Here is a 144,179-nt window from a genome sequence, read left to right on the forward strand (position 1 = left end):
TGCAGGCATTAATCCCAGCAGAAAAGAGGAAATAAATTCCAGTTTATTAAACATCTCCAGGTGCCAGGTACTTTTCATACTTTGTCTCAGTTAATATTCACAGCAACTTAGGTTTTATAATCTTCATTTTATGGATAAAAATGATAATGATATTGATAACAATAACAACACACTCCTCTACCAGTCTTTATAGAGCAAGATATGTATCAGGTATCATGCCCTGTGCTTTGTATGCATAACATCTGATCTCCACAATAATCCTGGGAGATGGGCATAGCTATTCCCATCTTAGGTAAGGACGCTGAAGCACCACAGATTCACTTGTTCATTCATCATCTGGGATGAGCCTTATATTATTCCAGACACAGGAGATACCTCATTGAAGAAAATTAACATCCTTGCCTTGATGGTCTTGCATTCTAATGGGAAGCAACAGACAATAAGTAATAAACATGATAAAGAAGCATGTTATTATGCTAGAAGGTGATACCACATTTTTTCAAATCTAAGATGCCATTGATTATAAGGTATATCTTCATTTTAGATATAAAAAATGAAAAAGTCTTAGACTTTATGAACTAGAGTAAGTAGAAAAAATGGAATATTTTAGAGTAATTTTTTTTTTTTTTAAAGGCAGGGCAAGCAAGGCAAGCTGTTGCGGGTTCTGCCTGTCACAGCGTTCAGATACAGGATTCTAAGAAAGCACTTCCCAAATGGGAAGTTTGTGGTCTCAAAGATGGGGACAGAACAAGAGAAAGTTCTCTAAAACTCTAGAAGAGTTAGTTACTATCAAGAAGTGAAGCCTGAGTGAGTCCACTCCCTAGTGCTATAGAAGCAAATGTATTTGCTTGAAAAAGGCTCATGGGGCTGGATAGGTTTGAAAAATAGCTTTGAAAACTACAAAGCCCTTGCCACCAACGAACACCTCCCTTTTCCTGTCTTCAGAGTCACTTTAGGGCTCTGTGGGTCCCTTAGAAACTTCTGAGCCAGTCTTCTCATAGAACAATCTTATACCTACAAAAATTGCTTCATTGGCTTCTCTCATTGTACTTAGAATCCCAGCTCCCCACGGCTTCCCATGCCTCGCCACAGGCTCTCCTCCCCTGGGCTTCACCTGAAATTTCTTCCCTGGCCCGCTGTCACCTTCAGGATAAATTCTCAACTCCTTACAAACGGTTGACCGTTTGCTTGGGGCCCCACCTTTTCTAGCCCCAGTGTTCTGTGAGTTCCATCTGTGCTAACCCCTGCTTTCTCCCTTTGCTGTTGTTGCTTTCTCTGTTTGCATAACCGTCTCCTTCACTTGACTTACCTACCCAGCCTACAAGACTCATTTTGGACGGAATCTCCTCTGAGCAGCTTTCTCTGACCATCTCTCTAATAACTGTCCTCTCTCTAGTCGAAGTTAGGCGCTGCTCCTCTGGTGTAATTCCATAGCACCCTTGTGGTCTTCGCCGTGGAGTGCCGGCACTGTGTTGTCATTCACAGTTTGACTTTTTGTCTTCCTCAGTAGACCACAGGCTCCTGAGGGCCACACATTTGCTTTTTGCTTTGATTTCTGCAGCCCCATCATTTAGCACAGTACCTGGCACATAGTGGGTCCTTTAATACATTTGTATCGAAATGAATGAATGATTGAATGAACTCCAAAAATGCCGGGCTTTTTGTTCTTTTTTGTTTTGGTGTTTTGCAGGGATGGCCAGTCAGGAAAGATAACCGTGGATGACTATGGAGCCAGAACAGGCAAATCCCCAGGCATGATGCGGCAGCTTAACATCAATGGAGCTCTGTATGTGGGTAAGTGACCGACCCTCGACCAAAGCACAGTTAGGCCAGTGCTGTTCTTGTTAGTCTTCCATTTGCTGTGCCGAGGCCGTGCACTTTGCTGGATCAAGTACCTGTAAATCAGGAAGCCCTCCAGATATTCCATTCTTTCATTTTCTGAACTGCTGACTCATGGCTGAGGGGGCAGGAAGGGCTCCCTTCGATGCTTTTATGCTTTGGACAGATCCACCAGGAAAACCAGGCTTTTCTTGTTTATAGAACAGGAACCTGCTAAATATAGCTCCATGAATTCTCTCTGACAAAACAGGACCTGTCTTTCTTTCCCCTTGCAGAATAGAATGACTAGTATTTCTGTAAATGGCTTATTATAATTAATTCACTAGTGCAGACACATAAAAATGAAAAGCTATTTTTATCTATATGATATTTTCTATTGAAAGCATTCGACATCAGTGCATTTGTTTTGGTTTAAGATGACATCACTTCTAGCTACACACTGCATTCTGTTGACATTATACCACACTTCAAAATTTACTAGACACTATTTGGTCTCAAGGTGGTCAGTTGGGCCAGAAATCACACATGAGGAATGAATTTATAGCTTTTGATTGTGTACAAACTGATCCAAGTCAATCTGTTCCTTCAAGGATAATTATAAAATAGAGAGAGATGAGGTACCGAGCAGCTCAAGGGGCCCACAGCCCTCACGTGTTCTATGAATCAAGGGATGCCTTGGTCAGCAGCCATTCAAGTGCCCGAAACTGGAACCCCGACCTTGCCCTGCTGACACCTGCCCTTTGGCTCACCTCATCTCCCTCTTGCTTCCTGGCAGGTGGAATGAAGGAAATTGCTCTGCACACTCACAGGCAATATATGAGAGGGCTCGTGGGCTGTATCTCTCACTTCACCCTGTCCACCGATTACCACATTTCCCTCGTGGAAGATGCCGTGGATGGGAAAAACATCAACACTTGTGGAGCCAAGTAACACCAGCTGGCCTTGCCCAAGGGACAGAGCCTTCTATTCTGAGAATCCCAGGGGCCCTCAGACCCTGCCTGATGCTATACGCAGAGGCCCAGGGACCAGGTGTGTTTCCTCTCACCAAGGAGAAAGTACACACTGATGAGAAACTGAGAACCAAGACAGGCATCCCTGGGTGGCCTTTCCTGCTGACACTCTGCGAGCTGACCCAGCAGAATTCTCTGTGTAGGAAGCATCGGACTTTGTCCATTGAATATGTAGCGGCTGCCAGAGATCACACATCAATGCAAATTCCAGACCCTGTCTGCTACAGCTCAATGACTGTGTTGTGATTCATAGTACATTAAAAAGAGAGAGAGAGAGAAAGAAACCCGCAGGGCAGTATTAAAATACTTCTCTCCTTCCCTGACTCATGACACTCTTCCTGACAGCAGAATGACTGTGTGACCTTGAACTTCACATTTCCCACCTTGGCCCGTGGATTGTTCGGATTAACCCCTTCCACTCCTCACTGGCTGGTTCACTGTGTTCTGACTAGTCCGTGAAAATAAAGATGGAAGGAGACCAAACACAGAATCATAATCATAATGTGGCCCCCTTCCCCAGAGCTTACCTCGAATGTGAAATCCCTACTTTTTATAATGCAGAGTTAAGGAGCTGAGCCCCCATGATTTTGTAGCTGTACTTTTGTATGTGTATATTTTTATAGCTGCAGACTGTCCACACAGTATACTTTTGGAAGTTTGGGTGGATGACCCTGAATTCTTGCACATCTTTCCTAAAAATTTCTCCCAAAAGAGACTTGTTTGGGCCGTTTGTGGTGTCAGTGGAATGGATAGGTAACTCGGGTGGGCAACTTGGGGAGCCGACCATTCTCTTTTGGTAAATGTTGATGGCTCAAGGGGATGAATATGAAGCTTTCCAAGATAAGCAGATTAAAAGGAACATGTGTTACTGAGGTAGGTCACTGTCATTTTTGTTTTAAGAGGTGGGGAATATCTATAGTAAAATTGAATAAAGGGGACAAAGCTAGAACTTACTCATTCATTCATTCACTTATGGAGGTGTTACTGATTTTGCAGAGGTCAGGTCCATACTAAAGGACACTAATACAATCAGTGTTCCTAAGGCTGTGCAGGAGTTGGGGGACATGCTGTCAGGATGGTCTGAGCAATATCTGGGTGAGAACCAGAGAAACAAGACTTCTTCCTTCTGTACCATGAGCTGTGCCCCTTTGCTATGCATGCACATGACCCCAGAGACAGCTGGTTCACTGGCAGATCCCCATGACGGACTTACTAAGGGAAAGGTGAGATGAACACTGCCCCCAAACATGGGGGGAAATATGATCTAACTTATGCAAGAGCCTATAATTAGTCCCAGTCTTGACTCTATTTTTGTTTGTGCAGCATTCATTCAGCAAAGACTTTTGGGGTTTGTGCAAGGCACAGTTTTAAACACATAATGTAATTCTAAAAGATGAATAAACTAGAGAGTTCATTTTGTGCCCCAATCTCCTGTCTTTGGGAAGCTTTGATGGCCAGGATCCTTTCTCCCAGAGGAATCATGGTAATCATCATCATCATCATCATCATCCACTCCTAGACACATAATCTTATATGAGTGCAATCTGGAGAAAGGCCACATCGTAGAAAGTGGGTCCTCCACCTCCCAGACACCCTTGCCTCAACACCTCTTCCTTTGATACTGTTGGGGCTAGTGCTTCCCAAGATGTCATGGAGTTGCTTTTACAGCCCATTTTGATGGATTCCCTCCAGCCATACATATCATTGTGATATTAGCAAAATATTCAGCTGAATTGAAGCTAGAAGGGCTGTTGCTGATGAGTTGTTGTTCCATGAAAGTGTTATCCAGAGAAAAATGCAATGACCCAGGGATGCAGGCCTGGGAGTAGAACCAGCTGCCTCTGGGTGGGAAGCAGATGAGGCTAAGGGGAGAAGAGTGACGTGATAACAGGGTCAGGGGAGTAGGGATCTGACAGGTGAGAGAGCAGCAGAGTGGAGGGACCCAAGAGGAGCTGGTGACCTGGGAGGCTCAGGGTCAGAGGACAGGGTAAGAGACAGTGTATCCCATGTGGGCTCCTGGGTGTCCAGTTGTCTCTCTCTGTGTATCTGTTGTCATGGCCACAATAATGCTGCATAACAAAAATCACAAAACTGCAACGGCATACAGCAACGAGTGTTTATTCCTCATGCGCCTTGAGTGGTCAGCTTGGCAGCTCTGCCAATCTTCGTTGGGCCTGACCAGGTGGATCTTCTGCTGTCAGTTGGACTTGCTCACACCTGTCAGGGCTGCTAATTCAGGATAGCCTTGGCTGGGTTGGTGAGGTGGCTTGTGTCTGCTCCGTGTGTTTCTTGTCCTCCTCCTAGGCTAATGGGCTGGCCTGAGCATGCTCTTCTCCTAGCAGCGGGGGAGGGCACGAGCACGAGAGTAAAGGTGGAAGGCCTTTCACAGCCTCCGCTTGGCACTGCCACACCCCAGTCATCTGTGGATTCAAGAGAGGAAGAAACGGGCCGGCCCCCACGTGACATATGGGCTCTTCTCCAGCATGAGAGAACTACCAAGCTGCCTGGCGGAGGGCATGGACTCAGGACCAGTGGAAAAGCGTCACTGCTGATGCAATCGGTCCACCCCAGCAAGTCCTATGTCATTAACAGCAGGGTGCAGTAGGGATGCCGTGACCCCCGGCCATAGCTCTTCTCTGACCTTCTCTAACCCTTGGGGCTGGAGGCAAGGTCCATGATGTTCTCAGTGCCCAGCCAGGCCAGGCCTGATGGGAGCAGCACCCGCCCTCCCCCATCGCAATGCGGTGCCCTCTCTTCCCCTTGCCCTCCTTCCACCTGCTCCCTGACACTTGGCAGCTGGCCCTGTTGCTGTTGTGAGGAGGAGGGACTGGACCGGCCGGGAGATGGGATCGGTGCCTGGCTTTTGGGTAGCCGCTGTGGGGAGAGCCTGTTGAAGGCTGGCCAGGCTCTTGGCCGAAGAGAAAGGTTTGGGGTGTCGCCAGGAAGCTCAGAGGCTAACAGCAATCTCTGTCCTAGGGAGGAAGGAGAGAGAGGGGCACGGGATCCTGAAAGGCTTTTCTCCCACAATCAGGGTCTGAGAAAATTCCCCGGAACCTCCCACATGTTCGAAGCAAGGGTGACCGGGTGTGGGGTGAGGATGTCCTTGCTTTTCCTATTAAGATGGCCTTCCATAATGCTGCATGTTCCTGGAGGCCCTACCTCAGGATTTCTCTCAGGAAGGTCTGTGGGGTCTTCTGTGTCCCCCTCCTGCGGCTGCCCAGGCAGCTGCCCCGGCCTGCCCGCCGCTCTGAAGGCCGCGCCGCTCTCCCACCCTGGTATTTGCCTTTCATTTCCTGACCCAGTCCGGTTCCCGTCTCCGGGGCCCCTCCAACACAAACAGGCCGGCTGGTGTCCACACACGGACTGCCCTGCTGGCACGGGCACTGGCGCTTTCCTGCTGCTGCCCCCTCTCCTTCCTCCCTGCCCACCTCCTCCCCTGGCCCTGCAGGAGCTGCTGCCTCCTCCCTGCGTGGGAGGAAGGAGCTCGGAAAAGCGCCCGGAGCTGGAGCTGGCAGGCCCAGGGCTTTCCACTTGGAGGAAACGCTGCATTTTTCACCTTTAACCCAGAAAAATATGGTTCTCAGAAAGCTTGTTTTTAGCACTGTGAGTTCCCAAAGGAGGAAGAATAGGCAGTAGGAGGGGCCCCCGGCCTCTCTGAGCTCCGACAGCACCCCCCACCCCAGAAGGCCGTTCTTCCTGGGAGGGAATAACCAACCGAGGGGCAGCCTGCAGAGGCCCAGCTGCAAGAAAATAAAGGCAGAGAATTCCAGCTCCAAGTGGAAAGACAATACTTTAGGAGAGGAGCCTGGACAAGCGTGAGCCGCTTCCCACCTCCTCCCGGCCTCTTCCAGCTCCTGCCCCGTCCAGGAACGCATAGTAGTTGCCCTTGGAGCTGGGGGTCAGTCCGGGCGTGCCCACCACCGCCCAGACCCTTAGCTGAGAAGCGGGTAAGATTAGCTTATCAAAGGCGGGAACGACGTTCTCCAGCACTTTCTCCCTGCAGTGGGGAGAGAGCTGCCAGCATGGAATCAAAATCAGCATCCGAAATCGGGGGTCGGACAGCTTTAGCCCACACCCACGTTATTCCTCAACATGGAGATGCGGGTCGTCCGACGGTATCCGAACTAGGGACTCACCCGGCACACGCTGAACAGAGAAGGGAAATGTAAGCAGCCCTGCCTCAACCATTGTGAGGCCAGAAGTCCCAGGGCTGCCGGCGTTTAAGCTGGTGGGTCCCGTGGAAGTGACAGGCTGCCGTTAGGAAGTTCCAGCTTACAGGTGGCTATGTTCGGGCCAGCAAAATGACTAATCCAATGCAACAGCATGAGCTGGCTTCTGGGCTAGGCCCTGTGAGTAACCGCACCGCAACCTCACAGTCAAAGAATGTTCACATATTTGATCTTCATAACAGTCCTGCTCCTATGATGGCTGGAGCAGATGGGCATGGCCTGTTTGACTTAGGAAGACAGACGCTGGCCAGAAAGACTGGGTGACTTGCCCGTCGTCCCACCATGAGGACGCAGCCACGATGCTGTCCCGTGGAGCTTTTCTGCCCTCACCCTGACCTCTGGTCAGGTGCAGTCTGCCCAGGGACACCCGCATTGTTGAGGGACATTCGGAGGCTCCCTTGGGTTAGCTGTCGTCTGCAGTATAGTCGTGTAAGTGAGGGAGATTCGGACGAAGGCCAGGCCCCAGGAGTCTGCTTGCCATCGCATGTCAGTTTCTCGTCGCAGCCCTGAATCTGCCTTCCTTCAAAGCCCTTCTGTTGCGGGGACTCTGGGTTGAGCGAATCTGAAAGCAGAAACTAAAGAGCTAGTCCAGCAGGGTGGGATTCAGGCCCCTGTACAGGCAATTGGGCGTGGGTGAAATTCTTTTCCCTTCCCTCCTTTGCTTTCATCTCCACAAATAACCTCCATAACCCTGGGGAGTGGTTGCAAGCTATTTCTGCCCAGCAGCATGTTCCCCTGGGCCCCTGCCTCGCCCCAGCCAAGCCACGAGCTGAAAGAACAGGGCAGGCAGCCGGGAAAGCCTCCCCTGCCGCTCCTCTTCTTCCCGCTTGCTCTTGCTGAGGCATCTTTGTCCTAGAAAGTTTGTAGCTCCCAGGAGCACTTGCCCTTTCCTGGAAAGACGGGAGAGAGAACATTATGTCTCAGCCCTTGGGAGGAGGTCTCCTCTTTTCTATTTGTCCATCTTGTCTTTCAGTTTTGCTCAAGATGCAAATGGTGTCCAGAGGCATAGAAATTTCCCAGCATGTGGCATGGCTTCCCCGGATGTCCCGGCTGCTCACCTCCAAGCCAGGGCCCAGCCCGGGGCTGTGGCCTCCCGGAACAGCCTGCTGTCAAGGGCCTGCAGCTCTGACTTGGCTAGGAGAGGACTTGAGTTGGAATGTCTCTTCGAAGGAAGGCCAGGGAGGCTCAAGAAATTTGCCGTTTATACTCACTTAATAACAAAAGTAAGAGGCACCAGGCCAGGGGCTTAGCTAAGGAAAGCCCTGTTAGGAAATTGGCCAAAAGAAAGCAGAGGCAGAGAAAACGGGCTATGAGGCAGAGACAGCTGTGAGAGGAGAGGGGTGTGGGGCCGCAGGGGTCGCAAGGCTCACTGCGTGGTGACTTCAGGCCCTGCCGGCAGCATTCCATGTTCTCACTGAACGTGGGGTTCAGAGAGCAACTGTGGGGGTTCGAAATGAAATGGGGGGCCCTGTCTAATACAGCGGAAAGTGGAGCATTAGACGATTGCTTGTCCAGGCCACATTCACATCACCTCAGAAATGAAAGAAGCCTGGGCGATCTCTGCTCCGGCTCCACGCAGGGCTAGAGAGGTAAGAGGATGTGCCCAGGGCTGGGGGCCTTATCCATGTGACCACCTCTGGCCTGGAAGCCAGGAGCCCCTGGGAGTGGGTTGGGAGGCTTTGCGGGTGGGGAATGGAGGGTGGGGAACGGATGGCCTGCGGGACCTCACTAGGATTACTGTAGTTGTCCCTTCCAGGCACTCGCCCACACAAGGTGGGTTCACATTTCACTGACACTCACTGAGGATTCACAAACCAGCCCCTGGCCAAAGTGCCAGTGAGGATATCAAGGATAGAGAGGACTCAGCTCCCCGTGTCAAGGTGTTGCCTGGGCTATGGTCTCACCTGAGGCTCACTGGCTCTTTGCTTCTTCAAAGCCAGAGGAGACTTTCTTTAGGCAGGACCCAGTCCCTCTCATAAGAGCTCTCCTCAATAGGTCGGCCACCCAGGATCATCGCCTGTTAACTCCAAGTCAACTGATGAGTAGCCTAATTGTGGGAGTGACAACCCATCATTTCCACAGTTCTACGCAAGCATCTTGGGGGCCTTCGTAGAGTCCTGCCTACCACAACCCCGATCGACTCTAACTTTCAGTCTCTCCCACCTCCAGATGATACCTCCCCAAAAACCAAGTTCGTTTTCCTAAAATGCACCTTCTGTCCTGTGCTATCCCAGCTAAAGGCTATGCCACGGTCAGCTGCGTCCCTAAACAATGAGTCAAACACTCATAGGATAAGGGAGTTCTGTTCTCAGAGAGCATAACCATATTTTAAAATTCCTATTTATAGTTCCTGAAAATCCTGTGTTCCTGGGGTCCAGGGACCCTTTGCCATGACTAAGGACCTAGGCTGGGGTACAGTTAATGGTGTGGGTGCCCAGGGGGATAGAGGAAATTGTCAGGCAGCTGTCCTTTCCAGGGGCCACTCAGCATGACCCCAAGCAGCCCAAAACTTAGAGAAAATAGCAGGGAAGCCATGGAACTCTGTGTCAGCATCTTCGGTGGCCAGTTACTTATAAAAGACAGTATTTTATGACACAAAAAGTTGGTTTGGGTGTTTTTGTGTATAAGGTGCCAATGGGTTTTAGTATGAAATTCAGATGTCAAACTAATGTCAAACACTTTTGCTTGACTTTCAAAGTTATCCATTATTTAATGAAAAGTATGAATATAGAAAAATGTCCAGAATACAGAATTAAATAGTTCATCCATACATTGGGATTTCATATATCCATGAAAGAGTACCATATATGAAAAGATTTTCAAAATATGTGAAATAAAAATTCAAGTTCCAAAGTAGAATCTACAATTCCCTTTTATATATGCACACATATACATATATATGAATAGACATGTACATATATACACACACATATTCACATAGGAAAATATTTATGAAAGGATAAAAAGTAAAATGTTGAAAAGACCTAATGCTGCATAAAAAGATTATGTGGGGCTGGGTGCGGTGGCTCACGCTTGTAATCCCAGCACTTTGGGAGGCCGAGGCGGGTGGATCACAAGGTCAGGAGATCGAGACCACGGTGAAACCCCGTCTCTACTAAAAATACAAAAAATTACCTGTATCCCACTAACGGAGAGGCTGAGGCAGGAGAAGGATGAACAGGCGGAGGTGCAGGACGAGATTGCCACTGCATTCCACCTGGTGAGACAAACTCCGCCTCAAAAAAAAAAAAAAAAAAAAAAAATTATGTGGGCCAAAGGTCACCTGTAACCACACTTTGGGAGGCTGAGGCAGGCAGACCACGAGGTCAGATTCGAACGCCACATGGTGAAACCCACTAAAAAACAAAAATTACCAGGTTTGGTGGTTGAGGAGGCCAAGGCAGGAGAATCGCTTGAACTCTGGGAGGCAGAGGTTGTAGTGAGCCAGGATCGCACCACTGCACTCCAGTCTGGGTGACAGAGCAAGACTCCGTCTTGGAAAAAAAAAAAAAAAGATTGTGTGATTTTTCTTTTCCATTGATTTTCTAGTTTTTCTTCAGTGACTATTTTTTGTTCTGTCTACTCAGGATATCACCTCTTTTGGAGGGACTCATCTTTCTCCAACTCTTGTGAAAATGTCCTTCGAATAGAACCTCTGTCCAGCCACAGGACTAAAGCAGGAATGCACACATGACAAGCCAGGCCACAGGCCTCATGGCGAGTCAGCGAGGACTCCCCTGATGGCAAGGCCATAAGCTTGGAGGAGCCTGGACCATGGGCCCAGCTGCTTGAGGAGGTCTTGCTTGAGGGAAGAAAGTTTTGTGTATAAGGAGATACGTGTTATTTCCGGGTGGAATAGGAGACTACAGTGGTGTGGCCTGAGGAACATGCCAGGGCTTACCTGCCCACGAAGTAGAAGCCTGAAATATCGAGCCAAGACTATCTTCCAGAGAAGCAGATATGCAGTTTGGGGAAGAGGGACGGAGGCCAGAATGGATCACTTGGTCATGGAAGTTGTCCATATAAGTTGGAAGGATATGGAGAACCTGACCCACAGAAAATGAAAACAAGGTTCAAATTGGGGAGGAGATGGCGGAGGACGGAGGTGACAGACAACGTGTAGAAGGACTCTAACCTGTTGTCACTTCGGATAAAGGCCATTTATCTCCCATCTGCTGTTGTCAAAGAGGTAAGAAGGTAAGAGTAAATTTCTGTCTAGGGAGAACAAGGTAATTGCATTCAACACATCTTAAGCATCTACTACAAGGCAAGATGGCCCAAATCTGGTGAAGTAGCTGCTTTGAGCTACCACAGGGAGCCTCCCATCCTTGTCCTTAACCAAGGTTCCCTTGCACAGTCTGAGACTATCCCACAAGGGATCACCCTCTGTAAAATAACATATTTCTAATAACCAGGGAAACACATTAAACCACATTTTTCTCAAGGCGCATTTAAAGAATATGAATCAAGCACCTGAGATGTGGCAGATCCTGCACTAAGCTTCATGGATTAAGAGCCCGAGACTTTGTTCAATTCCCATTCCCAAATCAAGCGTTAGGATTGTGCTTGGTGCTGTGGGGACACACAGGCTTAGGAAGGCACAGGACTGAGGGCCTGGCGATGCTGGAAAAGGCTTCTCTGAGCCAGCAAGGCCTAAATTGGGCCCTGCAGATGGAAGAAGTTATCTAAGTGCAGCCCCTGCGTTCACTCTGGGGACAGATGCCATGGCTCCCCTGCAGGCCCTGTGTTGCGCAGCTCCTCTGTGTCACTGGGAGAGATGACCTAAGGAGCAGCTAAACAAGGGCGGAGGCATTTATACCATGAAGTCCTCAGGTGTTCCTGTAGTTTCTCAAGAGGCATGGGTAACAAACATCCACTGTTGGGAACATGATGTACTCTGTCTAATCCTCCCGAGTCCTGCAAAGGTGGGCATGAAGAGCCACGTTTCAGAGATGAGGAAACGGGGAGAGGCTGAATAACTCTCCAAAGCTTATCCTGGTAGTGAGTTGTGACGCTGGGATGGGAGCCAGGCCTGTGAAGCCTCCCACAAGGCAGCGGCTGACTCAGAAAAGGTGTGAACCCAGCCTCAGCCAACACAGGAAAGGAAAGGAGCGACAATGGTAATTGAGGAAATTAAGAGTCTAGGTTCCATTCTGAAGGTGGCATGTTGCCTGCACTGGTAATTGGGCAATTTAGGACTAGGAGGGTCCATCTGTTCTCAACACTCTGCTTCCTCAAGGCTTTCAGTCGCTGGCTCACATCAACTCCAAGGATGGTGTAGGTGAGGGGAGTACAAGTGCCTCTAGAGCTGGAAGAGGCTCAGCCTTGAGCAGAGTTACGGCAGGCTGAGGGCAGGAGGGGAAGAAAGATTTGTTTGAGCTGAGGCTTGACCTTCTTTTATAACTTTTGAAGGTTTGGAGACAGAGGCTCATACGCTGGGATTGCATTCATTTTAATGTTATTTCCACTTAAAAGGTTCTTTTTTTGAGATGGAGTTTTGTTCTTGTCGCCCAGACTGGAGTGCAGTAGTGTGATCTCAGCTCACTGCAACCTGTACCTCCCGGATTCGAACGATTCTCCTGCCTCAGCCTCCCGAGTAGCTGGGATTACAGGCGCATGCCACCACGTCTGGCTAATTTTTTTGTATTTTTAGTAGAGATGGGGTTTCACCATGTTGGCCAGGCTGGTCTCGAACTCCTGACCTCGTGATCCACCCGCCTTAGCCTCCCAAAGTGCTAGGATTACAGGCATGAGCCACTGCACCTGGCCATCACTTAACAGTTTTTCTCAAGGTCATCCTCAAAAGCTTTTCTTGTCTCTAATCTGAAACTAATCACCCAGGGATAAAATCATCTCCAATTCAAGCACAAATCACTTCAAGGCATCTCTTGTTATTTCAACTTCCCTGGACCAGCACAATGAATATTTTCAATTCAGTTTTATTGTTGATCACTCCAGGAGAAAGCTAATAAGATCAAATTTATAAGCCACTCATAACAGGCTATTATTATAGTTCTTTTGTGAATAACTTGTTTGTAAGCTAACATTTTAGTTGATATTGAATACCTTTAAAAATTTTTTTCATACATCTCTATTTTTTCCCCCAATAATCTCATCATTCTTCTCTGATCCTTTTTAAAAGTTCCTGGGGTTGAGGGTGCTATATATCTTGACTCAAGAACTCACCATCTGGGAAACAAGTTATGCATTGAGAATCCCCAAAGAACAGGCCATATGTATGAACTTCCTAGCACTTAAATACTAACATGTTTTTCACAATTGAGTTGGTCTGCAGTTTCTTCTGGTTAAATCCAGGCCCATTCATGTTTCAATCTGGCTAAGTCTACGCTATACATATGACTAAGGACTTAATTTCTCCATTTAAGAACACCTATTTAAGATCACTTTATACTTTAAAATTACTGGTTTTGCTAAATCTGTATTTCCTAATAGGTTGAAATAAAATTTTGTTACATTCTCAGAATCTACAGGAATGTTGAAGCTATTTTCAGAGGACATAAACTAAAAACCATTACTTTAAAGACCAGTATTTATTATTTATTTGCTAATGTTGGATTCCCACTATTTGATTATTTTTATGCTAACTTCTCACGTAAACAATAATGATTTAATGGACAGATGGATGTTACACCAATGGCACAGCAATGTATTCAAATGTTAAAAATACATCCATAGCGCTATGTGATTGCTTTACAACCGCTGTATTTCTTACAGGATAGAACAAAAAAATACAACAACAAAGCAGATGCCACTTCTCCTAAGTGTGTAACATGGGGAAAAACCCAATAATGCCCAAGTCTGTCAGTGTCAGATGTAAGAAAATATATTTATTTTTTCCATGACAATACTATGATAAAATTGTTAAATACATGCATGTTTTAAAAACAGACATAAGTAACATCTTTAGAGTTAACAGCCAAGCATACTAGTTTTACATTTATGGTGTTTTAGTAATAGATTACTTATTTTCTATGTTTTTGCTATAATCATGTTTTCCAAAAGATACAGAAACTAAATTCTGAAATTATACAATGATATAAAGTGTCCAAATTTCCCATTCTAACAGCAATTTAATATCCACATTTTCACAAGGCAGGAAATGCTTCAGTTATCATCTAAGTGGAGTTGTTTTATTCCATATTACTCTCAGAATTCTGTGAATCAGACTGTATCACACACATGTACTTCATCTATAGTTTTCTTCCTGTATATGTGTATTGAAATGTTTCCTTCTACGATTAAACATGATTTTAGGTACAGCACATCACAACTGTTCATTCACCTTAAAAAAAAATGGCTGTAGTGGTAACATTTCAAGAAATGAAAAAGGGAACAGTTTGGGATCCGCAGTTTCTCCCTATCTTCTTTCAGCTACATTTACAAGCATTTGACCAAACAAAAATTAGTAAACAGTTACTAGTATTTATAAAAAACTTAAAATATTTAACATATAATACTCACTTTAAAAAAATATTCTACAAACAACCTTATAAAAGACAGAAACATATCTGTTCACAGTATGTGTATTTTGTAAACAGTAATTCACTATAATGCAATTTTTAAAAGTAAAAAAAGGTAATTTCCTGGAGTTATAAGGACCTTGACTTATGGCCAGCTAATGACAGAGAAGAAAACCTAACATTCTTATTAGGAAAGTTAAGTATTTTGAAATGATTTATTTTACCTTTCAACATACCTTTAAGGTGGTACTATCTTAAATCCAGGATGTCTATCTATCCAGGCCAATCTTTTGCAAGCAATTCTGAATTTAAATGTATTTAAGAAAAAGCCATGCTCTTTTTTGAGAAAATAACAGGATAAAACAAATGCCAGGAAGGGCATCAATCACATAATACCTACACCTCCACAACAATGACAGGTTTCTTTTTCGTGTTGTCTCCCGCTACTCACAATGTTATTCATATTTTTCCTCAATATTGTGTTGGAAGGAAAAATTAAATAGAAAGAAACACTAGCTTATGATATATTAGAAAATTTGGGGAAAAGCATTTGGAATCAAACTGGAAAAAGAATGTTTTACAAAAATTGTATGAAAACCATTATTCAGTGTTCTTTTCTATGAGCAATTGCAAAAACACTAATACTAATGTTAAATCTAACAGTTAACTTTTCCACATTATAAATGAAAATTGTATTACCACCTAGAGATATTTTGATCTTTTATAATACACTACTGGAATGTTTAGGAAAATAGTTCAGAAGCTGAAAGTTACCCATTTAAAATGGAATAATACTAAATGGAAGTACACTTTAAATGTATAAGGAAATTCAACAACTTAAGTGAGCCATTCAATCAGGTGTGCAAAGTATTTTAGTCTTAAGTGCAACACATAGGATCTATGTTGTTAGCTTTTTTTTTTTAAGTTCTGATTGGCTATTGTAAAGGCAATCTTAGAAGACACATGTAAATATAATATAAATCAACTTTCTTATCAATTAGACATTTTCCCCACTCAATCTCTTAGTTTTTAGGGTATTCAGTCCCAGCAACCAAAAAAAAAAAATGTAAATTATATTTTGTTTCTGGTTAATGTTCAGTTTTTCTTTTATAAGAGCTTTTGATGTATTGTTTCTATGGTTCTTTAGGCACTTACACATAAAAACATTCAGAGGGTTTTCCCCTTAACACACAACTTTTAATTCTCATGAAAATGTTGCACAGTTAGAATTTGTCTTGCATAGGTAAATTCTGTTTATAACATGGACTCTGATAATCCAAATATTAACATTCCTAATATAGGGAAAAATAAGCACCATTCATGGCTAAAAATAATAGAATCCTGTCATAACCCAATATCATAATTATAAGGATCTGGATATATTCTAGACCAAATCACACTCCCTGAAACATTACCATGTACAATAAAGCCTGAAATATCAGCCAACTAATTGCATGTTATTCTTAATCCTTTACACTGGCACTAAAAATAGTTCATCTGTAATAAGCATGAATACGACCATGTAATAATTAACAGCACTAATTGAAAAGGAATAAAAAAATCTAACCAGCATAGCAAAATAAGGGGTTTAAGTATTATTAATAGCCCTGGTACATAATCCATAAAGATATAAACGAACCAAATTCAAGCCAAGTAATTTCCAATGATATTCTAAGGCTAAGTCTAAAAGATGGATGTTCTGTAACTTTGGCCATAAATCATTTTCTTCTATGAAAATTTTCTTCTAGAATAAATAAGATGGGCATGACAGTATGAAACTTCATTTCAGCAGGAAATAAAGACTTAAAATAAATGCTTTCAAGAAATAGTTTATCAAGAGAATGAGTTCTGAATCAGTTAACCTCACACACGGACACACTGTTGGGCAGAACACACGCTGGCTGGTACAAACAGGCCCCAGTTGCACACCCATCAAAGAAGAAGAAACTATGAACACTTAAAATTATGGAGAAATAAGATATCTAGTGATATACAGGCATGAGTCCTTCCTCAGTTTTCACTCAAACCGTGGAGTCACTTCCAAAGTAGATTTGAATCTTTGAGTCAATAGTCTCAGATCTACACAAGCTCGATTTTGGTGTGTATCACCCTTCAGGAAAATTCTGTTGAATCTGTGACACTCTGGGATAGGACTCAGTCAAGAAAATTAGTTACTGAGCTTTCACGGTGTGCCTAGTCTTTGTAGCTAATAATCCCACATTTTACTTTGAGATGCCCAATTTTACACTTTCAAAATAAGAAAAAAGGCATTTCATAAAATGCACACAAATTTTAACATAATTCAAAATAGAGAATAGCAAAAATAACCTTAGAGCAAACAAACAAAAAATTTTATCAGATTATATACCTGAGCAATAGAAAACTTTGAGATAACATTTTAAAAATATTGACATGTTAAGGAGCATTTTACTTTCAAAATACCATAAAATTGATTTTAAATTCCCTTTGGAAGAAAACATCCCCTAGTCTCCTTCATAAATTACAAATAATTACCCAAATACAAAAAGGACTTGTAATGTTCGTTAAATATGGACGGCATGAAGACAATTAAGAAAGTACAGGACTTATTTCCAACAAGAATACAATATGCATGAAGTTTTGAAAATGTGACTTTTTACCACAGTTTCTGAGAGTGTAATAGTACTAAATGTTCTAAATGTAATCTTTCAGATCCATGAGCCGTGAAAGTAATGCTGGTTTGGAAAATGAGGTTGATACTTCCTCTCTTAAGCTTCTCAATGAATGGCTGTTTCTGTTTCTAAGCTGCAGGAACAAAGCACCTCTATCACATAAGCACATAAACACACAACTCAACTATCCAGATACTCAGGGCCACAATCTCAAATCCAGGGCTGTATAAATTCAACAAACTGATGACCTAGATGCATACATGTGCTAATCTATGCAATATATGATTCACAAGGTTCATCTAATGTTAAAAGTCTAGCTGTCTTTAATAATTTAATATTAAATAAAATATTACTTATTTAAAATGGTCACTCATAAAAGAAATGTAGTCATAACGAGCCCCATAATGATCTCCATTCCTCGCAAGGGAAGCTTGATTTGAAACTGGCTTGTAAGTGAATTGACTTGTAAGAGAGGTAAAAATGTGTCTTACGTGAATTACTATCTCACAGATATGATGGAACATAATGCTAGTTTGGCAATTAGATTTTTCTAACCAATGACTGGGTTTTACTGAGGAAAAGAGAGATTTCTCAATTATTTTCCCAGTCAGTAAGGGCTGGAGAGAACACATCTAGACTCTGCTTCTAACTAGTCCTTAATTGTTGCTTCCAAGGGAGAAGCCACAAATCTAACTGGACAGAGCACAATCAGTATGAGACCACCTTGTAAATGGAGGCATGCAACCTTCACTGACAAACTGCACATTTACCAGTGTCTCAGACAACTGAACATGTGACCCATCTCCTTCCCACGTCCCTCCCCTCTTCCCATGTTGTTACTCTCCCTACACACACAGGATAGGGGGAGTAGAGGTAATATCCTGGGATCTGCACAAGGGTCTAGCTGTCTTCAATTCAATGAGGAGGAAGAAGGAAAACCGCTTTGGCCCCAGACATAAACCACATTCTCTTAAGCATACAGCAACTTATAAGGAACTTGCCCAGACTTAATAGTGTTACTCTGCTTCTCATTAAGCTAGTGATCCTCGTGTATGAAACTCCAAAAGTAGGGGAAAGGTGAGCGATATTCTGCACTTTTTTCATACAACGAAAGGACTTAAGAGCCCCAGTGATATTCATCATTAGCTAAACAAATGAGTTGTTATATAGGTTAGAAAGGGCCCTGGATCCAGATGGTCACAGTTGAAATGCATATATATTGACAGACAGAGATCAAACAATCTCTCCTGGCCTTTTCTCGTTATCTCAGGTTAGCGTCGTATAAAGCGATAAACTTTTACTGTAGCCACACTTATCCTTGTCCTGGAGAGATAAAGTATGGGATTGATACATTTCAACAGGGAACAAGGCAGGAGTTGAGGGCAAGCAGACAACGCTAACAGCAAGCTTTGGCAGGGAGAGAAGGCAGCCCCAGGTCTGATGTCTGGGGTGGAAGCTAAGGGAAGGAGCCAAAGAGGATACGAAGGAAGACAAGAGGACACTAGGGATGGCTCTGATTGGATATATTTTTCATTACTGAACATTTCTATGAACTATTATATAGTTTTAATATACTATGTATGTACAAAATGAATTGTATTTCACTCCAAATTTCCACAGATCATAAAGCTCAGAAATTTAGCTGAATCCTAGCAGTTAAAATCAGGATTCATACACAGAGAACCTAAATAGATTTTGTCCCTTGTCACTCTGGCTTTTTTCCACAACATGGTTTTTAAAAAGATACAATATGAGCTTCAAAAAAAATTAATTGATCCATTATTTGCAAATACATTACAGAATCTCAGATGATAAAAAACAACCAACCAACCAAAAAAACAAACAAAAAAGACATCTTATTCGGACACTTAACATTTTCAAGTACTTTTGCCTTAACTATGAAAAGGTAAAATACATAGGCAACCTGAGGGCAGGGAAAATACAAGATACATTTTTTAGTTTTTCCTTCTGCTTTTCCAAGAACCACAATCACTCCAGACATCGCTTATGAGAAACAAGGGTGGGCAGAGGATGCTGTGCTGAAGGCACTCAACTCTGCACAGCTCACCAAGCAATTGCTGCACCTGCAACACAGGTTCACCCATGGATTTAGACCAGTTTATGACAGTTACTAAGAAACAGCCCTTGGTTAACTGTCCCTGTAAGAAGCATTCTCTCTTTAGTTTTATATATAAAAATGTGAGGACTGGATCAGATAATCTGGCATGATGAAAAGACTCATGAGCGGGAGGAACATCCACTAGAAGGTGTCAAAGATCACCACTGCCTGGGTAGCCAGGCTCAATGGCATGGTCTCCTCAGGAGGAACGAAATCCAATCAGAACTATATGGACAGCTAATGCTGCTAGATATTGCTTAGTAGTCATCTCACATAGTAAGTCACTGGAATTATATGCTTATGAATAATATTGAATTTGCTCATATAAAGCTGTCACTGTATCACAAAATAAAATGATTTAAAAAAACGTGGGTCTCTAGTCTTAGAAATGTAAATTTTAAATATTAGGGCAACCAACTGACATAATAGAAGCAAGCATAAAAGCTAAAAAACAATGAAAAGGCTTGCAAAACCTATCACAGCAAGAAAACATGATTATGATTTGGGCTGGTCAGTGTCACACTTGTTTTCAAAGTTTGTACCCCTGAGACAACTGTTTGATAACCATTATACAGTAGGCACAGAAATCAGCATACTTTATCAAACAAAACACTAAATCGCTGTCACTACATTAAAAATTATATTAATTTTTGTGAATGCTGTGGATAGAGGAGAATAATCTTAGAAGTTTTAAAATCTGTGCTTGATTTTCATCTAGAAAGGAGTAAACGTCAGGTAAATAAACATCACCTGTTACTTGGACATTTTCTCCCTGGCCTGCAAATCCACTTGCAATTCCACCAAGTATACATATGAGAAAACCACAAACAACAGAACAGAAAACATTTGCGGTGGGAGTTGTTTTACATGTACGTACAAGTAGGTATTAGCCTTGAAATGCTTCTTGAAGGTAGAGTACATGAGAATTCTTTGGCTTGATCACAAAGAGCTCCAAATCTTGAGTTTTGTGGATTGAGGATTCTGAGTCACTATACTTTGGCTTTTAGACTACATTAAAAGCACATGAACACTTGTAGTGTAACTTAACATGTAGTGAAGTTCACCTCCTAACAATACTTCACACAGGATCCCTCCAAGAATGCCCAGTGCTGATGTAGCAACACTAGCAATAAGAGCTTATTGAGATGGCCAACTGAAGTGACATGGTGACACTGTTAATCGTTTGGTTTGTTCTGAAAAAAGTTTGTAAAGGACCACCCTCCTCCATTAGATTTAGGAGAGTCTTCATCTTTAGGAGGAATCAAAAATTGTCGGGAATTAATGGAGCATGGACTTCCAAATGAGACAATCTCACTATTGCTGTCTATGGATCTAGGAGAGTCTGGAGACACTAAATTCCATGTATTTACATTGGCCTGAGGTCTGTAACCTGCAGTTTTATCTAAGTCCTCTTCTGCAGCTATATCTTCCACAGTAGAATTAATGGGGAGGTGCATCTGTGGCTTATAGCCTGCCCCTCCTACAGGGTCATTTTCTTGTTCTTCTTCTGGTTTTGCTTGAGGCTGATACATCGACTGAACATCAATGTAAATGACCTGTGCAGTCCCTCCAGCTTCATCTGCGGCTGGGTTTGGTATTTCTTCCTCAATGATGGGTGGACAATAGGACACAACCACATGGTTTTCAGGCTCTGCATCACAGCGATCTTCGGGACGCTCAGCTACTGGGGAAATTATTTCTGTATCTTCTATTTTAGGAAATGCTGATCGAGTTTCCAGAACCTCAACATTATTTGGGGTACAAGGATTCATTTCCAATGTTTTAAGAGCACTGCTTCCCTAGAAATAAATTTAAAAACAGTGATTAAAAATAGCACTAAATGCTATTGCAATGCTTCTCCTATAAAAAGGGACACTTTTTTCCCCAAATCTGCTTGTAAACAGGTGTCTCTACTACTCTGTATTTCACACTACAGCACAGCCACTTTTTTCTTCTGTATCAGTATTTTCCTTGTTATTAATATTTGTAGGAGAAAAAAGAGCATGGTATAATTTAAAATTAATAATTTTAGAAACTGAGATGTTTTAAAGTATACAATTTTCCCAATACTTTTTACTTAAAATGACATTTGCATGTTAAAAACTTTTCACAAAAGATTAAAAAAAGAAGCCAGCACGTCAAAGATAAATATAAGAAAATAAAAGATTACCTCACAGACACTCTTTTGAAACTGTAACGCTTTACAGTTTTCTGGATTTGGAATATCAGGGTAGAAGGTTTCTTTAATCCTTTAAATAAAAAATTATTACAGTAAATTTAATAGTTTTAAGATTATTAGATAATAAGTTAATAAATCATTAGGCTTATTTTGAAGTATTTATGAATCCTTTAATGCACATCTGAGATTAAAATGGAAGATCTTTAGTGTGATCATTCACTAGAGCTATCTATACAATGCACTGACAGGTTCCAACTTGAAAACCATAAACAGTAATTCCATTTCTAGAACTACAATACCCATGTATCTCATGAAAATGGAAAGCAAGTAATTAAAATCATGGCTGTGCCTTCTAGTCCAAAGGATCTGGACTATGTAAGAACAGCTGTGATCCCATGGCACTGCTTTACTGAGGTGGTTAAAAAGGTGGTCATAAAGGTGATAACTACATGTCATGAGTACACTGCAGGCTGTGCTAAGAAAAAGGCTATTAATCTTGACCAAAAACTAAATGCAGCCAAAAATGAGATTTGCCTTTACTGAGGTGGTCATAAAGGTGATAGCCACGTGTCACGAGTACACTGCAGGCTGTGCTAAGAAAAAGGCTATTAATCTTGACCAAAAACTAAATGCAACCAAAAATGAGATTTTCTCAGTGTCCTATCATATTTTTATATTTATAGCTACTAAAAAGAACTGTATTACTTGAAATTCCTACAGAAAAAATAACTTTGTTAATGTGAGTTTGAAACGCTGTAACTTCTAAACTCCCTTCTTATTTTGTCTTTTTTTTTTTTTGGTACTTTAATAGTTGGCTTTTTTTTTTTTTTTTTTTTTTTTGAGACAGAGTCTTGCTCTGTTGCTAGGCTGGGGTGCAGTGGCGCAATCTTGACTTACTGCAACCTCCGACTCCCTGGTTCAAGTGATTCTCCTGCCTCAGCCTCCTAGCCTCCTAAGTAGCTGGGATTACAGGCACGTGCCACTATGCCCAGCTAATTTTTTGTATTTTTAGTATAGACAGGGTTTCACCATGTTAGCCAGGATGGTCTTGATCTCCTGACCTCGTGATCCGCCTGCCTTGGCCTCCCAGAGTGCTGGGATTACAGGCGTGAGCCACTGCACCCGGCCTAATAGTTGTTTTAAAAATGTGACTTTTGGTAATGAGAATATGGTTACCAAAATAGACTATTCTATAGTTCTGCAACTATTACTATTTTGATTTATAAGCCAGGATTGCTAAAATATGTTCTCTTGTCATAAATGATGGCATTTTTAAGGTCGGTGAGGACTGGTCTAAGCATGAATGCAGCCACTGGCTCCATACCCAGCCAGGACAGCTCTTGCCAGGTGACCACGCACATGGCTCTCTCTCCCACGGAGCCCCCGCTGACCTCACCTCACCTCACGTCACTCGTTCCTGCTTCACCAGGCACACAGCTCCTCCCACTTTCTCTGAAGGTTTGACTCTTTCCAATTTCAGGGCCCTCAAAGAAATAATTCTCTGTGTGTAACATTCTTTTCCCTCTCCTTACCCTTTGGAACTCTCCCACGGACCGGCCGTGACGGGCCGTGGCTGACCAGCTTGCAGGACGTAGTCCCCTGCTGGTCTCCTCAGGGTACCTGGTTCAGTCTTCCTAGCACCCACTCACACTCTGCAAGCACACACTTGCTGGATGCCTATGGTTTACTGTCCCTCTTCCCACACTGTGCTCCAAGTCTATAAGAGCCATGGCTTGTTTTGTGCACCACGATATGATATCCCCCTTCACAAGGAAGAGGTCATTCATATTTGTTGAATAAATGAGCAAATGATCAAAATGACCAGATTTTCTAAATAGGTCACCAGGGCAAGTGAGATCTTAATCATTAAATTATGCTTAATCTTGTAGATAGCTATTGCCATATTTCAGCCTATAAATATTTTTTATAATAGTAACTGCTATGACTTTAAATTATTAGGAAAAACAGTAGAAAACATTTACACATTGACTCTATTAAGACCTTTAAATAATATGTCATGTTCTTGCTTAATATTAAATCCAACATTAATTCTAATTAACTTTTTTTACTAACTCATTACAACAAAAAAGATACACTTATTTAATACATAAACTAATCTTACAAATCTTATAATCATGCCCTTAAGAAGAAAACAGCAAAAGTAAATGCAGAACCATTACCATTCTCGTTTCCGATAGCAAAGGATACTTGTCACCACTCCAACAATGACAGCCACTGCCACTGGGATGAGAATGGCAATAATTAATCCCACAGCTGAAACGAGAGTATTGCAAATATTAAAATCACCATTTTTAGTGTGAAGTACAGAATACATTTATGTTAGAAGGTATTTAGGTTGGTAGATTATTTAGGAAAAAAACAAAATTAACTGCTGCAGGGACACTGAAATACTATTAAAATCCAACCTTCAGGTATTGTCATAATTTTTACACAAATACTTAAACTCTTTCAAGTAGGGTTTCTCAATCTTGACACTTTTGACGTTTTAGGCCAGACAGATCTTCACTAGAGGATCGGGGGAGACAGTCCTGTGCACTACTGGAAGTTTAACAGCATCCGTGGCCTCTCACTGCTAGATACCAGTAGTATCCCCCAGTTATGACAACCAAAAATGACACCAGACAGTGCCAAGTATCTCCTAGGGGACAAAATCACTCTCCGTTGAGAATCACTGCTTTAGAGAACCATGTCCTCATGGCTCTTTATTTAAGAGCTGTGTGTGAACTCCAGCTCAGGGGTAGAGGATAAGCCCATGATCCAAGTGAAGTTCTTTACTGCAGAAAGACAGTCAAGGCCATCACTCTTCTCTCAAATTTGAGTGTTGTGTTTTACAAAAAAATTTTTTAAGAATATCTCCTTCACTTTTCCCTAGATATGTTAGAAATCACATAACAGCTGGAGCAAAATATTTTTAAATGTTGACCGTTAGATAAATTCAATATGACTTTAGACCTCTAGACTTCAGATGTATCCCAAATTCATTAATTTCTTAGGTACTCATTTGGAAATAACTTCAAAGAACTGACAAGAATAAACATGAAGTAATCTTATAGCTTTTTAACCCTTCCCTCTACCAGCCAAAAACTGCAACAAAATGTGAATGTTTTTTAGAAAGGGCGGGGAGGGGTTCCTACATAAACCAAGAATCACTAGGAACATTATGCATGCAGGATGGAAAGCACCTCAACAGCAACCTGAAACTTACAGTTTTCCTTTGTCACCACGTACATACTCTTCTCTGGGCCCACTCCACCATCTGTATAGGCTCGCAAGACCAGGTGGTAACTTGTTTTACCTTGAAGATCAGCAATTCTCAGTGTCTTCTGGGATATGTCAGTAATATTCTTAACCTTTATGTCAGAACGACCTATTTTTAAAATGAAGTATGTTAGCACTAATCTCTAACCCGTTTCAAATGCATGGTTACCCACACCTGTCTCACCAACTACCCTTCAGTGGGTCTAGCTGCAGCCATCCCAGCCAAGGACTCTGGAGCTGCCACTACCTTGTTCAAGCTCTACCCCCACACCAGTCATTAGCTGTGTGATATGGGCCCGTTATTTAAACCACTCTCATGTGGAGTTTTTCTACTGATGAAATTGAGTATCATGACTTAAGCTGTTTGAAGTTTTCACACACATTCTCTAGCATAATGCCTGGCACACAGCAGGCAATCAATAAAAGTCCCGTTTCTGCTACTAAAAGCATGAAAACCACCACAACCAAAACCCACTTGGGCTGAGCCTTCCTATGAGTGAGAGTGAAAGATGGGATGAAGCAAACGTGCAGATCAATAGAGATGACTCCAAACCACTTAGAAAAAGGATCAGTGTGATGGGAACTCTCAAATGAGACTAGTGAGAAATCCTTTGGGTTATAACTTCAAAAGGAAGAGTGAGGAATCATTTGAACTACTATTTTATTTTTAAAAATTTAACCAGAATAATGCAGGATAATAGGTTAAAAAATTAAATAGTACTAAATGGTTACTAACAAAAGTGACTGTTCTCTACCAGCTCCTCCCCTCACCCCCTACAACCACTGTAAAAGCCATGTAATCAGTTTCTTTGGGTATTTACCTCCATATTCCAAAGTAGCAAACTTAGAGAGATGTGACTTTTAACTATTAGACCTTATCTACACATACTTTATAAGGGCAGATAAAGATAGAGCTCTTTTACGCTACCATCACGCTTTCCCCCACATCCTTCATATAGAAACATCAGAACATTTGATGAATTCAGTGTTTGGATTACTATGATTATATGAGTTACTGCTAAGACAAATTGCTTGGTGTCATCATGTTTCCTTTCTTGTTTTCCCATTGTTATAACTGCTTTTTCTCTCATTTGCTTGATTTTCTATATACCAGTCAATAATTCTTCCCATATCCTCCAATGTACACTCAGTAAGATTTTCCACGTGGTCAAACACAACAAAATCCCAGCTCCACTTCTTCTCTGCCCTCCCCTCCACCCATCCCTTGCCTCCCGCACTAGACTGGATGCCTTCAGGGCTGCAGCCCTCCTGGAGCTCCCTGCTCTCTCTCCCCTGTGGCTTCCTGGATCGGCCTCACTTCATTTCCTCATTAGGATGCACTCTTCTAGTAGCTTCTTGAGAAAAGCAACATGGGGAAAGTAAATATTTGCAGCCTTGCATGTATAAAATGTCTGCATTTCACTCTCACATTGGTTGACAGACTGGTGGAGTATCGAATTTTAGGTTGAAAATAATTTTCATTCAGTATTTTGAAGAGACTTCTGTGGTACCTTCTAGTATCTGGAGTGTTGCTGGGCTGTCTGTTGCCATTATTATTCCTGATTCCTTGCACATGACCTGCTTGTCTCTGATCATTTCTTTACACGTTAGCTGCTTAGAAAATTCATAATGACATATCTTGGCGTAGATCTTTTTTCTATTTATTTTGCTGTGTATTTAATGAATTATTTGGCTCTATATACAGTAGTCCTCCGTTTTCCTCAGAGAATAATTGTAACAATATACTGTTATAAAAATTATGTAAATATGGTCTCTCTCTTTCTTAAAGTATCTTATTGTACTGAACTCATCTATTTTCAGACTGCGTTTCGCCAGGGGTAACTGAAATGGCAGAAAGCGAAACCATGGAAAGTGAAACCGCGGAGAAGGGGATCTGCTTGTAGTTAGGCCCTTCAGTTCTAAGGAACGTTCCTCAATCGACCCCTCCGTTCAGACCAGATTGATCCTCACCACTCAGCCTCCAAGGCCTGGTCTGGCAGGTACTGGAGAAGTTCCTTCTCGACAATGCCTGACTGCCCACACAGATTTCACAATCCTCCACTCATTTAAGTCATTTGCCCCACTTCCACCCACAAATTTCTGAATCTTCTTGTTTGGTGTTGTTTTGCCTCTTCTGTTCTCTCCTTGTGGCTTTATCAGAGTTTGGGGGTTTTTCCCCTTCTTTATGCTAACTTTAGTGACCAATCTACCATGTCTCACTGGAAATCCAGATGCTACAATTTTAACTGGTTCAAGTGTAAAATTTCCAAGCACGTGAGGCAAGTCACACTAGACTCTGGATGTTTGTGGAATTTGATATTTAGGATGTCCCTCATTCACCAACAACCATGAAGGTTCAGGAAATCCAGAACTTGGGGACCGAAGGGGAGGCACACACTTCCTGCAGGTGCTCTGGGGAGTGACTGAGACAGTGCCCAGCCAGCACTGCCATACCGTGGTGGAGTTCTCTATTTCTCAGACAGGCATTAAATAATTAAAATGATTTCTTTCTGAGGAGAGGTCATCCAGGGAAATGAAAGCTCTCAAACTGAAAAGATGATATGCTTGTGTTATGCAGCTATGAATAAGAAACAACTGATTCTCGGCAGAAATATAATGAAAGGAAAAGCCAGAAATCTGTACAATTTTGTATTTGTAAATCTGAGAATTGTCTAAAGTCTTTGGATGTACACTTGCCAATTTCCAAGGATTGTCTGTACTTTATAATACATCCCCAATCAAGTCAATTAAGTTTTCCAGCTTATCAAGGACATGGCTAAGATGCTAATAGGCCAATGGTTTTTTGTCAAATTGCCACTGAGGATCTGAAGCTAACTCTTTGGATTCCTGAGTTTTTCTCCTCCACTGTTATAAGTACAAGATTTCTTTTTTGGAAGTAAACTTCATGAGATGCCTTGTTATGGATTATGTACAGCTCTAATAAGAGATGGTTTCTGTCCTATGAGGCTTATAATCAACGGCTTCAGAATAAATGATTTAAATGATTTCTGAAAGACTATACATGTCATTTATTACATACTAAAATCTTAAAACTCTTATATTCATAGAATTACTGCCTTTTCATTTCTCTATCTTTCAGACAGTTTTGAAAACCAGTACTAAACTACTGAGCAAGACTTTCTTTTCCTTTTTTTTCTGTTGTGGTTAATGAGAAACTTCTAAGAAACACTATCCTCGTGCTATCAATTTACTTACCTGATTCTAAAACCCTCATCTTAGATGTGTCTCTTTCTCCTTTTCCAAAGTAAAACAAATATCCTCTTAAAAAGCCTCTAAGTTCTTCCACAGGAATGTCTTCCCATTTTACTAATATTGAATCTGCAGAAGTATCCTCAACAGTAAAATTTGGTGCAACAATGGGAGCTGTAAAAGGAAAAAGTCAATTGCTAAAGGGGAGTGTATGAATACAGAGTAATACAGTAATGTTTCCTGAGCTTTCTAGCCTCAAAAATAATTCAACTTGGAATTAAAACTTTATTTAATCATAAACTTTCAGAGAGAGATGATCACAAACGCTTTTTTTGTGAAGCTTACATACTAATAACTATAGACAAAAATATTTTTAGGAACAAAGGCAGAACTTACAATATCACTTTTAGACAAAACACGTATCTACGGAAGCAATCTATGCAAAATCTTTCAGTGGCTATTCAGCTAGACTTCATTCATATTTCCCATCTTTATTGATAGTCCTGAAGAAGTTAATAGTTTTTTAAACTTGTAAAAGTACTAATTAAATATTTTTGACATCCAAGTTCAGACTTAATTTTCTTGAGGATAAGATTAAAATTGTGAAATATAAACATTCAACAAATGATTTCAGAGTAAGCAGGCCCAGTGCAATGGCTGATGCCTGTAATCCCAGCACTTTAGGAGGCTGAGGTGGAAGGATCGTTTGAGCCCAGGAATTTGAGACCAGCCTGGGCAACATAGTGAAACCTCATCTCTACCAAAAAAAAAAAAAAAAAAAAAATTAGCTGAGCATGGTGGCATGCACCTGTAGTCCCACCTACTCAGGAGGCTGAGGTGGGAGAATCACTTGAGCCCAGGAGGTTGAGGCTGAAGTGAGCCATGATCTCGCCACTGCACTCCACCGTGGGTGACAGAGTAAGACCCTCTCTCAAAAAAAAAAAAAAAAAAAAAAAAGAGGAAAAGGAGGAGGAGGAGAAGGAGAAAAAAGTAGTAATCAAATACTTTTTAATTTATCAAATTATTTTACCTTCCTTGAATTAAACATCTTATTTTTAGAATTCAATCATACCATTGTTGCCAATTTATAATTTCTCATGTTACCTTGAGCTCTTAAAAATAAGTACCCATTTAACTTACCCAATTCTTCTATATATCCAATCATGGAGCGTAATAATTGATATCCTTGATTTCTGCATCCATACAGGAAAAAATTATATCTTACACCTGGTCGAAACTGATCTATAAGATGAACACATCAGCAAACTTTCATAAATATATTACTATGAATATCTATTTTAGAAACATTAAATTTATAACATACTCTAAAATTTCCAAAGCTAATTTTAAAGATGTTTTCTTATTAAAAAAATACACACATAAAGACTAGTAAATATTCGAATGAAAATTGACTAAACAAAAATTAAATTTACTTCTATTTTAACAAAAAGTTTAGTAATATAAGATGAGATTGCATTGAAGAGAACAACGATGATTTAAGGCTTACATTTTGTTCCTTTTTCCAGGAAGAAATCATCATTGCTTGATTTTTTTTTTTTCTTTGATGGAGTCTTGCTTTGTCGCCCAGGCTGGAGTGCAGGGTCATGATCTTAGCTCACTGCAACTTCCGCCTCCCGGGTTCAAGTGATTCTCCTGCCTCAGCCTCCCGAGTAGCTGGGATTACAGGTGCCCGCCACCGCACCTGGCTAATTTTTGTATTTTTAGTAGAGAAAGGTTTCACCATCTTGGCCAGGTTGGTCTCAAACTCTTGACCTCATGACCCACCCACCTTGGCCTGCCAAAGTGCTGGCAACTGCTTGATTTTAATGAACAAAATGTAAGTCTAAATCAACTTCCTGGGTCAGTTCACTAAGCCATTCATTCGAGGTCCACATCATGCCTCTATAAATCCCTTCCTTACCTAGTGTTATTTCTGAGTTGGAAAAAGCAAACAAACCCACTCCTCTCTCCTCTTGTTCCAAGAAGCAGAATTATAAGTTGCACTCTGCCTTGAAGCTTCAGTGTTAAAGGAACTGGGTCTTAGAGTTTGTTCCTCTTTATAACATCACCATTAAGTGTCCTTGGGTGAGTTAACTCCACAAGATATAGAAATACTTTGAATTAACTCCACAGGACATAGAGGTAATTCCTTAACTGAAATTCGAAAGGCTGCTTTTAAATGTCTCCTGAATACAATGCAATGTGTGCAATGTGAGCAACACAGACATGCAGAAAACAAATGTCAAGCATGGAGACACTTGCAGAGTGGTGGGGAAGACAGACAAACAAGGGTAACCATAACAGTGTGTTATATTAGAGGTATGTATCAGATGCCATGGAATCTTAAGTGAGGGGCCAAATGAGTCTAAAAAGATCAGAAACAGCTACCATAAGGGCTATCTGAATAAGGCCTTGAAGGGCAATTAGATGCTCATCAGTGGTGGTTGAGAAAGAAGATAATGCCGGCAGACACGGAGGGGGATTGGCAGCATATGGCATTGCATTTAATTTGCAGAATGCAATTACTCTGGTGTCGTTAAAGCATTAGTTCTCCAATCAAGTGCCCATAAAACACCAGTGGCCTGCAGGCTCCAATGTAAGACAGTAGTCAACTTCTAAAATCATACAACCGAAGAAATACTGAATCAACTTGTCTAAAATGTTAACTTTTCTTCTTGCAATGATTTTCCTTAAACGTTTGTTATGTGCTGGCACGTCCCAAGTAAGTAGTAACGCAACTCAAGCTCAGCCAACTGTGTTTAGTTTTGTAACATTTTTCTTTGGAGAAAGGTATGCTTGAGGTTATGATTTTATACTGCATGTACATCTGTGAATCTGTACCTCTTTTTAAGTTAAAATTATTTATTAACAATATTTTATAGGGCTCTGACACTTAAAAAAAAAGAGGCTGAGAAGGTTAGAGCATTAGGAATGTACTAAGGTCAAAAGAGAGCGGACAGCTTAATGAGTAGAGAATGGGATGAGAGAGGAATAAAAGGTGTGCCTACTATGTGCCACTTGCTGTTCCAGAAGCTCAGCAGTAAATAAAAGACAATATTCTCAGCCTCTTGAAGCTCTGAATAACTCTGAATTTGAACCCGGGTTCTACCACATACTAATTTTGTGACCTTGGAAAAGGCACCTAACTTCTCTGAGTTTTTGTTTTCTCAAGTTTTGTGTCTTTGTTCAATTGAGTTGGCACAGAAAGTTCTCTTCCCACAATCATCGCGGGGCAGCTTCTCCATATCCTACAGGTCTCAGCTAAAACTTAAATGGGTAGATACTCCATTTATATCCAGTCCAGCCTACCCCAGCCCATCCTGATTATTCTAAAAGCCCAGGTGAGAAAGGACAGACTGGAATCGTGTAAGGCTCATTCAGCACCATGGGAGGGGATGCAAGGGAAGGTGCAGGAAAGAGAAGGGTAGCCTGTGGCTGGGCCCTCGATAAGGGAAGTACACTGTAAGAAAGGACAAAGGGAGCAACTCAGGAAGATCGTTACCACTTCAGCCAATCATACATGTGGAGGAGTCTGGCTGTATTCCAAGTAGAACTGGAAAATAATCTGAACTCATACATGATAATCCAATGAATGGGACCCATCCTCATCATCTGAGAGAGAAACAGTAAGCAAGTAGGAAGTGTTCCCTGAGAGAGAGGTAAGGAGCAGGCTGCTTGCTCTTCTGCACTTCCCTAACATGCAAGGGAGGCAGGAGACAGGAATGATCATGAAGCACCACTACTGACAGGCTACAGGGTCCCGAAATCCCATGGAGACAGGCAGGATACACTCCCATCGTGCCAGGAAAAAAACGATGATATTGGAGAGAGGGCTCTAATTCCTAAGGACAAGGCTGGATTAACCTGTAGGTTATTAAACACTCTTCTGTGGAAAAACTTCTGAGGCTGCATCCCATCAAGGGCCACTCACCTGCAGCTCACAAGCTCCTGAGCATCAGGCTCATGGAACGCAAGGCCTCCCACCCACACTGCGCTCAGTCCGGCCGATGCCCCCTTGCCCTGCATCAGGGAAAGTGGTAAGGGGTTCACGGCCTTTGTGCTCAGTCTCTCCCTAACCTCGGTAACCTGGGCCCTGGGCAAACAAGGCAAAGGCCCTTGTGTGAGACCAGGCTACAGTTCTGTAGTTTTCTTTTTTCATGAACATTTATTTATCCATGTTGCTAAATTTCCCACATAATTTTTAATGTTACTTAACATTCCGTTTTATAGGTATACCATCATTTACTCATTCCCTTATTTGCTATTTGGGTTTTTATTTTTTTCACAATTATCAATAATACTGTTGTGAACATTCTTAGATTAAATCTGTGTTGTTCTCTGATTATTTCTAAGAATAAATTTCTAGACGAGTAATTACCAGACCAAAGGGTTTGGATCCTTCCACGTGCTGCCACAACTACCCTCCCAGGAAAATCAAACCTATTTACACCCACCCAGCAGTAAAGAGAATCACTTCACTGCACCCAGTCTTACGTGTTGCCTTTTAAAAATATTTTGTAGAACTTAATTGAGAGACACTAATTCATCTTACCAGATTCGATTACAGTTTCAGTGCTGTTTGATGGAACTTTTCTCCAGTCCATAAGGCATGGTTCCAACCGAGACGAGTTACACCACTTAATGACGTAGTCGCAAGTCATGTTGGGGTCGTAATGCCAGGTGAGGAGAATCCCCTTTCCCATCCCAACAACTTGTTCTATTTTGAGATCATCTTCAATAAGAAAGGAGGATATTTTACTGGCATTAAAAACAATAAGGTAAGGCAAACCTCATAAAAATGGACATGAGTTAGAAAAATCACTTCACTGCGAAGAAATTATAAAATAGTGTTCAAACTAGATAAACCTTTAGCAAAGATTAGAAGTGTTGCTCTGTTATTTTTATTTTAACAACTGTAGCACTTACCTGTATACATAGATTAACATAGCAGCTGAAAGAAAGTGATTTTTAAAAAGCGCCTAGAATCAGGTAGTGACATACCGGGGCTAGGACCTCAAGATCAAGGCCCAGGAAGGACGCAGCTAAGGACATTGGCTGGGACAGGGCAGGAGACGGGAGACGGGAGACTGGGGAGGGGACAGCGGACAGTCTGAAGCCCTCCTGTCATCACTCACTATGAATGCGTGCAGAGAACAGGCGGGGCCCTGCACAGTGCGCAGAGTAGGTACACAACAAACTTGTGGAAACAGTAGATGAACTAGCCCCCTCTCTTTCTTTCAAGGAAGACTGCAGCCCCAGAGCTGGGCTGAAGGGGTTGTCTGGCTGACCAGGGGTAGGGTGGCGGCAAGGGAGAAAGCTGTGGAGACACCCAGAGGCTATGAGGTGGGATGGCCAGTATGGGCACCGAGATGGAGAAGCCTGCACAGCATCCTAGGAGATACCAAGGGACAAGGGGCAAAGGCTGAGGGCAGAAGACAGGAGCAGAGGCCCTGGCAAGGTTTTGTTTCCCTGTCTTGCCAGATCTTGGCCTAGGGAAGAAGTGGAACCCAGGGCTGGGGGTGAAGAATTGGGGTGGGAGATAGGGCAGTGTGGTCAAAAGGGAGAAGAAAATTTCCCACTGTAACAGGAGAAAAGAAGTAGATTTTATAACTGATTTGTATTTAAGGGTTCAGTAAAAACAAACATAGAAAGGTTTTTGATTATTTCTAAGAATAAATTTTTAGACAAGTAATTGTCTCAGGAGCCAGATGCTCAGGAGCCTGAGAACTGCAGGTGAGCGGCCCCTGATGGGGTGCAGCCACGGCAGAGTACTTCATCACCCACAGGCTACAGAGAGGGTTCAGTAAAGCCAACACAGACATTACCCACTGTAACAGGAGAAAGTAATAGCTGTAACTGATTTATATTTAAGGGTTCAGTAAAAACAAACACAGAAAAGTTTTTTGAACAAAATGTACATTCATAAAGCAACTACTACTAAACGCAAGACAACAATTTGGCTTAGAATAGAGAACACTTTGGACATAACAGCTTTTTTTGCTCAACGTGATTAAAAAGCCACAGTGTAAACCTGAGTTGAGGCTGCAGAGCCTCCCTCCACTCGGGAAATCCTCAAGGAATGAGGATTTGTTCTGAGGCTTCAGAAAGTGTCTGAAAGCTGATGACAGAACTGCTGGTTCTGTAAATTACCATTTTCTAAGGGATACACAGAAAAGGTAGAATTATGTTTCCTGAATTAAAAGACAACAGAGCTATTGCCTAGCATTGTGAGAGCAATGAAATATATAATCTAAATCAGTATGTTATCTTCTTATGGATGTTGACATTTCTGTCTCCTTCATTTTTTATTTTGTTATTTTTGCCAGGCCAAAACGAAGAAGCCATTATTAAGCCCCACCTCCCAGCACCTGCCACAACCCCTGGGCATCTCCAGCAGCACTGCTGCCTGGGGTTTGTATCTCTGAAATGCACTTTGTTTTCCCCCTTCCTTCCTCTTAATTCTCCTATGACTGACTCAAAGAACAAGGAAGCAGTCAAGTAACAATGAGAAACGGCCTCAAACTGGAGTTGGAAAGCTACTTAGAGGACCCTAACTGGACCAATTTTTCTTCCTCTAGGAGCTGTGGTTATAGAAAGGTGCTCCCATATCGGGGCAAGGCAGCAAAGGTGGGTAGGCAGAAAATGACTGGAGCACAGAGGTCAGTGGAAGACAAGGTAGAAGTGGCCGTTTAAAGCTCGTAACTCTCAAAGTTGTCAAGGTAGAAGCTGGGAAGAATGTATTAATCACTGGACATCTGTAAAATTTAAAGAAAGGCACTAAATTCAAAAAAATTACACCACAGTTGTTTTTCTAAAGCCTATATTGAAGATCGAATTTATACCTTAAGAAGACTTTTTTTAATCAATAAAGAATTTCTATTAATAAGGAATTTCTTATCAAAAAAGATACTAACTAAAATAAGCGTTTTTTTTCTCCTGCCCAACAATTTGGAAAACAGCCTAGCTGATCTAAAATAAACTTTCCTAGTCTTGGGGAAGTGCCTTGGAGAAGTGTCTGAATGTGATTTGAATAAACTGTTAAAATATTTCTTCCTGAAAGTACTATCCACCACTGTACCTCTCCAATATTATCCACTATAGTTACTGAGTACAGTAATGATTGTATCCATCAGTGCACATGCTTCAAGTCAATACTAATGACTTCTTTCTCAATGAACCATAGACATCAATCTGCTCATTCTGCCTTCTATGTCAGCAGCAACAAGGTATACGAGAAGAATGCTGACATGACAAAAGAGCAAGTAACATCAGATATTTCTCACTTTAGTTTCCCGTTCTTATATACTAAACCATCTCAAGCACTCACCATTTGGAATTTCCATACTCGCTATTTTGGAAGGTGGTGATGAGCCCACAGAATTTTTAGCTACCACGCTGATGATGTAATCATTCTTATCAAGTCGTATCTCTGCTTTGTGCTGAGGATCAGGGATTTCAGAAAGGGACTGTGTTTCCTCATCTGATGAACATGATACATTGTAGGAAAGTATTTTTCCGTTAGCTTCATTAATGGGTAAAGGCTATGAAAAACAGATAAATTGTTATAAAAACCTGCAAAACGTGACTGTGACTAGGCAAGGTAATTGAGTTTAAACTGGACGCTATATTAACAATAACAAGGTTGGCCAGGCATGGTGACTCACGCTTGTAATTCCAGCACTTAGAGAGGCCGAGGCAGGTGGATCACCTGAAGTCAGGAGTTCGAGACCAGCCTGGCCAACATGGTGAAACCCTGTCTCTCCCCAAAATACTAAAATTAACCAGGTGTGGTGGTGAGCGCCTGTAATCCCAGCTACTTGGGAGGCTGAGGCAGGACAATCACTTGAACCCAGGAGGTGAAGGTTGCAGTGAGCCAAGATCATGCCACTGTAATCCAGTCTGGGCAACAGAGCGAGACTCCATCTTGAAAATAAAAAACAACTAGTTACAAGGTAATATCAGAAAAGATGAAGCTGGCCAAGTGCGCCTATAATCCCAGCACTTTGGGAGGCCGAGGCAGGCGGATCATGAGGTCAAGAGTTCGAGACCAGCCTGACAAACATGATGAAACCCTGTCTCTACTAAAAATACAAAAATTAGCCAGGCATGGTGGCGCCTCAGGAGGCTGAGGCAGGAGCATCACTTGAACCTGGGAGGTGGAGGTTGCAGTGAGCCGAGATCGTGCCACTGCACTCCAGACTGGCTAAAAGAGCGAGACTCCGTCTCAACAACAACAACAACAAAAATGAATCTCTCAACAGTGTGAAACACAGATTTAAAATCCATTGGGAGCAGGGTAAATCAGGAAAGAGACACTGAAGAAAAACTATACTTGCTATAAGCAATAAGAGTACACAAAAATTTAAAAATTAAGTGAATAAAAAACAATTATTTACCTCCACATTTTTCAGGAGCAAAACTTTTAAAACTATCCAGAAGCACTGCTCTACTTAGTAACAAACAAAACATTTTAAAAAATAGCATCATGGGTTTTTTCCTAAACATTTGTTTTCTCATTTTAAAGTATTACATGCCCACTATAGAAAATTTGGAAAATATACAGAAGTTGAAACAAGTAAACATCTCCCATATTCCCACCTCTTAAGTATTCTTTCATTTTGATATTTCTTTCAAGTTGTTTTTCTAGGTATAGATTTTTTATTAACATTGTTTTAATCATATTATACCATTTTACTTTTTACTTTTCCATAATATACACTAATATACACTTGTCCATAATAGTTATATACATTTTCATGGTTTTATGTCTCATGTAGCATTTTTACCAGTGTACTTGAATATACCTTAAATAAATGAAATTTAAGTTGTTCCTAATTTTTCACAATACTAAAACAAATATTTTGGTGAACTTTTTTGTGCCACGTTTTTTTCTTTTTCATAGAAATTTTTAATATGAATTTCTAAAAGTGAACTTACCATATAAAAAGAAATGAACATTCGAACCTCTTCATTTATACTGAACTGCTTTTCACAACTGCCTTAATTTATACACCAATGTGTGGGGCTCTCTGGTCGAGACTGAGGATGATGTAATACTGCTAAACACTCCGCTTCAGCAGAGGTCTCTGTGATGCTCCAAATGGCCTGCTCTAAGGGGCAGGCTTTAGTCCTAAGACTTACGGGCTTCTTGGGATACTCCAGACCACACACTGTTTGAAATGTCCTCCTTCCCCAGCTTCTCTACTTCTATTTTCTTCGTTGTTCCTGCCCCTCTAAACCTTCCCCATCTCCTCTGCTGGTTCCTCCTCCTCTGCTGGTTCTATGCATGCTGCTGTCACCTGGGCTCCATCCCTGGCCCACTTTTCACCTTGCGTCTTCAAGTGATCCCATTTATATGCTACTCAAAGCTGTTTTCAGTGCCAACCTCTCCCCTGAGCTCCAGAGCCTTACATATATCAAACTGCCTACTGAATTCTACTCATGACATCCCAGTGGCATACCTTTTGAAAACTATGACCAAAACAACATAATTTTCTACCCGAACACACTCTGACTTGGCAAATGGCGGCACCATCAGCACAGGTAATGAAGTTAGCATCTAAATCATTTCAATGTTTTTAGTCTTAAGTCTTCGTCTAGTTTGAACAATATTCCAAACTTTCCTATATTGAAGTAAATTGTATAATCATTGCTATATTATCATGAAATCTGACAGGCAACTGAGAGTAGCCAGGGGATTTTCTAATCAAGAGTGGATGTAACAGTCAAATACAATCTCAAAGCAATGGAACTCACATTGAACCTGCATGTACACTTCACTTTACTCAAAGCTGTATCGATGTCAAAAGTTTTTTTAAATAAAATTATGTTTTACTTTCCATAATAAAATTCACTATTTAAAAGAATCCTATTATGACTGCTTGTGTAAAATCTAATATAGAAAACAACTGTTCATGTTTTTGATATTCATAAAATACTTAAAAATATAGCAACAAAAAATGTTCCAGCAGAGAAAACTTAGTAAAATATGCAATTCATATTTCATCTAAATATTTTACAAGATCATACAAAACTTTGTAACTTGCATGTTATAATGCAATTTATTGAAGAGAAATAAATTACACATGAAATACATAAAAATTTACTTTCCTATTAATAGAAGAAAAATATAACAAACACTTAGGATTCTAACCTATAGATTTCGACTGAAGTGAGGGAGATGGAATTCATGAAATCTTCATGTCCTTTACAGGGCTTATCAAACTCGAGAAGGCTCAGATCTGACACAGGAGATCCTCAAATGACTGTGGGGAGTTAGGAGTGACGAGGAATTTGGGGGGTTTGGAACCAGGTTAGATTCTCACCAATACTGCAACAAAAGCCAGTCTGGGAAGTTTCAGCCCCTTGATAACTCAAGTACCATGTGTAAGTTAAACGGTTTAGCAAAGTAATGTAAATGTTCACAGAAAAATTAGATATTTACCTTCCAATAGATTATTAAATTTTTTCCATCAGAACTCCACTCTCTCCAAGTATCAGGCCCCTTTGAAGGAACTAAAAAGGAGATTTTAAAGTTAATATCTGAAGACACACACTATATGTATATGGTGCTTGGCATTTTTTTTCTAGGATATTTGGAATTCTCAATAAAATGTGAAGCAGTTTAGTGGCTTCCACTTAGAAAATGAAGCAATGGAAAATCTAAGCTCTCAACAACTTTTGCAAAACACACAGCCCCTTCGAATGGGTGAAAATCTATCTGCAGGCCGGCTGTACTGGTTCCCTGCGTTCCCCTCTGCCTCACATCCTCTCACTCCCTCCTTACTTGGCCACACACTGGCTTCCTGGCTGTCCCTCAGATATGCCAAAGACACACCTGCCTCAGGCTCTCTGCATCTTCTGTGTCCTCTCTTCCTCTGCCTACAACTCTCTTCTCCTAGATAAAACAATATGGCATCCTCATCTTTGTATCTCAGCTTGAGTATTACCTTATTAGTGAGGTCTTTTCTAACCACCCTATTTAAAACTGCCATTCCCTTCACCCCCGCCTTATCCCTCAGCCTTTATTCCTATCACTTCCTCTCCTCTGTGGCATTTGTCACCACCTGATAAACTGATGTGTCTGTGTCTTTGTGTGTGTGTGCGTACATACATACATACATATAGATGTGTATATATATAAATTTATTTCTAGTCCTGGATCCTACAAACTCCATATGCCAAGATCTCTGTTTTATCTGCTGCTATATCCCTGCTAACTAGAACAATTTCAGACATATACAGGTTGAGTATCCCTTATCCGAAATGCTTGGGAGCAAAAATGTTTCAGATTTTGGATTTTTTCTAATTGTAGAATATTTGCATATACATAATGAAATATCTTGGAGGATGGGATCCAAGAACACATAAAATTCATTTGTGTTTTACATACACCTTATACACACAGCCTGAAGGTAATTTCATACAATATTTTAAATAATTCTGTGCATGAAACAAATTTGTGTTAAGTACTTAAGTGTGGAATTTTCCATTTGTGGCATCTTGGTGGTGCTCAAAAAGTTTTGGATCTTGGAGCATTTCAGGTTTTCAGATTACGTATGTTCAACCTGTAATGCATACTCAGTAAATATTTGTTGAGTAAATTGATGCCTTCATCTTAATGAGGTGCAAATAAGATGTTTCCTCTTTCAGACAACAGCTCATTAACTGAAGGCAAAAACTCCTATAGTGGCTAGTCTCCAAAATGACCAATAATCCCCACGTGTGTGGTGCCCTCCCACATTGCATCGAGGTTGGCCTGTGTGACCAACAGTGTACAGCAGACATAATGGTATGTTACTTCTGATTTTAGAGCATAAAAGATACTGTTCGGTCACTGGCTCTGGGAGGAACTGGCTGCCATGTCATGAGCACACTTAAGCAGGTCTAGAGAGAGGCCCACAAGGTGAAGAACTGAGGCCTCCTGCCTTTAGCCACATGAGTGAACCATCTTGAAAGTGGATCCTCTAGCCCCAGTCAAGCCTGCAGTCCCCACCCACATTCCTGACTGCAGCCTCATGAAAGACTCCAAGTCAGAGATATCCAGCTAAGCTGCTCCTGGATTTTTGACCCATAGAAATGGTAAGATAATAAACATGTGCTGTGTTAAGCCACTGAATTTTAGGGTAATTTGTTGCACAGCAATAGATAACTCGTATCCTCCCTCTCTGTACTCATGCATAACTTTCACTTTTGATGATACAAGTAATTCTTACACATGTCGCAAAATGCCCTCATCTCTATTCTTCACATCTCTTCATGTGGAGAGGCAAAAATCTAGATTGACATCTATCATTTATTTGTTTTGCTATTTCTTAATTTTTTGGAGGAAGTATTACATCTCCTGTACTGCATAATATAAATAAAGCTCTTGCTATCTTTTGTTAAATGATTCCTAAAAATTAAACCTATTTCGCCGGGCACAGTGGCTCACACCTGTAATCCCAGTACTTTGGGAGGCCGAGGCAGGCACATCACAATGTCAGGAGTTCGAGACCAGCCTGACCAACATGGTGAAACCCCATCTCTATTAAAAATACAAAAATTAGCCGGGCGTGGTGGCGGGCCCCTGTAATCCCAGCTACTCGGGAGGCTGAGGCAGGAGAATCGCTTGAACACGGGAGGCGGACGTTGCAGTGAGCCGAGATTGCGCCATTGCACTCCAGCCTGGGCGACAGAGTGAGACTCTGTCTCAAAAAAAATAAAAAATTAAACCTATTTGTAAGTTTTTTGTTTGTTTTTTTACACCTGACATCTGGTTATTCGAGGACAGAATATCATTGTCTTTGGAAATTATCATATTTAGAAAACCAGTTACCTGATTTTATACCTATCTTGACCTAGGTATACTACAGAAACTGAAGTTCAAGACCTTTTAGCCACATCATTTCTCAGGTCTAGGTCACAAATAAAAACTAACAAATTCTCTTTTTTAGTATTTTTTTTTTTAAAGGCCAATGAGTTAAAAACATAATTAAAATTCCAAGCAGAAGAGAAAGGAATATCTATAATATGGTGGCAATCATATTATAGATAGAGGAGCCCTGTCCTTTCACATAATTTATGCCAATCATTTTTTTACACTATGACAAAACTTCAAAAACTATCATTTAAAATATCTGTGATATTTTATTAGCAGGTATTACATAATTTATCTAAACAGTCCCTCACTTTTAAGGACTCTGATAACATTTTTTTTTTTTATTTTGAGATGGAGTTTCGCTCTTGTTGCCCAGGCTGGAGTGCAATGGCGCAATCTTGGCTCACTGCAACTTCTGCCTCCCACGTTCAAGCGATTCGCTCCTGCCTCAGCCTCCGGAGTAGCTGGGGTTACAGGCATGCACCACCACGCCCAGCTAATTTTGTATTTTTAGTAGAGACGGGGTTTCTCCATATTGGTCAGGCTGGTCTCAAACTCCCAACCTCAGGTGATCCACCCACCTCGGCCTCCCAAAGTGCTGGGATTACAGGCATGACCCACTGCACCCGGCCAACATCTTTTTAAAGAAGTTGTAAAACTTCAGGACACACAGTAATTATTAGCCATACATCACTTAGTTAACTTACTGGCTTCTGTGGTTAAATGTTGTTTTTTATTGCTCCATTTGCTCCATTTCCAGAAAGTTTCAGTAGAACAACGAATCCGAAAAGTATACAGAGTGTATGGATTTAACTTGTCCAGAGCAACAAGATAACTTGAATTTTCTACTCCTTTGATGGTGACATTCCGCTATTGGAAAACAAATAAATATGTATATATGTATATATTGTGTGTATGAATACATATATATATAAATATACACATACATACACTTTTTTTTTGGTGAGAAAGCCTTCACATTTGTAACACAAACCAACGGAATGTAAATGAGCTTGTATATATAACACCCAAAGCAGTTTATCCACTGTAATATTTTAATTCTTATATACCTGCGAAGCCAATGAAATTATGCCCTATAATAGTAATAAAAAATTGGGTTGTCTTTTTAATCCAAATACTGGCGCTAAGTAATAATGGTCAATTAAATTATCTAAAGGATTATATAATTTTGATAATCAGTCAAAGGGCTAATGGTGATGCAATAAACCTTAACATGATTTATAATTTGAGATGACTGTGAGGAATAAACGTATTATTTGGATGATATTTGGAAGTTTCTTGGAGGCAGGCATTACCTTTTGTGCATCTTTGTTAATATGACACTTAGAACTTCTAGTATGATGCTAAACATGTGCAAATATTCAACAAATACTTCCTTAAACTAAGTAAATATAGTTAAAATGAAACAATTCTAAACAAATTTGAAGACCTGCCTGTCTCACAAAAGCCTCTGAACTCCCCAAAACATTACAAAGAAGCTTTTCAGGTTTTATTTTACAGTTGTGACTGATTTTCTAGACATTGGTAAATTTCCAAATGAATAGTTAAGTACACCTCATTTATTTTAGACTTACCACAAATTACAACATAGTATAATATAAAAGTCAACCTAAATATTTAAAATGTATTAAAAAGTCATGTTGTGACTTATAAGTACCAATTACAGCTTGTTCCCACTGCCACACTTCACAGTTTTAAAAAATCACTTCTGCTGTCTGGTGCCAATTCATCCATTAATGATGCTAAAGGTTACAGCAAAAACTACTCATTCATTCACAAATTTACTGAGCACCAGCTATGTGCCAGGTACTATACTGCATCTGGGAACATTCTGAGGAGTGAAAGTCAAATTTACAATTGTTTTTCAAATGATACAATGCTGTTATTACATGGATACTAATGTCTTTCTTGGTTCTTAGTAAATCTCTATAATAAATAATCTGAGAGCTTAGGCATATCAATTTGCTTAATTCTTTTTGAGAACTGTTTTATCCAAAATAATCACAAAGGAAGTCTTTAGGAGAATCTTACCTGCTCTTGTACTGAATTAGATTTCTTAATTTCAATTTGACATAAAAAATTAATCTTTGCAAAGTTGCCTGGTAAATGCCAAGAAAGTTTAACAGCTGTTGAATTAATATCCTTCACTTTGAATGAAGTAGGAGTATGGGGATAAACTGCAAATATAATTTTTAAAGATTACTTTAAACACTTATTTAAAGGGGAAAACTATCTTCTAATATGACAGATGAGAAGAAAACATAAAAAACAAGGAGGCATCATTAGTGCTGACCAACAACATCCTACCCAGTATTTGTGGAATCGACAAACCTGCTTTCTACTACTGACATCTTGCCAACATTTTTAAACAATCAATCATGCTCAAAGCTCTTAAATTAGTGTGAGGAATACTCAAAGGTAGTAAAGATCACAGTATCTACCTTTCAGGAACTTCTAATTTACTTGGGGAATGACTAAAAAAAAAAAAAAGAAAAGAAAAAAGAAAGATAATAAGAATATAAATGATAAGTTCTAAATGAATGATACAGATATTAACCACTACGTAAATGTAAGCATGGTAGGGTAAGTCTTACAGTGAAGATGGAACTTAAGATGAGCTATGCAGGAAGAATTAGACAAAAATTGGCCAAAAAAAAAAAAAAATGCAGAAAAGCATTTTAGGCAGAGATGGCAATAATGAAGGTACAGAGAGGCAAACTGCATATTACACTGGTGATAGTGTGTGTGCCCAGTTGAGTGGTGGGAAAGAATCACATGGGAAGTAAGGCTGAAATGGCAGAGGGCAGACAAATACATACAAATACTACCATGCACAGATAAAATGTAGCCATGGTGACACTAGCAAAAATCCAGAAATCACAAAGATGACAGGAAAGAGTAACTGATAAAAGTGACTTATGCTTACAAATAAGGCAACAGGATCATCTACTAATCAGTTGTGAGACTGTATGATACATGCCCTTGGTTTAGGCCCTTTCTCCCCTGCCTGAGACTCTAAGAGAAGGTCTAGGCTGTTGCTCAGTGTGCTGCAAGCCTGACATGGAGTGTTAATGCACATGGACCATGGGAATGAATACCAAAAAGATCAACCACATTTTATTTTTATTTGGAGCTATGTATTAATATGATTGGTAAAAATGCAGAAATCATCAGTAATAAAAGGGACGAACTATTAATACGTACAACAACGTGGATGGCTCTCCAGGACATCCTTAAAAAAAAAAAATGCCAACCTGCATACTGATTTCATTTATGTAACAATCTCAAAATGATAAAACAACAGAGATGAAGAATAGATTCGTTGTTGTCAAGGCATAGGGATGTGACTGTATGTACAGGGGATGCTGGAAGTGCAACATGAGCAAGTTCCTTTGTAGTGACAGGGCAGTTCTGTATCTTGCATGTGGTGGTGGTTACCTGAATCTATACATATAAATTGCATAGAACTACACACACACACACACACACACACACACACACACACACGAGTACAAATGAATGCACATAAAAACTGAGCAAGGTCAGTAGTCCAGTTAATAGTGTTTTAAGAATGTCAATTCCCTGGTTCTGATATTGTACTAGAATTATATAAGATGACACCACTGGGGATAGCCAGGGGATGGGTTCACAAGGCTCTTATTATTGCAGCTACCAGTGAGTCAACAATTACTTCAAAATAAAAGTTTTTAAAAACTGGGCAGAAGATATTTCAGAAATCAAAAATTATCAGAAAGAGCTACTTACAGTTTATTTGTAAATTACTAATTCAAGTATTTAAATTCAATAAAATAGTAAAACTTGAAATTATACATTTAAAGTTTCTATAAATAAAATTTATGAAATTAATATTAAGTAACTATAAAGTAAATAATCAGCAAAAAGTTAATCCCTATAAGCATTTCTCATTTATCAAAGCATTTCACCACTTCTAAAGTTATTTTTAAGACATTAGTTTATGTACAGCTTACCTTTTTCAGTTATATTAACTAAAATTGTTGATTGTGATCGACCCAGAGGATTGTGAGCATTCAAAGTAAAATTATATATTTCTTGATATGGAAGCATTTGAAATAATAATTGATAGCTTTCATTTGTAGGTGCTTCAGTTCTTTTAAGTCTAACATATTTTCCTGAAAAACTGTTAATTAAAAGAAAAATAATTTCAAAATGGCAAGAGATAAATATTGCAGGAAAAAATGGGCAAACTTGTAATACTTAATTTGTATAAAAAGTTTAAATTTATAATTAGAGGCATATTACATACTCAGAGAAGAAAATGTATATGATACAGAAAATAGAAGAAAATAATCAGCCATAAGTTTACTACCCAGAAACAGTCTCTGTTCAAGTATTCTTCATTCTAAGCTTCTTAAAAGAGGAGACATGAAATTGAGTGTACATGTGGCTGAACTGCAGTACTTGTAAGTGTAATTTTATACAGCATATTTGGTTTTATATCTTGTTTGTAACATAAATGATCTAGTGCAGTTTCCTATGTCATTTAACATGTACTTCCAACGTACTCCTTGCCATCTGACATCCTTTCCCAGTTACCATTACCTTTCAACTAAAGTGTAGCTTGTAGCACGTGGGCCCACCAATGCTGTCGCTCTTCCTGGATTCCAACTACATATAATTTCTTTTAAATCATGTGTCTCACAATTCAGTTGTTGAGGAGTATCTGGTGGATCTAACAGAAGAAAAATGTAGGTACTTATAATTACACATATTTTCCCTGAAAACATAATATTTTATAAATGTCAATGTTTTCCACAATTTCCTAAAAAATGAAATAATTTACTATTTACATTTTACTTTTGAATAATGCAGGAATTATTCTCTCTGTGGAATGTCTTGTCAGAGTTCATATTACATTAGAATTGACAGATTAAAATATACTGAAAAATGACTCTTAGCTCATTTGGAAACTCCCTATAGCAACTTGAAAGATCAGTTATCACTTTTTTTCCCTTAATCCTATTTCAGAGGCTACCAAATCTCTCAAAGAAACCGGTGTCTAATATGTTAAGTCAGAGAAATCTACAGGGTAAAAGTATTATCATCTATCATCAATACATTGTGATTTGAAAATACCAAATCATATTGAAAATCAGTAAGTCATGTTACATGTTTCAGAGTTCTAAAATACATTATAAGTACTGTTATTTAGAAAACTCTTCGTAAAATTCTGCATTTCAGTATATTCGAACTGACTGCAGCTCTTTTGTTGTTTTTCTCTTTATCAAAACTATTCTCCCTGGCTTTAAGGCAGGACTAGAAAAATTAAAAAAAATTTTTTTTTTTTTTTTTTTTAAAGACGAGACCTTCAAAGTGATAAATGAGCCCAGGTGCGGTGGCTCACATCTGTAATCCCAGCACTCTGGGAGGCCAAGGTGGGCAAATCACCTGAGGTCAGGAGTTTGAGACCAGCCTGGCCAACATGGTGAAATCCCGTCTCCACTAAAAATACAAAAATTAGCCGGGTGTGGTGGAGGGTCCCTGAAGACTCAGCTACTCGGGAGGCTGAGGCAGGAGAACCGCTTGAACCTGGGAGGTGGAGGTTGCACTGAACTCAGACTGTGCCACTGGACTCTGGCCTGGGCGACAGAGCGATACTCCGTCTCAAAAAAAAAAAAAAAAAAAGTGATAAATGAAAATTCTGCAGTCTGACACTGCTTATTGTAGAAATTCATATTTCTGTAATCATGTTTAACCATACACATATAGAAACTGGTATTTCCTCTGTCATATTTATCCAAACTATCTTTCACTTTAGGTAAAAGTTCTTTTTAAAAAAACTACTTGTTTAAAAATTCTGTAAAATTTTTTTTTCACAAACTTGAATTAAAAAAAAATACTCCTTAGTTTATCAACCAAAACTTAGAAAATTTCATACCTTCCCCAGAGATAAGGATAACATCCTTCAATGATATTTTAGGTAACATTAAGAGGATTAATGAGTGTTTATATGAGAGTTTAACAATTAGATAAGTAAACAAACATTGACATATTTATTCTGAAAACTGTTTTAAATCTAAGGCCAAATATTCAGTCACTCTATTAAAACCACATACCAAAAATTTGGAATATATTTTAAATGCTGGTTATTTTAGGATTTGGTAGATATTAAGTTGAAATATTAAAATCTAAATAACAAGAGCAAATAAGAGATAAATAGAAGGACAGACAGAAGGGGAAAAATTTGAGAGGACAGTATTTGAAATGTACTATTTTCTTTTCAAAGAAATTAACTTCTAAAATAATCAACTGAAGCTAGGTTAAAAGCTAGGTATACATCGACTACATTTTTATATACCAGTCAATAGAAAATGCAATTTAAAAAACAAAGTCATTTTTAATAATACCAGAAAACACCAAGCACTAAGAAAAAATTTACCAAAAGATATAAAGACCTCATATTGAGATGAATTAAAGAAGACCCAAGTAAATGTAGGGATATACCATGTTCATAGTTTGGGAGATACAAATATTCTAAGAATGAAAATTCTCCTAAATTGATCCATAGATTTAATGTAATCCCAATCAAAATGCCAGCAGGTTTTGATTGGGTAGGTGTGTGTGCATGCAGACGTGTGTGTAGGGAAAAACTGATAAGCTGATTCTAAATTTCTTTTTTTTTGAGATGGAGTCTCGCTCTGTCACCCAGGCTGAAGTGCAGTGGTGTGATCTTGGCTCACTGCAAGCTCCGCCTCCTGGGTTCATGCCATTCTCCTCCCTCAGCCTCCCGAGTAGCTGGGACCACAGGCGCCTGCCACCATGCCTGGCTAATTTTTTTGTATTTTTTTTTTTTTAATAGGGGGTTTCACCGTGTTAGCCAGGATGGTCTCGATCTCCTGATCTTGTGATCCGCCCGCCTCGGTCTCCCAAAGTGCTGGGATTACAGGCGTGAGTCACCGCACCCGGCCTAAATTTCTTTTCAGTCTTTTCAGTAAATGGTGGCTTAACAGGATATCCATAAAGAAAAGGAAATAAATGAATCCTGATACCTAACTCACGAAATAACCTGCTCTTATAAATTTCCTAAAAGTTCCCTCTGAAGGGAGATGTTACTGCTGCTCAACAAATATTGTACAATATTTCAACCTCCAAACGTTATAAGTGAAGGTTAAATTATAAATTAAATCAGCTTGTTCTATTACTATGATAAAAGATTACAACACTGTCTGATATAACAGAAATGGAAACAGTGCATAGTCTCATCTTTTAAGTTTTAATTTCTTCTTTCATACTTTTAAGTAATAGCTCACTTTTGGTATTGCTCACGAAGCAACTTCACTACATACACCATTGGGTCTCAGCCTCCAGGACTATTTGTGAGAAATGTTGCAAGTAATTTCCTAACACTCCATTAAGAAGGATAGTATGATTTCCAGGATTTAAATTTGAACATAACCTCACTTTCACTTGAATTCCAAATGCATTACTCAGGAGACAAAAAGAGAGTCAGATTACAGCCATCAAGCTGAGACGAGCACCTAAGCCTGGCTATTCCTTTGGGAATACGTCGGTATCTGAATGAAATTCATCACGAAGTACTGTATGAGTAAACGAGAGAGCTGCTGATCTAGACCACAGCTGAGAATCATAAAAAAGAAAGAAAGAAAAAGCACTAAGCAATCAAAAGAAATATCATAAAATCTAGTCAATCTATCTTATACACATTATTCAGGTGACCTTTAGACCAAAATCCCAGACTTCTAATTCAGCATACAGGGAGAAAGGGACTCACTGATAAAGATGAAGCTGTCAGTGACACCAAAACATTACAGTTGCTACAAGGAAGGGAGGCAGAAAAACTAAAATTGAGACCTAAAAATTCTACATATTTATCTGTGGACATTCAACACAAGCCACATGGGCAGGGCAGCCCACAACAAACAACTGTTTTTGGAAATACCATGGAATTTTAGACGGTAGGGTGATCATGTTAATAGACACCTTGAATGATAGAGCATACATCATACATAGAATGCAGTGGGAGAGTACGTTTCCCCTCACCCATGTCCTCCTGCCAGCCTGTTCTCCTCAAACATAATAGTTAAAAGCTGGAGAAGATATGTTATGCTACTGAAAGATTTTGTGTAAAATTGCTATAATTTCTTTAATTTAGATACTTTAAAAAAGGTATACTTTAACTGGAAAATGAATTCACATAATTTCTAAACAATGCACGGTTAAGAAATATTATATACTATCCTTGACTTAACAAAACTGTTAACTAAGAATTTAAACTAAACATTAGAAGCCAGATGTTTCAAATCTGATTACAAAACCAACAAATTACACAGATACCGGTTATGTAGAAAACAAGCTTGCAATTCATTTTAAAACAAGCAAATATTCTACTGCCTCCTTTGTATATCCTTTATATTAAAGAACAAAGAAATGAGAAAGAAACAGAATCACTCCTCCCACCCCCCACTCCAGAAGAATTAAGGCTTTCAAGGAGGACCAAAACAGGTTAATAGGAATTCTCTCTTTAAAATCATATACTTACATCCAGCAAAAATAACCGTTCCAAATATGTTATCTTCGGTTGTAAAAACTACATTTGTTCCACTACTTGCAGAAACAGAAATATTACGAATCTTGATTGCAACATTTTCCCCATCAAGATGGATCAAGGGGCAGTTTGTATGGCCAATCAGTGCTGATAACACTTTTTCTTGACTCACACAACAAAATGTTATGTCTGAGCCTACAAGTATCACTTTATCTTGAGGAAAAACCTTAGTCTGAGAATCAGGTATCCCTAGAAAGAAAAAGAGGAATTATAAACATTTTATATACAAGTATTTTACGTAAACTTTTCTGTATTTTAAGACTTTTTTTTTTTCATAAGATGACTTTTAAAATAGCCCAGTATATACACTACAAACTGTTAGGTGCTTTGTAATGATAATGGTCCAAAGATAAGGTGTGTTCCACAGGTTTTGTAGGAGCAAGATATATACGACAAATTTTTTAAAAGTGTATGTGGTTTTATTTACTTATGAAGGGATAATGGTGAGGAAGCAGAAGCAGATTACAGGTCAGTGTCTAAAGTTAATGCCATAGGTTTATGTCTAAGAAGTCAAAGGGTTGAAATTCAGTGGGTTTATATATACATGTGAACAATCCACGCCCCCCAAAAATCACTAAATAATTCCATTCCTTTTATTCAATGTATTTAGGGCATATGTCTTACTTTCCATCTGCCTAAATATATGCCCAAGTACTCCACACCCTAAAAAAGCAATTTACTTTAATCTAGTCCCCTTCCTTCCTCTAATCCTTTTCTCCACAGAGTGATCTATCTCTACAATGATTACCAGCCTTTTCAGGATTTCATTTTATGGTCAACAATTTTCCAGGACCCCCATTCCAAACTGCCAACATGCTCCCTGTATATGAGTTTTACTTAATGTACGGATGCTTTTTGGTATGATTGCAGATCCCCATGTTCCTGGCAATAACTGTAGCCTCTAGGGGTCTGCTCTGTGAGCCAGAAATTGGGAACTATTTTTTTTTTTTTTACATAGATTTCATCTCAGTATCATCTACACACAATTTTCAATGCTCTTCAATTCCTATGACAGTGATTTTCAAACCTGTATGTTTATCCAACCACTCAGAAAGTTCTTTCGAAATATAGATTCCTGAAGCCTATCTCAGACTTTTTGATCAAAATCTCCAGGGATGGTGGGCTTAGCAGCTCCCAGGTAATCCTCATGCAGCTGAGTGAGGTTATGAGAAGTGAAAGCTCAAACTAAATCTTACTCTTAAGTGAGACTAATTTAATTCACTTGAAACAAACATTCTTTAAATATAAGCTTACAAGAAATGTTCTTCACAGGGCTCCAGTCACTCCACTCTTTGCGACCAGAAAAATGAAGATTGTCAATGTAGCATCTAATTTCCACAAAATGAATGGCACACTCCAAGGGCATATCTGAGGCCCAACTCCAGTGATGAAGGGTATCTTTGCCATTCAGAGTTGTGTTGTGGGTCACCTAAAAATGAACACAAACACAAAACTGTATTTCCAAGTAGCAATATGTTTTGCTTTCCTTTAGAATTAAAAGACACAATAGATTCCATAAAATCATCAGCTAAGTTTATGGTTTGTCCTTTAATACAACTCAGTTTTGTGTAAGGTATAATAGCAGAGTAACAACAATCATGATTCATTTTTGTTTACTTCTTCAACTTTAGACCCTAATGTATTATATAAGATGTTGCTATTCATTGAAACATTCAATTTGGTACGCAAGAAAATACAGGTTGAGTATCCCTTGGGACCACAGGTGTGTTGGATTTTGCGCATTTTCAGATTGCATTATATACTTCTCAGATGAGCATCTCTAATCTAAAAATCTAAAATCTGCCTGGACACAGTGGCTCACACCTGTAATTTACTCAGCACTTTGGGAGGCTGAGACCGGCAGATCCCTTGAGCCCCGGAGTACAAGACCAGCCTGGACAATACGGCGAAACCCCGTCTCTACAAAAAAATAAAAAATAAAAAAATAAAATTAGCCAGGCATGCTGGCTTGTGCCTGTAGTCCCAGCAACTCAGGAGGCTGAGGTGGGAGGGTCTATTGAGCCTGGAAAGTCAAGGCTGCAGTGAGCTGAGATCATGCAACTGCACTCCAGCCTGGGTGGCAGAATGATATCCTGTCTAAAAACAACGAAAAATAAATAAATAAAATAATAAAAACCCCAAGTCTGAAATGCTCCAGTGAGCACTTCCTTTGAGCATCATGGTGGTGCTCAAAAAGTTTTGAATTTTAAAACACTTTGAGTTTTGGATTTTCAGATGAGGGATGCTCAACCTGTATACCATGGCCTAACGACCTAAATTTTTCAGAGTAGAATTAATGGGGTTGTACTTTCAAAAGTTTAAGTCAAGGAGAGGGGCAGCATTTCAATAAAATAGTTTTAGACTAGATCTGTTTTTTATATAAGTATTCTATATATTTACTTTTATTTTTAAATAGAAGATTAAATATGTATGTTATACTAATACAAAATATTATCAATTGTGAGAAATGAGCAAGATTTCAATAAAATATTGAGGTGCTATAAAAGATAACTTGGGACTTCTAGGTAAACACAATAGATTAAACAACTATTTCCTTCTCCCTTACCTCCTGAAATCACTCCAAAGTAAGAGTAAACTTTTTTTTAAGGTGTGAATGGACAAAGACAAAATATAGGAGATAAAGCAACATCACTAAAATCTGGAAGCTGGAAAGCAGATGGATAATGGTAACTGATGTAGAAGACCTGAGAAAACGAAATCTTAAGCATCCAATGGGAAATACAGGAAACCAGCTTGTTTCTATCACAGAAATGCCAAAGGGCTCAGTCAGTGGCTGTCCCAGGCTCCCCTGGAAATAAAAAGCTCAAAACAGCAGGACTGCTTGAAAGTCGTTTGAAGATATGTTGGCTACCCAGATCCCTTCCCACACTCCATGCTACCGAAGGACTACCTTCGTTTACCTTGGCAGAAGAATAAAGATTTATGTTCTGGAAAAGTAAAACAGAATATCTTTGGATTGAAGAATTTTAGGAAGAGATGAAAATGGGGACTATCATTCCAAAAACGGGGGGATTGCTAACCTATGCCTTCTTCCTCTGCTCAGCTCCCAGGATACTGGTTTGCCAGACTAATCCTCACCAGGTAATAGTCTAAATGAACTTTTCTGAGTCACATGAACACATCAAGATGAAATACCTAAAATAATATTTGGCATTTGCCACCTGCATAGCCCATCCTCATCACTCTAGAGGGAGGGCCCCCATCAACAAGTCCTATCCAGAGAAACCAAAGTTCCAATTAGATTAAAAAAAATTTTTTAAGAGCCCCTCACTTAACTATGAGCAGCAACCAGGATGACCAGAAAGTGTACAAGAAATTCTAATATGAAAGTCAATAACTGAAAAGAAAAGAAAAAGAAAAAATGTGAAGAAACAGGGCATGTAGAAAAAAAATTTAAATCATTACTATCCTCAGAGATAAGATATTGCATCATGAAACAAAAACTGGATACATTAAAAAAAGAACATAAATCCTTTCAAAGAAAGGATCTTCTATAAATTAGTAAACATATGAATAGAAATTCAATAGGAGGATGCAAAATCCAGTTTAGAAAAAATTTCTCAGAAAATAGAAAATACATAGAAAACAAGAAAGATAAAAACAATTAGAGGATTGTTGTGGAAGGTTCATGAAGAACAGAAGTTCTAAGAAAAAAGGAGAAGACAGAGAAGGACGAATCAAAGAAATAAAATAAGAAATTCCCACGCTGACACACATGTGTTTTTAGACTGACAGGGGCCCAATGAGTGTCCAGCACGACAGATAAAGATAGATTCACACTAAGCAACAATGGAATCATACCTTCAAAATCTTGACAGAATTTCCCAACCTGTAATTCTATACCCAGTTAAACTAGTAATCATGCAGAAGTGCAGAATAGACATTTTTATAAATGTGGTATCTCCATGTATTCATTTGGTAAGCATTTTACACTCCGCCCAGTAACATATGAAAGTTCCAGTTCCTCTACAACTTCTCAGTAATAGTAGCTGACAAGCTTTTAAATTTTTAAATAATTAAATTAAAAGAATAAATTATATTTGCAAGCTAGCTACTATAGATAGCAGAGAATATCTACAATAGCAAATAACTACTGACAGTTGGCTCCCTCTATTCATCGCTCCACATCTGTGGGGTCAACTAACTGTGGATCAAAAATACTTGGAAAAAAAATTGCATCTGTGCTAAACATGTGCAGACATTTCTTGTCCTTATTCCTTAGACAATACAGTATAACAACTATCTACACAACACTTACATTGTATTAGGTGTTACAAATAATCTAAAGAGGGTTTAAAATATACAGGAGGATGCCCGTAGGTTGTATGCAAACACTACCGAGCATCTTTGAATTCTGGTATCGAAGGGAGGTCCTGGAAGCAATCCCCCGGAAGATATCAAGGGCAAGTGCATATGCTTCTACAAAAATGAGGAAATAAGAGAACGACTGGAGATTTAGCAAAAAGAAGATCCATCATAAAACAAAGTTGTAGGAAATACCCTAGATGACGGAGACCCCTTGGACCACAGCTTCCTAAGAAATGTGCTGAAAGACACTGAAGTCTATCTTGCGTGAGTTATAAATATATCTAGGTATTAATCCATTCAAACCTAGAACTGCTTGGTAGGGGTTGGGGCTACTGGAGCCTCTGTGATGCCTCTGGCCACAGGTGGTCTCGGCTATTTACCACACTCTGTGCTATACAAATATTATCAGTGTCTATGTGAGCCTTCTGTGAATAAGTTTGGGAAGCCAGTCAGAAGGCCCTCGGAGAGATTTATTCGCAAAGATAAAACTGATAAAGTACTTAGTATATTTGAAAATTCCAAGGAGATCTACACAGCCTGCAAAGAACTTAGGATTAAAGTAATGAAGCAGAGACATAAACAAAAAAAAATATAAGGCGTGTACAAAAAATTGTGGATTTTTTTATAGACCATAATACAAATGATGAATACTGTTCTACCAAAAATTATCATAGACTCTATTGGAAAAAGCTAGGAAAATGGCAGGCTGCAGGGAGAAGGAGGGCGAGGGAGGAGCAGAGAGAAATGAGGCGGTAGGGGGAGAGAAGGAAAGGGAGAGGGTTGCTATCAAGAAATAGCAACATAAGCATGTTATTTGGAGAAATGAAGATAAATAATGAAAGGGATCAGTTAAAAGAGTTGAAACAGGTCGTTTCCAGGGAAAGTCAAGGAGGAGTATTTGTGTGGGGGGGGGAGCAGCGCCTGGTGAGCTCTTCCCAGTGTGTGCAGCACACAGCTCCCACTGCCGGACACAGAGACCATGGACAGACAAGTGCCTCACAAATGAAACATGAATGCAAAGAGTTCTTGATTTTTAAATTATTATAAAATAATAGCATTAGTATAAAATAATAGGATTATATCATAAAATGACTGATCACAGCAATTTTGTCTTAAATACTGACATTAATAACACACTATTAATAAAAATGCCCTGGGGCATTTTCCCTTACTTTACAGTTCTAAAGAAATGTGTTCTTTCTCATTGCTTCTTGCTATTATTTTCCCAAATTTTTTCCCAAAAGTAGGGAATTACTGTCTTGTCATTGGCTGACTTACGCATGTTGTGGAATGAGCTATACGGTTTTAGCATAACAGTCCCTTCATTTAAGTTTGATTTCACTCACATTTCAGTGTCCCTCTTTAATTCTAGTATTCTCTAGTTAGTTCCTCCTCAAGTTACATTAAAAATAAAAAAAGCCTCGTCCCTATCTGTCTGACAAAGGGCTAATATCCAGAATCTACAAGGAACTTAAACAAATTTACAAGAAAAAAATCAAACAACCCCATCAAAAAGCGGGCAAACGATATGAACAGACACTTCTCAAAAGAAGACATTTACGTGGCCAACAAAAAAAAGCTCATCATCACTGGTCATTAGAGAAATGCAAATCAAAACCACAAAGAGATACCTTCACATGCCAGTTAGAATGGCGATCATTAAAAAGTCAGGAAACAACAGATGCTGGAGAGGATGTGGAGAAATAGGAATGCTTTTACACTGTTGGTGGGAGTGTGAATTAGTTCAACCATTGTGGAGGGCAGTGTGGCTATTCCTCAAGGATCTAGAAGCAGAAATATCATTTGACCCAGCTACTGCATTACTGGCTATATACCCAAAGGATTATAAATCATTCTGCTATAAAGACACATGCACACACAGGTTTACTGCAGCACTATTCACAATAGCAAAGACTTGGAACCCACCCAAACGCCCATCAATGATAGACTGGATAAAGAAAATGTGGCACATACACACCATGGAATACTACGCAGCCATAAAAAAGGATGAGTTCATGTCCTTTGCAGGCACATGAATGAAGCTGGAAGCCATCATTCTCAGCAAACTAACAGGAACAGAAAACCAAACACCACATGTTCTCACTCATAAGTGGGAGGTGAACAATGAGAACACATGGACACAGGGAGGGGGACATCACACATCGGGGTCTGTCAGGGACTGGGGGGCTAGGGAAACGATAGCATTAGGAGAAATACCTAATGTAGATGACGGATTGATGGGTGCAGCAAACCACCATGGCACATATACACCTATGTAACAAACCTTCAGTTTTGCACATGTATCCCAGAACTTAAAGTGTAATAAAAAATTATAAAATTTAATAAATAAAAAAATAAAAAAGGCTTGTCCCTAAAGGGAGTAGTGACAAATAATATTTGCTTAGCAGCTTTACAGATATACTATTTACTTTTCAGACCCCAGAGCAAATATTGCAAATGATAAAAACTAGGTTTGAGGAGTTATCCTAAGCCCATAAGTGGTAACCCAGAACGCAAAATGTTAGGCCACAATGACAAGTTAAGCAATATAATTTAAATAAATAATAGCTTTAAGACAGCACTGGCAGAACTGTATCAAAGCTAGCTGCAAATTAGATTAACAGACAAGACTTGCCATTAGAATCACGAAAAGTGAGAGTTTGCAGGCTGAATTAAGATGGGCTTTAAGGCCGGGCGCGGTGGCTCATGCCTGTAATCCCAGCACTTTGGGAGGCCGAGGCGGGCAGATCTCAAGGTCAAGAGATCGAAACCATCCTGGCTAACACGGTGAAACCCCGTCTCTACTAAAAATACAAAAAGTTAGTCAGGCATGGTGGCATGTGCCTGTAGTACCAGCTACTGGGGAGGCTGAGGCAAGAGAATAGCTTGAACCCGGGATTTGGAGGTTGCAGTGAGCCGAGATCACATCACTGCTCTCCAGCATGGGCAACAGAACAAGACTCTGTCTCAAAAATAAAATAAAATAAAATAAAATAAAATAAGATAAAATAAAATAAAATAAATTAAAAAAAAGGATGGGCTTTAAAATAAGGAGTAGGCAGACGGCAAAAAAGTGAGACCCCCATCTCCATAAAAAATGGAAAAAAAAAAAAAAAAAAAAAAAGCTGGGCACAGCAGCATGCACCTGTAGCCCCAGCTACTCAGGACACTGAGGCAAAAGTATCCCTTAGGAGTTTGAGGCTGCAGTCAGCTATATGATCATGCCACTGTACTCCAGCCAAGTTGACAGAGCAGAACCCTATCTCTAAAAACAAATGAATAAAATAAATAAAATAAAATAAAATAGGGAGTAGGATTTGACCTGGGTCTTGAAATGTAGGTTCGTGTAGGATACGTGAGAAGAAAGGCGAGGACATTTTAAATTAAAAAATATATATTTCTTATAAAATATAAATTGTAGCAGTTAAGAGCAGACTCTGAAACCAAGCTGCCTGGGTTGGAATCCTGACTCCACCACTTAAAGTCTTCCTGTGACTCTGTATCATCTGTAAAATGGGAATAATAATAGTATCACCCTCCTGGGACTGCTGTGAGGATAAAAAGAATCAAGGTGTACAGTAATGTGCTATATAACAATACTTCAATCAATGTGGGACCACATATACCATGGTGATCCTATAAGATTATAATGGAGCTAAAAAATTCCTATTACCAAGTGATATCATAGCCAACATAATGTCATAGTGCAATGTATTACTCATGTGTCTGTGGTGATGCTGGAATAATAAACATACTGTGCTGCTGGTATAAGAGTGTAACACATAATTGTGCTCTGTACATAATACTTGATAATGATAATAAATGACTATGTTACTGGTGTATGTATTTAGTGTACTACACTTTCTATTGTTATTTTAGAGGGTACTCCTTCTACATGTTTTTAAAAGTTAACTGTAAAACAGCCTCAGGTAGGTCCTTCAGGAGGTATTCCAGAAGAAGGCATTGTTACCAGAGGAGACGACAGCTCCATGCATGTTACTGTCCCGAAGACCTTCCAGTGGGACAAGATGTGGAGGTGGCAAACTGTTATACTGATGATCCTGGCCCTGTGTAGGCCTAGGCTAATGTGTGTGGTTTTGTCCTTGTTTTTAACAAAAAAGTTTACAAAGTTAAAGAAAAATAATTTTTAAAAATACAAAAAAGCTTATAGAGTAAGGATATAAAAATATTTTTGTACAGCTGTACGATGTGTTTGTTTTAAGCTAAGTGTTAATACAAAACAGTCAAAACGTTTTTTAAAAATTAAAAGTTCTGAAGTAAAAAAGTTACAGTAAGCTAAGGTTAATTTATTACCAAAGAAAGACAAAAAGTTTTATAAGTTTAGTGTGGTCTAATTGTACCATGTTTATAAAGACTACAGTGGTGAACAGTCATGTCCTAGGCCCTCACATACACCCACTGACTCACCCAGAGAAACTTTTAGTCCTGCAAGCTCCATTTGTGGTAAGTGCCTTACACAGGTGTACCATTTTTTATCTCTTTAAACATTTTATTGATACATACTATTCATGGGATACATGTGAGTACTGGTTACACGCACAAAATGTGTAATGATCAAGTCAGGGTATTTGGGGTATCCATTATCTCATGAGTATTATCATTTCTATGTGTTGGGAACATTTCAAGTCTTCTAGCTACTTTGAAACATATAATACATGGATGCTAACTACAGTCACCCTACTTGGCTATCTAACATAGAACTTGTGTCTTCTATCTAACTATATCTTTGTACCCATTCACCAACCTCTCTTCCTGCCCCTGTCACACCAACACACCCTTCTCAGCCTCTAGTATCTATCATTCTATTACTAATAATATCTTTACCTCCATGAGATCAGCTTTTTTAGTCTCCATGAGTGAGTGAGAACATACTATACTTATCTTTCTGTGCCTGGCTTATTTCACTTAGCAAAGTGGCCTCCAGTTCCATCCTGGTTGCTGAAGGTGACATGATTTCATTCTTTTTTATGGCCAAACAGAATTCCATTGTGTGTATATATCACATTTTCTTTATCCACTCATCTACTGAGGGACACTTAGGTTGATTCCATCTATTTTCTATTGTGAATAGTGGCATGATAAACCTGAATTCACATGTTTATCATGCCACTATTCACAATAGAAAATAGATGGAATCAACCTAAGTGTCCCTCAGTAGATGAGTGGATAAAGAAAATGTGATATACTGATTTCTTTTCCTTTGGACAGATACCCAGAAGTGGGACTGCTGGATCCTATAGGAGTTCTCTTTTTAGTTTTTTGAGAAATCTCCATACCGATTTCCAGAGTAGTTGTACTAATTTATATTCCCAATCGCATTGTATAAGAGCTTCCCATGCTCCACATCCTCACCAACATATAAGTTTTTTTTGTCTTTTTAATAATAGCCATTCTAACAGAGGTGAGCTGATCTGACTGTGGTTTTAATTTGTATTTCCCTGGTAAGTAGTGATATTGAGCATTTTTTCATATACCTGTTGTCCATATGTCTTCTTTTGAGAAATGTCTATTCATGTGCTCTGCCCACATTACAATGGGAGTATTAATTTTTTAATTGTTGAGTTGTTTTAGTTCACGGTAGATTCTGGATATTAGTCCTTTGTTGGATGAATAGTTTGGAAATGTTTTCTCCCATTCAACCAACTGTCTCTTCACTCCACTGTTTCCACTGCTGTGCAGAAGCTTTTTAGTTTAATATAATCTGTCTATTTTTGCTTCTGTTGTCCGTGCTTTTACAGTTTTAGCCATAAAATCTTTACCTAGAGCAATGTCCTGTAGTATTTTCCCCATGTTTTCTTCTAGTAGTTTTATAGTTTGTCTTATGTTTAAGTCTTTCATCTATCTTGAGTTGATTTTTGTATATGAGAGACAGAGATCCAGTTTCATTCTTCTGCATATGAATATCCAATTTTCCCAGTACAATTTATTGAAGATGATATCCTTTCCCCAACTATGTATGTTCTTGGTACCTTTGTCAAAGATCAGTTTGCTATAAAAACATAGTTATTTCTGGATTCTCTACTCTGTTCCACTGGTCTATGTATCTGTTTTTATACAAGTACCATGCTGTTTTGATTACTATAGATAACCTTTTAATATATTTTGAAGTTGAGTAGTGTGATGGCTCCAAGTTTGTTCTTTTACTCAGGACTGCTTTAGCTATTTGGGCTTCTTTTGACTTCATACAAATTTTAGGATTGTTTTTTCTATTTCTGTGGAAAATGACATTGGCATTTTGGTAGGGACTGCATTGAATCTAAATGTGCAGATTGCTTTGGGCAGTTTGGTCCTGTTAATGATATTAATTCTTCCAATCTGTGAGCATGGAATGTCTTTGTGTCCTCTTCAATTTCTTTCATCAGTTTTGTAGTTTTCCTTATAGAGATCTTCCAACTACTTGGTTAAATTTATTCCTAGGTATTTTATTTTTCTGTAGCTATTGTAAACGGGATGGCTTTCTTGATTTCTTTTTCAGCCAGTTCATTATTAGCATATAGAAACACTTCTCATTTTTCTATATTGATTTTACCTCCTGCAACTTTACTAACTTTATTTACAAATCTAAGTTTTTTGGGGGAGTCTTTACGCTTTTCTAGATCCAAGATTATATCACTAGCAAAGGGTGACAATTGGACTCTCTCTTTCCCAGTTTGGATCCCTTTTATTTTCTCTCTTGCCCAACTGCTCTCGCTAGGACTTCCAGTACTATTGTTGAATAAGAGTGGTGTAAGTGGTCCAGTCTTTGGGTCCCAGCAGTGGAAGTGGTAAGCTGAGTATGCCTGTCTTTGGACCCCAGGATGGCATTCACTGGCCCCATTGTTAGTGGGTCCAAGGGGGCCAATTCTTGAGCTTCCAGGTGGCTTGATTGGATGCTGGTATTGACAGTGGTGGGCTGGGTACGTTCTCAGGCCCCTGGCCAGCAGGTGTGGTGTCGGTGATGGCAGTAGCAGTGGTAGGATAACCCTCTGGGTCTTGAGCAGTGCGCTCTGGTGCTGACAGTAGATACAATGTGCTGAGTGGGCCAGTCTTCAGGCCCGCAGGTAGCGTGTGCAGTAGGTACCAGCTGTGGAGGTAGCAGCAGGGTGTGTGGGCCCAATCTCAGGCCCCTAGGAGAGGTGCTCAGGTGCTGATGGTGGTAGACTAGGCTAGGTGATTCCTAGGCCCATAGGCTGTAAGTTCTGGCACCAGGGCAAGGGAACAAAGCTGGGTGGGCTTGGCCTCAGGCCCTCTCGTAGTACATGTAGACACTAGCTGTGGTAGGCAGGCATGCAGTGTTCTCCATGCTCCCTCCAGAATGCTCAGGTGGACAGCAGCAGTGGCTGTGCTGCGGCCCTGCTACTGAGGAGGGAGAGATTGCTTTCAATGGTAGCCATAGGCATGCAAGTGGGGAACGCACAATTTGCATTCTAGTCTCAGTAGCTGTAGTCTGTGCTTCACTCATGCTTCAGCCTTAGCGGTGGGACATCATGTCCCACTTGTGCTTCAGCAGCTGCAGGCAGGGGACTCTGGGAACATGGAATGCACTTTAACAGTGGAGCTACTGCTGGTGTTCTGCTGGCTGCCTCACTTTCCTCTTCCTTCCCTGCTTTAGGTGCTTCCTGTCACTTCTCTTGAATCCCGATGCTCTCTCTAGGATGATCTATTTGAAGTGTGATGATCTACTACTCCCTATCTTGGTTCTTCTTTGTAGAGAAGGTGAGTACGAGATGCCTCTAGTCAGCCATCTTGAAGCCACTCCTCCATTTAAAGTCTTCTATACCATATTTTTACGTATCTTTTCTATATTCAGATACAGAAATCCTTACCATTATATTACAATTGCCTCCATTATTCAGTACAGTAACACGCCATACAGGTTTGTATGTGGCCTAGAAGCAATAGGCTATTGTCCCATATAGGCTAGGCGCTAGCTGACTATTGTTATTTTAGGAATGAAATACATGGGTTGTCAAAGAGAAACAATAAGAAAGTATGAAATATAGAATAATCTTTTTTATTATCTTTACTATTTTATCTATGTACTTGAGCAACTTGAACAAATAAACTGTAAAATCACGAGATGGTCTTCTAATTCTTAAACCTCTAACTAAGCAAACTCCAAATCTATCAAGAAAAAGAGTAAAAGGCTGAAAGGGAGCATTTCCAGGTAACAGCTGTCAAACTTTTCATAACTGTTGTTCATTACTCCTTAGAGGCCATTCATAAACAGGATTGAAAAAAGAGAGGGAAAAAGCATGTACTGATAAATTCAAGCTTATAGATTTATTTAAAAAATTCTCTATGGCTAAGCTCTGGCTAAACATGCTTCAAAACATTAGACAAAGATAAAATACTACACTAAATTAAATGTACACTTTCATTTACATAAAAACATGCATATAAACAAGTCCAGACGGGAATATACAAAAACAGTACTTACTATTTTCAAGTGGTAGAATCACAGCTTATTTCTCCCCTAATTTCCTACGCTATCTATAATGGTTACATATCATTTAATAATTAACAAGTGATTTTTAAATCATACATGATGTTTTTAATGAACCCTGAAAGGTATCTGATTTACTTCCTAAATAATCCAAAAGTTCACTGATACCACCTTAAGTCTTCTTGAAAAAAATTACTCGGTTTCTTTAATGTCATAGGAAGAAAATCTATGTTCAAACTTACTAATTTTATGAGTTCCATACTCTTTTTACGTAGAAACTTAATTTCCCAGATAACATTTGAGCGGTGTGGAAAAACTGAACCCCTGTCATTCCACTTTAGGTATAATGTAGAGGTTGAGAAATCAGCAGACAAATTCAAGATCTCTGGAGTATCTGGAATTAAGGCTTTAAAAAAAGGAAACAAGAGAAAACTCAGTAAAATAAGTAATGATTTTTCATTCTGTAACTCCACTAATCAACTACTTATAAACTCTATTCCTTCTTGATCAAAAAATCAATAATCAAGATTTAAAAGGAAACTCTAGAACCTAGTAATAAGGACATGGACTGAGAAGCCATATATAGAAAAGATAAAATGTCCTGGATATTTCAAAGAAATGACTGGATCAAAGAAATGAAGGGTTGGTTCTAATAAGAAAGGGTAACGGCCAACATTCTCTCAAATTTCTGAAAAAGGGGAATATATTATTTATTTGTAGAGGTAGCTCCCAATGCTTAATCAGGTAAATTTAAGAAAATTATTTATTAGCTGGCTGTTTTAAATCCACAGCACATTTTCTAATACAAACAGGAACTAGATTTCCACAGTACTCTAGTGTCATTTAGTCAGGAACCTACAGGTAGGCAACATCAGAGAGAAGAAAACGAGTTTCCTCTGTATGGCTGTAGGCCAGCCCTAAGAAAATAACAAAATATAGAAAGCTTCCTTTGGTAAAGGCTTCTCTCTGTTTCCTCTGCAGCTGTCTCAGGCATCTCCTGGTGTCAGAGTCTCTCGTGCTGGGGGATGTCACCCACTTGAGAAATGCTATGGGCATTACTGATTTTAGATACCATTAAATAGTAGCAGGATTGTCTCAGTGACTAAGGCATTGAGTTAAGAAGCCAATGGTTACTGTGAAGAAGTAGCAGGATATAAGAAGTGTGTCAGAAAGGTTCCTTTATCAGTGGTATACAACACAGACTGCGGGGGATTGAGACAGGTGATAAAGTCACCAATTAGGAGACCACTGGAGCAATCCTGGCTAGAGTAACAAGGATATAAACTAAGATGCCATGTATGGAAAAGATGTCATGGACATTTCAAAGAAATGACTACATCAAAGAAATAAAGGGTTGGTTCTAATGAAAAAGGGAAACAACCAATATTCTCTCAAGTTTCTAGCTCAGAAAGCAGCAAGAGGAGCAAAAGGAATCGGGAACCACTGTGAAGAGACACAGAAGCCTGGCAGTGGATGAGTAAGCGTCAAGGGAAGAAGATACCATGGAGTCAGAACCGTGGATGCAGACTTAAAAGGAACTCACTGGGTGTAGTGGTAGAAAAGAGCATGAACACAAAGACATAAACCAGCCAAAGTTCCTTTTAGGGGCTGCCAATAGACAATTACACCTTCGAGGAGCCAAAAACACCAACATGAATCCAGAGAGGGAATCCTAGAAGTGGAAGGAAACCAGAGAAAATCCAGGATCATCGAAATAAAAACAAATAGTTGTTACCTGGGCCAAATAAAACAGTTTATAGAGGAAGACTCTGGAAAAACCACTGGCAAGGCTACTGTTAATATCTGAGAAGTTTAGGAGAACAGTGGGCTCTGAAGCTGCATTACAAAAGGTAAAGAGAAAAAAATCCATGCTTAAAGGTTTGAGCGTCTCCTAGGGAGAATCTAGGACACTAAAAAAGGTAGCAGGAAGAGTAATGTATCCTTGAAAATCATTAACTCTCCCTAAGGGCAGATAAATCATGGAAAATTTTGGACCAATGGAAAACAAAGAAGGTATGAGCATGTTCCATTCTATGAAATGTAGGCCTTCTGGTTTGAGAATCAGAGAGACTTGGACTTTCTTGCATGTTTCCTCCTCAAATAACAGTAAAGTAAAGGTGAGTTAGAAGAAATCCATAGACTCACCCTTTCTTGCCTCATTTCTATCCTAGAAGCTCAAGGACCAATTACATATAGTCATGGTAAGCCCCAAACTGCAGGACAGTGCAGGGCTAGGGTAGCTGAATATGCTAAATAACAAAAAGGGCAGAACAAACCAATACACATGAATCTCGGAACTTAAAAATAGTTCTTAAAAATAGGTTTAACTAAAATTTGCCCAACACAGTGTTCGACACTGGATTTATGTAAAGTGTTTAGGGCTGTACAGGACACAGAACATGTGGATTTACAGTCTAAACTACAGAGCAAAGTCAACAGTTACACAGCTGTATAAGGACAGTGGAGGATGCTTTAAAAAGAAGTTATAAGTGGGCAGCTGCTTGTGGAAAAGGAAAAATGCAGACAAACGAGAGGCAAGAAGTTGATTTAGTGCCAGGACAGGGAAAGTTCAGGGTGCCAGTGTGACCAGAAAAGAACAAGAGGCTTCCAAGAACACAGCTCTTCTTTCAAATGATTCAGGATGTCACATGATGTAGTAACTTACAATTTATGAAACACGGGAGTATTTTACTAAGACAACGCTCATCTTTAAAATGCTTCCCTCCGTGAAAAGTCCACATAATTTACATTTTATTTAAATAGCATTGGGCTACTCTTAAAAACACAAGTAATATCCAACATTTCAAGCTAAAGACAGTAAGGGCCATAATTACAAATACAAGGATTTTAAAAAGCCACTGTTCCCTTTCTTTTCTTTAGAGCATACAGGGAAGTTTCTCCTAAGCTCCCATTAACTGCCATCTGCATTTCTTTGTGCTAAACAGACATGTGAGGACAATGTTAACTTGCTTTCTAGAAACTGAGATAGGGAAGAAATTTAATGAAAATCTTTCTTATGTTCTTCTAATGCTAATTCAGCTTTACCCACAATCTACGTGCTCCTGCTTCCTTAGGACATCAGGAGATAAAAGTATTCCCAGCTTTTTTACAGGACCCACATTCTGCTTCAGAATGACCCAAATTTTCAGGTGATTTTAAGAAATGCAGAAATTAAAAATCTTATGAAGAATTTTTCATGCTTACACATGGTAAGTACAAACTTTGTGTGTGTGTGTGTGTGTATATATATATAATCTTGTTTGCTTTATATAATTTAGAAAGCATCTTTAGATCCACAGACACTTAATTTTCATACTTTTATTTAGTAGCAAATTGTCAAGAGACCCAGATCCTCTAAAGGACAGCTATACATGCATTGCAGAGCTTCTCTTGCACACAGTAGGTGCTCAAAGATTTGCTGATGTATCCATCTCCTCCGTTCCTTACACTCATCTAATTTGCTTTTCAATTTTCTTATCCCAATACTGTTATTCTAATCATGATCAGGACCAATATTATTTATAATGCTACCAATACATTACATGATATGTAAAACACAATGAACTATTAATTGACTGAGTCTCCTACAGTCTGTCTTGATTTGCCTTTCTGATTCTAATACTGTCATTTTTCAGTAGCTTCCCAGATAAGACTACGCCCTAGAGCAAGGGGCATCTGAGAAATTCTGAAAGGTACGCAGGAGTCAAGGGGGCTAAGGAAAGAGTATGGAACTGAGGGAAGGAGCTTGAATTCTGGGCTATTTTGACTGGCCAGAAGAAAAGTTTGCTTCCTTCTGATCTTGGCTACCATCTACAATTCATAGGAAGGTTGCTGAGTGAATTAAAAGTATTAGCATAACACATGAAATTTAAAAAACTAGAAAGCACCACAGTACTAACAAGTGACACTTGAGTTACTTTAAAATCGAGTTTGTTTTCAAATACTTACAAACGTTTTGTTCATTTAGTGTGAATTTACTTGTAGAACTTCCAAAATCATATAGAGAATTTATTGTTATTTCATAATCACCATGTGAAAGAGCTGGAATTTTAATATTTGTTTTCTCCAACTGGTAACAAGAATGGGACCTGCAATAAGATGAGAAATTGAATTTTAATTAGCAAATAAAATTAATAGTATAATTTCCATAAAAATTTGGTTAACACAAAATACAATGTAAAATACTTTATGCCCTTTTTGCTGCAAAAACATGATAGGTTGTACTGCATTTTAAGACTGAAAAAAACAGACTGATAGTAATTTTACCAACGTGGGGGTACGAAAAATAACCTCATTGTACCAAAAGTAGAGTAAGCATAGATGACTCCAAACAGCTGGAGTTTCTGCATGCCTTTCAAAATCCCACCTCAACCTTCCCTTTGTAGGCTGACTTCCACTGTTCACACTCCACCCCTTCACTGAGGGACCAGTGCATCACAGCGCTCCTCATGCTAGGATGATGTTCAATGGATGCTGATGAAGGAAATGAAACTGGCAACTCCTCTGCTCCTCTGCCTTGGTTCATGGTTTATTCTTAACAGAACTTCCTCTTCAGTTCTGTTTTCAAAATTCTTCCAGTTCCCCTGGTATCTCTTAGGCAAAATGATATTCTCCTCTCTTGTTCCACAGCCCTTGATATCTCTCCAGAGCATGCTTATATTCCTTTTACTGTTGTCCATGTATGTTTCAAACTTCTTATAAAAATTTTTACTTTACTGAAAGGACTTTCCATGCCTCTTGCATTCCTGCCCCCACCAACCACCCAGCCCCAGCCTTAGGGCTGGGTGCTTAGGACTCTGGACTTGAATGGGTCCAGCTCATCTCCTTCTAAACCTCTCACATGGCGAGGCTTCTTTAGGCATCAGCAATGCAAAAACACCTGAATTCTCCAAATCATGCCATCTCATACATTCAAGCCATTGTACCCAATATTCTTTCAGGGTAGAATGTCCTCCTATTCCTTTTCTGCTGAGAAAACTGACTGTGCCTACTCCAGAATTACACCTCCTCTGACAGCCTTTCTAGTCATTCATACTCCTAGTGTCCACTCCCTTGCACAAAACCCACAGCCTTGCTACTATTTGTTTATTGTGACCTCCCAGGGGAGCAGAGGGACAGAACTAACTTCCTCTCTGTTTGGCCTGTGGTGGGCATGTGTGCTCTTCAGCAAACTTTTCAGGCTCCCTCTTCTGGACTCACACTAAGACCGTTCTTCCCTGCCTCTCTGAAGCAAGGTATGGCCATGTGGCTTTATTTGGTGGCAGAAATCTGAGTGACAGTCTTATCTACCAGATCTGCACTGAAAGCCAGTGCAGACTCTGTCCCCTCTTCTCACCTTGCCATCACACCTCATAATGCCTGGTGCCCTACAGGAGAAAAATGAGGCAGAGGTCACGGCAGACTCTGCTGCACACAGAACACAAGCAGGAAATAACCCTTTAGTTTCACAAGCAACAAGGAAGTAAGAACTGAGGGTCGTTTCTGCAATTCAACCTAGCTCATTGCGAGTTAAAGTACATTAAAATTACCTGTTTTCAATGCAAACTTCATAATCAGTACCACGGCCTGTTCCAGAGGGTGCTTTCCAAGAACAGTCCCACACTTGCAAATTGTTAGTTACACACTTCAAATCATGAGGAGCCCCTGGAGAATGAGACACACACACACACACACACACACAGAGAATATGCTGAATAAGTCAACTGCACTCTAAAAGGTCAAACATTTTCAGTTGTAAACACAAGCATGTGTGTCTGCAGAGAGCCCCTGTTTTTTTTCAGAGAAGATCCTGCAGTCATGGGAATAGACTGGTTTTCTATTTCTTTCTGCAGCTTTGGTTAAAAAAAAAAAACTAAAGGGTAAACTGATGAAAGTGGGCCAGCTACTAGACCATTTTGGGGTTAGGCTGCTATCAAAAATTCCACTTCCAAGCAACTAAGACAAATTAAGGGGGTTGAGTGGCTAGTCATGTAGATTCAATAATGGGACCAAGAGAGGGCTTGAGGGGATTCTAGCACCTCTTGAATCTTCAATAGCCCCACTTGAGGAAAAAACAAAAAACAAAAACAAAGAATTCTTAAGTAAAAATGATGTGCCCTCCAAGTCTTTAAACAGAACTTTGAAACTCCTAGCCACCCCCACTTCATTGCTTGCTACCAGACTGCCCCCCTTGGTAGAACTCCCATAACTAATCTTTAGGTTATTATGAAGTATATTAAATTTAAACAGTAATAAACTCATGAGTTCATTTGAGAAATATGTTTTTGGTGTGGGCCTAAACAATTGGAAAGTAACAATTCGGAAGATTACAATCCTACTAGTATTTATTCACATCTATAAAATAACATTACATCATGGAATATGTAAGCACTATGCAATGAAAAAAGTCACCCCGAAAAGAAAATGACTAAAAAGAAGGGGGGTATAAGAGAGAGGGAAAGAGGGAAGAAAGGAGGGAAACAAGGGGAAAAGGCAACTATAGAATAAAAAAGGTAGTCCATCTCAGATTCTATAAATGTTTATGAAAAATGTTTTTGTTTTTGTACATGGTTGGTATGATATTCACTGTAGCAATAAATATAAAGCTATTTATATGACAGGAACACAAATATTACATTAAAAGTACTCACATTATAAAGCAGCAATAATCATAATAATAAAGTAATTTAATGAATGACCTTGGGGAAAAGAGATCTGTTTAAATATGGAAATAATATAAAAACTAAACCAAGGGGCAGGAGGATGATAATTTCTTTACATAAATAAGCTATAAAATATCTACATAAACATTCTTAATATATTTAAGATGTAACATAATACATTTAAAAATATTTGGATTTCATTGATATGACATTCTAAAAAGGTAACATTATAGAGACAGAAAACAGTGTCTATGGAGACAAGGCAGTGCTGGCAGGGGATGGGCCTGGAAGGGCTGACTACAGAGGAGCCAGGAAGCTTTTGCAGTGCCGGGGCTGTTCCCTATCTTGATTGTGCTGGTGGTTATATAACTATATTCATTGTCAAAACTCACAGAACTGAATCTTAAAAAGGCAAATTTTATTGTACGTAAATTATATTTTTTCATAGTAAAATAATATTTTGATCTATCATTAGGGATCTTTTTAAAAGAAACTAAAAGTACATAGAAAAAAGATGACAAAAAAATGAATTTTAACCAACAAAATCCTAAAGGGGTCAATAAAGCAACAAAATTGCTTCGTCATCAAAATGGAAATAAAACTGCAATCTGTTCATTCTCTGGAAGGCTGATGCACTTACCCTTTTTCTGGCTATTTACTTGATTCATTAGATATAGAAGAATAAATGTTGATAACAGCCACTGGAAATTTGAAGCAGTCCTCATTCTTTTATTGTTCACCATCCAGGATGGTCGTTTCAAACATACGTAAATATCCATCGTCTGTGCAATGCAGTCAGTCCTAGGTTAGGAGAGGAATTCCAGATGGTGTTCAGATTGTTTTGAAGGCTCACCTTATACTGTGCACACAAACATTCGAATAGATTCTGACAGATTCTGAAACATTGTACATTTAGAGACTTTGGAGATACTCAAACTCAAGCTTCCCTGGCTTGTGGTGACATCAATAACTGGACACAGCTGTTGCTTTAGGTATCCACTACAAGGCCAATTTTCAAATGATGGGCTTCAAGTTAAAGATTATAACTATAATTATAGAATTACAACGAAATTATAAGCACATGGCTATCAACTCTACTCCAACCCCACTAAAATGTAGAAAAGCAGTGCATGAGACTGAATTTGACAATTTTAAGTGATACCTAGATTGATATTTTTATGTATTTTATTAGTACGTTAACTTGTGTTTAGTCATTTATGACTAATAATAATTAGTTTTGTTTCCCATTTACATGGTGATGGAAAGTTTCTATTTCATACAAATTTAATAATTTAAAAAGAAAAAACTAGGGTAACGGTATGGAGATGTTGCACATTGGACATTTAGGGATCCCCTAGAGTAATGAAATTCCCATCCACCCTTCATCCTTTCTTCCTAGAGGGACACCGCCAGCCAACAAGATCCTTCTGATACACTGAAAACTCTTGTGTCAGACCTAAAATTGCCTCATTTATTACAACATTGGCACAGGGCACCAAAGATCACAAAACATATAAGCAAAGGTAAAATATTAAAGAGAAATTAGGATAACCAAAAGGAAAATAAAAAGTACTTCCAGAGAAAATGGGGATGATATAGGAAACAAGAAAACTTAAAAGAAAAAAAAAAAAGAACCTAAAAACTCTAAATAGTATCCTCAGAGCAAACATGGCATAACTATAAAAAACAAGAGGATGCAATGAAAAAGCAGTAACAGGAAATAAAAACAGCTCTTAGAAGTTAAACATATATTAAAAATTAAAATAAGAAAAAGATTGAGTAATCTTTCAGAACAAAATACAAAAAGTGGGAAAAGAGATAAGAAATGGAGACTGGATAAAAGAATGGAGATCCAACACCTAAATAACTGGAGCCCATTGAGAGAATTCAAAAAAATATTCTTCTTAGTGAAAGCAGATGGCAAGATCTCTTCTTGGCTACTGTTAAGTACCGTCAAAAACCCAGGAAATGAATCCCAAATAGCTTAATTATAACCAAAACATGCACAAGGTGTGAGCACACATTTCAAAAGTGTTCTATTATTTTCTGGATGAATGAATAACTTCCTAGTCAATTCCAGGGTCACTGAGTTTACTTACTAGAATGAAAATGTATTCACAAAATGTCTAAAATGCCAGTTGCTGAATTTACAGAATTATACAACTGTACAAGAATAACTGAGTAATGGAGCCAAACATGACCCTAAAACTCAAACTCTGACTAAAATAATCATAAACCATATTCACTGACTGGCTAAACATTATCTTGAAATGAAACAGTCCCTCACTATAAGTTTCGATTATTCTAAAGAGAGACACAGGCCCTACAGCCATGCCAGGAAGAAGTGCAAGAAGGGGTGGAGGGAGGCAGCTGAGAAAGAGCTCTGGACCAGGTGCTTCCAGATTTAGATGCTAATCTTGGCTCTATTACTAATTAGTGGTATGGCTGAGGGTAAATCACTTAATCCCTCCCTGCTTCAGCCTCCATCATTGGAGCAGAGAGGCGTGCTCTCTTCAGGATCCACATAAGAGACTTCCCAAAGCAAAGCTGTAATATTCCATTCCTGCTGGCAGGGAACAGGCATGCAGACAGTAGCGAGCTCGAACAAAGCCTATGCCAGCAACAGCCACGGATCAAAGACTCTGCTGAGGAGGTCAGTGAGCAGGAGGAAGGCGGTGCCCAGGGACAGAGGGATCAACGGCAGTGTCACTGAAGCCTGCTTAACTTAAGCAGGATAATAAAGAAGACTTTCTGGTGTGATACATTTATACAGAGAATTCTGGGCAAGTCTATTTGGGCAATACAATATTGTGTTTATAACACATCAGACTTCCCCATCAAGCAAAATTTTCAAATGGACTTACTGTGGGCCAGAACAATACACAAACAGAGCCTTCCGAGGTACTTTCAGAAAAAAAGGGATGCTTGTGAAGCTTTTCTCTGCTCACTCCTGATAGAAACATTGTCAGAATTCACTTTTTTCCCCTGTCAATGCCTTATTCCTTAGAGGAGCATAAATTTTTATAGAATTTCAGGAGCTAACTTTCAAAATTAGGATGCAGCAACAGGGTGCAAATGCAAATATGCAGGGGCAAAGAAAGTAACAAACGTGTTCACAGCAGGTGCAAACTGCAGCCCCTCTGCCTAGCATAAAAGTGGCAGCCACCAGCCTCATTTTACCAAATATGCTGATTTTTCCAGATGAGGTAGAAATCTGGCATTTTAAATGAAGCACCAAAGTTTGTAAATGTAAGAAAATAATGCATATGTTTTACACATTCTGAAGGCCAGACAAAATATGCTCATGGGCAGTATTCTTCCTGCCCAAGGGTGATGAGTTTGTTTCCTATACTAATTATTTTAAAGGATTTTAAAAGTCAATAAACCCTTCTGCTAAAGAAAAGTAATCATGCAGAATAAATTTGTAAGATTGTTGAATGGAAAGAAAAATATCTAGTTCTATGCTGACTTCAATCTTAGGCCATCATAAAGCACAGGCAGAACTTGAGCCCGGGGCCCCACATGGCAAAGTTCGGTCCTGTCAACACGTGCCCCTGAGCTTTTAAAGGCCTTGTTTGTGAAGATAAGTGTTCATACATATACTTTGACTTGTATTTTTCTCAACCTTGAGAATTCTGGTTCCAGTGTACACGAGGTTTAGGGCTTTTCTGCTGAAGAAAATTAGAAAGAGTTGAGAAAAGTAAAGCTAAATACCAGAAACTGTAGTCCCAACACATTTTGTTGCTTATTTTCTCTCTGTTCCCCTGTCCCCCAACCCTCTCTATATATACATAAATATGGTGGCAGTGGTGGGGACAGGCAGGTAGAGAGAGAGCAGGAAATGTGACAGAGAATGAGTCAGCATGTCCTGCTGGCACGAACCTAGCCTGGTGGCACTGAGGCCTCCAGCCTTGTGTGCAGAAGGAGGCCTCAAGCAATACCTGCACAGTCAGGGTGAAAGGAATTAAGAGAGCCCAAAGCATCTTTTATCTCAAGAATCTATCTTTTTGCCATACAATGAGATAACTCCCTTGTCATTAATTCTCAAAAGAAATTAAATGCTAAGCTGGAACACTCAAGGGAGAAAAGACCTTTACAGTAGTAAAGGTAAATAAGCCTACGAGTGGGTCACCCATCCACAGGAGTGGAGATGCTGGGAGTTGAGCCAAACAAGGGCAATCACACAGGCAGTAAACAATACCTGCATTGCTCATTTGTATTCTTCCTAGTGTCCCTTTCTTTACTGTTTCCCAGGAGGAAATATCAACGTTGTTTAAAAACTTTGACCAGCAACTATTTTCCTTATCCCATTTCCCTCCCACAAGATCTTAAATTCCTCCAGCATTAACTCCCAGTGAAGAAGGCTTTTCAGGATCATAAACTCTGCAGTTTGGTAGACTCCATTGTGTTATTGAAGTGAAGTGTAGGAGGCTCTTCAAGTTAAAAGAAAGAAATACTTACGAAAAACATAAACTTGGCCAGACTGAGAAGTTCTATCTGGGAAGACTAGATTGCACAGGAAGGCATGAATAGCTTTTCAGAAAGAGGGAAGCTGGAACAAAGTGATGTTTCAAGGAGATTAACTAGTACATAGCTGCAGTAACAGAGATGTACGCAAAATTTATCAGTATATACGTCTAGTCCTAGCAAAAATCTAGTCCTCAAAGACCCCACACAACCCAGTACAAGGAATCTGAAAAGACTGATACCAAGATGCATCACTGAGAATATCAAAATAACTGTATCAAAGATGTTACAAGTTTCCAGGGAGTGGAGGCCATACACAAGGGCTCAGGAATAAGAACATCAGAATAAATTACTCAAGTCAGGCCTCTGTGACTTGCGGTGTGAGTGTGGACAAACCCCCATTGCAACACAGAGATGGTGACAGCAACACCTCCAGAGCAGGTTACGGGTGTACATGAGACACTGGGTGTGTGACCCATAAATATTCTTGAGAAGGGGAGAAACACACCAGACTTCTTAGCAATAAAAGCTAAAAAGAACACCTTCCAAAATACAAGTGAAAATTATTTTCACACTTGAATTCTATACTCAAACTGTTGAGTGGATAACATATATTTTACAAAGACATGCAAGATGTCAAAAGATACATCACCTTCCATGTACCCATTCTCTGGAAGCTACTGCAGGACATGACTGACCAAAATGAGGTACAAAACAAAAAAGAACAAGAGAGAAAATATACAATCCATACAACTGGAGTCAGAACCTAGAAAGAGGCCTTGCACACTGCCCCTGCTGTGTGTCCGGGCCACGCTAAAATGGCTGCCATTCCACAGCTGCCGGACCCTTCAGGACTCCTTAGGCCAGCACCCATTTTCCCTTCTTACTAATTTCATCTGCACCCTCCTCAAGTCAGCAGTGATGCTCCTAGCAGGAGGTATGTTTGTCATCAACTCTTAGAGTCCACAGGTTAGATGCCATCTGCTGCTTCCACAACACTTTAATTATATTTATGTCACGGGGTTGCATAATTCACGTTCCATAGGCCAAATCTTACCCGCCTCTTGATTTTGTAAATCTTCCTAGAACACAGCCACGCGCATTAGTTTAAGTACAACCTACGGCTACTTTCCCATGACAATGTTAGAGCTGAGTGGCTGGGATAGAGATTGAACGGTCCACAAAGCCTAAAATATTTACTGCCTGGCCCTTTACAGAAAGAGTTTGCTGACTTCTGCTCTACTGCTTCACTTCCTAATCTTATAATTCTCCCCAGACTGTCAGATCCTTGAGAGCAAACACGTCCCTGAGTTCACTGTAACCCTCAGTGTCCAAGCAGTACCTGGCACAAAGCAGACACCAAAAACTCTAAGCCAGCTGGCTGAATACCAAGGCACAAATGATTATATGCCCACACAGTATACTTTCATTGTTAGGCTGCATGCTAACCCAGGTACGCCAACACTAGGAACCTAAGTTAAAGCTCTGGCTCTCAAACTGCACTGAGGCACCCCAAGATACCAAAGCAAACTGACAGAGCTATCAGAATATCTAAGTGTTTGAAGGAAACAAAGCCACATCTGTCCAACACTCTGAAAACCATTAGTTCAAGGTAGTCCACAGTTTCAATATTTGGTCATGCTACTTTTTTTTGTTTGACGTCGTATGTTTATCTTTGGTGGAGAGAGGGAGGGACTAGTAATTGCTGGGATGAAACTCAAGTACTACCCAAACAAATCAATGTAGAAATGGAAATGAGGGTGCTGGTTTCCAAGATTTGAGAAGCTATGCAGTACTCAATAGCTTCACACATCTCATCAGCAATTAAGGCTTTTTAAGAATGAAATAAAAATACTACCATAGGTCCTCCATATCCCAGGGTTCTGCAACCACAGATTCAACCAACCTTGGATTGAAAATATTCAGAAAACAAAACCAATAAAAGATAACAGTACAATAATAAAAAAACAGTATAAAAACAGTACTGTTTAACAACTGCTTACATAGCATTAACATCGTATTAGGGATGATTTAAAGTAATCTAGAGATGATTTAAAGCATATGAGAGGATAAGCACAGGTTATATACAAATACCACACCATTTTATATTAGGGACTTGGGCATCCAAAGATTTTCACATCTGTGAAGGTCTTGGAATGTGCCCCCACAGAGACAGATGGACAATTATATTTTTCCTTTTAAGTGGATACACGTTATTTCTTCAAACTGCTACTAAAGTGCTTGATCATAAATACTCATTAAATTGTTTGGACCCAGCTATTTCATAAAGAGAACTGTTAGGTAATTCTTTTGACTACAAGCATCATGAAAAACATTAACAAAACACGACGGGCACTGTGAACTGTGACAGTCTGGGAACTTGAGTTAGGGGATAGCTCGGCTGCTTAGGGATTCCACTGCATCATACTTCAATATGCATTCTGCATGTAGGAAAATAGTATTGAAATTTAACATTTGCTACATGATAAAGACAAACCTATCACTGTGCATAATGCAGGATATTCATTCCCCAAAATAACTTTTTGGTCTATTATTCAAATAGAATAATCTTGCCAATTTTTTTTTTCTTAATTCCTTTGCATTTCCCGGGAACTTTTAAAAATAGACTGTCTTCCAAAGTCTTTGTTTTTCAGGATCCTCCATGTCAGTTTTAGTAATCTCCATTGCAGTGTGGACTTCCCTGTTAATTCAAGAGCCAGTCCGTTATGAACCTCAGCATGTCAAGACAAGTTTGAATACATCACTTCCATGCTTAGGTTCCCCACTGCTTCAACACACAGTTCCAGTTCCACACTGTGGGCACAGCCCTTCGAGACGGCCATGAACCCCTTCCTCTCCACACCACAGCAGCTCCCCAAACACTCCACATTCCCTTTGGTCTCAAGGCCTCTCCCAAAACCACTGCCTCCATGGATTGCCCCCTGCAATGTCTCCTATACTTTCCATTCTTCCATCTTTCAGGACTCACTCTATCATACTTTAGAGTAATATCTGACTACTCATATCCCTCCTCAACTACGCTATAAGAGTGACTGGTATGTAACAGTCTTCAATAAATATAAACGTCTACCAAACGAATGAACTTGTTTCTTCCATTTTAACGATGACGCACTCTATTATTAAACAACCTGAAGAACATTCCTCCAAGAAATCTTTAACATGCAGGAAAACATGACGAAAAATTACCTCTAAAAAGAAATAGGAACATCTCCATTTCCCAGTACTTCTCACTAATACCAAGGATTGTCTTTAAAAAAAAAAAAAAAAATTCTGTTGGGCCATAAATGGCATTTCTTTTTATTGTGTAATTAAAATATCCTTTCGTATGTTTATTGGTAATTTGCAATGCTTTATTTATAAGCTGTTTATTCTCTGTTGCCCCTTTTTCTAATTGGGCATTAATCATTTCCTTAATGATTGCTAAGAAAAAAATCTTAATACGCATATTAACTCTGTTACATACATAGCAAATAGATTTCCCAATCACTTTTACTTTCCAGTGAGTATTTTGTTTAACTCTTACTAGATCAGATTTCTCTATTTTGTCCTTTGTGGTTTCTAACCATAAAGGTTTTTCTCATGCCAGGACCATGCAAATTGTCCTGATGTTGCCTTCAAGTACATTCAAGGTGTTTCACATTTTAAGCTTCATGTCATATAAAATTAATTTCAGCATACAGTTGAGTCAAGGACCCACCTTTTCTGTTTCCCTCTAAATGGTTACCACTTATCCCAACACCACTTATTAGGTAATCCATTCCTTCTCTCACTGACTTGAGATGCCATTCAGATTCTATTCCTACTTAGCTTCCTTGGTGGGGCTCCTTAGCCCACTGCTCCTTCCATTCTTCACTTCCTGACTGAACAGTATTATCTGTGCTTGTGGCTATAACATCACTTGCATGCTAATTACTTCCAAATCCATGTTCCCAGGATTGGCCTCTTCCCAGTCACAGACTAACCATTCACTAGACAATTTCTTGCTTACTTACACAAATCCACTCAAGTAAGGTTCCTTCAGGCATGACAAAATATTCTGATGCTTCATATCCACTTGGATATTTCAGATTCCTCAAAAACTCCAGATGTACTGAATTAAGCTCACTTTCCCCTCCAAACCTGCTCTCTTGTGCCCCAGTCTTAGCCCATGGCACCAGTGTCTTCTGAGTAACCCTGACTCTTCCTTCTTCCTCACACCTCCCACCTGACTTGCCACTTTTACCTAAAACATGCCTTGACTCTTTCCCCATCCTCTCCCTCAAATCCATTTCTACTGCTCTGGAGGCTCAGGCCCTCCTCACCCTCTGGCATATGTAATTTACAACCTTCTGGCAAGGGCCTCACACAATCCATCTTCCATAGTGAGTTGCAAAGCTTTAAATAGCATTTATATCACTAACCCTAACATTCTTTGAAGCTCCAGGCCAAATATCAGGAGGCTGGCCCACCAACAGCTCAGACATCTGTCCACACTAAAATTCACATGTCTATTCCGCAATCTTCTTCCACCTCCTCTACTCCTTTCCTGGGGGCATCTCTTCCTCTTGGTTCTCTCTCTCTTTTTTTTTTTTTCTTTTTTTGAGATGGAGTCTCGCTCTGTCGCCCAGGCTGGAGTGCAGTGGCGCGATCTCGGCTCACTGCAAGCTCTGCCTCCCGGGTTCATGCCATTCTCCTGCCTCAGCCTCCTGAGTAGCTGGGACTACAGGCGCCTGCCACTGCACTTGGCTAATTTTTTGTATTTTTTTAGTAGAGACGGGGTTTCACCGTGGTCTCGATCTCCTGACCTCGTGATCCGCCCGCCTTGGCCTCCCAAAGTGCTGGGATTACAGGTGTGAGCCACCGCGCCCGGCCTTCCTCTTGGTTCTCATGCTGACCACTATGTCCAACCAGAGACAGTGCTCTGTTTATGCTCCCACTGGACATCAATTTCCCCTTTAAGCATTGTTCTTATCATACCAGGTATTACGGAAATCATTCTCTCCCTTCCTTCCACCCTCTTTTCCACTATAAGCTAAGATCAGAGCCTTATCTTTGTAAAATCCGTAATCTAGGAGTGCTTTATATCCACCACACGTACAAGATTTATTTGGTGACTGAAGCAAATCCATTCAAAGAGAGTCCTTGGTGAGGACTTAAAATATTTTCATACCATTCAGTTGTTTGTCTACATTCTGAAGAGTAAGCTGACAAACTTTATGCTTTTGAATGAACCTGTTTGCTATACAAAAATTCATTAATAAAAAGAATACTGGCTCAAATTGAAGTTTTTTTGGTTTTTTTTTGGGGGGGGGGGTAATACATAGAGTAAAACTATCCCTAAAGGCCTTTCTAAATTCTAGGAGGGAGAAAAATACTAATTACACAATAATTCTATCTAGGTAACATGCTGGTTTTAGCTAACTCTATCATGTAAAATATAATTTATACATATATTTCAGATATTATGCATTATTTACATACTGTTTATTAAGGAGCAGCCACTTTTCTAAGTTCTTTCAATGCAAAATTGGATTTAATTTTCGTATCAATCCTATAAGATCGGTATTATTAATATTATTTCCCTCTTTTTATAATAAGAAAACTGAGGCACAGAAAGGTCACACAGCTAGTAAGAAGCAAAGTGGGACCTGCAGCCAACTCTGACTGCAAATCTCAGCTCCAGGCCATTACACTAAACTGTAAAATGAGCAACTAAGCTGGAGTCAGGAGTCCTGGACTCCAGTCCCTATTCCACCACTGAATAGGTGACAGGTAGGGGTTCGCAGATAAATCACCTAACATCTCAGGTCTTAGCTCTCAAATTACCCAACTAAGATCCAGCACCTGCTTTCCCTACTTTAAGTATCATAAGAAACTTACGGTTGTTTTGTTTTCAGAAAACCTTGTTTGTCACCTGCAGGAACAAACTGGTAGATGTACAATGTGATTAGAAATTCAGCTCTCCTCCGACCTGTCCGATGAATACTGTTGCTGGGGGAAACACCACCTGCTCTACCAAGCACTTCCACTAATCACATTATAACAAAGACCAGACAGTCCATGTTCAGAGAACAAATGGAAAATAACTGCCATCTTACTGTTCTCCTTCCAACTCTAAGTACACTTTTAATTGGCTAAGCTCTCAACTCAGCAGGTGCAAACTCGAACATACTCCAAGAGCCAGCCAGATGAAATGACTGGAGCCGTTCACATGACACAGGGTGGCGGGCAGCCCCTTGCCAGCTCCTTGTGTCTGTATTATACCACAGAGGACGAGCAGTCAGTACAGCCACAGATGTTCCAGTTTTTTCCAAAAGGGCAGGAAATCCAGGTTGTTGCTTTTTGAGTTTTTTATTATTATTATGAAATATCCTTATTTTTAAATGCTGGCAATTCCAATTAAAAAAAAAAAACACTATGTGGGCCAAACAAAATACATTTGGAAGCCAAATACAGTTCTTAGGGAGCCAGTTAACCTGTCACAAAATGTACTGGCATTAAAAAATTCTTGTCTTGCTGCTGAAATAATCTTAAAATATAAACTGTTTTAAGACCTAGATTTCAATGCACAGATGTTGACCAAAATGTGCCTGAATGCTTTCTTAACATTCTTTAGGGTCAGAATCTGAAGCTCTCCACTCCAAAATAATTCAAAATTTTTTTCTTTATGACATTATTTAATCCCAGATATCGAAATCCTAAGCATCATCTTAGATTATGCTTCTCGAAACAACAACTAAAATAAACCCTTTAGCTCTGGCTTCAGACCATGGTCTACAACATCTTCTAAGCAAGTGAAACATCTTCTATGTAAGAGTGGAACAGAGTATGAAAAACATAACAGCACCTAAAATAATTGATATTTGGCAAAGCTATTTCAGAAAGCGGCATTCTTGTTAAGAAATAAAATCCTACAGACACAGAGGCCTGTGAGCTTGATAACTGATCCTGGATAAGATGATCAACAGTATTAAGAAAGGAATCCTAGAAGACCTCAGACCCATGCACGTCAGCCCATCCTTAGCCTCGACTTGATAAGCTGTTGTACTGGGAAAAGCAAGGATCAGAAACAACAAAATGTATCTCTGTTTGAACAAAATCTTTTCTAATACACAAAGATGAGTATTAGCAAGGTAAAGAAATTCAAGCTGTGTAAACAGAGTGAAGAGGCTGCTTTTACCACAGCCTTACTCAGAGTGCTAATTCATAGGATGATGTCAACCTGGACAAAAGTGATATAGACAGATATCAAAGACTTCTGTTTTTCTCAGTATCTTCATTAATGAGTTGGATGAAGATATAGGAATCATATCCAACTTATCTGTGGATGGAAAAAAATGGGCAAAATAGCAAATATACAGGGTGTAATAATAGGATTCTAATAAATAAATCCAGTAAAATAAATTTAGCATGGATGTCAGGGTCCAAAATGAAATGATAATGTTGGTAATAGTAACACACAGAAAATGAACAAATACAGATGGGAGGAGATATGATTTAGCAGCAACACACGGGAAAGCCACAAAAAAATGGTTAATAAGCTGGGCCAATATTGTAAGATGGCCATAAAAATATTAAGAAGGACTACTTTTTTGTCTTCTCACTTTATCAGAAACATAATGTCTAAAATCCTGTCCTCCAGTGGTATTAAAATTGGAGGACTCATTTTAGTTTGAACAATAAGTAGATAATCTAATATCAAAGTATTAACATGAAACATAAATTATGATTGTTGGTTTTATTACTGCCCAAGTCATCATAAATTCTTGCTCAATGTAAATCTTACTCTAGTAAATCCCATCTCACCATAAGTGCCAGCTACTACCTATTTCACAGAAGAAGTACCCACATGTGGGGACGCTTGAACGTTTAGCAACTTGAGGGTAAGGCATCAATAAATCTGTGTTTGAGAGCTTTAATTAACAAATCCTTTTTTATTATGTAAGTTTAATCAGAAGCTTTATAAAAAGGACATGATAGAAGATGGCAGGGGCAGCACAATGCCTCTAGTTATGACTACTGCCTGTGCCACTCCCTCAGCTTTACTAGGTAAATAAGGACAAACCTCCAGAGTCGGGCCTAGTTGGGGCCTCTTTTCCCTCAGCCTGCACAAATGCAATGCTTCTAACTGGTCTCAGGACTTCTGATCCTCCCATAGCACAAATTCAGTTTTGTATGCCTAGAATCTTCCATGGCTCTCCCTGGCAAGTTGAACATGGCATGAGGCTCTAGCTTTTTCATGCCAGCCTAAGTCACCAGTGCCATCTCTGTGCACCTCCTCACAGTGGCCCCGTGCTCAAGTTCCACCAAATGTGTAAACGTGTCAGGCTCTGTGGTGCCTCAGTGTTCCCACACAGACAGATCATCTACCCGGAATGTCCTTCCCACTCCACTCTTCCTTGCCCTTTTAACAAATACCAACTCATCCTTCAAATTTCAGTGTGCACTGTTCCAAATCCAACCTTCCCCAGTGTTCTCAGGGCGTAATGCATATGCTTACATTACTACATATAATATTATATAGCAATGATTTATAAAACCATCTTTCTCACCAAACTGAGCACAGTGAAGATTTTTTCCCTGGGAAAAAATATGTGCAACAAATACGACAAGTATCACTATACTTAGGATATACAAATGGCTAAAAAAGATGCTAAAGTAAGATGAATACCTTCAATACAAATAAAAATATGCAACTCACATACTAAGAAATATAAATAGGCAATAAACATGAAAATGACGTGAAACCATATTTCTACTGATTGGAAAAGGTTAATAAGAATGATACTAGATACTACCCTGGACAACGTGGAGAAATTGGAATCCAACCTGTAGTTGTGTACAGCCACAGGCCACATGCTCCAGGGAGGACCCAGCACTTAACCTGTACTCTCACAACCCTCCAAAGAGCTTTGGTATCTTTCACACGGCATGCATGAGGAAATAGATTAAGTGACTTACCCAAAGTGTTGTGGCTCGTAAGGAGCAAAGCCAGAATTTGAACCCAGACTTGCAATTGTGACTCTAGAGTCTGAATTGTGAGCCATTATGTTGTCTTTCCAACTGAAAGCCTTTCACTCAGTAACAGTAAGAATGATGAAGATAAACCAAGGCTACAAATATTTATCAAGAGCTCACTATGTGGTAGACTCCGTTCAAGCACTTCACATGCAACTTATAATCTACTTCTACGAAATTTTCCTCAGGAGATATCCGACAAGATTTCAAAGGTGTGTTCACTAAATGCACTTATAATTTAAATGAAATAACCTGGATGTCTATCAATTTGGGATTGAGTAAAGACGATGACATCTCTGCATGCATTCCAGCCCACTTCTCTCTTTCTGTACTCAATAATTTCTCAATCATGTTAATTAAAATCTATATCTGGTAATTTAAAAATTTATCTTACCCTTCCTTCCTCCCAGATTTATATGCCACTTTCTACCTGACTTTTCTCCAGATATACGTACAACTTGTCACCTGCAAGTCTCATGGGTATCTTGAACTATGTCCAAAACTGATTGATTCATAACCCTCCTAAATTTGTTCTTCCCCTAACCTACACCCTCTCAAAATATAGCTAATTTATTCAAGCAAAAAAACCTAGCAGTCATCCTTGAGTCATTCCTTTCCTTCCCTATTGGCCTCTACCCACTCCCCATGTACTATCAGCTGCTACACCTTCAAATGCATGCCGAAGAAAAAAACACACATCATCCTCATTGCTACCCCCAAATTAAGCGCACCAACCTCTTTTGCCTGAACTGCTGTAAGAGCCTCTGAAGTGGTCCTCGTTTCCAGTCTTGCTCCCCACCAATCCACTCTGCACAAAGCAGAACCTTTCAAAAACAGCCATCAGATAGTGTCACTCCCAGTTTAAAACTGTCTAGTGGATTCTCATTATAAGTACATCCCACTCTCTGTCCTGCATCCCCTTCCACACTCTTCACACACACTTCTCTCCTTTGGTCACCGGCTTGCAGTCTCCAGGACCTTCTTCCATTCCTCACGTGCACCAAGCTCGATCCACCAAGGGCCCTGGCACTTGTCATTCCTATCATGGGGAATCACCTTCCCCTGACTTTTCTCATCATTCAAATTAACACTCACTTCCTCAGGAAGGCCTCTCCTCATCACCTAGAAAGGGGGACAATTCCCTGCCTACCTCCCTCCCCCAAATCCCACACCACAACCACACACAGCTCACTCTTCCTTGTGGTATCCTATTTTATATCCTTCAGCGTACACATCAATACCTAGAGGTATCTATGCATACATAATTCCTGACTTATTGTCCCTCCCTCCTCACCTAGACGCTGAGCTCCATGAGTCTCCAGTACTGAATATCCAGCATGACCTGAGAGTTCAGCATCTAGGTGGGGAAGAAGAGACAGAAAGCAGGCTCCTGTTCAGCACTCCTCTTCAGTGCTATAGCCCCCAACAGCTAGAAAAACTGCCTGGCACACAAGAAGTGTGCAGTAAATATCTGTTAAGTAAACTGAATAATGGATGAATAAACTGAATCTAGTGTGCAGTCATGCACCATGGAAGATTATTAATATAAGTTAAAAAATTTAAATCATGGCCAGGCACAGTGGCTCATGCCTATAATCCCAGCACTTTGGGAGGCTGAAGCGAGTGGATCACCTGAGGTCAGGAGTTCAAGGCCAGCCTGGCCAATAATGGTGAAACTCCATCTCTACTAAAAATACAAAAATTAGCCGGGCGTGGTGGCAAGACGCCTGTAGTCTCAGCTACTCAGGAGGCTGAGACAGGAGACTCGCTTGAACCCGGGAGGCGGAGCTTGCAGTGAGCCAAGATCACGCCATTGCACTCCAGCCTGGGTGACAGACCAAGCCTCCGTCTCAAAAAAAAAAAAAAAAAAAAAAAAAAAAAAATTAAATTATGTTACAAGACAGTATGTACATACCATTCCAACCATAGTTTAACATATTTGGAGATGTAGACATAAACGTGTGTGTGTGTGTGTGTGTGTGTGTGTGTGTGTATACACATATATATATGCATAGAAATTAATCTAGAAGGATATGTACCAATGTTGCCTGGGGTTATCTCTGAATGGTGAAACCGAAATTTTTTATTGTATTTTTACTTATATTCCCTGAGCTTCCTTAATTTTTATAAAATGAGCATTTTTACTTCTATAATTTTTAAAAAGCTACTTATGTTTAAAAAAATAACAATCCAGGGCAGGGCATGGTAGCTCACGCCTGTAATCCCAGCACTTTGGGAGGCCGAGGCTGGCGGATCACGAGGTCAGGAGATCAAGACCATCCTGGCTAACACAGTGAAACCCTGTCTCTATTAAAAATGCAAAAAATTCACCAGGCGTGGTGGCGGGTGCCTGTAGTCCCAGCTATGTGGGAAGCTGAGGCAGGAGAATGGCGTGAACCCGGAAGGTGGACCTTGCAGTGAGCCGAGATCACGCCACTGCACTCTAGCCTGGGCGACAGAGCCAGACTCCATCTCAAAAAGAAAAAAGAAAAAACATCCAATGTAAAATCAAATAATGGATAAATCACAAAATAAAACCAGCTAATAAAATGAACAAATATTTTATTTCCTAGTACTCAAATAAATGTGGAGAAAATTCAACTGTATCAAAAGTCTTAAAGGTCTTAAAGATATTTAGTTGTTTTGACTCAATAAACCAATTTTAAGGGAAGAATGTGAAATTTATTGGAGAAGGGGAAAAATCCAGCTTTAGGCTTAAATATATTTACTGTAACTTTAATTAGGAACTGGAAAAATTTAAAACAATGTAAATGCTCAAGTTATGGTTCATCCAGAGAATAAAATGTTACACAGTCATCAATACATAATAAAGAATTTTTAGCAACATGAAGAAACATATCATACACCATTACATGAAAAGATGGGGAACAAAACTGAATATCCAGTATGACCTGAACTATATGAAAAGAGTGAAGGAAAAGATGGGCAAAGAAATGTTACCTACCATAGTTTAAAACTGGCTGGCTTTGCCTTTAGATGTGTTTTGTTTGAACCATATACGTAAAACAAACAAAATTTAAAAACCCTTGAATTATTTGTCAATATTGCAAAATAGAGTGTTTAAAAATCAAAATCAAGAAGCTCTGGAAATATTCATTCCACATCTCACAGGACAACAATCAACTCCAGGTAAGAGCAGTCACTCCTTCCTAAGAACATGTGTTCTGGAGTTTTTCATAGTTCTCACCTTTCCTTACTGGTCTTCAAAACTGAGACAAGTTCTAGTTGCCATTTACCATCTAGATTGTCACTGTTGTCTATTTTGCAGTAAAGAGAAAGTGACATATTTCTGATTGTCTCTATATCAAAAGCATAAAGACAAAAGGCAGGACAGGCCCACTTCTGCCATTTATGTAACGTCCACTGTCCCTGTAAGCATTTGAGTTTTTGATTCCAGCAATGCAGCCTGTGGAATGCATTGAGTACAGCACTCACAGCTTTGACTATTTGTGAGCCGAAAAAGTTTCAAAACAGTCATCTGTAATTTTATTGAAGCTGGCCTTCAGGAAAGGGTGAGTTGGCAAAGTCCTAAGCCTAGCCAGCGACCCAATGTCTACATGTCAACACAGCTTGGTTGCTCTCCAGTCACCATTACATATTCAGTGCAGCTCATACAGTGTTTCTGTGTGAAAAGTAAATCCCCGACACCCCCAAAAGAAAGCTAACTGCCAGTTCTGGTGGGGGCAAGGGGAGTAAAGTCCATGTAAGGCAATGGTATGGGGTAGAACAATGTGAGATAGACAGAAGTAATACGTATCTATATGTACAACTTGTCACCTGCAAGTCTTGTCACCTCCAGATACATGCACAACTTGTCACCTGCAAGTCTCATATGTATCTTAAACTGTGTCCAAAAATGATTCTTGATTCATAACTCTCCTAAATTTGTTCTTCCCCTAACTTACACCCTCTCAAAATATGGCTAATTTATTCAAGCAAAAAAAGAAGTAAAATGGTGACTTTGCTCTTGGTTACAACCTGTGATGTAACTTATCCTACCATGAATTCTACACAGGAACATGAAAACATGACTCAGGAAATTTTCTTTCTTTTATTTGGCCATATGAGGAAAATAAAATGCAAGCTCAGTATTTGTCATAAAGGTTCCAAGACATATCTTTCACGACTGAGGGTCTACATGTTGTCAAAATATTTACAACAGTTGCCAACTTAAAAAAATATGTCCCTACATAAAACTAATTACAAAACTAATGTAGTTTTACACACTGTCAAATGGAAACATCATTTTTAAATATAGTTATGTGTGCTTAATGACAAGGATACAGTTCTGAGAGATGTGCTGGGCAATTTTGTTGTTGTGTGAACATCATAGAGTGTACTTACACAAACCTACATGGTACAGTCTACTAGACACCTAGGCTATATGGTATAATAGCCTATTGCTCCTAAGGCTATAAATCTGTACAGCATGTTACTGTTCTGAATACTGAAGGCAACTGTAACAGAACGGAAGTATTTGGGTATCTAAACATAAAAAAGGTACAGTAAAAATACAGCATCATAATCTAATGAGACCACCATCATATATATGGTCTGTTACTGACCTAAACATCTTTCTATGGTACACGACTGTAAATGCTTTATTGCCACTCTCTCTCAGTAAGATCGTGCGCTAGAATTTCTCAAGTGGGATAGCCACAAATTCCATGCATCCTAGATTTGCTAGGAGGAGCTCATTTTCAATAATTTTACAAAAGATAATCTCAAAAAGGCATGAGGTCATACTTAACATAATGAAAGATTATCCTTCACAGAAGATATATAGTAGCAATTTTAAGCCTATTAACCTAGGACATTCTCACACTTGTGTAATGCAAGTCATCACTAAATCATTCATGAATGTCAACAAAGTGAAATAACCTAGTATGTTCCTCATATACAGTAGTTTGTTGAATAAGCGGAGGCAATGTTTGTGTTCAGTAAGATATATCACAACAAAATTCCTTTTAAAATCAGAGGAGAGGAAATGAGAACTACTTGATACTTAACTGTAGTAACCATTTATTTATTGAGTGGGCCTCCTGGCTTTGAACCACACTGGTCACTTCCATATGTCATTCACAGGGCAGAGACATGTCTGTCCAGGACACTGCTGCAAATCTGATGCCTACCTAGTGCTTGTCAAAGAAAAGGCACTCAGCAGTGTCTTGAATGACTCACATCCCACTCTAACACCTCTATAAAAGGAAAGAAAGATCAGACCCTGACCTTCAAAAATTTATACAGGACTATTCAAGACAACAACAGAAAAAGAAGAAAAATGCCTTCAGTTCAAAATAAAATGTATTGGCAATAGAAGACATTTCAGTTTTAAAGTAAATAAAACTGGACAAAATATTTCCCAGTGACCAGAAGCAACAACAGTTTGTCAGAATGCCCTGAAATGCTTTCCATGACAGTCAGATAAAACTTACATAACACAATTATTCTGCTTGGAAATTCTGTATTATTAAGAATAGAATACTGGCTTTAATCACCATATCAGATCAGTGAGATCAAGGTAACATTTATTAAATACTACATGTGGGCATCGTGAGCTGGATATTATCCCCATTTCACAGATAAGGAAATACAAAACTTGCCCAAGTTCACACAACCAGTAGTAGTAAATGGGAAATGGGATCTGATCCAAGACTCTTCACCACACGGCATGCTTTATGTGTGGGAAATCCAGGAAAGTAAAAAGAGTAACAATCAACTGTAATTTCAACACATGAGAGACAGTATCACCTAACATTCGGCCTATAGTCTTCCTGGCATTTTCCTACATAATATGTAGAAAATTGTACACACATACATACACACACACACACTCCATAAGCAAAAACAAGGATCAACGTACCCATACTGTTTTACAATCTGCTTTTTCAGTTTACAAATACTGAGTAACTTTCTACATCTATAAATATTCCCCTACATCACTGTTAAAGAAAGGGTATTCTATCACATGTATGTACCACAATTCATTTAATCAGTCCTCCTATTATTGAGCATTTAAGTTGTTTCTAGTTTATAACTATTATAAACAAACTTACAGACGGGGTATAGTGGCTCACGCCTGTAATCCCAGCACTTTGGGAGGCCAAGGCAGGCGGATCATGAGGTCAGGAGATCAACACCATCCTGGCTAACACGGTGAAACCCCGTCTCTACTAAAAATACAAAAAATTAGCCAGGCGTGGTGGCGGGTCCCTATAATTCCAGCTACTTGGGAGGCTGAGGAAGGAGAATGGTGTGAACCCGGGAGGCGGAGCTTGCAGTGAGCCGAGATCACACCACTGCACTCCAGCCAGGGCGACACAGCGAAACTTCGTTTCAAAAAAAAAAACTTACAAAAATTATTTTTGCAAATTAGAGGAGGGTTTTTTTTTAAATGTAATTTTTGTGGTGGTCACTAGACTATGGAAGTGAGTTTCTTCCAAACTTCAGAGGACCTCCCTCCAGATTTTGGTACACCCCAGTAAGTAGGCTTCTTAAGAAATCACTGCGAGGAGAAAGGTATTGACAGGAGTATGGTGCACACATGCACTATAACCACTGCTAAAGACTGGTCTCTGTACACATGCTTTATCGTTTCTCCTTCATTTAGATTCCTAGTGGTGAACATGCCTAAGGGACGGGGCACATTTTTGAGGCTTCTGATGAGTAATACAAAATTGCCCTCCTATAAAGTTATAACAATTGAAACACCCACCAACAGCATTTGAAAGTGACAACTTCCAAAATCCTCCAGTTGACTAGATTTGGTTTTAAACAATCATATCCCCATATGACCATAAATTTTTAAAACAGCTGAGCTATTGATAAAGCACATCTGAAAAAAAAAAAAAAAAAACAGGGAAAAATTCAAACAATAAATGCCAGATTTTAAAGCATCTGTTTTCAAATATAAAATATAAAACTTAATGATACCAGATACCAGTAGGCTGAACTTAACAGAATGGCTTTAGAAAATCCAGTTGATAACAGACTTTGAAGGGTACCAAGCTAAGATGTAAAGCACTGCACCTTCGTTTGCCTGCCTGGCTTAAGAGTTCGGGTTTTAATAGCAACATGCTCTATTTTTCTAATAAGAAACTCACAAAATTGTATATTCTTTCAGATTGTATAAGTACTGCCTTATAGCTAACATGGCAATCTGAAGTTCTCAAAATTCCTTTAGATAATCACTTATTCAACAAATCTGTGAACGTCTACTATAGACTAGGCACTGTTCTAATGCTAGGGACACGGTGGTAAATCTCACAAAAGTTCCTGCCCTTGAGGAGTTGTTGGTTCTAGAGAGGAGTTCAGAACCCTACACTTTAGAGTCCGAAGATCATGGTTACACTGCCAATCAGGACCCCTGGATTCTTCGACAAATTATAACACCACCTCTGGGTCTAAGTTTCTTTATCTTAAGAAGCTGACCAGATAGATTTGAAGGGCCTTCCAGCTTTCAATCAAGTTATCTACTTTACTCGATTTTTGTTTGAGTGCTTAATTTTCTATTATTCATAAGAGCTTTGCATTTTAAGCTCTATATAGTTTTTCCACAAAATCAGACTCTCCCAAAAGAACAATTTTACATTTACAGTAAAATTGTGGTGATCCAGGCAACTTCAAGGAATAAATGTAGGATGAAGTTCCAGTAAGAAGAAAATGTATGCTCCTAACTTTCGTTGTTTCTATGGAGATGTTTTTGCAATGGTCTTGCCTCTTTCACCTTTGTACTGCACTATAAACACTAAGGCATGAAGCATGGCACGGCTGTGGGTCTCCAGGCCCGTTGCATGGAAACAGTTGGCATCCTGTCCCCATGCAGCAGGCGCCTTAGTGCTTACTGTGGCACTCGGGTGTCCTTAGGGGCTGCAGCCTAAAGTCCTGGTGGCGATTCTCATCTCTCTCCCACTCACCTTACCTCCAACTCAACAGGTACAACAATTCTGCCTGAAGTCTACATCTCACTGCCCCATTAGCATTTCTGTCACCTCTTGTTATTTTCCACCAGATGTTCCACAATTCAACAGTCCTCGGATTCAGGGTGTCTTTGGAGAAGCCCACTTTGGGGAGAAGTTAAAAGAAGGTACTGCAAGAGGCCTCAGTATTCCAAGGCATTCTCTGGAAGAGCACCACACATACACTTCAGGTAGTGATATCACCGCCTTGTGGCCTCTAAGGATACTGCCGCTTAGTAATATAGCAGATATACAATGACTCCAATTCTTTCTCTGTATCTGCCTTACAAACCAGAAGAATGATTGGAAGCCAAGATTTTCACCTTTGTACAAAAGTATAGGAAAAATCCACCTACCAGAAGTTTTTCCTCAACTTCCAACATGAAAGCATAGAATAGTATCTCCCAAACACATAGCTTTGCTCACCTGAGCAGTATCAGCAGCAACATCCTCTAAGAATGCATGTGTTATCATTTTAGACAACGTAAGACAAATTTGCAATTCCCATATTTCACAAAAGTAAAGGTAAAGGAATTGGTAAAAGTACTTTAACTCGGGCATCTAAGCCTGTAAATTTACCCCAACTGGTAGGTGTTTCTACTCTTTTACTGAAGAGCTTTTGCTATATCAGGACAAAAGGACACAGGCTTCTTTACTGAAGACTAAGGACCTAAAGAACCCTCCTTTACATATAATTTGCACAGAACTTCAGAGAAACAGTTGGAAATAAAATTGTCATAAGTAGGAACAGCTTATTATGCTAAGTTATTAATCAATTAAGATAGGAAATAAAAAAGTTAAAAACCATCATTCTGGAAGATCACAACACTTCTAATATGGAACAGGAGTCCAAAAGTCACAGTCAGGAGAAAGACATAGATTCTTATTAGGCATCTATAACAATTGCTTGGCATTAAACTCATTTCCCAAGTTTTCAATTAATATTTAGAATGACAGATTAGAAGTTGGGAAAAGGAAATGCCATAAATTATTGATATTCCCTATAGGGCAGGCACACATTCCTCCTGTGAGAATAAAAGTACCTACATGTATTTTATTTACTCATTAGTCTGTCATCTGGCCCAAACAATTAAAACATTCAATACACACACACACACGCGGCATCTTTGAAATGTTACACTTATACAAATGGCTATTCCACGGAAATAAAAGATAAAAATGCTCATCTTTCTGAAAATCTCTCATAAATCACTATAATTTACTGAAAAGGTTTGTTTTTAAGGTTTTACACTTGAATTTCATGGAAGAGCAGTCAAGTGTAATTGACTTAAAGCAATAGTTTGACAAAAGTGATAATTTGAAAGAAAAGTGATAACAATATAACCAATTGGCTAATGTCAAAGGCCAGAGCCAAGCTGGAAAACTAAAAGACTCCCGAATCTAAGTATTTTGACCAAAAGCAGGTAAGATTATTTCGTAAATTCTCTAATTATTAATTTACTTAATAACTATTCATAGCCCACTATGTGATGAAGGTGGTTCCTGGTGCTGCAAAGCAGATGTGTTGCTAGCCCCCTGGAGCTTCCAGCCTATAGAGGAACTCCACCACTCACATCTTTCCCACTTCTGTAAACATTTCGTGACATATGCAACACATATGGGCACCAACCCCAGCCCACTCCTCTCCTGCCTGCAGCTCTCTCCTTTCCTTTCACCAACTCCAGCCACAGAGGCGGTCCTCTGTCCCTCAGGTATGCAAGGCTCAGTCCTGCTCCAGGGCCTTTGCACTTGCCCTTCCCTCTGCCTGAGCCACTCTTCTTTCAGATCTCCAAAATCATAGGCTTCTTCCCCCTCATTCAACTCTCAGCTCAGACCCCTCCACCCCAGAGAGGCTTCTCAGGCCACTTGATGTAAAACAGCAGCCCACATCCTGTCCCATTCTACATGCAACCCTGCTTGCTTTCTTTCGCAGCACTTAGCACTATCTAGTCACCATCACTTATTGCATCTTTGTTTCTTATCCATCTCCTTCGCTGAGATTATAGCAGGATCTGTCTGTCCTGCGCGGTGCCATAATTTAGTCCCTAGGAAGTTGTCTGGAATATTAACAGATGCCCAATAAATACCTATTTAAGAACAAATATAGACAACGTTAGCAGTTTTGTATCACAACAGTACCAAATAAAAGGCAAGAGAATGCCTTAAATTCTAAGAGGAGTTTGGACCATTTAAACTATATATATATATTATACATACGTATATATTTTAAAAGATTATCATAGCTTACACTAGTCCTAAAAAATAGCCCTCAAAAATAAGCATAATGAAAATACTGAAGCTCAACATTGGCTAATGTTCAAGATTTATAATGTATTAGGCTCAATTTCTAGCATTAGCATTACTTTTACAATTTATTCTTTTTCAAGAGCATGCTGACAAGAGACCCCAATTTTTTCATTTTAAAGAAAAGCAAGAGCTAAATATTTTTTAAAAGCATCCATCCACTTAAAAGTTATTAATCCCATCATAAACTGTAAAATTTGTAACCATATTATACTAACATTAAAATATACGATACTGGTGATAATCTACAGAAGGCAGGGATTTGAGTAACTAATGGCAACCGAATTTTATGAAACATAAACTACCCTCATCTTCAATTTAATCAAAGGTACAAGCTGCCTATGTTCAAAAATAAACACTTCAGAATTTTTCCTACAGATTATTCTTTAAAATGTGTATCTGTTCCTTCTTTTCTTTTGTTAAAACAAAGAGCCAAGTTGTTACCCAAGGAATAATGACTTTAGTTACTGACCATCATGGCTCCCACTTCACAGCAAAGATGCCAAAGACTCTTATGGATTACTGTGAAGTTATACAGAAGCAAACAGTGTATGCTGGGGAGAAAGCACATTTATTTCCTGGAAGGTGATATAAAGAAACAAATGACTACTGCCTTTAGGCCTTTGGGAATAACCAAATCCACTTAAAAACCTCAAAAACTAATGCTTTACAATTTCATAGCAAATTATTAGAAACAACCTACATATATCACAATAAATAGGTTAAATAAATTATGGTCCATCCCTAATGGAGTACTCAGCAGCTGTCAGAGAATGAGGCAGGCTCTCTTAGATACCAATGGAGACTGCCATGATTTAGTACTCTGGGGAGGGATGGGGGGCAGGGGGAACTGGTGCAGAGTATACAATGGGTCCTCATCTTTAGGAATACAAACAAAAAGAACACGTACAAAATGTTTACATGAGCATACGCTATGTCTGGAAAGATATACACAAGGAGCCAGTAGCTGTGGAACATGATGGGAGAGAGGTATACTCTCTACTCCGTATCTTTTGTATCTATTGAATCTTCTCCAGTGTGAATAGATTACCTGCTGCACAATTAACATAAGAATAACGCACACTATTACCAACATATTTGTCAAGGATGACCATTCAGAAGCAAATTTTTCAAAAATCACAAAAGTTTTGCTCCTTCAACAGCAGAGTCCCTGATTCTCGTTCCCCAGAAGAGAATACAAGTCTCCACTAATCAAGAGGCTTGCTAGTGATCTCACTCACCTATTACAAAGCAAAGAAGTCTCAATTCAATTCTTGAAGAGGAAACAGCTGCTCAGATCACCTTGAGAATACATTATATATTTAAATTGAGCTTGCAACTAACTCCCTAATGAAGTTTCCAAGTGAACAGTTGCCCCCGACTATAAAGCAGAAAGTCAACTTAAAAGACAAGTAAAAGGACGGTCTCATGTTTTTAAAAAACACATTATACTTAGGCTTCCTTTTCTCTGCCAGGCTTAGACAAGAAACTCTCTGGTAATAGTGAAATGTAATTTCAGATCTGTGGCAAAATAATCCTGTAAGGGGAAGGGCAAGTAGCATTCGCGCTGAAAAAACTCCTTGGTTTTTCAACTTGTGAAAAGGAAAGGTCTGCCTTAAATTTAATTTCTGTACCATTTCTGGACCCCTGCCTAAACGATACTACTATATCACATTAATCTTACTTCAAGCAAATACTTTTTAAAATTAAAAACTAATCTGAAACTGAACATGAATCGGAAGGCAAACTTTGAAACTTTTCTGTTGAAAGAATGTATCTTTTAAAGACACATAAAAAGAAACGCAAAGAACCGATTTCCATATAAATGCCATTCAATAACAATACAGGTTATAACAATATTTGACTGCATTAAACACATTCAAAAAGGAACACAGAGATACCCAACTGCAAATAAAAGACCTCATATATTTTTGGTAGCGGAATGTGGGGGGTGTGGGCAAAATCACATTAATTCAGATTAATCATGTAAATTCAGAACACGTGATGTGCAGTTTTGTGTTGCTCAGAACTCCTGAATCCAGCTTTGTGCTTTTACACAACAAAGCAGAAATGGCATCTTTCACAAAGCCTAACTTTGACCTCCAACACTTTAACTTCGGGTTTATCCAGTACACCACCTTCGGAAGTAAGCACATAAAAATACAGGTAAGTCAAATGCACTACGGATACAGAAAGGACGAGGAACAGGTTTAAAGAGGAGTTGAAGCACAGGGGCACGAAATCACCTGGCAGGTCACTTCTTCAAAGGAAAAACATTTCAAGCTGCCTCCCATCCCCCAGGTAACCTCTGGCCTCAGAACTCACTGCCCTGCGTGGGGCAGAAGTTCTGGGCGCTCGAGTCCGCGTCCCCCGGGACACGAGGGTGACCCAAGGGCGCGCGGAGAGCGGCGGGACCCGGAGCGGCGCTCTCCGGGGTCACTCCCCTAGGACGCTCCGCAGAGCCAGGAGCGCTGCCCCACCCCGCCCGGGCCGCCCCTGGGGACCCCGCTCGGAGCTCCGCGGCTCCCCTGCTCCGTGCCGCGCCCACCCGCCCCCGGCACTCACGGTACGCTCCCGCGCCGCTATCTTGCCATCCCCTGCCGCCGGCTCTGTAGCCTCGGCCGCCGCCCCGGGGCTGCCCAGAGCCCGCAGCCGCCCGGGGGCAGGAGCCGCCAAGGAGGGGGCCGGGCACAATGCACCGCCGCCTCCGCCGCCGCCGTCTCGCCTCCCCTGTGCCGGCGCGAGGCTGCTCGAGGCGGCCACGGGCGAAGGGCGGCCCGCTGCGCTCTGCGAACCCCGCGGGCCGCCGCCGCCGCCAGAGCCTCACAGAGGCAACGGTAACGGCCACCGCCACGGCCGAGTCGCTCCAGCCGGGACTGCGGCGCGCGGGGGCGGCGCCTGCACGCCGCTCGGCTGGGGGCGCAGCGGGCCCGGCCCCGCCCCTGCCCCGCCCCTGCCCCCGGCCCCCGCCGCGCGCCCCCGCCGATCCCCGGCCGCGCGGCCGCGCGCCCGCGGGAATGCTCCAAGGAGTCGGAGGAACGCGGCCGCGCGACGGGCCCCGGACGCCGAGGGTGGTGCTTCCTCCGAGCCTCCGGTGGTGAGGCCGCTCTCAGAAGGTCATGGAAGCGCAGGGGAGAGCGAGGCGGCCGAGCCCAGGCAAATCCTCGCGAAAGGCCGAGTGCGCGACGGCTCTGCGGGGAGGACCGCGGCTGCCCGAACGCTGCCGCTGCTGCCGCTGCAAACAGTGCCTTGAGGAGAGGAAAGCGCGGAACCGTGTTTTCGCCGCCTCTGTAACCACTGCACACAAGAAAACCAGCTTCTGGGAGAGGGGGATGATTGTTGGGACTTTGCGAATTACCTAAACAGCCCAGGGCCGAGGCGCCGCCGCTCGCGGCTCTGTCCTCGGGTGCGGGGGGCTCCCCTGCCCGAGAGGGCCAGCGGGCGCGCCGAGAATATCCTGGAGCCATCTAGTCTTGCCTCCGAGACGGGGTGGGCTTATTTGTGCGGAGAAGAAACGGATCTCTTAATGGGGTGAGATTTTTCCTCCGTACATTGTTCCCATTTCCGCAGTTTCACTTGGCCTCGGTTTTCTAGCAGAGTAGTCACCAAATGAAATTAGCTGGAGAGCGTTTGATGGCGCAGAATCACGGTCTGAAGATGTTTACGCTGTATGCCGGACGCGTTTGATGGTGTTCTCTTTGGCACAATTAATTTTGCAAAGTTCAGAAATGTGCCAGCTAGAGCCCCTGGCACGCAGTCAGGACTCTACAGACACACCTTGAGTAGGAAATAGGCTTGTTTGTTTCATCTGTGATTTATGTGATGCACCAGCACCAAGGCCAACGTGCTTTTTAAAGACCTTTCGATGAAATTCCAAAGCAATTTATAAATTGGCAAAATGAAGCTTGTTTTGTAAAATAACTCTTCCTTGTTGATCATGTAATTAAATGGGCAACAAAACACCTGAAAGTACATTTATTGAAAAGTAGACTCCCAAAACAAAAATATGTATTTCACAGCTAGATACGGTCGCTATTAGCGTCTTAATGGCCAACTCCATCCATGTGCGTATTTTGAACACTAAAAACGCCTCCTGTTTGGATAAGGTCCTAAGACCTTGTTTGGATAACATTTTTCTATTATATGTACTCGAAACCAACCCCATTTAAGATGTTTACCCTTATTCTTGAGTCCTTGATGGTTTGGGAAATTTATCATTATTCATATTGCACAATCCTGTCACTGTCTTTTCCATTAGGCACAGTGCCTAAGGTCCACAATATTTTTAGAGGCCCACAAAAAATATTTTAATTTCTTTTCAAATCAGAAGGAAAAAAATTTGGGTTTAAGAAAGTATTTTAATATATATTAATATATTTGTTTTTGTGCTAATACAATCTTAAAATGTATATATATATGTGTGTGTGTGTGTGTATATATATATATATATTTTAGTGGAGTAAGGGGCTCAACGAAGGCAAAAAGGCCTAGGGCCCAAGAATAACATGATGTGGCCCTGTTGCCTGGGGTTGAAAAATCCCATTCCATGAGAAGAATTTAGTTTTAAGCATATTACATAAAATGCTCATTTCTGTGGGCTTGCTATAATAGAAAGATGGAGATTCAGAGTAGTGATAATGGCTAACAGCCACCTGATACACACCATGTGTCCATTACCTCTTAATCCTCACAGCACACCTGTGAAATAGGTACTATTCTCACACTTAGGAGGTAATGCAGGTTTTGTGGGGCCTACAATTTATGCAATTTGGGTGGTCCTCTTAAAGAAAAAGCAAATACTGTGTATTAGTCCGTTCCCACACTGCTATAAAGAACTGCCCGAGACTGGATAATTTATAAAGGAAAGAGGTTTAATTGACTCACAGTTCCACATGGCTGGGGAGACCTCAGGAAACTTAACAATCATGGTGGAAGGAGAAGCAAGTACCTTCTTCACAAGGAAGCAGGAAAGCATTGTGAGCGGAGGAACTTGCCAAACACAAAACCATCAGATCTCGTGAGAATTCAGTTACTATCACGAGAACAACATGGGAAAACTGTCCCCATACTCAAGTCACTTCTCTCCCTAACAAGTGGGGATTACAATTCAAGATGAGGTTTAGGTAGGAACACAAAGCCTGACCCTATCACACAGCATGTCCAGGCTGCCCCAGCACCACCCAATAGAAGGGAAAATGGCAGAGGGAAAGTCCAAGCGGAAAGAGACCTCAGTCTCAGCTAATTGTGGTGACAATATATTGCTTTTGCAAATTGTACATAAACATATGACCAGGTGGATGTATCGCCAAGGCTCCTGCCAAGGCCTGGGTTGGAGGCCTAGAGAAGATGCCTGAAAGTTTATGCTGTGTGAGCTTCACAGAAGACCTGCCTTCCACGTATACCCATTTTACAGGTAAGAAATTTAGGAATTTGCCACAGCTTCTAAGGAACACCACATTCCTTACACCATACTGAGGTACAATTTGAAGAGTTCCAGTATACGCACTGTTTCATGAGAAAAAACAGAGTTTATATATCTGTAACAAAGCAAGAGCTTTAAAAATATGTTAGCAATGTTTGACCAGGACATAACTCAGCTTGGGGCACCTGACTGCTGTCTGTGCTGTCAAGAATAAGTTTTTCTTATCGGTTGTATAAAAATCTGAATTAATCCATATGGACTCCTGAAGGAATTTCAGCTCAGTTTCAAATCTCATTGAGACTATTTTTACTTACTTTGTCATAGACCAGTCTATGTTGTAAATTCTAATTTATATAATACTCTTTGCAGTTTCATGAAGTGTTGCAAAATAAGTATCAGAACAAGAACATATTTTGTTTGATGCTTATATTGCATAATACAACGAGCCTTATCTCCATAAGTGTTTGTTGAATAAATAAATGAAACAGAGTAAGTCACAAAACTAGAAGTAAAAGTGTAGGTTTTGTCACAAGCTAAAATTGAATGGGACTGAAGTAGCAAAATGTTGAGCTGTAAGTACTTGCTGGATAAGCAGAACTGACTTCTTAATTATTTTGTGCTAAACGTCTATGATCTTCTTCACAGCGACTTACTGGCTGTTCTTTCTGTTTTTGTTTTGATAATTTATTTTCTTTTTTGTAAATGCTATTGCATTTGAAATGCATCATTATATAATAATGTTTAAATGAAACAAAAATCATAGTCACACCTGTAATGAAAGTTCTGGAAATGAAACGCTTTGTTTCTTGAACAGATCAATTACTCACAGAAACGGCAACCTTGAGTTGATGGGGATTTTTTCATTAAATCGCCTACATCTTGACCCTTAAACAGGCTTCTCTTTATGCGTGATCTAATATATATAGTGTTTATCAGTCAGCAGGAGAAGATATGGCTGTGTTCCTGGAATAAATTTTGGAAGCAAAAAAAAAATCTACAAATTAAGCATAGTTTATTAACCGGTGAATAATTGAAATGAGTGAAACTATTTTTCATTTTAAGCCTGACTGATAAATGTAGACTTAAATTGGTTTATTTTTGAGCACAGTGTTGGACAAGATTCAAAACTTTAATTATATCCCTGTAACATGAAGACATTTGAGAGTAATCAGCTAATTTTCTCTAGATTTTATGTTCTTTACCCAAAGTGGTTTGGAATGCTATTTGAGAGACATGAAAAATATGACAAAGACCATAAAAAGTAGTATCTGCTCAAAATTCTGTTTAGGATATTCTCTTTTAGATGCAATGATTTCAGGGTGCTATGTCAAGTAATTTGATAAATTATATCTCTAGCTTGGCCCCAACAGGATTGCATTTTGTCTTTTTTTTTTAGACAGAGTCTTGCTCTGTCGCCCAGGCTGGAGTGCAGTGGTGCGGTCTCGGCTCACTGCAACCTCCACCTCCCAGATTCAAGCAATTACCTGCCTCAGCCTCCCGAGTAGCTGGGATTACAGGTGTCTGCCACCACGCCTGGCTAATTTTTTTGTATTTTTAGTAGAGACGGGGTTTCACCGTCTTGGCCAGGCTGGTCTTGAACTCCTGACCTCGTAATCCACCCACCTCGGCCTCCCAGAGTGTTGGGATTACATGCATGAGCCACCATGCCCAGCCTGTCTTTTGTTTATTTATACCGTGCCTTCTTCCAAAAGGGACTTAAGGTGGTTTATTTACAATGAAAGACAAATTTTTTTAAAAAAGAAAAGTTGAAATTCTGGCTAGACAAACAACAGCATTTGAGCATAAAACTGAGCCCAAGCTTCCTCATAGCAGTGAAATGGGGGAAACAAAGGTTTGCATAGCTCTCATTGTCAAGTGGAAGGAGTCCTACAGTTTCATCAGGAGAAAGCCTTTCCTGACCCAGTCTCTGGGAAGAATTTGTCTTAAGGGTACTTATCTGAGTGATACTCACATATCTAAGTTAAGAGGGACACTACACAACAACAATTTTGGCTATCTTTTGGCGGCACACAGAGCTAATTTTTTTCTGGTGATTAACTTCAAAATTGCTATTGTTGAAAGTAAGTAGTGAGACTCTTACTTGGTTGTTTCGTTTTTGTTTTTGTTTTCCCTAGCCTTTGAAGTCAAGCCAATGATGTAATATCAAGTCTTGATTTTCCTAGTTTCCTTCTCTATAAAAAGGCATTATTAAAAGTACCTACCTCATAGGGTTGTAGAGATGACAAAATGAGTTAATTGCTATCAAACCACTTATTGCTGTATCAAATTTACTGTAGCTTTCCTCAGCCAAGGTGTATATATATTTTTTTCTCCCCTCTTAGAAGTTGTCTTATTGTAGACCATCTGAAATCCCTTTTGGAAGGATGCATGCATATATGCCTGACACAAAGTAAGCAATAAATATTTGCTGTCAATGTTATCATTATTATGATTTCTACTACCACTCCTAAATCTATCAAAGCAAATACGGGAGCCTACTTTGGGAGTAGGAGTGATGGTGAGGCAGTTCTAGCCTCCAATTGTCCTTACAGAGTAAAGCTTAGAGAATTATGAGGAGTAAATTGGTATCACTGAGATACCCATAAAGCAGTCATTTTCCCTTTGGTTCCATTGTATTGTTTACCATCACCTCCTGTCCTCTATGACTTCACTTCGTTGTTTAATTTGAAGAATATGAAGTAAGAACACTTTCCCCTGATACACTAACATTTGCTTAACTCCCTGGGTCTTGGAGACCTCTTATACTCTTGGGAGGCTAAATGGCACAGCTGTTAAAGCCAACTCCCTGAGCCAAAAGCCTAGTGTTGGGGATTGTGGGAGCACCGCAAATGTCAAGAGAGCCAGTGACAGGAGGGAGGGAGACAGCCCTAGCAAACCCTCTCTTTCCAGAGTGAACTCTGCCCATCCCCTCTGCTCTGCCCCCTCTCCATGTGGTTGGTCCCAATTAACTTCTGTCTGATTGGAATCTTCATTTCACATTCTTACTCTTCCTCTCCTTAAGGAATCTTCTTGTTTCTCTTCTTGTCTCTCCCATCTTCTTTTCCACCTCCGTCTTCACCTATACCTTACTTCTTAGCCCTTGAGCCTCCATCCCTTTACCTCTTCCTTTTGACTTCCCAAGCACTCTCCTCTGTCCCTGCCTTTCTTTCTGTCCCCTTATTCTTATATTCTTATTCTTATCTGTTGACCAGAGTCATTTAGGGAGGCAAAGCAAAACATTTAAATTGATGCTACCTTCTTTCTTATAGCCCATCATACATCCAGAATACTGAGCTAATATTCTCAATTGAGCTAATGGATCCCACAAAAAAGCAATTTACTCCCTTTTGAGTGGTGATATTAAGCCCATTATTGAACGTATTCCTATGCTACTGCACTCAGTGCGTTGCCAGAGGTATCTTGTGCAAATGGAGAAAGAAGCCAAAAAATTAAGGGATTGAGCTGAGGTCCAGCCATGGGTGATGGAGTGGTTCAAAATTGAACTCAAATTCCTTAAATCCTTGAATATATTATTCTAAATATTGCACTTAATCCACCGCCTTCAATATTATGTACAAAACCCAAAAATCTAAAACTACAGGGGTGAATTTTTCTTTCCAGTTTCTGACTGTGAAGAATTTTCAGTGGTTACGCATTTGCCAATAGGCATAATTCAAGGTCTCTGAAACACTGGGTAGCTGAAAAATAACTAGTCAGTTAAATAATTAATTTAAATAACAGTAATGTCCCCAGGGTTTTCTTCGGGTACCTAATCGGGAGCACTGCCTGGGTCTCATATCGGGAAGACGAAAGTGGCCATCACTATGGCAGCTCTGGTAAACAGGGACATTTCTGTGGATGGTGATTCTACTGGAATTTAAGGTAACTGAGGACACCACTCTCACAGGGAAAGTCTGCAGCTTGGAATTTTTTTTCTGTGACATGCCCAAGAAATCTGTGTTTCTGGCTATTTTGTTCCCAGGGTCTTAGCTTGAAGGGCTGACAGAAACCTTGCCACTACCCTAATCAATGTAGTATCCCACTCAAATGTGAGTTCACATAGAATTCCATTCTACCTACCCAAGTAGTCTTGACCTGGACTATACCAATTAGTCTAACCTTACTGGATTTTTTCTTAACTCTAGACAAGAGAAACACAGCTGTGCAGGTGACTCTCAGGTTGGGAGATTAATATTAATTGGTTATTAACATAAAGAGTCCCCATGCTAGGCACTTTCTCTGTGTTTTATATATGTAGGTATTAGTCTCACTTTACAGGTGAAGAGACCAAAACTCAAAGGAGTAAAATAACAAAGATATGAATGCACCAGTCTGTTTAATTCCAAAGTCATCATAATTTATAATGATTTATAAGATGTTGTCTAAAAGTGGGGCTCAGAATTCATAATCACTAGAAAACATCGAACATTTATTAAGCACTTACGGCATGCCAGGTACTGTGTACCAACTCTGCCCATCTTCCCTACAACCCTGCAAGTTACAAGGAGGGTTGTCATCTCCATTTACAAATCAGGCAAAGAGGTTCACTAACTTGCCAAAGGCCACGCAGTTACTGACAACAGTGTGATTCAAACCTTGGCAGTCTGGCTCCAAAGCCCACACTCCTCATTCCTGAACTCTATGTTCCACTTCAGTGCTGGCCACTGAACCTTCTCCTGCCACTTCTAGTTTCAGGAGCTTCACTAGGATCTCACCTACACCGCAGTGCCGCTGTGAGTGAGGCTTTGACAAAGTTGGGTTTTGACTGAGTGCTGTCAAAGGCTCTTCTCAACCCAAAGGACATGCTCTGAATTCTGTCTCTCTTTAGTCCAAATGGCTCCTGTCCTTTGTCTCTGTTGGGTTGAATCTAACTCTTTCTCTCCTGCATTCCTGTCTCAGATTGTATTGCTCATTGAGATAGAGACTTGCTCTTTCCTTTGGGTGTTGTTTGAGTGCAGAATTGTGTCTCTGTAGGATCAGCCCATCCCCCTTCCCCACACTACTCTCTTCTGCTTTGAGACTCCATGATTGGATTTTTTTTTTTTTTAGACTACTGCCCAGGCTGGAGTGCAGTGGCACCATCACAGCTCACTGCAGCCTCGACCTCCTGGGTTCAGGTAATCCTCCCACCTCAGCCTCCCAAGTAGCTGGGACTACAGACATACCACCATGCCTGGCTAATTTTATTTTTTGTAGAGACAGGGTCTCATTATGTTGCCCAGGCTTGTCTGAAACTCCTGGGCTCAAAGGATCCTCCCATCTCAGCCTCCCAAATTGTTGGGATTACAGGTGTGAGCCACCACACCCAGTCCCCCATGACTGGATTCTCATACTGCTATTCACCTCTAGTGGGTTATTCCTTTCTTCAACCTTAAAGTGATGTTATATTCAAAACCACCAATAGCCGGGAGCATCCCTAGACACTTCTATTGGATTTAGAGAGTGTTATTTTTGTCTATGCCATATATATGCGTATGTATATATATATATATACACAAAATATATATATACACACACATACATATATATATATATATATTTTTTTTTTTTTTTTTTGAGTCAGAGTCTCACTTGTCACCCAGGCTGGAGTGCAGGGGTGCAATCTCGGCTCACTGCAACCTACACCTTCTGGGTTCAAGTTATTCTCCTGCCTCAGCCTGCCAAGCAGCTGGGATTACAGGTGCCTGCCACCATGCCTGGCTAATTTTTTGTATTTTTAGTAGAGACAGGGTTTCGCCACGTTGGCCAGCTGATCTCAAACTCCTGGCCTCAAGCATTCCATCCACCTTGGCCTCCCAAAGTGCTGGGATTACAGGTGTGAGCTTTCATCTTTATTTTGCACAGCAGTTTAGTAAGGAATTTGTTGAAATTATACTAGACTTATATTCAGTATTGAGCCTTGGATGTTTAATACTTTATCTTTAGAAAATAAAAATTTTCAGTTGAAGAACAAAGCGTATCAGTATTCCATTAATATAGATTTCAGTATAACAGATATAACAAAGAAAATTGTTCAATGAAGATTCCTTTCCTGCAAGTGATAGAAATACAGCCCTCACTAATTTAGGCAAAAAAGGAAGGGGGAAAGATCATGAAAAAGAATATTAAGTCCCAAATGGCAGTATAGCTATTGCCTAACTAATTTAGGCAAAAAGGGAAGGGAGAAAGGCCACATAAAAGAATATAAAGTCCCAGATGGTGACATAGCTATTGGGGGAGGGTAAATTCCTACATGAAAGAAGGTGGGAAGGGCAGACAGTGCCTTCACATGTCCACAAAACATATGAAATGAGATGATGTATATGAGAAAGCATCAAGTGGATAAAATATACCTCTGTCATGATTGTTGGTTTTTTTTAGACAGAGTTTCGCTCTTGTTGCCCAGGCTGGAGTACAATGGTGCAATCTCGGCTCATTGCAGCCCCCACCTCCTGGGTTCAAGTGATTCTCCTGCCTCAGCCTCCCAAGTAGCTGGGACTTGAGGCATGCACCGCCACGCCTGGCTAATTTTGTATTTTTAGTAGAGACAGGGTTTCTCCATGTTGGGCTGGTCTCAAACTCCTGACCTCAGGTGATCCCCCCGCCTCGGCATCCCAAAGTGCTGGGATTACAGGCGTGAGCCACTGCGCCCGGCCCCATTGTTGATTTTTAAAACTCAGTGTTCAACAAATATTTATTGAGTACTTAATACATATGCATGCTAAGGAAACAACAGTGAATGAGACAAAGCCCTTTGTCTTATGAAGACTCTTATGAAGCTTACGTAGTAAGACTCTCAAAACATGGTCAGAATGTCCTTGATTAGCCTGAGTTGCCAAAAAAGAAACGATTTTAAAATTAATTTTTATTGCTTTCTGTCTTTCATTTTTTCTTTCTTCCTATCATAGCACTAGATGAAGTTTTAGATATAAGCTTAAAGCCTGAGTACTTGATTTCTCAATGACTGAAGGTGAATTACAGCTCATAAAAATATTAGAATTAACATGTAATATTCAGCCTAAAAGATATAGGAAATATATTGTTCCTTTGATTTTAAATCCCTTTTAGTGGCTCAAAGTTAAAGTTTGCAGACATATCAGTTGGTTTAAAATCAATATTTTCTTCACTTTAGGCATTTTCTATTTGCTATTCAAGGGAGAGGAAAACATAAAGAATCTTTTTTCCCCAGCCACTAACACAGCAATAGATCTACATATAAATTGTTAGTTCCTTTCTTTTGTATTAATATCTCTATACTCTTGTTCACTATTTTCCAAAGGCATTGAGAAGTTAATCAGAAGTTCGTGAAAAAAGAGACTTTCTAATCAGAGAAGGTTGGATAACACTGAGTTAAACAGCTTTATAAGTCACAGGCCTTTTTAGAACCCTTAGTTCATTGTGGATCCTCAATTATAACATAATGTAATGTAATAATATAATATATGGGAGGACACTTCCCAACATTCATCCCTTTTCCTGGTAACAATATCTTGATTGTCCTTTAGGGAACCCATCCCTCATTCTTAGTCCCTGAGTTCTGGTGAATCTGTCTCCCATTCCTGGCTTTAGAAATGTTTATATGACAAGTGATTCATTGGTAAGTGTTAACAACCAATTCTAAAAAAAAAAAAGAAAATCCTTGATTTGTAGCATTTGACATTTTCCATGGTGTAAATACGCTTACTATGGCCAACTTCAAGCTACCAAGGTGAAATCACTAAACACGGAGTTGGGAAGAGAGGCACCTCATCAGCTCCTGGGAACCTGCAGCGCACAGTGTCAGAGATGACCCAGTCTAGTGAATCAGACCATTTATCCGTCTGGGCCCAGGACTCAAGCCAGACCAGCTCCTTAGGTCCAATTCCTTTGATTTTTTAAAGAACTGTTGTGAAAGAGGCACCATCTTTCACTGCGTTCGTTGAAAGGGAGGTATTGGAACCAATTCTGGTGATCTACTTTCCATGTGGTCTGTTTGGAAAGAGCCTGGCTGAGAATGCAGACCCTCAGAGAAGTGACTAGCAGAGCTGAGAGATGGAGAGAGACCAAATTCTGGTATCACTGTTGGAGTCCTTGGATCTTGTCCAGCCTGAACCTCTGGACATTGCTGTTACATGAGCCAATAAATCCCCTTCCTTTCTCTGTCTCTCATTCTGTTTCTCATCATCTCCCTCTTATCCATTATTTCTTTATTAATTTTTATTAAACCTGGTTGGTTTTTATTTCATTGAAAGAATATGACCATTCTGTATTTATTTATTTATTTATTTATTTATTTATTTATTTATTTATTTATTTTGAAGACCGAGTCTCACTCTGTTGCCCAGGCTGGAGTGCAGTGGCATGATCTGGCTCACTGGAACCTCCGCCTCTTGGGTTCAAGCAATTCTCCTACCTCAGCTTCCCAAGTAGCTGGGACTACAGGGGCACGCCACCATGCCCAGCTAATTTTTGTATTTTTAGTAGAGCTGAGGTTTTGCCATGTTGGCCAGGCTGGTCTCGAACTCCTGACCATAGGTGATCTGCCCACCTCAACCTCCCAAAGTGCTGGGATTATAGGCATGAGCCATCGCCTGGCCCAACCATTCTGTATTTCAAAGAGCCTGCCATGAGGTTGATATTCCCCCAGAGCAACTTAGGAACTGCCATTCTAGCTCATTCTCTCCCTACACCTCACAGAGACTGGGTACTGTGAGTAACTGTCTTCTAAACATCTGATCTGACTGCTTTGTTGTAAAGGCTGTTCAGATTCAACCTACTCAAAATTGAACTGATATTTTCTGCCGAAAACACACTTCTCCTATGACTCTCCTTTTCATTAACTTACGTACAAATTATGTGCCTGACCAGGAATATAACAGTGAAGACGATAAAGTTCTTGCCCTCATGGAGCTCTCATTCTAGAGAGAGAAAGAGACCATGTGTAAACACATAGGTAAATAATGTACCAATGGCAACTTGAAATAAGTGCTTTGGAAAAAAATTAAGTGGGTTTAAAGGGATAGAGAATGACAGGGGTTTCTATGGTAAATGGAGTAGTTGGAGGAGGCCTTCTTGAGAAGGAATTTTTGAGCAGAGAGGGCTAAATGAAATGAGACAAGGGCCTATGGGAGTTTCTGGGGGACCAACAGGCACATGGTTGGCATGTTCCAGAACTGCAAGGAGGTCAGTGTGGCTGGAGTCCAGAAGCATGGGGAGGTTAGAGAGGTATCTGGGGGGCCAATTAGGTGGGATGTTGTAGGCAGGATAAAGGACTCTTGAATTTCTTCTGCACATGATGGCAAGATTGGGAGCATGAATCCGTCTGCCCCATGTGTGAGGAGTAGATTATAGGGGTCAAGAAGAGACACCACACTGAGGGGCTGAGTATAGTTAGTCAAGGGAGTGACCATGCTGGCTAAGACCACCCTCCTAGCTATGCTGGTTGGGCATCATCTTTGACTTTTTCTTCTCCCTCGTTTGCTACGTTCGTGCATACATGCCCAACTGGGGATTTTGTTTTTATAATGCACCTTACAGCCATCAGAAGCAGGTTGAGCATCCCAGGATGCAGACTCTAGGACAGAGATTAGTGTGGAGGAGGTTTTTTGAGAGTGCTCTTGAGACAGTAGTTTGTCAAAGGGAAGGAAAGAAAGCACAACTGGGTAGAGAAAGAAGTTCAACTGCAGTGTGGTGAGTTCTGAGGCTAAGATGGCCCTTCAGAGCTGTCCTGAGCTGTGGTGAGAGGTAGGGGCCTTTACACCCCCAGTGATGATCAGTCATTGATGCCACCATCCCAAGAAGGTCATGACCTTGGCCGAGGGCCCTCTTTTGGCAGCATTCCCAGTGACTTGGATAATCTGATCATTATTACTGAAAGGGAGGTCTGGGCACCATATCGCAACACCCTGGTACCACATCACCCATTTTTACACTTGTTACTGAAGCTGCCTTGATTTAATTTCTCATTCTTCCTGCTTAGATTATAGCCCACCATTCTATCTCAAGTTATACTCCAAAGTAAAAGTCAAATTAGTCCTTATTGCCTACACAATGACATTTAGACTCAGCACAGCACTGAGACTCTTCAAGAGCCAGATGTCATCCCCTACTGCAGGGTTCACCGGACTGTGTCCTGTTAGGAACCAGGCTGCTCGGCAGGAGGTGAGAAGCAGGCGAGCAAGCATTACCAGCTGAGCTCCACCTCCTGTCAGATCAGCAGCAGCATTAGATTATCATAGGAGTGTGAACCCCATTATGAACTGCACATGCGAGGCATCTAGGTTGTGTACTCCTTATGAGAATCTAATGCCTGATGATGTGATCTGAGGTGGAACAGTTTCATCCTGAAACCATCACCCCCACAACCCCAGTCCATGGAGACATTTTCTCCCATGGAAACTGGTCCCTGGTGCCAGAAAGGTTGGGAGCCACTGCCCTACTGTGTGTCTTACAATATGGGCAGACAAGCCCAATTGGCACACCCTAAAATCGCACTGTTGCTTGAACCTGAAATGTTGTCTTTCCACTCTATCTATTAAAATCCTATTCTTCAAAGCTAGATCAAATTCTACCTCCTCTTTCCAAAGAATCTTTATTCTGATATTCATTTCATTCTGCCTAGAGTATGTTGCTTATTTGTTAGCTGGGTTAGTGCAGTAATGAGGTCCTCATCATTTTATTCCCCCTCAGTTCTTTACAGCATTTAACATGGTGGACTCCCGATAAGTGTCAGTTGACTTAGTCTGTTTCAGCCTTCATCAATGGCTAGATGATATCCTGAGTGGCAGTATAGCAGAGGGGTTACCAGCAGAGATTCTGGACCCATACTATCTTGATTCTCCACCATTTAATAGGTCCATAACACTTAGATAATTAAGCATGCTATACCTCAACTTGCCCATCTGTAAAATGAAGATAATAATCCCACCCAGTTCTTAGGGCTATGGTTAAGATTAAATGAATTTGTCTAAGTAGAGCATTTAGAACAGTGGCTGCTATTTAATAAGTACATATAAGTGTTGGCTTATATTGGTACCTAAAGATTATTAGGGGACCTGCCCAAGTCACCAGTTCCCAAGGTAGTCCATGTTCATCAAGACTGTCCCAGAAGAGAGTGCTGTTCTTGCTGAGATGCTGTGAAGAGGCCTTCATACAGTTCTTCTGTAGGAAAATATAATAGAGTTCTTGTTTTCCTCTTATGAGCATACCTTTAATGAGTGAGGATTTTCTTGCAAAACATTTTGGAATTCTGTGCTTTCCTGAGGCTTTTTCGGTCTGGACTTAGACTGGGTTTTAGAATGAACATTATGCACTTTCCCGGTGTTGCAAGAAAAAAAAAGTACAAAGCATCATATTTATAAATGAATAGATTCATGGACACTTTAGAACTTAGAGTTCACCTATTGTAGGGGCAAGAAAACAAAGAGATTAAGTGACTTGCCTAATTAAAGGACAAAGTTACTTAATAACGTTAGCCAATTTTTGTCTGAAGATGCCATTTTTTCAGCATGTATAATTCAGACAAAAGTAGATCTAACTTGCTAAATCTCCACAGAACAAAAAAAGGAACTCTTGTTTAATTTTAAGGCTATTGTGTTATTTAAAATTTATCCTAGATTTGGCACAATACTTACTGGTCTTATAATTAATTACCTTTTCTCATGAGCAAAAATAGTTACTATAATTATTCATTCATTTGTGTATTCATTCATTACTCAAAAGCCATTTGTGAGTCCCTTTTATGTACGAAGCACTGAACTAAAAATTGGAAACTTTGGAAATGAATAAGTCCTCGTGTTCTGTGACTGGCTCACATCTGTAGAATCTGTGTGTGTCTCCTGAGTAGTCCAAATTTAAGCAACTTCAAAATGTGGGTGTAGGCTGCAACTCGATCTTCATCGGCCAAAGGTTAAATATTGTTAGCCACAATGTCAGTGATCAGATTCAGAGCCAAGGTGCCGCTATATACAACCAGTTATCATTAAGTGAGCATCTTTCTCTAGAAACAAACAAATAATATGCACTAGTCGGCCGGGCACAGTGGCTCACGCCTGTAAACCCAGCACTTTGGGAGGCTGAGGCGGGCAGATCACTTGAAGTCAGGAGTTCGAGACCAGCCTGGCCAACATGGTGAAACCCTGTCTCTACTAAAAATACAAAAATAATTAGTCAGGGGTCGTGGTGGGTATCTGTAGTCCCAGCTACTTAAGAGGCTGGGGCAGGAGAGTCACCTGAACCCGGGAAGCGGAGGTTGCAGTGAGCCAAGATTGCGCCACTGCATTCCAGCTCAAAAAAAAAAAAAGAAAAAAAAAAAAAAGCACTAGCCTCCTTTTCCTCCTCTCCTTTGCTGCTACTGATTGAGCTGTATAAAAGCCAGAAGAAAAAAGATGACATTACAGATTTTGTAGCACAATGTCTTGTTATCATAATGCAATATTAATGCAGGCATTATGTTTCTATGGGATGTTAAGCATAAAGTGAAAAAATATCCTATGGTCAATGAATTTGGAAACTTCTGGTTGAACAACCTTAAAAATGTGTCTTTTAGTGTGCTTCCCTTTCTGAACTTTTAGCATGCTAATATGCATCGTGAATCTCTAAGAGAGGCTAAAACATTTGACCTAAGTCAAACTAACTTGCCTGTGGAAGCTTTTGTTTGCAGGGAGGGCATTGCCCATGAATACTTTCAAATCGAAGGTCAATTTTGTAAGTTTCTATAGTTCATCATCCATTAGGTATTGCTTTTTTCTAATAAAAAGGATTGTTTTTACTATAGCTTAAGCCCACTTTATCTTTGAATATTATTATGGAGAAAAATGGTTCAAAATCGTCTGTGTAAGAATCTTGTCTTTACTTGTATATTAATCTGTTCTCACATTACTATAAAGAAATACCTGAGACTGGGTAATTTATAAAGAAGAGAGGCTTAATTGGCTCACAGTTCTGCAGGCTATACAGGAAGCATGGCAGCTTCTGCTTTTGGGGTGACCTTAGGAAGCTTCCAAACATGCAGAAGGCAAAGAAGGAGCAGGTGTCTTACATGGCAGGAGCGGGAACAAGATAGATAGAGTAAGGGAAGGTGCTACGCACTTTTTAAACAACCAGGTCTTGCAAGAACTCACTCACTATCATGAGAACAGCACCAAGGGGAGGGTGTTAAATCATTCATGAGAAACCTACTCCCATGATTCATTCACATCCCACCAGGCCCCACCGCAACATTGGGGATTATAATTCAACATGAGGTTTGGGTGGGGGCACAGATCCAAACTATATCAACTTGAAAATCCTTATAAAGCACCCCTCAACATTTGTGCTACCACCTGTTTATCCAGAGCTTATGACAGGCATCTCCAGTCTATCCTGGTGCTCCCTCCGTGCGGGCCTGAAGGGGGATCAGAATATCTTTCCAATGCTATGCTTCAGGCAGTCATTTCCAATCCATGAAATGTAACCTGCTGGATTGAAATGAATTTGCCATGGTTGTTAACAATAGCTACCCCTTAATAGCACACCTACTACATGCCAAGCACTTTGTGCAGCCTTTTACTTAGAATCTGTTATTTCATCTCCATTTTAACTACCATCATAGTCATCTAAGTCACCATCATCTCTCACCCAAACTGTTGTGATCACATCCTAACCAATCATACTCCTTCCCTACACACTAAGAAACAGTTCAAACTGTGTGCATGGTCTATATAACCTGCAAGATGTGGCCGCTGCAACTTTCCCCATCTTTGTTTCTGTCACTCTCCTGTGTTCTAACCATTGATCCACAGCTGGATTGCAGGTTTGGAAATTCAGCCTTATTAGTTCACTAGAAGGGAGCAAAACCCTAGAGAATCAAGTCACACTAATCAGCTCACAAGAGCTTAATGTGTAATGCACAATACCAATTTACTAATTTAAAATGAGAAATGCAACAATTAAACCAACCAGATGTTTGTGTTGCTTGTCTGTGACTTCTTTCTGGAAGCTAGTAGTAGCCATCAGGAGCTGTTGAGCTGGAATCAGGCTGCCTGAGTGTGAATCTTGACTCTCTGCTTACTAACTAGGTGACCTCAGGCCAGTGGGTCAGTGTGCCTTTTGATGTCTACTTCACCATCAGTAAAGTGGGGGATAATAATGAATCCTACCTGTCTGCGTTGTGGTGAGGAGTGAATGAGAAAACACACCTGTTACATATTACCATATTACTTAGAACAGAAGTTGATGCATAGTAAGCATTCAGAAAATATTAGCGACTGTTCCTAGAATGAAAACCTACTGAAAGAACTAACTTAATAGCAGAGCAAATGAAATTAAATAATTTTAAACAGAATTTCTTTTGCCAGTGTGTTGACCTTGTAAGTTACTGTTTATGCGTTCATCCCATTCAGTAGTTACTGACACCCAAATAATTTCAGACATGATCAGATGCACTTGGTAGTCCCCCATCGCATAAATATAAATGAATGAATGGATGAATACTGAAATGTAAATTTACAAATCAGCATATATTTTTGCACTTGCCTGATTTTGTCACCACTCCCACCCTATTTCCCAGTCCTCTTTTTGCCTTCAGCTTAAAAGGCTTAAAAAGCAATCAAGGGGCTGGGCGTGGTAGCTCACACCTGTAATCTCAGCATTTTGGGAGCCTGAGGGGTATAGATCACTTGAGGCTGAGGCTGGCTGATTACTCGAGACCAGCCTGGCCAACATGGTGAAACCCCGTCTCTACTAAAAATACAAAAATTAGTCGAGCATGGTGGCATATGCCTGTAGTCCCAAACTACTTGGGAAGCTGAGCAAGGAGAATTGCTTGAACCTGGGAGGCAGAGGTTGCAGTGAGCCGAGATGGTACCACTGCGTTCCAGCCTGGGCAACAGAGTGAGACTCCATCTCAAAAAAACACAACACAACAAAAAAAAAGCAATCAAGGTAAGCCCACCACTTTAAAGCCTGGCCTGCCACTGCATCTGGTCTTTACTCTCCCCTCTGCTTACTCGTGTCAGCCACACTCACTGTCTCTTTTCCTTACACATGCCAGACTCCTTCCCTCTACAGACTTCCCTCATGCTATTTCATCTGCCTGAAATTTGTCACCCCAATTCTTGGCCTGGCTCATGTCTACTTGCCTCAGAGACTCCTCCCAGACCCCCGGGACTGGTTAGATTCCTTTATTGCAATTTTCATAATTGTCACTAAATGGCCATTGTTTACCATGGGTATTCCTTCCCAATAAAATCAATGAGGACAAGGACACTTTTTTGTTTGCTGCTGGATCCCCAGTCTTCAGCACATGGGTAGGTAGTCAATCAATCATTGTTGAATGAATGAATTTAATCTTCTCAACAATTTTCTGTAAGGGAAAGTCAAGGCTTTGAGCTGTCAAGTGACACACCTCAGTTACACAGTCAAACTGAGAGCAAGTTCAAACTCAGGTCTTTCAACGAAAGCCCTTTACTACCCAGCACTGCTGCCACTTGGTTTCTGCAAGTTACCTAACTATCTACACACACCATCATTTTCCTTAGCTTAGACTATACTCTACTTTGCATCCTGACGGTCACAGTCTTTTCCTAAGCTCTGGACTTTTGCTTTCATTCTTGAGCCTATCCAAACCTTCCCCATAATATCTGTACACATTGTTTTACCTCTCTAGCTAGAATATGTTATATTTCATCCTATCGAGACATCTTTTGTTCCCCTGCAACCCTGCAATTCCACACCTACGTATATACTCAACAGGAACTTGTGCATATTTTCACCAAAAGGCATGCACTGAAATTGTCACAGCATACTATTCATAGTAACTCCAAACTGGAAACTATCCACATGCCCATCCAAGCAGAACAGATCAACTGTTTTGTATTCGTATGTCATATTATATAACAGCAAAAATAAATGGTCTAAACTTTACACAACACAGATGAATCTCACAAACGTGATGTTGGAGGAAATAAGTCAAGAACATTCTATATGATTCCACTTAGAAAAAGTTCAAAAACTGGCAAAATTAATTTACAGTATTAAAAGTCAGGAATGGCAGCTACTCTTGGAAGAGTAGTGATTGGAAGGGGATGGTGAGGGCCCCAGGGTACTGATAATGTTGTTAGTGTTTAGCTTATAAAAATTCACCAATATATACATTTATGATATGTGCACTTATATTTATGTATATTATACTTTAAGAGGTTTTATAAAACAACTTTGTGTCTGTTTCTGATTACTTCAATTTACAGAGACAAGTTTGCAATCTGATGCCATTGTCTGATGTGCTGGTTACCCACTATTTGCCCAGAGAGAGCTTCCTATACATGAAAAGAGACCACTCTGAATTGTTTAAAGTCTAAATTGTGGCAAATGTGAAGAACACAGGGCTGCCTGCCATAGACTGTCAGAAATCCACTAATGGCTGTGCTGAGTCCATGGGCAGCTGTGGTTTGGGGCACAAATTAACAAACACGCGTTACACAGTCTGCTGATCCAGAAAATGTGCTGGACTGGTTTCCTATCTCTCATATCTCTTCTCCATCCTCTGTAGGACCCAGAGGCCCCCCACCTATAGGCTCACGCCTGCTCTGGGTTCTGGGACCAATCCTGTCCTTAGGGGGAAATTTAAAGAGACAGGTTTGCGTAACTGAGGTGACCCAGGCTCAAGTTAGTTGAGCTCAGATACTTGGAATGGTAGGCCTGGAAAGGAACCTTGTGAAAATTGCTGTTTCTAGGATTCATTCCTGTGTCACTGGTTTTGCATTTTGTTTGAGAAAGAGATGCAGAGGAAGGTGATGGGGGAAGGGCATCATAATGCTGTGGGAAGAGCATGGCTTTGAAATCAGACTGCTGGGCCCACATACTAATGCCGTGGTTTAATCAGCCACGTGGCCTGGTTATATTCCTCCCTGAGCCTCTGTTTCCTCATCTCTATGGTAGGGATAAAAGAACCAAATTTAAAGTTGTGAACATCAAAAACCACCTTGCTGGTCTGAGTCACTATCATCTGTCTGTTATTGCAATAATCTGCTAACAGTTCTCTCTGCTTCCTGCTTGCTCCACTGCCATCTGTGGTCAACATCATATCCAGAACAATCCTGTTTAAAAATGTTAACTTGGATGATTCTTTCTTTTGCTTAAAACCTGATCATGCCTTTCAGTTTCTCACAGGTAAGAGCCAGAGTTCCTATGATCATCTAAAACAGGCATAACCTTGCTCAACCTTGGCGCTCTTGACATCCAGAGCCAGATAATTTTTGGTTAAAGAGGGTTGTCCTGTGCATTATAGGCCTCGCTTTCCATGACAGACTTGCCGGCATTTTCTTGGTTCCACTTGACTATAATGCAAGCCAGCACTCGCAGTCATAGAAACGTGACACCACCTGATAAGCAAACAACTACAAATGCCAAGAGCGAAAGAAGGCTTGGAGGCCTGGCTGGTTGTCATTTTTAATGTGTTAACGTGACATTAGACAGTTCCTTTGGCAGGTATCACAATAGTGTCAGCAGGGAATCATCTGGTTACAGTAGTTAGTTGCCTGTGATAAAGGATCAAGTAATCAAGTACGTATTATTTCTATCTCAGATTTTCTTCATGCCTGTTGCAGGGAGGGATTCGGGGCAATATTCAGACACATTCAAAGCACAGAGTTGTGAAAATTTGTCAAGCAACACTCTGAAACTAAATTTTGAAGTATAAATAGATCTGTGGACACAATCCTAAAGTGCTCACATAAGCAAAACCATTGATTGAACCATAATGCATTTGAGATAAAATTGGAAATCATTTATCAAGCTGTCAGTGGAATCGATTTGAACTGACACTGATGACACAAACAGATACTGAAGGTTGTAAGAATTTCATGAAAAGCTCAAGGCATTCAAAGACACCAGTTAAAAAGATTTTTATGATTTGGTTTCTAAACATCTGGTCATGGTATTCAGCCAACTCATTCTCCTCCCTCTCGTTTCTTCTCATCCTGACTTAATGTCTGAATATGAAGCTAACAATGTAGGAGGACGTAGTGCTGATTGATGGAAAGAAACAGATATTTGAAGCTACGTTTTGAGTGTCTAGATCTAATTGTAAGTGGAGCCCTGATTTCAGCTGACTGACACCTCTTGCTCTGCCTACCCACCTACTCCTTCCTTTCTGGTTATTCCCTACCCAGCTGTCAGGACTTCCACTTCTCACACCTGGCCAAATCTCCCCGGTGCCAGTCGTCTGCCTAGACTGCCCCTTCACCTGTTCCCACACTGTCCAGATAGTGCCTTACCTGCCTTGTCTTCCTCCCACAAGAACCTGAACACCCTCCTCTTCCTGCCCTCCGACTGATAGCATCCCCACCTCCCAGACACCTTCCCAGAGTGCTTATCTCCGGTTTTGACATGTCCTGTCCTGTCAACCAAGAACTTCATCCTCTCAAAAACCATGGACATTTTAGCTCTCTAACAAATGTTTGTTTTGCTTAAGACAGTTTGAATTAAGTTTCTGTCACTTGCAACTGAAATAGCCCTTGATCTTCATTGGTAACAGAACTTAATCTTTCTAAAGCAGATTGGGTTTGGTTTTATTTTTTTGAAAGAGCTAAGGGTCACTTAGAATCAGGCTTTTTGAACAACATAAGCATTTAAGCATGAAAGTATCATTTGTGCATTAAATATTTTGCACTAAAATGTAATGAATGTAAACTCAAATGTGATAAAACTGATTTCATACATGCTTCCAGGAATTCCAAGGAGGACCCTCCATGGTGCCTTCTTAAATTGAAATGACATTTATTTAAATGCATGTTATCACATGACTGTTAATCAAACAGTGGCTTTAGAGTGGCGTTTTTCCAAGGTGTGGTTAACAGACCACCTGCATTGGTAATATCTAGTTTAAAATTCAGATTCCTAGGACCCATCCAAGGCCCATTAAATCAGAATCTCTGACAATTGAGCCTGAGAATATTCTTTTCCTTTTTCTTTTCTTTTCTTTTCTTTTTCTTTCTTTCTTTCTTTTTTTTTTTTTTTTTTTTTGAGACAGAGTTTTGCTCTTGTTGCCCAGGCTGGAGTGCAATGGTGTGATCTCAGCTCACCACAACGTCTGCCTCCCAGGTTCAAGCGATTCCCCTGCCTCAGCCTCCCGAGTAGCTGGTATTACAGGCATGTACCACCACACCCAGCTAATTTTGTATTTTTAGTAGAGACAGGGTTTCTCCATGTTGGTCAGGCTGGTCTCGAACTCCCAACCTCAGGTGACCCGCCTGCCTTGGCCTCCCGAAGTGCTCAGATTACAGGCCTGAGTCACCGCGCCCAACAAAGAATATTCATTTTCGATAAAATTCCAGGTAACTACTAGACACTATTTCTTTTCTTTTTTTAGACAGAGTCTCACTCTGTCGCCCAGGCTGTAGTGTGTAGTGTAGTGGTGCGATCCTGGCTCACTGCAAACTCCACCTCTTAGGTTCAAGTGATTCTCATGTCTCAGCCTCCTGAGTAGCTGAGATTACAGGTGCCCACCACCACACCCAGCTAACTTTTTTTTTGTATTTTTAGTAGAGACAGGGTTTCACCATGTTGGACAGGCTGGTCTCAAACTCCTGACCTCTGGTGATCTGCCTGCCTCAGCCTCCTAAAGTGCTGGGATTACAGGCGTGAGCCAGCACGCCCAGCCTAGACACCATTTCTTTAAGACATGTTTTATATATATATATTTTTAGTTCACCTTCAAGTGTACTGTCCTAACCTAAAGAATAATTCCAAGAACACTTCCTCATTTAGACAATCAATACAGAATGAGTACACCTGTGAAAAGTGGTAAAGGTTCAGAAAATTTAGAAATACTTAGAAGGCATTAGTCACCTTAGGCTCAGTTAGCTGTGGTAACAAATGATGCAAAATATTAATGGCTTACAATGTCAAAGACTTACTTTTTATGCATTTACATTTCCATTCTAGGACTCTCCAGAACTCTAAGATGTCAGAACAAACTTTGGGACATAGCTGGTCTTGTAGCAAAGGATACAAAGAATCGACGAACTACATCTGGCTCTTCGAGTGTCTGACAGAAGCAACACACCTTACCCACAGCCATGATACATTGGCCAAAACAGGTCATGTGGCCACACCTGGGGTCAGTGAAGTAGCGAAGGATAATATTTCTACAGAAAAGGGATACCACAGGGAGGAGCAGCCAACATTTTGAATAGAAATATAGTCTGCTATATAGGACATTTCATAAAGTAGGTTAAATGTTTTTTGAAAAAAAAAAAGGAGAATCTATGTATGGTCAGATGAGTTTAGGAACTCCTACATAATACCCATCTCTAGAGCTATGCAATGTAAACTAGCACACTGAAGGCTCTCAGAAGTCCTGCAATAGAAAAATAAAATCAAGATTGTTTAACCCCAAGTTTCCAAGCTTTGTTTCCATGGAACATTTTCCAAACACCATCTCAACATACCTCAATAATTTGAGGTATACTCACCAAGGAAGTCATTTATGTTACAGGCAAAATACTGTAACACTTTCTTCTACTATAAAGCATTCATTTGAGCTATTCCTAATAGAATGTTGCATAATAAACTCCGTGTAGCTTTGAGCTATTCGTATGTTTTTAAAAATGTGATATTCTACTAGGTCATCCAAAAACCTGCGGAATTCTATGCAAATATCTTAATATTCTTTGAACTAGTTACAGGCTGTTGAAATTTAACAGTGTTAATGGAGAACACATAAGAGGTGACTCTAATAAGCTAGCTCTTCCAGGTAGAAGAGTGTTCCAGAAAGGATTTTAATTTTAAATCCTTCTCATTACTATGTTTGCAATTAGGCAATTCCTGTAAATTGAAGCAATGCACTTTTTTCCCCATTTATGGGAATCTGTCATTTTAGAAGTTCATAAATAAGTTCTGCAGTTATAAATTAGTATAAAAGTACTTAATTCTATGAGAGTCATCATCAGGGAAGCTCATTTTCTACTTTTTCTCCACCTCCACCCAAATGCATCCTTGTACCTCCTCCACTGGGATACTCATAAGGTGCAATGTGATTTATGCTGCTGTGGAAGTGGAGGTTCTTGTTTCTCAAAGTCACTATGGCTGGAGTGTGCCACAAACAGAGGTGGCTGTGGTTGCCTCCTAATTCCTCCAGTTTTAAGTCATTATGGTGATCATCATTTTGAAAACCCATCCTCTCTTCTCTCCCTGCCACCTTCCTTTCCCTTATCACTGCCTCCCAGTCAAAGTTTCTCTGGCTCTTCCTCCTAGATCTACTCCTTAAATCATGGGGTTCCTCCAAATTCTTCCCTTGACACTCTTTTCAAGTCACTTTCTACGTCTGCCAGAGTGAATTAATCTGCTACCTGGCCTTCTGCCCCACCTAGATCTGTCTCCACCCCACATTGCTCCTAGCTTCGGTCCAGTATTCTAACTGCCAGTAGGTCATCTCCACCTGGTGCCTCACATCTGCCTCAAAATTAATGTATCCCAAGCAAAACTCGTCATTTTCCTTTCCTAAACCTGCTCTTTTTTTCCCTCGTTCCAATTCATTGCTTCAGCACCAATTGAGCCTCTTCAGTAAAGAATGAGGCATTTTCTGTGGCTCCTCCATCTCTGTCACCCCTAAGCTTCACCTCATGCCCACCTTCAGCCTCTGCAGCCCCATAAATATGAGACTCGAGATCTTCTTCTCTATCTCCGTGTGCTTCAGATGCTTATTACCACTTTCTCGGCTTCTGAGAGTGGGATATGGATTCTGGCACCCAGACTGCTTGGGATGGAACTCTAATGCTACAGTGTCTTTGGAGTGACTTAGCCAAGTTATTCAACCTCTCTGTGCCTCAGTTTCCTCATCTATAAAAAAAGGATCATTACAATATCTACCACAGGGGGTGGTTGTGAGTATTACTTTGGTAAATAGGTGCAAAATGCCTCACACATGGTATGTGCACAATAAATTGTGGTGGTTAGGATTATAACAATGCTTTAGCTGATTTCCCTGGTACTAGCATCCTTCCCCTCCTACTAGAATCATCTTTCTAAGAAAAAAAAAAATCTTATCAGGTCACTCCTTAGCTTCTGCTGGCTTTCTACCATTTAAAGACTAAAACTCAACTTTCCTAGCAGGACATTTAAGACCCTTTGAAAATCGTTCCCAGGCTACCTTTCTGGAGTATTTCTGGCTGTCTTTCTCTAAACGCGGAGTCTGTACTCTCAGCCAATCTGAACTTCTCACCATTCCTCAACCACTCCATGCCCTTTCATAGTCCTGTGCCTTTTCAGTGACTTTTCTGTGCCTTTTCTGTGTTAATCAGCTTTCCTAAGGTACACTGCGGTAACCAGCATCCCATGTCTTGGAGGTTTTCAACAGCAAGGTCTATTTCTTGCTTGTATACTACACATTGGCTGCAGGTTGGCCTCAGCTTTATTCCAAGAGTCTTCTTTTTTCTGGGATTGAAATGAAATGAGCAGGTCCTTTCTGGAAATGGTTTTCTCATATGTCAGAGGGAGAAGAGTAATATTGGAATGTCATGATGAATTTTGCTCATAAGTGATACAAATCGCTTCTGTTCACATTTTATTGGCCTGAGCAAGTCACATGGCAAAAACCGACCTTAAATGGGGCGGGGAAATATAAACCTGTCACAGGGAGATGGGACAAATAATTGGAAACGATAATGTAATCTCACACACTATCCTATATTTGAAATGCCTCACACATTCCTCCCTTTCCCCATTCTTAAAACCTTCAAAGCTGCATTATCACTTCCTTTGTGAGGCATTTCTTTTGCCACCAGGTAGAGTTAGCTCACTTCTCTGCATTCTTGCAAGCCTCACTTCTAAGAATGTGCTTATTACATTGGACAAATGACCACTTCTTTTTTTTTTTTTTTTAGAGATGGGGTCCTCACTGTTGCCCAGGCTGAAGTGCAGTCTCATGATCATAGATCACTGCAGCCTCGAACTCCTGGGCTCAAGTGATCCCTGCTCCTCAGCCTCCCAAGTAGCATGTGACACCATGCCTGGCTACAGCCTCTTCTTGATTTCTCCATTGCCAGTTCTAAGCATCTCAGAACATACTGACAGAATGAATAAATCAGGCAGTTTGTTGCTTGGCAATTCATTAGACAGGATTGGGAACTAATATGCAGAGGTAGGTGACCAAGTAACTCCTTCAATCAGGCAGAAAGGAGATGGAAGGACCAGTGAGACTCAGTTTGGTTTTTTCTCCATGTTCACTAAATACTTACATCATTTTCTTATTTTGCCCTCAGTCTGTTGCTATGCAAGAACAAATACCTTAGAGATATACTATTTATGCAAACAGCCTTGGGCATTTATAGATATATAATATTCAAATTAAAATAAATTATGCACATATAGTGTTCGTTAAAACTTTGCTTCAAATCAAGTGATCTATTAAAAGGACAAGACCAGCAAAATTATCTCCATGAACCACCAGTAAGCTTCATCTTTAGTAACCTTTCTGGACAATACTAAATCAAATTGCCAGGTTTTCAGTGTTACCTCCAAAGTACTGCAGATTCATCCGCTGCCAGCATTTCACTGGCACTGTCTTAGTTTCGGTTCTCATCACTGTTAATCTGCACTTTTATCACAACGCTTACTTGGTTTCCTTCTGCCCAGGGAATTCCCTGCTGCCACTTCCTCAGCACCTTTCAATCAAGAAGCTATTCATCAGGCATTGCCTTCCTTCTGAACCCTCTCTGATGCTCTATCTTCACCATCCTCCAACAGAGTTAAATCCGGTCTCTGTGTAACTTTTTATCATTGTGTTTGATCGCATTGCATTGTAATTATTTGTTTATTTGTCTGTTTCCTCTTGATGGAATAAGAGTCATCTGAGAACAGGCACTGCAGTATGCTAATTCCTCCCTATACTCAGAACAGAGTGCCTTGCACATACATAACGTGTTCAATTGATGCTTGCTTGTTACATGGAGCTGCTGTTGAACTGAAGGACAAAATTATGATTTATAAATTTCATGATCAGTAATATGGTACAACTTAAAACACTTTTTTGATCTTGCATTCTAACATATGCTAATATTTTCATGATACATGGAGAATGGAGTGTTTCTAGTATTAATGATATGCTTTATATTAAGTAATGTAGATTTTCACTTTCATATATAAGCACCATGCAAGACTTTTTGGAAATGAACCAATTCTCATGAGAACTTATTAGTGTATTAAGAAAACACCGACACCAAAAATTCAGGCTAAAAAAGCAAAAATAAATAAATGAGACTACAACAAACTAAAAAACTTCTGCACTGCAAAGGAAACAGTCAACAAAAAGAAAAGGCAGCCTACAGACTGGGAGAAAGTACTTGCAAAGCACATATCTGATAAGGGGTTAATACCCCAAATTTATAAAGAACATTTATAACTCAATAGCAGAAAAATAAATAACCTGATTTAAAAAGGAGTAAAGAACCTGAACAGACATTTCTCCAGAGGAGACATAAAAATGATCAACAGGTATATGAAAAGGGTACTCAACATCACTAAACACCATTGATATGGTTTGGCTGTGTCCCCACCCAAATCTCATCTTGAATCGTAACTCCCATAATTCCTATGTGTTGTGGGAGGGACCCAGTGGGAGATAATTGAATCATGGGATTGGTTTCCCCCATATTGTTCTCATGGTAGTGAATAAGTCTCATGAGATCTGATGGCTTTATAAGGGGTTTCCCTTTTCCCTTGGCTCTCATTCTGTCTTGCCTGCTGCCATGTAAGATGTACCTTTTGCCTTCTGCCATGTGAGGCCTCCCCAGCCATGTGGAACTGTGAGTCCATTAAACCTCTTTTTTTTTTTTTTTTTAAATAAATTACCCAGTCTCGGGTATGTCTTTGTCAGCAGCATGAAAATGGATTAATACAACCATGGAAATGCAAATTAAAGCCACTGTGAGACACCATCTCATACTCATTAGATACCATATCACAGCCTTTTGATAATAGGACTATTATTCAAAAGTCAAGAAATAACAAATACTGGTGAGATGGTAGAGAAAAGGAACACTTGTACCATGTTGGTGGGAATTTAGATTGATAGAGCCATGAGGGAACATAGTATGGAGGCTCCTAAAGAAATTTAAAAATGGAACGACCGTATGACCCAGCAATCCCTCTTCTGGGTATACACACAAAGATGAAATCACCCACTCATAAAGATATCTGCGCTCTCATGTTCATTGTGGTACTGTTCCATAGCCAAGACATGGAAACAACCTAAGCGTCAACAAATGAATGGATAAAGAAAATGTGGTATATGTACATATACATACACACACAAACACACACACAGGCGTATTATTTAGCCTTAAAAAAGAAAGAGATCCTAATGCTTGCCACAACATAAAGACACAGAAAAAAAATAGTGCAGGACCTAACTTATATGTGGAATCTTAAAAGAAAAAATCACACAGACAAGGAGAATAAAACAGTGGTTATGGGTCAGTGGGGAGAAAATAGGGAGATGTAGGTAAAAGGATAAAAAGTAGCACATAAGTAGGATGAACACACCTAGAGATCTCATGAAAAAATGGGAACTATAGGTAATAAAATTGTACTGCATTAGGGATTTTTGTTAAATAAGTAGAGTTCAGCAGCTTTTGTCACACACACACAAAAGTGACTATGTGAGAGGATAGATATGTGAATTTGCTTCATTACAGTAACCATTTTACTCTCTATTAATACATGCATCTCATCACATCATGTTGTAAGCCTCAAATATACACAGTAAAATTTATCTTTTAAAAAAGAAGAAAATGCTTTCCAAAGAAATATTCTTCATAAGATATTGTATGATGGCTAAAGAAAAATTAGATGATGCCATAAGTCTTTTTATTATCTTTGTAATAGAATACAGAAGCTAAAGTTTTACTTAAATACAAAAATTAAAGAAATAAAGAGAATTTAAGTTATGTGTGGTTTAGAAAAACAGTATGACATACTGACTTAACCAGCTCTTCTAAAAGAAAAGAAGTCAAGTAAAAATTACATCCATTTAATTAGCTCAAAGATGAAAATTTCAGTTTTAGTAACTGTAATACATGTTATGTAAGAGACCATGAGGAACAGATCAAAAGGGGTTGTAATTAAAGTGAATCTTCCCAGAACCCTGGATTACATCAGGAACATGGCCAGAACAAGCAAGGCTACTGACTTTTGCCAGGGTCATGTTTGGAGGTCGCTTTATCATAGCTCTTTGCTTAAAAAACATAATTTGGGCATAGAAGGGCTCCCAGCGTTCAGTGATCAACATGTGCTTCCCATTAGGGTTAGAAGAAGAAATGCTGTGGTAGTTTCTTCAAATAAAATGGAATGGGATTTTCAGACCTCTTTCCAACTTGGCAAAACAGGCTGTGTGTCAACCTGGACATCAGGAAGGCCCAGATATTTCTAAAATAGAGGGACACACAGTCATTCAGAGTTACATATGAGCCATTGCAAATGGTAACCTAGTTGCTCTTTTTTTTTTCATGGAGGAAAGCATCCAGGTCAGCTCACATGGCTATCTACTTTATTCTACATAACATAATAATTTAAAAAATATAAGTCAATAGCAAAATATTGTCAGTGAGTTCCCTTGCTAGCTAAGCTATTATAGACTTGGAAGTTGCCAGAAATGACCTGTTATAGCTTCTCTTCTTCATCCATTCCCCACCAAGACAGCATGATTGAGGACCCAGAGCAGTCAATCCCCTTCTGTTTCCCATCTGCAACTGGGATAACATGAAGCAACTAAGCCGAGTGTAGCATCACTGTTGGTTACTTATCTGGTATCCACTTCCCCTTTTCCCCACTTCCCCAGCCACTGAGACAGAAGTAGATATTTGCCTGGGGTTCTGGTAAAAGCTTTTGGTTTCCTTTTTTCTTTTCTTTCTTTTTGTTGAGACGGAGTATCACTCTTGTCACCCGGGTGTCAATTAAAAGCCCCCATTTTAAAACATCGGGTCTGACCCATGACATAGCAATATTATGGCCTCGTTCCTTTAACTCACAGTTTCTTCCAGTGCTAAGAATCATGACAAACTGTCCTACCTATGTTAAATTTTCAGCAAAGTTTGTAACTTAAGAGACCCGGTCAGTTGGAAATAAAAGAAGTCTCACACTTACAATGTTTAAATAAAAGAATATACAAGTCTGTTACACCAAGCTGTACATAACATGGTCCTCATTATGAAAATCCTACCTCAGAATTCTAGCTGTAGTTATAGTGTTCACCTTTCATTATTCATGTAGAAGCCTTAGATGTAAGACTTTCATGTGGATTCCATAATTATCTTTTGCAAATTGTGTTTTTATGTGATACTCACTGTAGTCATTTTCCAAGTGCTAACATGTAGATTCCTATAGGCACCACTCATATTTCTGTTTAAAAAACAACAAAAACTTTCAAACTGGTAACATCTGATTGATAGACTGGGTTAGGGATGCTTGCAACTGGAGTGTAGCCAGACCCGAGGCCCTTGCAAACACACAATTATACTAGATCCATCACATCAAAGCCATTTTCTGTGTTGGCTCCAATTTTAGGTCTGGCACATTGTTTCAACTCGTTCTGCTTTAAAACTCTCAAATAGTTTTCAGACGAATGGGTGCAGAATGGCAGTTTGCATATCTTCCTTTAACTCTCCTTTTTGGAAAAGTGTCCACCAAAGAATTCAGAAATGAAACGAATCTATCAATTAAGCATTTGTGTTATTAATAATAGCCACCATTGACTGAGGCACTAACTATGTGCCAAGAATTGTGCTGATCTCCATTACCCTTCACCACCAGTCGATAAGGTAGACTGATGTTGGTCTCTTGATATTAAATCCTTCACTCATCCATTTGGAGAGTTTTATGAACAGCCACAGGACTACACTCTGGGAATACAGTACTGAAAAAAGTAGACCTCTTGCCCCTTACTCCTCCTCACCCCAGCCCTCTACAAACACACAAACATCCCATGGAGTCTAATGGGGAACAGACATCCCAATGCAGTGAGTGTCAAGAAAGAGGGAAACTGAGGAGCATATACCAGGGGCCCTAACCTAGACAGGGATGGGAAGAAAAACCTCACGGATAAAAAAGATGTTCAAGCCTGGACATTAAGAGTTATTCCGGCAAACCGGGAGGTGTTACTGGTGCTGGAGGTGAAAATCACTCCAGGCAGATGAGACAAGATGCTGTTGGACAAGATGGCCCAGAAGCAGGAAAGAGTCAGGTAGCACTTCTGAAGGACTGAAAAAAAAAAGGGCCACTATTGCTTGAGCTAAGAGAACTAGCAAGAGAAGCCTGGTGAGATAGGCAGGGACCAGATGCTGTGGGCCACATTTGGAACTTTATCCTAAAGGCAGTGAAAAGCCATTAAAGATGGTGGTGGTGGTGGTGGTTGTTACTGTTTTAAGAGAGTGTACGGGATGGGGGACAAATAGGGAGAAGAATGATCAGATTTAAACCCAGAATCTGAGAAACAACATTACCCAAAGTCACTTTAAAGCTGGAGTTTGAACCCAGCGTGCTAGATTCCCACCTTTTGCTCCTAACCCATACATCTCTATTGCCTTCTAGTTTTACCAGCTTCATTCTAGTCAGGGCAACTTATCATCAACAAATCCATCAAAACACCCTTCAAAAGCGCATGTATCTAGTGCTTACCATGTGCCTGGGCCTGCATTAGGTGTAGGGATTCAAAGGCCCTAGCCTGGAGATATGCCCTGCCTTCTGTTCCTTCTCAGTTGCTACTGTAGAAGTTGGAATCTGTATTTCTGACTCTATCCATTAATACATATCACAAGGCCTGTTTTGTTTTTGACCTAGAGCAACATTATATCAAAGCATAAGTTAGCTGTAATCAGAGGTTGTGAGGGAAACCATTCTCCCGTTAGCAAAATCCCCAATATTCAATATAATGCCAACATTAACATGTGACATGGGTACCCAGTTGCAGATGAGTAGACTGAGGTTCTGAAGGTTAAGCCACCAGCCCAAGGTCACACAGGTGGAAAGTTCTAGGTTGAGAGGCCAGAGTCTGTCCTCTGGGAAACCAAACTCTCAGGGCTACACAGCCAAGCAGGTTTTCTCTGATCACGTGCTCATTCTGAAAAGGAAGGAAGGGGAGAAGAAAGGGCTTGAGGAAGAATTTTAATATGAAGGACACTGTATGCAGGATGATGAGACTGTCCAATCATTCCCTGTGGCTTTAAATACTTTTATTGACCTCATTGTTAAAAATCCTCACAGAAGTCAGTATTACAGAGAAAAGAAATGAATTTTCACTTTTAACTAAACTCATTTTTCTTCCCTACTTTTTTTTAAGTTAAATGTTACATGTAGTTGGAGTTGTTAGTAAGATATGCAATTTTGCTCAGACAAATAAGTAAAGAATAAAATATTTATAAAATTCAGAAGATATATTTGCTTAGGTCTTTGAGTGTCTTTTTCAAAAGGCCTTAAATCCCTATGGATTCATCAAGCACATCTCAGATACTGTCCTTTCAATGCTCAGGGAAGAAATGGCCCCAATAGGATAAAAGACACATTATGATTGAACTTGAGAATTTGCCTGAAAATTTTTCTTTAGAACTGGAATTACTCTAGAAAGTATATGAAACGCTCTGAGCTCTTCATTATTTCCCCAAATCATCTATCTATAGGTTAGCAATGCATTTATACATTTTACCCATAAAAATAAAGTAGATCCAATTATGCATATGTTTATTGGTATTTATTGTACTTTTACACTGAAGAACTCTATGTTTTTTTTTTTTTGTATTTTTAGTAGAGACGGGGATTCACCGTGTTAGCCAGGATGAAGAGCTCTATGTTATTGATCTCATTTTAAAAATCATATTCTTTGGGATACTGCCTCCCTTAAGTGTAGGGCTAACTCCTTTCCCCATTTTTTTACAAGTTAGCTATTGATCTTGTTAGATCATGTTTAAACAAGAAATAGTAATGCTTATGTTATAACTTTAGAGGACTATGAATATCAAAGTGAATGTTCCTTAACTATTAAAAAAATAAAATGGATGAAAGTAATTTTGCTTATTAAAAATAATTCAGCTTTACAACAGCTAGTTCTCAAGTGAAATTGAGTCCCAAATTAATCCCAAGTGATTCTTGAAAATGCTATAAAATTCAAATCTGGTATGAAATTTAAAAAAATGGGAGAAGAGTTAAGGATAAGATTTGATAACCTTATTCCATTAAATAATAGTATATGGAAAGTACTGAAATGGGATTTTAGAATTATTAAAATTTAATTCCCAAATTAGAGTTGCAATAGCAAAGGGTCAGAAGGCAGAGAAGAAAATGTGTGTGTGTGTGTGTGTGTGTGTGTGTGTGTGTGTGTGTGTGTGTCCTCCCTCCTTCTTTGTCTTCGAGCAGAAAGTAGCTCCACCACTTGTAAAGGGAGTCCCTAGAGAAAGGAAAAGCCCTTAGCTACATTTCCCAGATTTGGAAACCTGGAAATGCTAGAATTGTGAGGGCAAGGTGTGGCAAAATTTCTACTTTTCACTGTTTAGAAACTCTCTTATCTAGTTGGAACTGGACCATCTATGTAGTTAACTCATTTAATTCTTATAAACCCGGGACACAGATCCCATATTGATTATTCCTACCAAACCAATGGTTTTTCTAAGACATAATTCACCAAGTAATTTATTAGAGGTGACTTAGTAAATGCAGGATCTAGAGTTAGCCTCAAGTCTTTTCTATTATTTTCTCTTCTTCTCCTGAATACAGAAATATAGGCTTTGATCGTTTACCTTCTCTGAATAAATTATTTCCACATGAGAACAGATTATATCCTTTGACTATGATGAGTAGAGACAGATCCTCTGGGGAGGCTGATTTGCAAGCTGGGTACTTGAAAATCCCCAGGGAAGACTGGTCAAAGAGCCAGAAGACCATACAAGCACGGGGGGAAGGGACTGGGAAGTAAGAGGGAGATGAAAGTAGGGAGGTGGGAAAATACTTGGTAACTTTTCCTTGGACCCTAGAGACCCGTGTACCATTGTAAACATCATTTGGATATCTCCTTTGACACTGCCTCTGTCCTCTGTGCCTGGCATAACACAGAAAGGTAAAGCAGTTGTCCTGTGATATTTTAGGTAACTAAGGACCACCATATGACTGATAATCAAAAGGCAAATACTGTTTCAATGATGACCGTGAATAACAATTAGAAGAAGAGCTATTATTTATGAAGAGCTTATTGGATGTCCACCGCCACCACCGCCATCTTCAAAATTCATTAGCATGTATTGAGTCCTCACTATGTACCAGACACTGTCCCAAGCTCTTTGCAAGTATTATCCCACTAAATTTGTACAACTATTCAATCAAGTAGATACCATTATTATCTCCCCTTTATAGAAAGCAGAAACGAAGGCAAAGGCAGAAACATTACTTGTCCAAGCACACTGCATCCAAACCCAGGAATTTGACACCAGTAACTGCAAATGACTTAACACATTTCATTCAAAAGATTGTTGTTGACTCCCTTTTATATGCCAGGTTCTATGAGGAGGCGGTGAAGCAATGTTGAGAAAAAGTTGATATAAATCCTGTCCTTATGGAATGTACAGTCAGCTGAGGGACAGTAGTCAAATGATGATATAAATAAATGTAGAACTGTAATGGTGCCAAAGATTCTGAAAGAAGGGCTTGCAGCACTGTAATAGTATCTGTCCAGAAGACCTGCCCTAGTTTCATTTAATCTTCACAACAACGCTATTCCTATTTTGTACATTGGGACAGCAGAAGCAAGGTTTAGGGAGAGACAGGAAAACCCTCCAGGCACTTGCCTAAGGGCAACCTAGTCAAACCTTCCCAAGTTATGAATCAATTTTTTCACTCTGGGCCATGTCACATTTTAGTTGCCATTAGCAAATCATTTCGCTTAGAAGCCTAAGTGGTAATTATGTGCACATTAAGGGATCCAGAATACTGATTTTACTTTGGTACAACTCACAATTTTTGTATGCAAAGATTTCCCACTGCTCATATAACAGATATCAGGCATTAAACTGACTGCTCACATGGGCATGCTGGCAAGAGGTATTCAGCTGAGGACTCCACACTAATGTTTTGGACTTAACGTTATGCTTTAACTTTTCATCTGTTTTGTGGAATGTAGAATTTGGCTTAATGACTATGTTTATTTCTGTTCAAAGCACTGGAAATAAAAGGTTTGTGCAGATGTTTGAAGGAAACCATATAGACTATTCACAAACTTTTGTGGTCAGTTTAGCCACCATGGTCAGGCCCAGTGACTCACTCTAAACTGAGTTTTGTTGTTTCTTAAAATATTGTTTTGCTCTTGTCCTCAGGAAAGGTGGTGTATTCGTCACAAACATTGCTAGGTGGGAGAAGGGAGTGATAGGAGGTGGATTGATGTGAAATAGTCTGTGTGACAAAAGTTTATTTGAACTTTCCTAGTTATTCCTGAGACTGTGTTTGACCCAAAGAGCATTTTGATCTAGAAGACACCTTGAATTGGAGTGTCTAGTGAAAACCTGCATGCTGTGAAGCAGAGAGCTGAGTCTCTGAGAGATTCAGTAATATGACCAATGCCCTGGACTGGTTGGTGGCACAGACAGGCTTACCACTAACTCGAGCCTCCCAAGAGCCACAATCCATAGTTCTTTAACTCCACTCCATTGCTGACTCTTGGACTTAAACTCTTAATTTCTTTTGGTGTTATTATTTCTTCCCTTCTCCCCTTTTCATACCTTAAAGGTGGTGCCACAATCATCTGAACTGACACGTATTAGCCCACTAACTATTGCCTTGTAGTTTTTGCCAAATAAAGCATTAGTTGTGTAACTCTACTCTGTTTTCTAGGATTATAGAGTTTTAAACAGAAAATTTTAAAGAAATTGGAAATTTCTTTAAGAAAAAAAGAGGGAAGAATTAAAAGGTATAGACAAGCAATATCAACTAGCTTCATAAATTAAAGAAATTTTAAGTACATTATGTGAGTATGGGCGCAGTGGCTCACGCCTGTAATCCTAGCACTTTGGGAGCCTGAGGTGGGCAGATCAGTCGAGGCCAGGAGTTTGAGACCAGCCTGGCCAACTGGACGAAACCCTGTCTCTACTAGAAACAAAAAATTAGCCAGGTGTGGTGGCACATGCCTGTAATCTCAGCTACTCGGGAGGCTGAGGCACAAGAAATGCTTGAACCTGGGAGGTGGAGATTGCAGTGAGCCAAGATTGCGCCACTGCACTCCAGCCTGGGCGACAGAGCGAGACTCCGTCTCAAAAAAAAGAAAAAAAAAACATGTTACGTGAGACAGCAGCATATGTGCATATTTTTTCTATTTTTTTTTTAGAAAAAACTAATAGTTTAATAAAATTAAACTAATACTTATAAAACTATTTTTAGTTTGTATGGATATATAATAGTTGTACATATATATGCAAATTTAATGGTAATAAATGCGACGGACATGGTAGCTATTTCAGCAATGGGGTCAGGAAGAATTGTATCTTTTCTAATTAGCCAGGAAAGAATCAAGGGGAAGGAGCAGCCGGGCGTGGTGGCTCGCGCCTGTAATCCCAGCACTTTGGGAGACCAAGGCGGGTGGATCATGAGGTCAGGAGTTCAACACCAGCCTGACCAACATGGTGAAACCCTGTCTCTACTAAAAATACAAAAATTAGCCAGGAATGGTGGTGCATGCCTGTAATCCCAGCTACTCAGGAGGCTGAGGCAGGAGAATCCCCTGAACCTGGGAGGCGGAGGTTGCGGTGAGCCGAGATCAAGCCACTGCACTCCAGCCTCAGCGACAGAGCTAGACTTTGTCTCAAAACCAAAAAACAAAACAAAACAAACAAACAAACAAATAAAAAAGAGGGGGAAGGGGAGGATGTCCAGTGTGAAACTGGGGGGATGTTTATGAATTCTATTAGAATGGGGAATCTGGCATAGGTAAAAACTTAAACCTATGCTGTCTGATACAACTGTTGCTTGCCACATGGAGTTCAGTTTAAATTATTCAAATGAAATGTAACTTAAAAATTCAGGTCTGTCACATGAGACACATTTCAAGTGCTCAATAGCCACATGCAACTGGTGGCTATTATATTGGACCGCACAGGTGTAGAACCATTCTCATCATTGCAGAAAATGCTTTCAGACAGGGCTGACAAGATGCATCAGAGAAGAGGAGGGGGATGGATGGGTGGGTAGATGAGGGGGGCACATAAGGTAATTGCAACAGAATGAATGTTTATGTCTCCCCCAAATTCATATGTTAAAATCCTAACCCTTAATGTGATGGTATTAGCAGGTGGGTCCTTGGAGAAGTGATTAGGTTGTGAGGGTAGAGGCCTCATGGGTGAGATTAGTGCCCTTATAAAAGGGACCCCAGACAGCTCCCTTGTCCCTTTTGCTATGTGAAGACATGATAAGAAAACAGTCCTCTAAGAACGAGGAAGTGGATGCTCACCACGCTTTGATTCTTCCTGGTGCCTTGATCTTGGAATTCCCAGCATACAGATCTGTGAGAAACAAATGATTTTTGTTTAAGCTACCCAGACTATCATATTTTTGTTACAGCAGCCTAAACAGACAAAGATAGAAATGTTTACCAGGAAAAGTATATGCTAGATGGATAAGGGGAAACAAGAGAGACAGGACACACGGACGTGATCCAGGGAAAGGTCTTGAATTGGGTTAGAGCTTGGATTCAAGGCATTGGCTGGCTGCGATAAAACCTTTGTGCATATTTTTTTAAATGGTGTCCCTCTGGGCAGAAGCATCCTGTGGTTTTGGCTGGTAGATAGTTCTTTGTGCAAAGAAAAAAGTGTACTTTCCCCAAAACAATGGAGATGGTTAAAAGATCAGTGGTTGTCAGGGCCTGGAGAAGGCAGGGAAGAAAAGAAGGATGAACAGGTGGAGCACAGCAGAGTTTTAGCATCAGCAATGAAGCTATTGTAAGATGCTATAACGGTGCATATATGTCATCACACGTTTGTCAAAACCCATAGAATGCACAACACAAAGAGTATACATAGTATACATTACTATGTATACTATGAACTTTAGTTCGTACTAATCTATTAATATTGATTCAATTGCAAAGAATGTACCACACTAACGTAAGATGTTAATAATAGGGGAGACTGGGAGTGGGGTGGACAGGGTGTGCAGGGGTATATGAAGCTGTCTGTACTTTGTGCTCAGATTTTTTGTAAACCTAAAACTGCTCTAAGAAATAAAGTCTAGTAATAAAAAATAAAAAGGGAACCTATTTAACTATTTCTCATAAAATATTTTCAGGCACTCAAAGTTTTCATGTTCACATACACAATGACGTGACGATAAAACACACTAATCTGGTTTTAGCTGATAATCTAATGTACTTATATGTGATTCTATCAATATCCGACATGGAAAAAAAGCAAAACAATGTACCTTCCTCCAGGTTTCCACAGAGCAGCTTCAGGCACTCATCTTGGTGAGCAGAGTGCAAGCTGGATTTTCCTACCCACTTGCTGTCTTCCTCAGGTGTCTGTGCAATGCACAAACTGTACAACTGTATACAGTGACCATTTCTACTCTGGGTCTCCAAACAAGGGCTGGTATCGTTACAGAGACTGAAGACTGAAGAGGACCATCTCTATAGGATGCCAAGGATTGACTGGAGAAAGTCTGGGTAAGTACAGGCCACAGGAAACCACACAAGAAATACCCTTTTGTAGGACAGTATAGCCCTGAGAGACCCTCACAACTGGTATTAAAGCAGAGTGAAAAGAAATCTAAAGGGACAGGTCTAAGGGGACATGGGACACAAAGCCAGGAAGGAGGGAAGCAAACCCCAGCAATGCTGTACCTGGAGGGCGATGAATGAGTCGCAGAGGCTCCCTTTCTGAGCTGGGATTAGGAGTTGATAATGGTCTTGCAACTGCAGTTCTGCAGAGTGAAGGGCCCGGTGCCTTGCAGCAGAGACACGTTCTGGGAGAGAGGGTTAGGATTTGAGTAAGTTCACACTAGGAGGCTATATATACATGTGTGGCATTGCCCAGGGGCTGGAGGGAAAGAGGAGAAGGAAAATGCATGCCAACAGTGACTGGAACGCATCAGCAGTGCAAAACAAAACTCTAGGGAAAACCAAATTGTGTCTTAGATAGTGGTTCAAGGAACTAGTAACGGGATAAAAAGCTTTTGCCTCCAGGCCAGCAGCATGAGTCCAACCCAGGTTAGGAGTTAGCAGTGTGCTTCAGATGTCAGTGTGAAAGGAATCCACAGGGCCAATCTAGCCTTCTAGTGTTAGAGTAATCCTGAAAAGAACCACCTGCCACAATAGGTTTTTTTTGAGACAGAGTCTCGCTCTGTCTCCCAGGCTGGAGTGCAGTGGCTCGATCTCTGCTCACTGCAAGCTCCGCCTCCCAGGTTCCCACCATTCTCCTGCCTCAGCCTCCCGAGTAGCTGGGACTACAGGCACCCAGCACTGCGCCCGGCTAATTTTTTTGTATATTTTTAGTAGAGACAGGGTTTCACTGTGTTAGCCAGGATGGTCTCGATCTCCTGACCTTGTGATCCACCTGCCTTGGCCTCCCAAAGTGCTGGGATGACAGGGGTGAGCCACCGCGCCCGGCCCACGATAGGTAATCTTAGCAACCTGCTTCATGAGATGACTTGGAAGGGAAGATGAATTGTGATACTGGCTCATACTTAGCCACGGAGGGAGCCTTTTTAGAATAAGACTGGAGCGATATGGACAATTTGTACCACTCCTTTATATACAGGCCAATGCTCCTCGAAGCTTGGTTCATGGGCCAATTGCACCCAAATCACCCTGCGATGCTTATTAGCAATGCAAACTTTCCTGGGTCCACTCTAGACCAAGTGAATCTGCATCTTTAGGGATGGGATCCGGGAATCTGCATTTTAGCTTCTTAAGTGATTCTTGTGTACACTGGAGTTTGAGATTGTTGGAGCAGATTAGAGGTTCTCAAACTTTAGCATGCATGAGAATCACATCACCTAAAGGGCTTGTTAGCTTACAGGTGCCTGGGCCCCACCTCCAGAGTTTCCAATTCACTATCTGGGATGGGGCTTGAGAATTTAACATTTCTAAAACATTTTCAGGTCATGCTGCTGGACTAGAGACCACACTTTGAGAACCATTGCTGTAAACAGAGCTCTTTACCTGGCTCGGAAAGTGTAAAATCACGGTTACCATTCATCCACATAATTCAGCTAGCTTCTACCATCCTGTTGTATAGATGACTAACACCCATGACCTCTTTTTCATCTTGTTAGATAACTTCTAGTTTTAAATGGACAATATGAAAAATGATCACACCTGGCCAACCCTAATCTTGTATATTGTTCTGTTTCCACATGTTTATATTATTATCAACACTGTCCTTTCCTCGTTTTTGGCGGTGACCTGTTGAACTTTGTGTTACCTTGGGCTTCAAAATGCAAAATCAGCTCCTTTCTTTGCTTGCCATAAGAGATGCCATGCAAAAAAAAAAAAAAAAAAAAAATGCTTCCAAAGTAGAGGAACCTGAAAATATTCTGAAATTTGGAAGGTGTTATTTTGGGGAGCCTTTCTGGGACAGGATGTCCCCATCATCAGCTAGAGGAAGCCCAGCTTCTGATAAACAAAGTTGTGCCTTGCACAGATCAAAGGGAGCCATTTATTGAAGGAAGGGATGGAAGTATTTGATGAGGCCCTTCTGCAGACTCCCTGTAAACAGGATAAACCCTATCAATGAAAGCTTATACTCAGCCAGGCCACAGTCCCCAGGAACAATGGAGCAACAAGAACATTGGGTGGTGAGGAAAGAGCCTTGGTCCAGACAAGATTGTTCTGCCAAGAGAATGGCCGTAAACAGGATTAGTTGTAATGAGATTATGAACTTAGGACCTGGAGGCCTGAGCTGGAGAGTTCAGTGTTACATAAAGAAAAGACACAGAAGTAGCTCCTGGGGTGAGAGGATGCCAAAAGGACAAGGACTTTTCCTTCCTAGCATCCCTCTAGCCCAGGGGTGCCATCTCTCTGGGGAGGAAAAATGAGTCACTGTAATTGCACATATTGCCTGTGGGAGCAGACAAACTAGGGACTAAAGCACCAAAGTAATGGGCCTCAATTAGGAGATGCTGGAAATGTCTGAAGACATTTTTGTTGTCACAACTGGGTGAGGTAGTGCTACTAGCATCCAAAGGCAGAGGCCAGGGATGCTGCTCAGTATCCTACAATGCACAGGACAGCCTTGCACAACTAACAGCTAACAGCCTTGCACAACTAACAGTTAGCCTAGCAACTAACAGCCTTGCATAACTAACTAGCCCCAAATGCAGAGGTTGAGAACCCCCATGCTGGAGTGACGGAGAGGGAGTCCAGCTAGGATGCTGGTAGATGACCAGCTGGAGATGGAGCGTGGCAGTGGTGGGGAGGGAACAGGCAAGTATTTCATGGGCTTAGCCTAGAGGGATGTCACATTAGCAGTCCTCAGAAGGTGAAAGTTGGTTGTTGAGTGGGGGCGGATGGAGGAAGAAAGTTATTTATTTTATGCATAAAGCACATACAGTGCATAAAGACATAGACAGCATTTCTGGGGTATTAAAGTTTCATGGGGATTGGTGGGGTGCTTGGGAAAATAATGTCTAAAAAGGCTCCTTAGGAGGTGACAATGAGAAAAAAAAAGGTTGAGAAACACTGATTAGACTCTAGAAATTCATCCACTTTCCCCAGCTGCATCCAGGATTCACGTGGTGGGATCTTTCTAAGAAATAAATCTATGGCAGTGAGTCCATGGCTATGACTGGTTTCTATTGCCTTCAGGATAAAATAGAAATATCCTTGTATTTTAAGGCACACTTTTTTTTTTTTTTTTTTTTTTTTAGAGGGAGTCTCGCTCTGTCGCCCAGGCTGGAGTACAATGGTGCAATCTTGGTGCACTGCAACCTCCCCCTCCCGGGTTAAAGCATTTCTCCCACCTCAGCCTCCCAAGTAGCTGGAATTACAGGCATGCACCACCATGCCTGGCTAATTTTTGTAGAGATGGGGTTTCACCATGTTGGTCAGGCTGGTCTTAAACTCCTGACCTTAGGTGATCCGCCTGCCTCAGCCTCCCAAAAGGCACACTTTCAATCTGGCTCCTGCCACATTCTACCTAAAATTCCTAGTGTCAGCCGTAGTGAATCACTGATAGCTGTTCCCAACCCACTGAGCTTTTTCTCTGCAGGCCTGCATCACCCCCTCCTGCCCCTTCCCCTGACACCCCTCAAGTGGCTAACTGCTACTCCTTCTCAGCTCCTCCACGAGGTCTGCCCTAACTTCCTCAATACTGGGCTGCTTGCCCCTTTTCTGCACTTCCCCTAGCATAGGATGTATCTTACTCCTATTGTAGCATTGTTCCCACTTTGCTATAATAATTTACTTCCTTGTCCATAAGGAACTCTTAGGCAGGCGTCTATGCCTAGCACAATGCCTGGTGCATACTGAAACCTCAATAAATATTGGTTAAAACCATAAGATAATTTGCACTCATTATCTCCTTTCATCCACTTAACCTCCTTTGAGATAGCTATGATTATCCTCATCTTGTAGAAAAGTGCATGGATTTCTCAGATGAGGAATGAGTATAACCCTCTTCTATGCCCTCTTCTGGGTCCTAAACCTTATCTAGACCTATGGCCAGAAAAGAGAATGAGCAGGCTTCCCCCAGGAGCTATGTTACCAGTAGAAAGAGCATAACTTAGAAATGAGTCACAGAAAAAACAAAGAGTAAAGACAGAAAGTGAGTCAGGGATAAGGGTTTTATAAATACAAGGGTTTCCCATTCTGACATCTATAGGATAAACCAAAGGCAGCGCCTAGCTCTCCAGGAAACAGTTTGAAACCCATTGCCTTAAAGTCCTAGAGCTAAGATATGCATTTTCAATAGAGTGACCCCAAACTGGACTTTCTGGCACCATTACTGAAAGGGTCACTGGCTCAGTTACAGAATCCACAGGGAATGATAATAGTTGAGATGGAAGTCCTCAGGGTGCAGTTTGAAGCATAGACCTTGAGAACCTGGAGATCAGCGGGAAGGTCAGGACCCAAGGCACAGTTTGGGAGTCATCATTAGTACATAGGGCCTATGTTACAGGTGGTCTTTGAAGCTGTGAGAGTGAATGAAATTACAGAGGGATAAAAGTGTGGAGTGGAAACACAGCTGAGTATGGAAAGTGCCAAATAATCTCTCAATGTCTTGCATTTTCAGTTAAGTTTTTAATCTATAGCTTATCTTCTCAATTAGTTTACAGACTCCTTGGTGTTGGGGACAGCTTTAGATACTTTAAAAATTTTTAAAGATGCTTAAGAATTTAATTAACAAATTAATTAAATCTTTCCCTCCATCATTAAACTTCTGGAAATAGCTGTAAACCAAAAATAGAATTCTAAACCTTCTGACCATGTGAATGGACCCATCCTCTCAGTAAGGGCATTCCAAAGTTAACCTGAAAAACTAGTTCAGGCCATGATGGGAAGGGAGGGTCAGACATGCCTCATTATACCTTCCTCCCTTTTAGAAATACTGATAGAACAGACTCTTTAACTCTGATAAGAAACATTTTTACAGTCTATTCTCTCTGAAGCTTGCTACCTGGGGGCTTCATCTGTATGATAAAACCTTGGTCTCCACAATCCCTTATCCTAACCCAGACATTCCTAAGTCTTTAGACAATAACTTAACTCTTTCAACCAATTGCCAATCAGAAAACCTTCTAATCTACCTATGACCTGGAAGCCCCCTCCTTCCAGTTGTCCCACCTTTCCAGACTGAACCAATGTACATCTTACATGTATTTGATTGATGTTTCATGCTTCCCTAAAATGTATGAAACCAAGCTGTACCCCAGGCACCTTGGACACATATTCTCAGGATCTTCTGAGGGCTGTATCATGGGCCATTTGTCACTCATATTTGGCTCAGAATAAATCTCTTCAAATACTCTACAGAGTTTGACTCTTTGTCACCACAGCTTTCCTTTCATCTTTACTTCCTTTAGTTTTAACTATTTGGGTTCTGCCAGCATCACAGGACTGAAATTCCCTTTAGCAAGTTGTCTACATCTTCTGCATTGCCAAATCTATTGGCCTATTCTCAAGTCACCTTCCACAACCTCCGTAGCATTCAGCACTACTAGTTCCCCTCATTCACTGAGCAGTTGCCATCCTTGTCTTTCATATCACTGTGTTCTCTTGGTTCTTTCTCAGACTTCTTTGATGAATATTACTTTCAGCCTCCCTTCCTGGCTCCTTTTCCTCTCTTAGTCCCCTAAAAGAAGATTACTGTTCAAATTTCTCTTTGTCCCTCTCCTCTCCTTTTTCAGGTTCTTCCTTGACAGTCTCATCCATGGTCTCAGCTGTGGCTTTCTAGGATGATGACTCAAGCCCTGATGTCTTTCCTGATCATTTTGGGCCTGATTCTCTGGAACTGGGGGAGGAAGCTGAATGCCGGTCCACCTTGTAACAATGTGGCCAGCAGCCCTGGGTTGATACTGGAAGCAAACATTAGTCTGGTAAACTACGCAAGGACAAAGGTAGAACAGGACACACGGGGTAACACTGACCTTAGAGGGGTGATATTGACTGAATGCTTGTGTTCTCTCAAAACTCATATGTTGAAACCATATCCTCTAAGGTAATGGTAGTAGGAAGTGGGGTCTTTGGGAGGTATTTAGGATTAGATGAGGTTACAAGATGGAGCCTTCATGCATGGGGTTAGTGTCCTTAAAGAGAGTCCTGAGAGAGCTTGCTTCCTCTTTCTGCCACGTGAGGACACAGTGAAAATACTGCTGTCTATGAACCAGAAAGCAAGCCCTCTCTAGACACCTTATCTGCTGACACCTTGATCTTGGCCTTCCTAGACTCTAGAACTGTGAGAAATAAAATGTCTGTTGCTTAAGCCACCCAGTCCGTGGTGTTTGGTTGTAGCAGCCTGAGCTGACTGCAACAAGGGACAGTCAGCCAGGACACAAACTTGAAGGACTGGAGCAAAGATGGGAAGAGAAAGAGATGCCAGGTGCAGGCGGGTCTGCTGTCAGTTCAGGATTTCTCTCCTGGACCCTGAGTTCCCGCCATGGCATAGCTCTTACCTGGATTCGTGTACTACTTATAGGGTCAGGAACAGTATATATATACTGATTTCCAGACCACATTTCCATGAGGCCTTGCCAGATCCTTCCACTGGGACCTCCTGGCTCCTTCCTCCAAGCTCACTTGACTTTTGTTCTCCAGGGTTCGGCACTTGGCTCATATCTTTGCATTTCCTTTTTCACTTTGCTGGGTGATCTCATCCACTCCCATGGCTTGAGATACTATTTTTAGGCTGACAACTCCCAAATATGTATCTGTAGCCTAAACTCCAGACCTGAAAGTCTACCTATAAATTAAATAACCTAAAAATCAATATATCCCCAACTGAAGCTATTCTCTTCTCCCCAAACTGACTCTGTTCTGTCTCCTGTGTTCCCACTGCTGGATAATAACACCAATGTCCATCCAAGCTAGAAACCACCGCATCATCCTTGGCTCATCCACCTTTCTCCATGTGTGAGTCAATTTGCCTCTTAATCATCTGTCAATTTATTCACCCTTCTCCTTCTCCACTGCCAATTTCTTGGCTACTCTTCATCATTGTTCACCTGGATATTCCAGTCGTTTATCAACCAGTCACTAGTGTCCAGTTTCACAACCTCCCAATCAGTCCTCCAATGTCATTATACAATTTTCTTTAGAGTAGGAAGCTGATGATATTATTCCATAGTTCCGTGACTTCTTTTTGTTTCCTACCAGATAAAATCTAGACACAATTCTTGACACACACTGCTGCTTCTCTATGTAGGCTTATTTACAGACATTTTCCTAGTAGTACTTCATACCTTTGGTACAAATAGTGCCAGTCTCCATAACTGACCATGCTGTTTCACAATTCCACACCCTTGCACATGTGTGCCCACTACCTGGAATGCCCCCTCCCCTTATTCTAGTGGATTAAGTGGTTCAAGTCCCAGTCCCTGCATCATCTTCTCTTTGAGGTCTTCTCTGACCTTTTCTTTTTTTTTCTCTATGTTCTTCTTCTCTTACATCCATTGTATATACCTGTTTTCCAGCACTAGTGGGCTAAATTCTAATTCCTTGTTTAGGTTTTTATCTTCCCATCTAAATTCTGAGTTCTTCAAGGACAGGGGCCTTATCTCATGATTTCACTCCCCTCTGCAGCTAGCACAATGCTTCTAAAACTGTGTTCCTTGGATTACTAGTCTTATTGTTACAGGCAGTTAGACAGGCATGAGTAGAGCAGGAAAAGGATCTTCTCCCCCCACCCACTAGGAATGTCAGATAATGGTTCGACAATTATCACAATGACTCTCTCAGGAAGAGACAAGCTCCTGCTGATCCACAGCTCTTAACATTACAGTGCATGCAGACACCTGGGAAAAGCAACTTCCTGGGAATATGCATTAAAAGACAAAATGGAGTATGACTTCCAGGGGCACACCACTGGAGAAGGGAAGAAAGCCTGAGACGTGCATGCGTACAACTTCCTAAACACACTGCGCAAGCTCAATTCCCAAGGGTAAGGCAGGCACTGTGCATGCGGGCCACCCACCCTAAAGAAAGAATCACCCTAAGGGAAAGGGGTACAAGATGGCAGCCTATAAAGTCCCAGGGTCAATGTTAGACACTGCACTTGTTCTCCAAGGCACCCACTGGATCTCTTCCACGTGTTCTTTCCTTTCTTTGCTGTTCTAAAGCATTTTTAATAAACTTCCACTTCTACTTTGAAACTTGCCTTGGTCTCTTTTCCTGCCTTAGGCACCTCAGTTGAATTCTTTCTTCTGAAGAGGCAAGAATTGAGGTTGCTGTAGACCTGTGCGGATTTGCCGCTGGTAACTGAGATACCTTCCACCAGTCACACTGTTATTTTAAAAGGTATTCTTGAAATGAGAATCTGTGGTCAAATAAATTTTGGAAAAACTGCATATTCACATTACCTGTGAGCTCAGAGAAGTCTTTCAGCAGAAACCTGTTTAATCTGGTTTAACTGTGTCCCTTCCAAACCCAAGGTCAGGGAAAGACCCTTAAGCAGATCCTTACAACATATGTGCAAGAAGCAAAGGTAGAGATGTGCCCAGACAAAGGGTGATGTGGGAAAACAGAGAAGAGGCTGCCCTAGGGTCCAGGGGTTCTGGAAGCATTTTTGGAAAAAAATGATCTCCATCACTCACAAGAAGATAATGGGCAATTTAACCCTCAGAAAGAAAACTTCCTAGTATTCTAATGTCTCCAGGGACTAAAATTCAGGATTGAATGTAACTATCCAAGGGTTTTATTATCCAGGAAGGTCAAGCCTTCCAGGATGTTTTCTTCTCTTATTCATTCCTGTGGTCAGACTCAACTTTGAACTGGTCTACTCCACAGATGAACCACATCCTTCAACTCACTTAACAGCATCTATTATCCTATTGTTGCTTCTATTTTTCTGGCTATGTCCTAATGATCTCCAGCCACAATACTGGAGGGCAGCCACTGGTCATTTACACTGTCATCTCATGGACTCTAAGAGGCCCAAGCACATAGTGAGACTCAAAAAATGTTTATTAAATGCAGTGAACACAAGCATAATCTAATTCTTCCTATTTGCCTTGAGATGGTAGAGATGCAAATATGGTGACCCAGAGCCTGAACTTGGGCACTTGGAGCTCATGTGGAGCATTTTCTGCAGTGGCTGAGGCTGAGGTGGGCAGAACTTTTCTTCACTGCTTCTATCTAGAAGAAAGGAAATTAACTAGTCCTACTGAACCCCCAGACCTGTGGAGAGGAGAAAGGGGCAAGGCAGGGTCTCTGACTTGGATATCCAGCACATTCCCCCAGAGACAGCCATTTGTTTTGTAAACCAAAGGGTGTCTGAAGACAAGTCCCAATCAATTTAGAAAGTTTTTTTTCACCAAGGCTGGGCGCGGTGGCTCATGCCTGTAATCCCAACATTTTGGAAAGCTGAGTTGGGCAGATCACCTGAGGTCAGGAGTTTGAGACCAGCCTGGCCAACATAGTGGCCAACTCTACTTAAAACACAAAAATTAGCTGGTGGTGGGCGCCTGTAATCTCAGCTACCTGGGAGGCTGAAGCAGGAGAATCACTTGAACCTGGGAGGCGGAGGTTGCAGTGAGCCGAGATTGCGCCATTGCACTCCAGCCTGGGCGATAGAGCAAGACTTTGTCTCAAAACAAACAAACAAACAAACAAACAAACAAACAAACAAACAAGTTTATTTTGCCAAGATGAAGGACACCCCATGACACAGCCCCAGGAGGTCCTGACAACATGTGCCTAAGGTGATCGGTGTACAGCTTGCTTTTATACATTTTAGGGAGACAGGAGACATCACTCAATACATGTAAGATTTACACTGGTTTGATCTGGAAGGGCAAGACAACTCAAAGGGAGAGGGGCAGCTTCCAGGTCATAGGTAAATTTAAGCATATTCTGATTGGCAATTGGTTGAAAGAGTTACTCTCAGTATTATTATCAGTAGAAAGGAATGTCTGGCTGATGATAAGGGGTTGTGGAGACCAAGGTTTTATCATGCAGATGAAGCCTTCAAGTAACAGGCCTTTGAGATAGACTATAAAGGTTTCTTGTCAGTCTTTAGGTTTGTGTTGATATTAATGCTGGAGGGGTACAATGAGGCATGTCTGGCCCCCACTTTACATCATGGCCTGAACCCGTCTTTCAGCTTAAATTTTAGAGGGCCCTAGGGGGTGAGTTTTATTTTTGTTTGCAGTTTTACAGACACTGGGCTATATATCCTGTTTTGCATAGAGGCAGGCACCACATAGAGACTAAGAGCAAGCACTGTGTTCAATGCATGGACTGGAATCCCTGCTTCACTGTTTGCTCTCTTTGTGATTCTAGGCAAATTACTTGACCGCTCTGTGCTTAAGTTTTCTCATCTGTAAAATGGGGGGTGATAATCACAGTACCCCTTCCTCCTAGGATTCTTATGAAAATTAAATGAGTTGCTATTCATGTAGAATTTAGAAGCAAGTGCTATTGAAGTGTGTGAAAGGAAAATAAGTTTTGGGACCCCCAAATCACTAAGCCAAAGGGAAAAGCCAAG

At 40.3% G+C, this 144,179-nt stretch overlaps 2 protein-coding genes across 4 annotated transcripts in view; one reads left to right on the forward strand and one right to left on the reverse strand.

Annotated features, from left to right (window-relative positions):
- The window catches only part of EGFLAM (EGF like, fibronectin type III and laminin G domains), a 60,694-nt gene extending 56,431 nt beyond the window's left edge, over positions 1-4,263 (forward strand). For 2 of the 3 annotated variants that reach the window (XM_058430126.1, XM_058430125.1), the window contains exons 16-17: positions 1,691-1,794; positions 2,615-4,263. In XM_058430126.1, the coding sequence (XP_058286109.1) occupies positions 1,691-1,794; positions 2,615-2,769 (259 nt within the window). In that variant the 3' untranslated portion in view covers positions 2,770-4,263. The remainder of the gene's footprint in view (positions 1-1,690; positions 1,795-2,614) is intronic. The other variant, XM_058430127.1, reaches the window with a different exon arrangement.
- Positions 4,264-13,906: 9,643 nt separating this feature from the next.
- Positions 13,907-95,543, reverse strand: LIFR (LIF receptor subunit alpha). Its single transcript, XM_032135207.2, has 20 exons — positions 95,232-95,543; positions 69,539-69,699; positions 67,786-67,900; positions 66,206-66,345; positions 62,500-62,663; positions 50,737-50,911; positions 49,417-49,671; positions 45,459-45,588; positions 44,867-45,036; positions 42,909-43,054; positions 41,564-41,726; positions 38,442-38,512; positions 35,325-35,538; positions 32,550-32,729; positions 29,138-29,239; positions 28,004-28,171; positions 24,735-24,896; positions 23,689-23,782; positions 21,500-21,578; positions 13,907-21,128 (listed from the first exon to the last, which is right to left on the reverse strand). Exons 2-20 carry the CDS (start codon positions 69,675-69,677, stop codon positions 20,505-20,507), a joined length of 3,291 nt encoding a protein of 1,096 aa, XP_031991098.1. The 5' UTR covers positions 69,678-69,699; positions 95,232-95,543; the 3' UTR covers positions 13,907-20,504.
- Positions 95,544-144,179: the final 48,636 nt, after the last annotated feature.

The sequence above is a fragment of the Hylobates moloch genome, unplaced genomic scaffold (assembly GCF_009828535.3).
Source record: "Hylobates moloch isolate HMO894 unplaced genomic scaffold, HMol_V3 SCAFFOLD_17, whole genome shotgun sequence".
NCBI classification, from domain to species: Eukaryota; Metazoa; Chordata; class Mammalia; order Primates; family Hylobatidae; genus Hylobates; species Hylobates moloch.

Coding starts and splice junctions, on each gene's coding strand:
- LIFR (XM_032135207.2), bottom strand. CDS start 69,677: ATGGATATTTACGTATGTTTGAAACGACCATCCTGGATGGTGAACAAT. Junction 67,901..69,538: donor AGTAAATAGCCAGAAAAAGG/GTAAGTGCATCA, acceptor CTCATTCTCCAG/GGGCTCCTCATGATTTGAAG. Junction 35,539..38,441: donor ATTTAATAATCTATTGGAAG/GTAAATATCTAA, acceptor TGTTTTTCATAG/CCTTTACCCATTAATGAAGC.